Source organism: Ixodes scapularis, unplaced genomic scaffold (genome assembly GCF_016920785.2).
Source record: "Ixodes scapularis isolate PalLabHiFi unplaced genomic scaffold, ASM1692078v2 PGA_scaffold3__209_contigs__length_174095766, whole genome shotgun sequence".
Classification (NCBI taxonomy): domain Eukaryota; kingdom Metazoa; phylum Arthropoda; class Arachnida; order Ixodida; family Ixodidae; genus Ixodes; species Ixodes scapularis.
The window spans coordinates 105407499-105551677 of NW_024609868.1; the positions used below are offsets into that span (position 1 = coordinate 105407499).

At 44.1% G+C, this 144179-nt stretch overlaps 3 protein-coding genes across 3 annotated transcripts; 1 reads left to right on the forward strand and 2 right to left on the reverse strand.

Annotated features, from left to right (window-relative positions):
- The first annotated feature begins 563 nt into the window (after nt 1-563).
- On the forward strand, nt 564-78167 carry LOC8053786 (cadherin-99C). Its single transcript, XM_029986256.4, has 35 exons — nt 564-642; nt 20840-20902; nt 23430-23572; nt 25317-25379; nt 25694-25795; nt 27011-27118; nt 33367-33480; nt 35208-35375; nt 37610-37697; nt 38095-38207; nt 39281-39481; nt 41949-42086; nt 43426-43584; nt 45618-45802; nt 50335-50467; nt 52597-52679; nt 53024-53111; nt 53980-54105; nt 54251-54309; nt 55307-55550; nt 57206-57415; nt 62512-62628; nt 64864-64995; nt 65420-65547; nt 66643-66758; nt 67511-67639; nt 70406-70569; nt 71566-71790; nt 73999-74090; nt 74233-74328; nt 74417-74491; nt 75325-75567; nt 76757-76853; nt 77203-77459; nt 78017-78167. The coding sequence occupies exons 1-35, from the start codon at nt 564-566 to the stop codon at nt 78165-78167; spliced, it is 4689 nt and encodes a 1562-aa protein (XP_029842116.2).
- A 4403-nt stretch (nt 78168-82570) lies between these two features.
- Nucleotides 82571-101055, reverse strand: LOC115325521 (nicotinamide N-methyltransferase-like). The gene is made up of 3 exons (XM_040211620.3): nt 100926-101055; nt 90582-90789; nt 82571-83281 (listed from the first exon to the last, which is right to left on the reverse strand). Exons 1-3 carry the CDS (start codon nt 101053-101055, stop codon nt 82780-82782), a joined length of 840 nt encoding a protein of 279 aa, XP_040067554.1. The 3' UTR covers nt 82571-82779.
- A 38327-nt stretch (nt 101056-139382) lies between these two features.
- LOC120836098 lies at nt 139383-140792 on the reverse strand. Its single transcript, XM_040211619.3, has 3 exons — nt 140660-140792; nt 139993-140090; nt 139383-139555 (listed from the first exon to the last, which is right to left on the reverse strand). The coding sequence occupies exons 1-3, from the start codon at nt 140790-140792 to the stop codon at nt 139460-139462; spliced, it is 327 nt and encodes a 108-aa protein (XP_040067553.1). The 3' UTR covers nt 139383-139459.
- Between the last annotated feature and the right edge of the window lie 3387 nt (nt 140793-144179).

Below are 144179 nucleotides of genomic sequence, written 5' to 3' on the forward strand. Positions count from 1 at the left end.
GAACGCAAGCGAACTAGTCACTGCGTTGCACAGAATGAATGTATACCTAATCACGAATATGAGGTAGCAGTTGGGTGTGCGAAGGAAAACTGCGCTAGGACACTCAAAACTGTGATGTCTCAAGCTCAGTGTTCTGCAATGTACATTGCAATGTTTTAAGGAACGCGAGATCAATCTTCTTCTCTAAAATGTCTTTGAAGTGCTGTTAAAAAGAAAATTATTGTAATGAGTGCGGATTCTGATATTAGAGCGAATTCTGCGACCTTCTTTCTTTGTTAGTTATAACTTATACCTGGAAAGTGGTGGAACAAAAATTCTGGTGGTCTAACGAAAGAAAGCCCCGCTTTTCTTATGAGGCTGGTTGACTCCCGGAAGGTGCTGCGGTGAGAGCCTCGATGTGATGCAACGTTAAATTTGTTATAGACAGATCGTCGTCTTATTACGAGGAACAATCGGTGAATAACCGAACAGGGCGGGTGCACTGCGTTTCTTTTGGGCCAGTCATCGAGTCATACCTCACGCTTTATTGAAGACCGCTTTGTCTTCCCGCAGGCTCTCGGACCATGCCCAGGAGAGCGCGGCGGTGGTGGTGGTGGACGCTCATCCTGGCCGCAATGTACCTGACGCCACCAGTCCTCGCAGGTGAGGCGCACGTCATCGCAGTACATCTTGGGGGGCTATATATATGCATGACGGCAAGACGAGGCGGGATAACAGGACCGGGACATTGTCGCCTGCCGCGATTGATCAGCGGCGTGGCGCTGACCAATCCTTGTCTCGTGACCCCCTCCCAACACCTGCTATAGTCACTGACGAGATGAGAACGGCAGGGAGTTCCTTGAGTTGTTCAGCTCCCAGCGCGCTTCCTAACTTCGATAACGGTTCGACGACTTGTGAGCCTCCAGCGGACACGCACAGCCAAGCCATAGCACGACGGAGCGAAACAAGCGCGTCCTGGTGGCAGGGTCTTTGAAAGAGACACCCTGGCGTTTTCATCCATTCAGTGACTCTAGTTTGTTTAAACCTAATAATTACTGCATTCCCACGCACAAATCGCCTCGGTGTGCACAGGAAACGAAGCTACGCCTTTTAGGCTTTACGGTGCCTTAAGACACAGGCAATCTTAAAAATACGCCGGCGTTTATATAGATATTGTTGTGGAACTCGAAGGCTCGCAAAAACAGTGCTAGCTGCGCAAGACGAAGGTTCGCAAACTGCAAAAGGACGAAGACAAGAAAGTGCGTGCGTTGGGGAGTGGGCGACAGTAGGGCTTGAGGGCGGAAGCCGATCCAACAAAGCCTTTGACTTGTCTTCGGTCATAGAATTATATATCAAAATGTATTAAAAAGTTTGTTGATGTTTTGTTAGAAATGAACTACCGGTGTTCTCATATAAGCGTTGCTGCCGGAATCACCAGGAAAGTAAAACAAAACAAAAGGTAGGTGCCTCTATGAACGGCGCCGTGTTCTACTAGGTTTTTATTTAATTAAATTAGTTTGTGCGACGGATTGTAACGTCTCACTTAAATTACCGTACGCATGATTTAATACACAGTTTATATTATATTCGGCAATAACGTAGACCTGTATTTTAACCATTCCGATGTTAGCCTGAGACTGAGGCAGGAAAAGAGGAAGTTTCAATCGGAATGGTTAATTTCCACCAGTTCGCCTGCGCACTCACTACAATACCTGTATTTTATTTGATCGCTTTATCGATAAGGCTTTGTTTTTGTGATACTTTTACAGGTTCGTTCACACCCTACTTTATATATGATGTTGCACAATTCCACATTGGAAATATGCCTGGAAACGGATATAGAAGCTCTAGAAATGACAAGAGTAATTGAGAATAAAGAATGACAGCTATCAAAATTGTGAACAACAATGCAGTATTTTATTAAGCGTGTTCTCGTGCTAAAACATTGAGTCACATAATAGTGTGTCAGAAATAGAAAAAGGAATACAACGTTAGCTATATGCAACTTAAAAATTTTAAATGCAGGATAAGAACAAATTAGGGCCGACCGAACATTCTTTCTTATCTTTTAGTCCATCAAAGTATGAATGTTCAAATAGTAGGTTCCGTTTTCAAGTGGAAAGTTTTGCAACATTGTCAGAAATGCTTTATTTTCAATAGATTCTGTAGACCTTACTTTATAATTCAACGTAATCCCCTTCGATGTTAAGGCAACTGACATATCATGACGTAAGATTTTAGACATCCTCCTTAAAGCGAAATACCGCCTGAGCTTCGAGCCAACATTTTTGGCACGCAACATGAACATAATTTATTTTATTTTTTTTTTTACAACTGAGTGTTTTTGTAACGATTTCGTAAAGTAATGATTTTGAAATACCGGGGACGTGTGCTGCAAGGTCAGGAGTCGTAAAGCGTCGGTTCTCCATGAATATTTATTCGCTTCCTCCGCCAAATTTTTCGTGACCCGAAAACTAAAGCTACTGCCTTGCAATGCTTCATGAAGGCATGGCCACCCTTTTAGAAACATTCGAGCTCAATTCTGCCCAATTCCTTCGCTCACTGAGCTTACCCTAATATTACCGCAAATCTGTCAATAATATTACGCGTTCTTACACGTTGTGTGTTATTACGTGTGTATACCATTCCCTACTGAGAGTCAACAATTGAAACCCTGAAACATGGCGTGAAACTGGAGCCAGGCACGGATGCATAATATATTCTGACCTATTGGAAACATCCGGATACTCAGCGTTCCCACTTTGTATCACCAAAAACTAAGTTCTAGCCTAAAGATAGGGGTTACTAGGAATAAAAACTTTCTGATAATCCTTAATCGTCTTTATAAATAAAAATAGTATTAATTTGTGTCCCACCCGTGGCTCCAGCTAGGTGTTGGGAGGCGGTCTAGCAAATAACAAATTATATTGTCCACAAACGCTAAAATATAATATCCCTATTTGGATTTGAACAAAATGTCAATAAGCAAAACTCGATCATTGTTTTCTCTGGATGTTTATGATCATTAGTTACATTTTATGTCGTTGTATTTGGTATGTGCTGAACTATTGCTGACCTTTGTATATTGCATTTCCTACTGTGCTCCCGTCGCTTTGCACTGTAGGCGGTCAAGGATACGTCAAGCTGCGTCTGCAGCTTTTTTCCTCAATGGCCGCTATCAAATTGTGACGAAAATGAAAGTCTCTTCTTCTTGTTTTTCGTTTACTTTTCGTCTTTGTTTCCTTCTTCTTCTTCATCTTCTTCTTCTCCGTCTTCCTCTTTTTCTTATTATTATCATTAGTCGTTGAGTGCATAATTTGGTAAGGAATCTTGGACATTACGGGCAACACCATGCAACTATAACAAAAATAGATGCATACTGACGTAGTTATTTACAACCTCTACATAGATAAGTTTTTTTTTTTTATGGCACTGTTCCGCGCTTACGAATACAAATTGGAATTGCACATGTCTTCGCTTTACTTCAACATAAACATGTTATTTTCTCTCTTACGGTAATCACAATTTTGCAAGGCTCTCGTAACTTGGAGTATACGTGTACACATGTTGACGCGTGAATGTACAAAACACACTAAAAGAAAAGCTATCAACTTGCACCCTTTTGTCTCAAATAATAATGCACCCAAAAAAATCAGTTCTATGTATGGCGTCGAACAGACCTCCCCATCTTTTAGGAGGGGCTTGATGACGGTGGCGATATAACTTATTAAGCAGCTAAAGTACTTATCAAAAACTACAGAAAAAGAAAACGCCGAGGTTTTGCAATAGGGCCAAGGAAAACCGGATTACGTGTCGTTGTTTTGTTATAGTCAGTAACACGTACGTACGTTAGCTATATGGATAAGTTGTACCACTCGACTATCAAGCCGCTCGTGAAAGTCGGTGCGTTCGGGTCGACGTCAGTGCGCATTGTACGTCGAACTGAAGTTTAGGGTGTCTAAAATGGGACAAGGGATGTAAGAATATACACTTTTTTTGTTTGTTCTGAGAGTGAATAGTTACCGACGGCTTAAGAAACGCAGGGTGTGACTTATCATCCCCCGTGTTGCTTCGCCATTCCTTCTCCTCGTTGTTATTAGATACTGCAGTTATCCTATCGGCTGCGGAGTGACAGTAATATAACATCGTAAATTGACAACGTCACGCATTTCTGAAGCTGAGAGTGTCTATATTTGTAGACAATATATTGCTAATTCTAATCATGCTGCTTCGTCGAGGTATAGTGTAGGGAATTAACGAATAAAATTACTAGAAAGTAGCTGGTTCTAGGATATGGGGCACACTTTTCCAGTCCATCGAATAAACACCGAATTGAACGCGTGCGTCTCCGAGAAGAACGAGGAACTGCTGTGGCCTCCGGCTAACGTGCATCGGCCAACGAGCATTGACACGACGAGACACGACCGCGTGCTGAGCTTAGCGCATACTTCTAAAAAGAAAGAGAGAGAGAGAGACAGGGAAAGAAGGGCAAGGACAAAAGTTCACCAAGTTGCTCAATATTCTTGGAGGGCGCCGGTCGCGCTGCTGAAATGGAACGAAGATGCCTCGGAGAGGTGCGGACTTCATCATTCGTGTAAACTGAGAGCCGAGAAATCGAAGGTCAGTAGGAATACTCCGGCCGCCGGATATGAAATGACATAACTGAGACTTGCACCGGGCTGGTCCACGTAATTAACAAGTTTTAAATGCAAATTTAGTTGATATCTTAAGAACTGGACGACGAGATATCATCGGTCCAGCTTTCTGCGAGTCAATGACTGTTTACACTCTAATAAATCTTGGGCGTCGTCTTTGACCTGAAGCACCTGGAAGAGCCAATCACTGCAATGCACGGAGGCTGCTTGGCGAATGGCGAGACTGAAAATATCTGAAGACCTAAAATGACAGTCTGCGCAGTGGCGCTCATCACTGTGAAATGTCACGCTCAGGGCCATAAAGCGGGGACTGCTGTTTTTAAGACTAATATATTATCACTTTCATCGTTTGCTTTGCTTTCTCCGTAAATTGTGGCGATTGTCTCTCCTAAGTGCTTGGCAAAAAAATACAGGGTGTCACAAAAAAAAAAAAAATTACAGGGTTTGTTTTACCGCAAAAATAAACCGGGCATCACCGGACATGGAGCCATCGTTGGACATGGAGCCCATTTTTGCCCGTTTTGGTTTTTGGTGCCATAGAGCCCGATGTATTTGAAAACTCCGCCGGCCGCCATTTTCCCATTGAACTTTCCAGAAAATCACTTATAACTTTTGAACAAGGTATCGGATCGGGCTGAAACTTTGGCATCTGGTTGTGACCTCTAGCGCTACCTTCGGGCGGAGAATGAGCGTACGAGTTTATTTTTGCGGTAAAACAAACCCTGCAATTTTTTTTTTTTGTGAAACCCTGTGGATGAACTGGAAGTGTACCCTCATGCATCAACAAACCAGAAGGGCTTTCTCGGTGCTAAGGGGGTCTTGGTTTCGGTACCAAATGGCATTCAGGAGGCCTTGTCGTCTCATGAAAACGTTGAAACTAAAGAGAAAAAAAAAGTTGTTTGCAGACTATCCGTTCCAGAATGGGGCTCAGGGCTCGTCAAGCGTCGTATTGAAGCTTTTTCTCTGCCACTGCACCAGTAAACATAATTAAGATTCACCAACTAGCTTACCGAAAAAGACATCACTGTAAAAAATGCAGTACGTCTCTTTAAAATTAAAATAACACGTGCATTCTTCTTATTATTTTTCTTTGGTCACGCTTTGATGATATGTTTGCCTCGCTTTTTCTGTCGACGGTCGGGCGTTCATTCGTTCAGTGACCCGCTGGCGATTGCGACTTCCCCCAAGCCACGCCTCAGATGACAAACGAGCGAGGTCTCCTCGAGCTTTAGCTTGGGACTGCCTCGAACTCCTCCCACAGGCGGGCACCAGGAAGAAACCGACCGCACCAAGTACCGAAACGTGCCCGGCGACTTCCGTCAACAAATGACCCGCCCACACAGGCCGCATGCATGATCCGACAAAAAGAAAGGCAAAGACGTTCACAGGCTTCCCTACAAAGTCAGCCTCCCAGATAAACAACGACCAAAAAAAGGCTCTAACCATACGTTCACAGACAGAGACAAAAGACAATAACAACAACTAAGCAAGGACGAAAGCAGCGGCTGCCCCTCAAGATCCGCACCGAAGAACAAAGAAGCCATCGGCGTCGACCACACGCTGTCACCGTAGATCTGGCCTCTCGGTTGACGCGTGGCGCAGCACCTCGTGGCTCGTCTATGGCTTCGCGGGGACCCGGTGCCCCCCGAGCCGACGTCCTGCTCCGCCCTCCGCAACCCGGCTGGCTGCAAGGCCCAACGAGGAAGCCTTTGTTCCAGCGGTCGCCTCGACGCGCACTTCCTCCTGCCGGCGAGGCGCACTCGTTAAAATGCCAGTCGTACGGAATGAACTGCCGTCCGGTCGGCTGGGTGACGCTGTGCCGCTGTCACGGCCCACCGCGGCCCATGCTGGTGGCTGTGACGACGCTAGCAGCACACGGGTGGCGTAGTCCGGCTGTGTCCGAGGGTTCGAGGACCGATGCGTGATTTCATGAGTGAGGTTCTTTTTTTTTTTTTTTTTTTTTGGTGTTTTTTTAGAATATTTTACGTCGATTGCGGAGATAGATAGGGAGCGTATTATGCCGAGGCAGAAATCGTGCACGTCGTGAAATGGCTGGAGGACCGTGTGAGTGATTCAGAAAGCGTTATTGTCACGATTGTTCTTGGAGATGTCACCCTCAAACGAGGCACCGGTAATAAACGCGCAACCCTTTTCCGTGACGTTACAGTTACGCTTATATTGTGACGCAAATGTCTGAAACAATTTTTTTTTCTTAAATTCAGGATGGGCGTTCCTGAATCTCGGGGTCAGAATGTCAATACAAGTTATTGTCCCATTTATATATAAAGGTTCACACGTTTTCTAAAACCTAAGTGTTTCCACTTTCCTGCAAAACAAGCGGGAAAAGGCGTATTTTGCAGGAAAAATGGAAGAATCCCAGCGAACCACGGTCCTCAAAAACACAAATAGACGTGACAAGTGCGATATATGCAGGAACAACGAGCATGCCATTTTGCTTTCTCAATGTTGACGAACACATGGTATAACTAGAGGTTCTAGACGTATTCCAATCGTCGTCATTCGCTGGGAATCTGGGATCCGTCCGTTGTTCTCAGTGATTAGCTACCCGCGCGTTTCACAGGAAAAAGAACGTGCAGGCTTCTTTTTTTTTGTTTTTTAATGTGCACTACACTCCCTGTCAGATTGAAAAAAAACGCACGGCGTTGGTTATCACGTTTACGCTTTTTGCCTCATGATTCAACGTTATTATCAATTAATACGATAGTTTTAATGGCTTCGCGGCAATTATAAGATTATCAGGACGCGCCACGCCCAGCTTAACTCAAGCTTTCGTGGATTAACACTCCAAGAAATCCGGTGCTTCTACTTTCCCACATATAACTGGGGTGGGCCAATCGCTTCCATGTACGGGGGGAGCCGGGCGAATGTGAGGTTGTAGAAACCTACAGACATAATCTGTGCTGTTACACTGAGCATAGTGAGAACACCTGAAAGGGGCCCTGCAAGAACCTTTTTCACTGGTTTTTAATTTGCACCGAACCTGAGCGCACTGAACGTAATAACCTAATGAAACTTTTCTTTTCTCAAATTTCGCTTTATTTTAAAAATTATAGGCGAATTAAAATTACAAAAACAAGCAAAAAATAACCTCCTTAATGACGTCCTTGGTCGCTTGGTTTGCCGTGAACTAGAGGAGGGGTAGTGAGCTCAGCGAGCGCTCACGGCTGCCGGACTCAGTGTCGACGGCTCGACAGGGCGCCACTAAAGCATGTTCTGTGTAGGCTGTACAAAGCGGGCAGCCAGGGCGGCTCGCATTGCATTTGCTGCGCGATTAAACATTAATTCGGCATGACACTTCATTGGCCACAAACGACAGCAAACGCAGGGTAAAGATCAGTTCAGAGCGGGAGCCACTTCGCGCTGCCATGCCGCCAAAGGGCCAATTGCAAGCCAAAGCTGCTAGCCGAAGGCCTTCGGAACGCTCGGAACCGGTCGGATGCTCGACCGCAGTGCCACCGCGTACATCCGGGACCTTTCTACGCTCGGCGCTCGTCGGTGCCTGATCCCACTACACCTTGCGCCTCCTTTTCCACCGCTCAGTGGCGGGTATGTCGATGGGTCATTTCTTGTTTCCGTACTTTATAAACTGCATTTGGTTCTTTTTTGAACTAAAATACTGGACAAAAACTACATTTATGAATAATTGAAACGGTTCGCGCCACTTCTGTTTTGTATTTCGACTAAAAAGAAGCTTTTAGCGGCTCTGACCAGTAGTAAGCCCAGGACCAAAGACGTCACATTTTGCGCGCTTTCGGTACCGCGGGTCGCCCACGTAGGTGGAGGAGGTTTCCGCGTCGTGCGGTTAAAATATGACGCACTGATATTTAGTTACTCTCTCCGTGCCCGCTGACTTGCCCGAACCCCGAGAGACGTGGGATCCGCAAAGAAGCTAGACGCTTTAATATGATTGCAGGGCCCTTTTAAAAATTATGCTTACTAACACAACGAAGGCAGATTTATTTTATGTCCAAACACGTACGGGGGAGTTTCCGAGAAAAAAGAACCGTATTTTTTGTTCCGGGTAAATAAACTAGAGATCGCAGAACGCTGACACTGTGAGAATGTGACTCTAGCGGTTGGGGTAGAACGCGGAAGTGTAAGGGCATGACGTTTCCTGGGTTAGAAGGTAATTGACCAAAACGACATTTCTACATGACCCGACGCCCATCTAAGACTAATATCGTCAAAACAAGAACTGACACTGTGGACGCTTGTCGGATTTATATGAATAAAAAAAAAAAAAAACATTTGCGTGCAGGAAGCGTAACATAGTTTTCTTCCCTTACTGGCACGTGTTTCCCCTGAAATAGGTGCTACAAATGCCCTCAATGTCATTTCTTGTTTTGAAGACATGAGTCTTAAGCGGACGTCGATTCATAGAGAAGTTTCAGTTTTCTCAATTATCTTTTGATTTAGGTAACGCCGTGTTTTCAAACTTTCGCGTTCGATCCCAACCACTAGCGTCACATTCCCACAAAGTTTGAGCTTTCTGTGACGCATAGTTCATTTACCCGGGCTGCGAAACAAAGTCCTCTCTTCTCCCGAACTCTCGGTACTTCTAGCCTCGACAGCTCCCTCTGTAGAATGCGGCGATTGGCTCTCCCAAGAACCTTGCGGGGTAAAAGACACTGCAGAGTGTTTGGAGGGCATAGATGAGATATACATTTTTTGCAAGGAGCATATATTTTACGATTTCATGACATTTATAAATATTTTGTTACTTTCAGTTACCGTGGATAATGTTAGAGTCTGGATAGTGTCATATACACCGGAGGTCAAAGGAATTCTATTCGCGGGAATAAAATTAATTTACTCTCAATTAGTTCGGCGGAAGTGTTAGTAATTTTTTCCACCGAATGCGTCTGAGGTAATCCTTGCCTCAAACGTTACCAACGCGAAGTAAAAAAAAAAAATGCCAGGAATGTTTTAAAAATTCGAGGTTTGAAGATTGAATTAACAGAAAAACTCGAATGCTTAAAAGTATCAGATTTTTAGAATTTAATAGGTTGAGAACTTATACAATTTATTAGTTTCGGAATTTGTTTTTCACCATTGAAAGTTTATTATTTTTAGTCTATTTCAAGTACTTTACCACATATTTGGCAAACCACTGCCTTTCAAACTCGTGACGCGTAAAAGCACCAAATGATGCACATTTCGAAATTCAAGACGATTCGCCGTTCAACTCAGTGCTTCCATATGTAGTCTCGAAAAAATTTTGAACTAGAACCTAACTTTCTTATTTTGAACACTTAGGTTTTGCTGGAAATTACTGAATATCGCGCATGCACTGTGCTGACAGGGATAAAACAATCTTAAAAATCAAAGCAATCAATTAATTACAATCAATCTTTGTCGTACGAGACAACCTCTAAGTCACAAGAGTTAAACAAAGCCCCCGAGCCTTCTATCAGGCTTTTGACAGCAATGGTGTTTTTTTTTTTTTTTTTTTAATGTTGAGATAGGGCTACATTTTTAGTAAACGGTTTTAGCAGAATTTGTCGCACCTTGCATTTTTTTTTCAGGACGAATTTACTAGAACGTTACTCAAACATTTGAAATCTGAACCATTATTGCATTCGACGATTTTCTAACTTCGCGAACCTAAAACATTAAATTAAAAATCTCTTATTTTTTTAACTTAAACCTGTGACAAATCACGAACTGCCGAACAAAAACTTTCAGAGACCTCAAAAGTTTCGTACTTTGCTAAGTTAGACCTTAGAAAACTTCTAAACTTTCAAACACTTTTAAACTCGAAAATCTGAAGGTTCACCAAAGAATGCCCGAATATCTTGTATTATATGTAGCAGTTTAAAATTAAACTGCTACATAAAATACAAGATATTCGGGCATTCTTTTTTAACGACGAGGAACGCGGTTGGTCAGAATGAAAATAGAAGATGAGTTATTAATAAAAATGTGCGGATATTCGGGTTCTGTATTCGATTAGAATGTTATTTTGTCCGAGTAATTCGATTACACTTTTGGATTTAAGCATTGCAGTTATCGAATAATTCGATTCATTGAATATCAGTACTGTTGGAAAAAAATTAGGGTTATTTGGGAATGCATTTCATGTGGTGAAGTAGTCCTCACAGGTTTTTCTGGGATCTAAATGAAGCCTATATTCAGCAGCCTTGACGAAATAACCATTGCGACAGAAGGTGGTTAACGTCTTGTACGAGTTTCTTGAACAATGCAGTCATGAATCTCAGATTCTTAAATGCTCTCGTCAAAAAAAAAAAAAAAATCAAAACCCGCGCACGTCACCATTAAAAAAAAAAAAAATGTTGCATTATTTTGCAGGTAGTTTTCGCACTCGAAACCTCTTGGTTCTTACGTCAACAATATCAAACATTATTATCAAGCTACAAACAACAGCGTAAATAGGAATTCTTCGCTGGTCGTCAACCACGGATTGCGAACCCTGCAGGCGTGAGCTCAATCCATGCTCGATGCATGACCGTTCGAGCTCCCGCTAGCGACAGAAAGCTATGCGGAGAGCAAGTTCGTCTGCTTCTTGCACAGGGGTTCCTATGATGTCAGAACGCTGAGCTCTTATTGGCTGATTGAAAAATAGTGGGTATAGACCATTAAAGGGGCGGTGCAACGATTTTCGGACTTTGGTCAAAGATTTCTGGAAGTTGCCCCCTGACACTTCTGAAGTAAAGAACAGAAAACCGATTTCGCCTGCGTCCCCTAGTCGTTGCGTAAAAAAAAAGATAAAGATTGGCATTTCGGGTACCCCTCAACTCACTCCCAGTCTTCAGGGTCACACCTGGTCGCACTCCCAGTGACGTCATTCGGAGTGCCGTGTAGGTTCCCGTGTGCTATCTCGGAGGACGCTTCCCCTCCCTGTCTCTGCGTGCATTAGCGGGCGCTATGTTGCGGCTTAGAGCCGAGCGAGGTCACGTAATCTTTCCGCCGTAGTTCCTTCGGCTGCCACTTGGGGCTGCAGGTGGGGGAAAAACCTCGACTTTTGCTTTGCGATTATGCAGCGGAATCGCGACATTTTTATTGAAGGAAGTGTTTTCTCTATCATCTGGGACACGATGAACAACATAAAAATGACGAGATACAAATTCTTTTAACCATAAAATCGTTGCACCGCCCCTTTAAGGCATCTAGCATTGGGGTCTACCCGCTATCCATCCTATCAAAGCCAATCACTACTCTGCGTCGTTCTGACGTCACCGCAACCTATGTGCAAGAAGCAGACGGCTTGCTCCCCGGATTGCGAACCGTCTACGAAAAGTCCCTAACAAACGATATTCAGAAGTCCATCAAGCAACACTGAGAGTCACCATTTTTTTTACACTTAGACTAGGCGGCGCAAGCTATTGTCCGTTTTAAAAGGTATAGCCAGTAACATTCGTCCATCCATCCATCCATCCATCCTTGAGGACGAAGCGCGTGATTGGATCAGAGTCCTCGCCGAAGGCACTCGTTTTCAATTTCGAGCTAAGCCGAGTACACGTCGATCGCTGAGGCTGCCCCCTAGTGTCGAAAACATGTTCGCAGTATGTGATCAAGTCACGGCGGACAGGCGCGATGGCGCGGACTTTTGGGAAGGGTTTATTGAAACGACCTCTTTTGCCAACACGTCGCTTCCCTGCGGCGACGAGCGAAGGACCACAACTAGGTAGCGCAAGACGACGCCCGGTTCAAACGGTTCAGCCATATCCGTCCGTTCACCTGTCACGCTGCGTGTATCCCAAGTGGATTTGTGGAAACATCGGTCACCTGTGTCCCAAGCTTGTCGTTTAAGGGCGATCATGAACGTTTTTTTTTTTTTTTTCGTGCTATCTTATTTTGTTTTGCCCACCCTGTGAAGGGGAAAAAACACGTATAGGTGTTCTCTTATTTACGCCTGTCTTTCCTTTTATTTTTTTTAGTATTCTGAATATTTGGGATATATATTTGGTACTCGTCTTCTTTTCGACATTTCGACTCATTCATTAAAAAAAAAAGAAAAAAAAAGACGGACGAAAGATGGGACAAACACAGAACGTCTGAACTTGTTTGAAACGTTTTGCGCATGTCCCCTATTTCGTCCGTCGTCTCTATTGTTTTTTTCCCCAAAAATACGTAACATGAACCAACTCGTCTGTCTACTCACTCTCTCTTCATCTGACGTATTAGTCACTTTTTAGCACTTTTCGACTGGATTTTTATTCGAGCTGAAATTGTAATGTTTGCCTACCTACTAGGTATTTCAGTAAAATCTATTTGCGAAATATTTCAAAACTCAGTTACTGTTGTTGTTTTTTTGCGTACAACTTAAATCAGTTTGTAAGAACCAAAAACAAAAACAAAACAAAAAAAACAACAACGAAGAATACACAACAAAAACTCTAGTCCCTGACAGCTATAAGGAACGATTCTAGCTTTGTGATTGGTTCTTCGGTGTTCTTATCTGTTGATGCCGCACACTCATTGGCTTCGCAGCAATTATTCGATTCTTGGAACTCGACACGGCCCGCCTTTCTTGGCTTGCCACCGACTCTATTCATAAATACACGCTCCTTCTATGAGTTGTGGTCTATACTCTGAACAGTTCCCATAGGTCTGCATGCTCTCACAATGAACGAAAAACAAATTAAGAATGGATTCCCGCAGCCATCTCACTCACTAAAACAAGGATTGATTCAACGTTTTTTTACGGGATAAAAAAAAGAACAAAAAAGACACAGACACAAAAAACCTTGGCGGACGCTTAAGCTTCGCCTTTAAGGGTTTGTACGCGATAGCGTTATTGGGCCCTGTTCACATCGGCTTCTCAGAGGTGATTCACACACTTGCGTGAGTCGGACCGCGTGCGGCTGCAACGGCTTGCGACGTTAATCCTTTCACGGGTTGCTATGGCGACGAGGTTTTAAGCAGCTTACAACCTCCCCGTTGCCATAGCATGCATTCGTAGAAAAGATTAACGTCGCAAGCCGTTGCAGCCGCACTCGGTCCGACCTACGCAAGTGTGTGAACCAGCCTTCATTCGCCGTGCAAACGTGCCTTGCGTGGCCTAGACATTAAAGAAGAAAAACGTCTTGCGTAGCCTAGTCAGTAGCGTGTCTGGCCAGCAACCGAAGGGTCGTAGGTTCGAATCCCGCCTAAAATTATTCAGACGTTTTTATAGGGCTCTAAGGCTTTTACTTTATAACGTAAAATAATTTGAGACATGCAGCGACCTTTAATTCCCATTACAAGTCATGTTTTTTTAATCACTTTCTTTGCACGCGTGACGTCACGTGTCACGTGAGCGTTGTGGGTTGTTCGAAATTCTCGCGCGAGGTCATGTGACTGTGGCGTCACGACCCTATAGATCAGTCAGGTTTTTGGCGTCACGCCACCGACGCCGGCTTTTCTGCGACACGGGCTCCCTAACGCCGTCGCGTTAAAAAATCTTGAACGAATTGCGCGGATTCATTTTTATTGACCGGACAGTGAAGCACCCAAATTATTTGCCCAACTGAATGGGCCTTCTTCTAAGGGGAGCATGTAGGCACAAGCTAGCAACAATTTAAAATACAAGTCAATTGGTATGCAATAATACCATGACAAAAAAATGAGGCGGATGAACCTGGTTGATAACAACACAGCGAAACATTAGGGTATAGAAATGAAGTACGTCGCAAAAACCGAGCACGTAAAGGCGGGGAACGCGCAGGAACTTTTAAAGACGGCGAAGCTGTGGTCTCACAATTTGTCGAGACAAAGCAAGATGGAAAACGACAGCAGTGCCAGGAAGACAGGAGGAAGCCGACCATAGTGACCGAGCGGCACGCGCCGTGGACCATTACCACATCCGGCGAATTCGACTTGGTGAAGGGCGTTCCAGACGCGCATGTGAGTGCTCTCAAGCGTCCAACTAGCCGAAGAAGCAACATCAGAAGCAAACGCACAGTGCTACTAACGAGTTTCTTCGGACAAAAGACGTGTGCAAGTGCCTAGGAGCCAAGGAAACGTTTCGGAAATCTTGCGGTGGTCATCGCCGCGACGCAACGCGTCGAAGGGGGAAGAAAGACCTTGAAGGGGCCCTTCGGAGGGAACTTTCAATACGTAGGATGGCTGTTTACTGATCCACCTCGGCCTTTCTTATTCCCAGATGGCGCATGCGAGCACAGTCAGCCTTCAAGTAGTCTTAACCGGAGACCATGGCGAAGCGGTTCCTGACAATAGTTTCTGGAATGATGAGGCATCAAGGGTTACGAGCTTTCTGCGTGATATCTATCTATTGCTCATCTATATAAAAAGCCTTATTCTTGGATGTACGCGACATAAAGGCTGTATCATATGGATTGCGTCAATCGTACCACTAGTGTGGAGTGCGTGACGGCGCATGACGTCCCATTGAAAGCTCTACGTGCGAGTTGCTCACTATAAATCAAAATTAGTACAATGTCTAAGGAGTAGCAAGATCTTCCATAGCGACACGCATTCAGAGATGTCACGTGCCCACCTTTTGAACGCCATTTAAAACGAATGATCGCGTAAAAAATACAGAGATCTCTTGCCAATCCCACGCATTTCAAGAGACACGAAGACAACTGCTCACAGAAGAATGCCGTAAACAAGCTAAGGACAACAACAACAAAGAGAATAATGTTTATATAGACTTACTCTTCCACGCCCTTCGGAGACGGTTGCTGGATGTGCTTCAAAGGAGACGTACCCATAGGAACTCGGGCTAATGATGCGCAAATTGTATACCTCCGGAGAATCTCTTTCGCACAGGGTTTCGAGCGGCGTTGCTCAAAACTCACTAGGCGTGACACAGGCAGGATAGGAGCAGAATTTAAGAAAACAAGTACTCAGGCAGGGGAACATTAACGCTAAGTATCGTTGCGAAGAAAGACATGCGAATAGCTCGAAACAACATTTCTTCGAGTCGTCCAGCCCATCTTCGTGTGGCAAGACAAAGAACAGCTGGGCAGACAAGGTACGCATTGCACAGCATGAATCCGAACCCCCCCCCCCCCCCCAAAAAAAAAAAAAAAAAGAAAACAACAACAACAACAGCAGCAACAAATGGGACAGAATTTTTTTTTTAACATTCTTATGGATTCTGATGCATTCATTTTTCTTTTAGGTTTTAACTTTTTTTTTTCCAAGTAGAAATACAGCTCCAACATTTTTAGCAAATATTTTATAGAAATATATGCAGATTGTTAAAAAAACTAAGAATATAAAAAACATAAAAAACATAAAAAACACTTAAAATATTTTAATGCATTCCTGCAGAGTAACGCTCTCGACCGCGGCGGTCGTCAGGGAAAGCGTGTAAAGAAACAGTTAGGGACTCAATTACGTAAAATTAGTTAATTAACCTCTTTACTATTTTTAACAACGCCCCCGCACTAGTACGGGGTGACACAAAGTTCCGTCTTTCGGGCTGTTTTCTGAGCTTTTTCCTGACTTTGTTTCGCTTTCTCACTGCTGCTGCTACAGAAATTCGCCACGTGATAACGCGAATAATGTTTTTTTTCTATAATCTAACAATTAATCTGACCTATAAATAGAGCTGGATCGGATATCTCTAATTCAAAATGTCACCTAATAAAAATAGCTAAATTGTAACTTAACTTAGTTTTGTTAATCAAGTCATACTGTTAAAACCCTTAAGGCCCGTTCACACACGTGCAACCGAGTACGACCGAGATAGACCAGCCTCTTGCGATGTCTTAGGACCGGATGCACGGCTGCGGAGAAGACGTCGCAAGAGGCTTAAAAACCGGTCTGGTTTCTCTCCGTCCTACTCGGTTGCACGTGTGTGAACGGGCCTTTAATGTTTGGGGGCCCCCAATTTTCGCCAAGTTCGTGTCTTGTAATATTCGCGAACTTTAGTGGATGCGAGTATTTCTCTAGTTTGTAGAGGCGAGTTCCAGCCTATACAATTCACGAAATTCAATGGTCGCGAATATGACCCCGCTGCCTCATTCATTAAAAATCGATCAGCGAAAATAAAGGATTTTACAATAATTATTGCTTATACCGTGTCCTGACGTCTGCCGCAGTAAATTATGAAAATCCGGAAGAGTAATTAAATTTTCAGTGTATTTTTCGTGTTAAAAAATTTTTAACTCAAAGAAAATAAGAAAGAACCATGCATTTACCTATTCTTTGGAATCAAAACTGACTAGAAGGCACGATGATAATTCTAATAAAAGAAACTTGGAGATTTCCGCAGTGGCGTCCGAGGTCGATTCTGCCGTAGGCTCTCCTTGGGCTACAAGGGGAGATACACAAAGCCTGTCTTTGTCTCGTCGTAACCTGGAATCATATGCGCTCCATATAGATTGACGTTCTCTCTAGAAGGAAACCGCCACTGACATTTGGGCGCGAAGGAAAATTACAGTGACGTTCCGAGTGCAGAGAGGATATATATTCTATATATATGTATAGCTGCTACCTTCTGGTCAACAAAACGGAGTGAACAACAGAAGCCCATACACCTCTTGGTGTCCACCCTTCTCGTCACTCCCAAAAAAACAACGCACAAACAAAAAATCAAAAACAACAAAAACGATGCCCATGCAAGAATGTTCAAATATGTACCTACGCGCAGCAAGCCTGGTGGCCAGGTTCGAGCTTACAACGAGCTGCCAGCACGCTTCCTCAACGTGCGTTCCACACTCCCGAGATTGTAGTTCTTCCTAAAATATAAGTAGGGGCTGTTTCGGAGCATGCGCTGCGAACACCGCGTTCAAATATGGCTCCCAGTGAATATAAATATTACCTAGCGAAAAAAAGGAACTATAGAAGGAGTACTACAAAGCAGATCTAGCTATAGGTGCGAATTTTGCCATCAAACGAGATAAAAAAGGAAACAGGAACTAAACCCATAAAACTAAAGGTGAAGAAAAAACGAGCCGAAAATTGGACGTTTATCGAAATAAACGGAGATAGTTCCACGCATTTGTTTTCAGAAATAAGCCACACGAGGCATGCTTTTACACGGACCCCGCAAATATAGTTTTGTTAAAACAATATTTTGAATCTTCCTACGGGAAACATCTGCGCGATGGCTTAGTCTTGGAAATAGTATGCGGAATAACCCAAATCAAATCAAATCAAGTCGAATGAAATGAGTTTATTTTGTCACGGTCTTCTTTCACACATGTGACAAAAGGGGAAAAAAAAAAAAAACTGCGAATTTGCAGCTTGGCGGGTTCCTGCCCCATAAAACACAGGGCAGAGCGGCACTGACCTCAACACATCAAGGGAAATCACAATGGAAGTAGCTTATTTAATTATAGACTTGAGCGTGTTGGTAATCTATATTGAATTGAAACGAAAGAAACACACAAGAGGACACGAAAGCTGTGTCGTCTGTTTCGTCCTCTTGTGTGTTTCTTTCGTTTCAATTCAATGTAGCTTATTTAACGTGTCATTGCACTTCAATTCAATGGGATTCGCTTCTCCGAAAGTTGATCTCGGTGCTTTAGATACGGGCGGTATAAAACAGAATGATAATCTTTCGAGGACGCTGAATATGCGCCGCAATAACATCAATCTTGTCACCCTGTTCAATGTTACGTGTTGATGACTATTGCAGTAAGAAGCTAAAATCGAAAAGAAAGCAAATGTGTTTTGTATGTGATCCGCATGCATCAAAAGTCAATAAATAATTTGACTTGCTATAATTTCAATCGTACTGACCCAGTCCTACGCGTATCTCGTCCTAACCGCGTTAAAAGTAAAGTAAAAATGATGCATACAAAAATTGGCTATATTGTAAATAAAGATCGATTATGAAGAGCACTGTTTCAGTGGGAAATAAAGTATACAGTACGTTTATATACACATATAAGAATGCCGATAGAGAGCCGAGGCCGACGCTTCAGATTGCATGGAAGTTCAAACAGAAAAGGATGCGATTTCTGCACTCGTAGAACTGTTTTGTTGTTTGTAACTGCTTTTTGGTTCGACGTTATCGATAAGTAGAAACGTTCACTTAGTGCAATTATTAGCCTTTATTACCGATCGATGACTAATGAGAAACACGACAACACGTTAAAATAGCACGACACGAGTGAGGCCATTAACTAGTATCGTGCTACTTTTCGGTGACGAGGTAATAACTAAGTTTCTTCCTGTAGAAAGAAAGAAAAAGTAGTGAATTTGGCTCAACTTTTGATTGCCGTACAACTATGGTGCTGAAAACACGATCCCTGCCTCGATTTTCGCCTCAGTTTCTGCCTGATGACGTCTTAGAAGTGTCCCGTTGTCGCCGGCCGCGAACCTGGCGGTGGCACAGCCGCTGGAGGTGGCAGGTACCCGTTCAGCTGCAGGTGACTCTAGCTTGGCAGTGTGCTAAAGGTTCAGCAGCCACTGAGAGTTGGGAGTCCGCGACGACAGCGCCACACGTGTTCGCTCGTACCCTTTACCGCGGCTTCTTCTCTTTACCAGCCACCAGGGTCGCGACAACCGACAGCGTGACACACCGTCTCGTGCAACTTCGTTTGTTGCCACTTCGGGACTATACGTTTAACGTACGGGTGGGATTAGGGCGCCAAGAGCACCATTTAAAGACGCGTTTTATACCTTGTCTCATCCTACGATAGACTAAAGGCCAAAGCCACGGGCCGCCAGGTCCAATCACGTTATACGCTGAACTATGGGGAACAAGAGGGACAAAGGACAAACATAAATCTCCAAAAACAGCTAGGTGACTGGTGAGCGACCGATTTATCTTTGTCCTTTGTCCCTCTTGTTCCCCTTCTCCAGGGATCAGTTTCGCCATTCTTGTCCAGCTCGCTTGCACCTTTGCATTTAATTGCATTATAATTTTGACGAATAATTCTCCGAATAAAAAAGCGTTGCATCATTTCTATAGCCTCGAGACTGCAAAGAGCCTGTTGGTCGTGACTTCCTTTGCAATGTAAAATTGATGTGTCACTCAGTGTTCTTCGATTCGTGCCAGTGTACGCCCATCACCATTAGTGAACCGAGACGCGGACACCAATACGTGCATCGAAGCGAAATACCACGTAACTTTTAAGTGGCTCATGTTTGGATATGGCGGTCCGTAGCTTTTTCCTCTAGCCAATCGTAGGGTGACACACAATATAGGCACCGTAGTATAACTGAAGATGTTAAAACTATTTTTTAAAATAAGTTGTCGAACAGTATGCTTATAAACGAACGTGCGTGATTGGCATGACGCCTCTGCGGTGGAGCTGCTGATGACGTAACGCACGCGCTTACGCTTCACGTACAGCATAGCTTCTGCTCAAGAGCAGTGCGTGCACTCGGTGTTAAAAAAAAACCGTCTAGTTTGCAAAAAAAAAAAAAAAAAAAAAAAAACAGGAGGAAATTTTAGTGCGCGGGTGCTTCGCGATTTGTCAGCACCGAAAAGCTGAAGACAGAAAAGTGTTGTGGTTTACGATTATGGGGCTCTAAGTTTTCGGGGTTTATTTTTCTTTGGTTAAGGGGTGATATTTCATGGTTTTCGCAAATATTCGGTGTGTTTTTGTTGTGAATTTGTTTCGCTGTCGGACAGAAATTCGGCGTCTATCGGGGCTTACGATGAGCAAAACAACACGCGAGCGTGGGTTTCTCCGACCCCTCAGGGAACATGCACCTGACCCGAACACTCTCGAATCGTCGCGGTACCGATATGGGAAAGAAATAGAAAATCATAAAGCTGTAATTGATTTCCATGAAGCAAGGATATTTTTTTTTAATTAAAAATCCTGTACACTTCGTTTTTTTTTTTTTTTTACTTTTGCCGATTTGGACGAAACCGACGCGGGGTTTAATTTTCAGATTTTATCGGTAAATACCGAAAGCAGTAATCCCAATTTTTTATGTATTTATTTCTAAGCGTAACGATATTCGTACTTGTAAATATCAAAACATAGGGGACCCAGAAATGCCCGACGAGATAATCGATTTATGCAATTATGGCCGTAAAGAAACACGCTTATTACGGAGCTCGGCCAAAAGTAGATCCAGGACATACTTCAGCGTACACGTGTGTAAAATTTTTAGTTATAATTTAAAAGAAACATGTGACTTTTGGCATTTGGCATTTGGTTACTTTTTTGAGGGGCGTGTACAGCTGTCATTTAAACGGTGCGGCGTTTTATGAATGGGTTTTGTTTCAGTGCAGTTGAGAAAGAAGTGCTGCATATTTTTCACCGCTAATCTTCTAATTGCTATTCTTTTTTGTCTCCCTGCAGTTTGCGAGATCGAAGGAGGTGACGCGGTCATCATCGTCGACGTACAGGAAAGCAGAGGAAACCGTAAGTCAGGGTCTGTAACCGTACACTTTTGGAACCAGCCTTCCTCGAATGGCAGACGAGTGATTCCGGGGTGGCTCCAAGGCAGACGTGGAAGTTCAATCTTCTGCAGGGCAGAAGTCTTGGTTTCCTCCTTTCTCAACGTGCGAGAGTGGTGAAAGAGGAGGTGCCAACACTTCCTAGATGGCAAGGTTGCTGTGTTGAATTTCCGGTGTCACCTATCAGAGTAAAACTTGGGGACGTTTAAGCTTCACCTTTAAGAGTGGAACGTGATAGTGTTATGAGGCCCCCCGTTCGCACCGTCTTCCCATTCGCCATGCAAGCGCGCCTTGCGTGGCCCAGTCAGTAGCGTGTCTGGCTCGCAACCGAAGGTTCGTGGGTTTGAATACAACCTAAATCTTTTCAATTTTTTCTTTAAAGCAAATGAATTACTTCATAAAGTGATATGATTTGAGGCATGCGGCGACCTTTAGTTCGCAGTACATAGCATGTTTTTTAATCACTTTCATTCTACGCGCGATGTAACGTTTCACGTGAGCGTTGTGGATTGTTTGAAATTCCCGCGCGAGGTCATGTGGTTGTGACGTCATGACCTTATCGACCAATCAGGATTTTAGCGTTCGCCACCGAGGCCGGATTTTCTGCGACACAAGCTCCTTAAAGCTATAGCGTTAAAAAAAAAAAAAGAAAAAAACGCGGGCGCCATATGAAGATAAGTGCTGCGCAAGCGTGCGGCTAGGTCTTATGATGAGTCAATTAAAACAAGAGTCCCAGCCGAAAGCCGACTCAGAACCTTTGCCTAATCGGTGTCCCACGTCGGTTTCTGGCAGGTGACACCGAGAAGTCAGCACTACGGTTTTCCTATCCTGGCGGAAACTGGATGCTCGCTATCTTTGATAAAAAGGTGGAGGAAGAGCTCGCGAGAGAGTTGAATTTAGAACAAATGTATGCGCCGAGAAACTGAGGGAGAGAAGAAGACGAGAGCGCGCGGTGACGTCTGAATGCCGAGCTCTGATTGGAATGAATAGGGGGTAGATCTAAAGCCTCTAGCTGCCTCTGTGTCCACTGCACTCGTCAAACGCGGTAGAGCGCGCGAAACGACGGAGTCCGGCGTTTGGCTCTCGCATTCGAACGCGGTCGACGAGTGCAGCGAAGACAAAGGCTTTAGGTCTACCCGCTATTTATTCCAATCTGAGCTCGGAGTTCTGACGTTACCATGCGCTCTCGTTTCCTCCTCTTCCTCAGTTTCTCGGCCCATAAAGCGCGACGTGCACACCAGCCTCTGATATGTATGCTGCGCGCCTCGATCGGGGTGTTGCCATAAGATTGTTTTGTCCTTCAATGCGTCTTTTCTTTTCTTTTTGGTAAACCAAGATTTGTCGGCGAGCGCTAGTTCTTAACCTTCACCGGCGTGTATTTATTCGCCCCTCTTTTGTTTGGCAACAAACTTCCCTTGCCTTCTATTGGGAAGTCCCGGCACACTTCCTGTTGACGTATATTTCCTAATTTTTGGCACATCATCGCTTTATTATAAAAGTCTGACAGTGCTATAAGTGACCGTTTCCAGAAGATAGACACCATCTTTGATTTCTCAAATACTGCGAAACCCGCCGCCTAGCTATTTCCGAACCGGAAGTGGTTCGGGGCTATTTGCACACTGACGCCACCACCTTTCAACTCAGGCGAGAAAGAGCGAATACCATTTTGGCAGACGCTACACCCTAAAAAATATGGTACGTCTATTTTCCCGCAAAGAATTTGGGAGTGCCAATTGCTGCAATTCACGAAGGGAACTCGGTGGATGGCGAAACCAAAATCATGTTACAACTAAAGAAAAGAAATTAGTTTGTACCGTGACTGAGCATGACGTTTCACGTACTCACGTCATTGTCAGTGTCACAGAGCACTGCAAACATATATTCAGCCACATCATCCACCAGATGCCCTCTGTAGATATCAGTGATTGGCTCTTCCAAATGCTTCGCGGAAAATTATACGTACTAGGTTTATTAGCGTGTATTAACGTGAAACGTTCTTTGGCTAGGTGTTCGGCATCTCATGAAGCCCAAAAGTGAAACCTGGATAAAAGCGTGGCCGCGAGGCCCGACACTGTTTGGTGCTCGACGCTGATTGGTTCACGGGGAGGTCATATAACCAGAGGGGTAGGCGAAGAGGAGTGGTCGGCGAGGAGGCGAGGTGGGAGAGTAGGGGTGGGTTAGGAAGTTCTGGAAGATCACCAGGTTTATCATTTTGAGCGTACACGTCTCACGCGTCAGATTATCTGGTAAAGAGCGCCATGAGCGTAGGCGTCTGGATGAACAGGCTGGACGTGTTGCTAAACGATGATATAAACGTTTGTGATGCTGGAACATTTCACGTATGCAACAAAATTGCCTAGCAATGCGCCATATTTGTTTATTGTATTTGCCGCGATCGAACGCGGTTGTCACTGGGAACGTCAAAGTGTGACGCCACCCTAAAGAGCAGGAGATTGAACTACCCTAATCCAACTTGCATGCGTTCGTTTCAGAGACAGACCAGGGGACGCATCCCAAAGACCTCCCCATCCTAGGCGATATTCAAGACATCGACTTGACAATACAAAGCTCTAGCTACGACGTTTTCGAACTCTTCGGGAAGCGGCTTGTACTCAAAAAGCCGCTGGACAGAGACGTAAGTCATGCTAGGGCGATATACTGTATCCTTTTTTGTTTATTTTTCCTTAGCAAATTGTAAACGTACTGAGTATGGTATGCTGAATTTGACACAGTTTCACTAAGGTTTGCGAGTCTGATTCAATTGTTGGTTTTCTATTCTATTTTTTTTTATACGGCAGTTTCTAATATACATAAATAATCGGGCTCCTCATCCAATAAAAAGCAGTTTTACAAACCTCAGACTTGCAGAGGTTACGTTCGCTATGAGTGACATGGAGTTTTCATTAAATAATTAAAAGCGCCGAAAAAGACAAGGACAAAGAAGTGGAACGACACAAGGCGCACTCGCAACTGTGTCTTTTAGAGAGCAGCTCTTAGGGGCCCGTTTCCGGTTTGAGCGGCGTCGGCGTCGCCGTCGCCGTCGGCGTAACTGCGCGGTGCATTATTGGTAAATTTCCCCGCTAAATCTAGCGGAAAAATTTCCCCGCTAGATTTAGCGGAACAATTTCTCCGCTAAATCTAGCGTAAAAATTTTCCCCGCTAGATTTAGCGGAAAAAGTTCCCCGCTAATTCTAGCGGAAAAATTTTCCCGCTAAATCTAGCGGAAAAATTTCTCCGCTAAACCTAGCGGAAAAATTTCTCCGCTAAATCTAGCGGGAAAAATGCCCCGCTAAATCTAGCGGAAAAATTAACCCGCTAAATCTAGCGCAAAAATTTCCCCGCTAAATCTAGCGGAAAAAATTCCGCGCTAAATCTAGCGTAAAAATTTCCCCGCTAGATTTAGCGGAAAAAATTCCCCGCTAAGTCAAGCGGAAAAATTTTCCCGTTAAACCTAGCCGAAAAATTTCCCCGCTAAATCTAGCGGAAAAAATTCCCCGCTAAATCTAGCGGAAATATTTTTCTGGGAGGTCACGTGACCCCCAAGGTCACATGACCCCCGCTCCCCAGAACAGGTAACCCTCAGTACCCTTCCCTCCTCCTCCTCAAGAGCTGCGCTCCAATTCGGTGTTACAGGGAGTTGTAAACGGCTTTCGTTTTTTGCCTTGTGTCGTTCCACTTCTTTGTCCTTGTCTTTTTCGGCGCTTTTAATTATTTAAAGAACCATGAATCAACTGGCTCAACTTTCCACTTTGATGGAGTTTTCAGTTTGATTATTATTCATTATCGACTTTATCGTTTTCAAGGAACAATAACTCTCAGTAGTAATATTCTTGTATTGTTATTGTGGGTTTTACTAAGTTTTTAGTTCGAGGTTTGCTATAATAAGTGTATATGCCTAGAACACAATGCTTAGTATAAAGTGAGCATATTCGATGCTTGCTGTAAACTCATGCTGACATGTTCGTGAACTTGATCAACACTGTATTTTGCTTAAAAAAACAGGCAGAAAGGTAGTCTTTTAGTTACAAAACATCAAAGTACCTATTGCATTACCTCAGGTAATGATTTTCAAACCTAAGAGCAATAAAGATGCAACAAAAGCAAGTATTGAAAAGTGAATATAATCAGCTAGAAACGTTGGTGATTCCAAAGCATGAGCAGCTCTAAAAAAGATATCCACTGATATTTATTAGCTGAATCGCAATATACCCGTAGTGGTGTTTCATTGTTATAGATACAACATTTTACGTTTAGATATATCGCGCAGGGGAAATACAATTTCATATTTCAGTGAATAGCTCGAAGAAAACACTCATTCTACTTTATGATAATTATTAACTAGATAATATTTTTATAATATAGTTCTTTCAAATGTGCAGCTTGAGGATTTGGCCTCTATCCGGTTACAAATCCTATGTCAAGCAAGGCTGGGACGGATACAGGTAAGAGTTCTTTGTGCACCACCAGTCAATATTCTGACAAAAATTTGTAAGTCGGCATATATCGTTTTTTTTTTCTTTCTAATGTTTGTTACAGTGAAACCTCTTTAGCTCAAACACCCGAGGGGCATACTTGGCTTTTCTCATTTAATAGACACGTTATGAGTATAGTGTTGTTCTTTATGGGAAATGTGAGACGTCGTTGCACAGCACACCTATGCTGTAATGTTCGATTTCGACAAATTTGCCCTATCAAACTCTTACACTACTCCTGTTTCCTCTCCAATTGATCTCGCATACGTTATTTTTTTCCCCAGCCTTTCTCCCAAAGGGCGATTCAGGTCCTGGTTCGCGTCAACGACATCAACGACAATCCGCCCGTGTTCAGGTTGCCGCACTACGAGACGACGGTGTCAGAGGTCAGTGCCACCGACGGTCGTTGCCCCTCCAGCGAAGGGCGTCGTCTGAGAATCTTACCGTCTTCTGCCGAAACAACCAAGTGCGAAGTTCCAAACGGAGTAAATAAGATAAAAAAGAAACATCATCCCATAAGAAAGTCTATTCTTTTCGTATTACCGTAAGAACCCACAGACAAAAAAACACCTTCCGGTCCCCCCGAACGCCGATTTCCCGGAGAGATACGCCAGGCTGCCTGTGCGTTCGAGCATGCAGATTCGGACGGTAACAAAAGGTTGGCATTGAAAATGCGACAATTATAATAAAACATGCTTTAACGTTACAGCTACGGTCTACGGAAGTGCTTCCCAAGCAGTGATACCCTGCGGATCATCAAAAAGATCAAATACAATATTGCGACTAACCTCCCTCCCCCCGCATTTTCGTGCTTTCACGAGCTTTTCGACTTAAGTATATGAACGATAATAAACAAAACTGACGCTCAAGTTTTATTTGACAATCAATATCGTCAGAGTGAATCATTAGAGGTGGAAACTATAAAAAGATTAAACGCATGCCAGCAGGAATGAGTATTCTTAATTACTAAAGTGAGCTAGTTAGAGCACAGTTTCTGAAAACGACGGAGGATGGAAACCGAAGCACTCAGTTCTGGCTTGACGTTGTGCTGCATTTTGAACCTTGTTTTGATCGACGGCATCACTATAAAGTCATGTTCGATTTTTTTTTCTTTAGGTTACCGGGTGAGCCGTTTTGCCAGGGAAAAAGCTGAGCACGTTGGCAAAACATATTCAGGATGAAGATGAAGTGTTTCATTAAAAGCAGTTGGGAGTCTAGCGGTTGAATGCGTCTATCATGTCCTTGTCTTATTTGTATGGTTCATTTGTTCAGCTGGTGTTCCCAAAATACGTTTTGCAAGCCACCGTAAAATCTGCGGCTATCCCCCCAGGGGTCGCGACTCACAGTTTGGGAAACACTGGCTTAAGATTTTTGATCCTTGTGGTAAAAACCCGAGAGAATACACGCCAAATGCTATTTTGACAAGTCGATAAAATTAAAAAAAAAGAAAAATGAACGAACGCAAACCAGAAATAATTATTTTCGACGGGGGGGGGGGGGGGGGGGGGGAGGGGTTAACAAGCACGGATTAATGAAAGTCATCGCGACTTTAGTTAACCTCGGAGCTGTAATCTCGAACCTATCGCTTATTGCAACCGCAGTTGGCCCCCGTGGGGACGACCATCTTCAGGGACCTGGCGACGATAGACATGGACACGGGAACCAACGGCCTCGTGGAGTACACCACCATGTCAGGAGACGGCACCGAAGTGAGTCGGACTCGAACGATTCGCGTTCTATTCGCCGGACAACTCAAGGAACGCAGGACTCGCGACAATCATATCATCGCTCCGCATTCAATGAGGCTGCGCTGTACTTCGTTCACCCTTCAGCTGAGACTGCATCCTAAGCTACGAGCGCGAGCTAGCCCACGCTCCTGGCTTTAAGACATGTATTTCTAGCGCGAGCGCTCGTTCAGTGCGGAAGAACGCTTCGAAGGAGCGACCTCAAGCTCTCGTACTTGTAGCGTTAGATACAGTCTCAGCTTAAGGGTGAACCACGGTGGGGTGAACGGAGCATACTAGTGCTCTCACAAAACATGTCATGGGACCATCATATTGAGTACTTTAAAATAAATTAGCAAACGTTTTAGGTCTGGTATATCGGAATCGATATATATTTCCGAGCTCAGTTAAATCATTACCATAAAAATATTTCTTTCTCATTCAAATTGCTGCCACTTGGTTTGAGGTACTACCACGACAACAAACCTTAAGATAATACACTTACTCCAAAAACGAATGTTACGTACAATTGCTAATGTGCCGTTCTGCTCGCATACAGAAAACCTGTTCAGAATGTATAACATATTAAGTATCTACAACATGTATAACTATTCGCGACTCCAGCAAAACGGACGCCGCCAAGCGGGAAAACCGGGAACCAGCCGGTCCAGGTCGCTCCGCGCCCCGCCGCGTCTCTGATGGCTTTCGCGGACGCGTGCTGTCGGCGCGGCGGCGAGCAATGTAATTTGACGAAGGTCCGAAAATTTCTTAAGTTTGCCTGAGTGTTCATTAGTGTGGTGAAGCCTCAGTAGATTTTTTCTTTCCATCACGTGTGTGAAAGCCCGTTTATTCCACAACACACGATCCCGTGCTTTCAATTTTTTGGATTTGGAGGAATCACGGAAAAACGTTTTGATTTCTCGTCTGTCTCTAATCACAATCAAATTGACGACTGCTTGGTAACTGATAAGCGGTTTCTTTATAAGGATGTAGAACAGTAGACTGAGGTCGACAGACGAAGTATTTTACTGGAGGGGACACCAATGTTGCAGTCAAGTGAATGGGAAGGTGATAGCTGCGTTCCTTGAGTTTGGTTGTGCTGGATTAGCTTCAGGTTAATTTGAGCCACTAACGCCGGCCGGTGCGTTGGCTATTCATCTTGGCGGCTTTTCGCAGAAAAAGACCACATTGAAGGAGTTGGGCTAATTTCGCAATTACTTGATTCAGAAAACCTGCTCGCTGCATATGATTGATGAGGGAAATTATCTGCTTTCAAAAGGTGGGGGACGCGTCTCGCAAAGATATATCTTTGCGATATATCTTTGCGATATATCTTATATAAGCTGTCACGTCATTAGGATCTATCGCGCCTCCAATACTTATAACCCCTGTCGAATCCAGCAGCAATATACGTCTACATTGCTCAAGTTGAACGGTCAAAAAAAAAAAATAGAATAATAATTTTATTTGTTCAGGATTCGAAGTCAAGTTCAATGCAGAGAGGTCTGAGTGAATCTCCGATGAAGACTCTCCTCAGCTTGTCCGCATTCGTCCCGTTCTACCGGCTAGAACCATTTGGCTAAGTTTAAGTAGTATCTCTCTGTCTGTCAACTATACTTTTATTCAGCAGTTCACCCTAATAGTTAGTCAACTAAGTTCATATTTCAACCCGAAGAACATACTAATATCGCTTTAGTGGGACCATAGTACGTTATATAATACATAACCGCATATTCATCAAAATGACTTCTCGATTGCCACTAAAACCAGAATTGAAACACGAGTATCAGCTGCTTAGTGAAGTGCCAGCGAGTTGACATGCTCCTTGGCTCAAGAAGCGCTTGCTTAATTTTCGTAATTTTCCTGCACCCTGTGTTCTTGACCGAGCACACGACTGCAGCTGTTTCTTGAAACGCGGACAGGCACAAAAGCTTAATTTCGCGGACAGGTAAGTCGCATGATCGAGGCATGCGAGTTAGCTAAACATTACTCTTGGTGGAACAATTTTGTAGCCCTCGCCGCTTTCCTTAGATGATCAAAACTAATTAGAGTTTATTACCGTTTCTCCGGAGCCCATAGTTTCGGTTTTGATCGAAGTCTCCGCAGCGAAAGTTTGACATGAAAAGAACAAAAAAACACCGGCAAAACAAAACTATGCTCGGCAAGTTTATGCGCACCGGCTAACCTTAACTGTCTCAGTTCAAATACCCATAAAATTGGGCATTCAACAAAAGAATAATCGTTAAATTGAATGCGCCACCCATTCAGGCGGCCCGGCCGATCTGACGCGACCTGGACTCAGCCGCCATGTTTGTTTGGTGGTGGCGCCCCCTATAGGTCGCTGGAGTCGCGAATAGGCTTTCTCCAAAGTATATAAATGAATTGTTCAATAACCGCACTTATATAATTGAATTGTCTGGCTTAAACCAACGCATTCCCAATTATCAATTTCGCAACCCTGACTTGCCGATTAAACCTAGGAAAGGAAATTTTATCTTACAGATTACCTAAACTGCTTAATTACTTTATTCTCAGTGATGTTCACTTATATACGATCACCATGAGAGAGTTGCGTGCGTTGATGTAACATTTTGTTATAGCAGACTAATACTTTTTTGGTGTGCGTGTGTGTTTATTAGTTCTCTCTCGCCCTGTCACTACTGTAGGCTGTAGAATGCAATTCGGGGGCCGACAGCTCGTCAAGCCGTTTCGTGCGGCTTTTTTTCTCGGCCTTCACCATTGTAATGGAAAATAAAGATATTATTATTGTTAATTGAACACAATAAGCCGTGCCCTGGCGTTACTTAAAGGGACACTGAAACCCCCCCAATTTTTTTTTTTAATTTTTTTGCTAGACAATTTATTATGGTGTCGGAATACTACCCACTTCATATTTTGCTACAGAGTCGCGTGTTTTTTTAATAAAGCCAAAAAAACGCAACTGCTCGAAACCGAAACCGAAACCCCGCACCGCACGGAGAAGTGGAGAGGAGAGAGTGAGTATAGCGAAAGTCGCGTGGCTACACCCCAACGTACGATTTATGTTTTTCTTCCGTGCGCAGCAGACGAAATGAGTTGCGGGATCCGTTCACCGTGCGATTCCCTTGCAATTATGTTTGTTCCGCTCGTTGTTCTGTACTTCAAAATGAGTTGTTTTGTACATTTAAGTGTTGGCAATTAGTAGTGAGTGCCTGTGGTGAATTCCCATGATCGGCTCCGAGAAGAATACCCCCGAGATGTTGCATGAAGATCTGCCTCACATGTCCTGCATCTGAAAGTGGCATATTGTGCGGCAGAATGCACAAGTTTCCGAAAGATCAACGAGTCGGGATCAATGGCTGGCTGCAATTCCTGTAGAACAATTGCGGTAACCTAGGAAAGCGGACGCTACCCGATTCATATGCTCCTTGCATTTTGTGGAAAGTGACTACATTGAGTTCGCAGGTGTCAAAAATGGAATCCCATACCACTTAGTTCAGCGACGTATAGTCCACAACAATTGTTTCTTTCAGTGATAATTATAAAAAAAGAAAAGAAATGTAAAAATCGCAAGACATTTGAAAAAAAAAAAATTGTACGCCCTTATTAGAGAGCGAACCTGTGCCCGCTGCGTGTGAAGCGCACGTCTTCCCACAGAGCTACTCAAGGAACCCACTCGTTAGTAGTAATGCATCCGATCGACTGTACGTCGGAAAGTTTGCTGCCGATTTCCCTTCAGTACATGCACTCCCGGCTTGAAGTCGGGCAGCACCACGCATTGGCCACATTCGCACCAAGTAAAGAAACCGTACGCGTGCGTATTCAACTCGATGTACGCACTTCGTGCTTGACGTTTGAGCGAGCGATGTCTTCAGCCACGAGAAGGAACGACGGCTCGGTGACGTCTTCGTGCAATCGGCTCTGGTCGGGCGTGTCGTACGGGATGAACATAAATTCTTTTGATCGGTTTAAAATTTTTCTTTCAAAGGAAGACAGAATTCGCCGGTACAGTGAGCAACAGTTCTGAAGTAGAGGTCCCACGCCCGTCGTCCGCTTCCACCCGCGAGTCCCGCGAAACGCGAAACGACGCCATGTTGAGAATTATGCAGTGAACGCACAGAATGCTTCCGGTTGTCTGTGCAACCCCCTTTTTTGTTTTCAATCAACGTATTTTCAGATTTTTGGAGCCACAAAAAAATGGCTTTCATATTTTTTTTTAATATTTAGTACTGACTGTGTGCCTTAAATGACCCACGACTTTGATTGAATTAGGTTGCTGTGCCTAAACCTTGAAAAACGACCCGTGACCACGGAAACGAGAGTGAACGCGGCTCCAACCGGCCAGTTCTCGATCGGCGGTTTTCGGAAGGAAAGAAACCGAATTTCGAGTCGCAAATTGTGTTCTGGCTAGTTGGGCTCTCATATGTGCTTACAACTAAAAACCTCGGCGAGCATAAATACCCTGTCAGTGTGCCATTAGGTTGGCCACGACTACACACCGTAAGAAGTCCAGTGCGTCTACTTTCCCGCAGGGCACTCGGGACAGCCAATCGCTGGAATCAATCGAGAAAGCTTGGCCAGTAACGAAGACAAAAAAAGAAGCTTAAACCTAAAAAAGAAGAAAGAGATAACAGTCTGCGCTGCGACACTGACACGTCATGCTCAATGTCACAGCGCACACTGTTTTGTTTTGTTGAAATTTTAAGGTCTATAGATTAACACGCTGTTTCCAAACAAGCCCAAGTTTGCGCACACCGGGTGTGGGCACTGAGCTCGCGCAGAAATCATATTCGCCTGAGGCGAAGCATCTGCGCATGCGCATGCCGACAGCAGCGCCACCGCAGTGGCGTGACGTCAGAGAGTTGAGTTGGTCTATGGATTATTTATGCCTCGTCGTTCGCCGTGCTCTGCCTCCTCCGTAGGTTGCGACCATAGTTCCTGTGCTTCGCGAAGAAAGTATGGTCCCAGCAGATTTCCAATGGCGCGTTTACACTTGCGGATTCGCGGGCGGATCCGCGCATGCGGCGAGTGGATTTTTGTAGCCGGATGGCAAAATCGACTGGAGAAAAATCTGGATCAGTTCGGGGCTTCATATTCGGGTTTTCCGCTGGCGACGTGTCGAATTTCGCCACCCGGCTCCGAAGTTCACTTTTCGCCTGCGCGGATCCGCCCGCGAATCCGCAAATGTGAACGCGCCGTTAGATAGCTCTACGACAATTGCTCAAGGCGAGGGGTTGATTGATTTTTATCACCACTTCGAGGTTCGTTTCAGGTTACCAGCATCTGCAGTAAAAGCTATTAAAAACTTAATATTAATTTTTTTTTATATGTCGTTTTATGGGTCAAGAGACTCGGGACATAACATCGTCTTCGACACCCTGTAGTCTATATTGTCACTGAAACGGCACTTAAGAGACGTGTTGCGGTGCGTGTTCCCAGTATCGAATGGGACTAAGGCATTAGCCATTACAAAGCATGAATCGCGAAGATACAGTTCCCCGTATTATTAAGAAAACAGGGTGAAACCTATACCTACGACGCGTTTTAAGACACCTTTAGAGTCCCTTCAGGCAGTAACTGATAAGCGTAGAACTCAGATTTTGATATGATCTTCGTTCACAATTGTTTACTCTTGTAACTGAAGAGAAATCGTTGCTTAATAATTTACTGATTGTCTCTATGACTTTTTATACAAAGCCTCCATTTGCCAGACGTTTTATTGTCTCACTGAAAGTAAACTTTCAGTGTTTGAGGTTTTCATGAGAAATATTAAAATGCTCCTGGTGGCTAGTGTTATCGTTTATGCATAAAATTGAAAATATGAAAAACAAAACTTAGACGTCACTAGCATTATTTTAATCGCATTTAATCTGGTACAAGTGTGTTTTTTATTAATATGTTTGGTTTTATATGTGCATTTCCAGATGTCCTATTTTGCGCTGTATTGTAAGGGGAGGGGAGGTAGAGGCCTCATCAAGCTGAAATGGCAGCTTTTTTTTGTACAACCCTCCCGTTTGGAGGATATATACTATTAAGAACAAATAATGCGTTGTTCCATAGTGCTCCGGAGGGGCGTTAAAACACTGGTTTTCTTCGTAAAGACGCACCAGGAACACGCGAAACATTTCGGTGTGTAGTGCCACTTATTGTAAATTACTGAATTACGGTACGCACTATTACGAATTGCCTCTTGTTAAAATGCTGCTTTTCGTAGCGGGTTACAACGCAAGTTCAATTTGATGTCTCGTTTGCAGCACGACGGCTACGATCATTTTGCAATCGACCTCCCGTATCAGGGACTAGTCACAATCGCGAGGCCTCTGGACTACGAGAAAGCCAAATTCTATCACCTGCTCATCAAGGCCACCGTAAGTATTACTTTTCTTTCTTGTTTACACGCTACAACGCCGTCCTTTTTATATTGAAAAAGAACTCGTATGCAATTTGTACAATACACACATACCAGAAGTTATGTAAATTATATAAGCCACATATGAAGATTATAAAAGTTCTTATATGATACCATACGTTCTCATAGGTTTATTAGACACTATCGTATAATTTTGTTAATTAGGGAAAAAGCTCGTACGAACTAAAGCCGCGCCGACGGATATTATAATTTGGATCTCATCAAATTTCAGCTGAGCAATAGTGTAAGCATGCTTGAGTTTATTCATTCGTCACACAGACCGGAAAATGAAGTTATCTTGTCAGAAAGTCGCTGCTCAGATGGTACTTAATTCGTAAGACTATATGTTATAAGTTGGCGATGACTCACATTATCTTGATTATAGCTTAATTCGCAATTAAATTTATTCCCCCTGTTTTACTGTTAAATATGTATGAACTTACCTAGAAAACTTATTTTATAGCTGAGGATTGCACACGAATTTAATAAACAGCAAAAAAAGGGGGAAAAAAAGACGCGCTTTACTATGTGCGTCTGCACTTTTACAACATTCACCGTAAACAGTAAACACGATCAGAAATTGTGACTTTTTCCTTGCGGTGTTGCATTAACGTTGGCACACTAAACTCTTGGATCACTCGCAACAAATCTTTACAGACGAAGCTCAAATCTAAAGGAGCCACATCAGACTTTGAACTATGGTCGCGAAAAGACGTCCTCAGTATTTTTTTTAAATACTGACTAACATTATTTCATTGAATTGCCCTGCTAAGATGCTTATGTTAAACGATATGGGTACTATAACAAAAAACAGGACAAACACAAGTGAGGGCAAACTGACAACTGCATTAAACGGTCCTCCGTTTCGTAGGAAAAAAAATATTTGTTCGCGCTTTCGCTTTTGTCTTGCTTTTTTTTTTCAGTACCAGAGTCGTTTATTGTTCAAATCTTAACAACTAGCGCAGTTCAATCAGGTAATAATAAACCAACAGCCCAATTCCAAGCCCTAAATAACAAGCATTGGTGGGGTAAAGTCCTATCGTAAGTTTCTAGTTGGGAATATATATATACCGGCCGGTGTACAAAGCTTACGGTCATTTCTTTTTCGATGAATTTCTTCGATAAGTCCTACACCTGATAAGTAGTGTTTCGTGCTTTCTGTGTTTATATATATTTAAATTAAAAAAAAAAAAAATTTTTTTTTTGAGGGGGGGGGATTATTGTATTTCAATTTTTGCGTTTATTTTTTTTTTGTCAATTTTCGGTGTTGGAAAGCAAATTGATGTTTCTCGGGGATTATAGTGAGAATACAGGGCAGACGGGAATGCGATTTCTCAGCCTCCAGTGAACTTGCGCGTGCCCCAATACTTCGAAAATGTTCCGTTACCGACAAGAGAAACGAAAGAGATAATAATCGTGGTTCCAAAAAACAGTAAAAAGCAAAAGCAAAAAAACAGCGTAAATAAATTTTTTAAGTTCTTTTTTTTTTTTTTTTACTTAAGGACAGCTTTTGTTCGGCTTTTTTCGGCTTTTTATTAATTGCGTTAAAAGCGACTGGGGGATTAATTAACGGTGTTTGTCTAGCGAATCCAGGGAACCTTACTTCTAACGTAAATGTCAGTTAGACGGGCGGTCGGCCTCATTGTCCGCTGTGCGGCTCATACACTCTGTCCTCATCGACCGCAGGACAAGGCGTCCAACCCGGCAGAGCGGTTGTCGAGCACCACGACCCTCACCATCTACGTTGAGGACGGGGACGACCTAGAGCCCACCTTCGTTCACGAGGGATGCACCATGGTGCACAGGGTGTGCACTAACGTAGAGTACCGGGCGGAGGTCACCAGCGGCGTCACGGTGAGCTCGACGCTGCGGCTCCGCTCTCGTCAGACGATTTCTGTCCTCAGCAGGGGTTGCGGGGTTACTGAAAGGCTACGAACTCTTGTTACCCAAAAATTCGAACAAAAATTTTTTTAGGCTATTTAACAATATCGCGCGAACGCCGACCGGCCGGTAGATCAGTGCCCTATCGCGGCGTGAAACAGCAGGTCAGCGAGACTATGCGCAGGTGGCAGAAGGCACACACCTAGCATCGCTGACCAGCTGTTTCACGCAATGATAAGGCGCTGACCTACCGACAGGTCGGCTTTCGCGCGATATTGTTAAAACTTCTGGAGGCTGTACCTTACAAAGCACGTTCATGTGCTAGAGGCGTCTGAGGCTCTTATGCTGACAACATACAGCTTCCGTTGGGAAAGATTTTCCAACGGAGGGGGAGTAGGGGCTGTGTGCAGTCAGCAGAACAGCCTAACAACGCTCGCACATGAACGTGCAGTAAGCACGAGCACATTTCGCCACATTGCTCTGTCCTACGGCGCTGACCGACCCTCGGGCCGATGCTCCCGCGAACTTAGAGAGCTGTACCTGAACCAGTGTAAAAATTGGCCGTGCATCTACTTTTTTAGAAAGCAGTCAGGACAGCCAATAAGAGTCATCTACGAAGAGTGCTCGGCGAATGACGATGCACAAAAAGCCAAAGTAACGAAGTCTGTGCTCTGACACGGGACATGATCTGAGAATGTGACACGCCATGTTATAGTGGCACATCCCCGACTTCTTTTTGAGGTCTGAGTATATTTTCCGTCATGTCATTCGCCGAGCTGTTTCACTTATTGTCTCTCCGAGTGCTATTGACACAATTAAAGTCCCTTGATACTTTTTTTACAAGTAACGACAACCAATACAAATGACAAAGCACATTCCACTGGAACAAAATGGCGGAATTCAGTTAAAACCTCTGCTGTGTGCCGCCATTCGTTTCCTAAAACCTGCGCCGTCACGCAGTCAGCGCTTCAAAGAGTGTCGCTGCTTGTAGGAAGCTCTTGTATAGAGACTTTAGAGGCAGTCTACAGCAACCAAAGCCTGCCTACTAGAATTTTTTTATGTCATCACACTGATATCGCGAGCTAACACAGATTGCACACGATTGCGTGGTTTGCGTTTGACTGGGCCGCATGTCCACACAATAATGCGTCGAGGGGCGCTCAGTGTCAGGTTAGTGTTGGTGCTATGCAGTAAAATAGACGGTGCAGGCTTTTTTTATGAGTGAAAGTGCGTTTGACTGGCGGTATTCACAAGCGAAATTTCAAAGCCTGACGTGTAGTGTAGTGCAGTGCCCGGTTTTCTTGTTCTGAAGATTAAATACCCACCCTTTCCTAGAATATTTGAGAATGAGTAAAACACGCCACCAGTTTCCGTAAAAATTAGTTTAATTGACATTAACCTAGTGACGGTTGAGTTTTTTTGTTTTTGTGTTCCGTGATTGGGGGTTTTGTTTTCAAAGAAATAGTAGCAATAAAGGGTCAATGCACAAGATTTGTTTTATTATTTAGAGGGAGCACATGCAGTGCTTGCATGCTGTTCAAATTTAGAGATGTCAACTGGAAATATTGAATATGAAGGGTTCTCACCTTTCTTCCATCCAGTTTCGTTTTGGCGTGTCAGCTTCTGAAATATTCGGGCGGCTTCAAATTCCGAACCGGAGAAGCGTTAAAAATTTGAATCGGAAGAGCTGGTGCTTCAACTGCCACTACAGTCAGAACAGCCGACATGCGAAGCTACCGTCACTCGCGCATCAGGTTCGCGGGGCGTCTAATTTCAGAACCATAAATAACCCCAGTAAAGCGAAACGCCATGCGAATTTAACATCTACAGTTCGTCAGAGGCATTATACACAACACCTTCCACGGTGTACGCGGTTTCCCGTTTAAGCTGGAACTTCCAAATGTGTAATCAACACAATATATGTACGGCGACGACCGTCAAACGGTTATGATGGGAGTTACAGTTCTTGTTTTGGAGTAGTGTATTGGCCACTTTTGTGGTCCGCAAACAGTGTGATAGCTCAGAACTAATGGAGATGAGAGTATCAATATTAAGGGAAAAAAAGATTTCGTAACAGCGTCACATTATGTTTCGAAAAGTGACATAAGCTGGGGAGAGATAAAGCAACCATAAGTTTTATATGCCGCTCTTTTGCGACGAGTGATGCTAACATACACATATATGATTCTGATATGTTTTTCTTTCAGTCGGGTGTACTGAAGATTTACCCGGAGGAAATACGAGCAGAAGACAGAGATTCTCTTAAGACTAAAATACGCTACAGCTTCGTCAACGGTACGTAATCTGCGTTGTTAATTTTTTTCTTGTCTACTTAGGAAGTGAGGTTCTTGAACGGAATGTAGTATTGTGCGTAAAAGGATGTAGCGCAGTAATTTAATACGTAGAAGTGCAAGGACTTCTTGCCTTTTATCAAAAAGTTCAGTATGCAAGCATGGAAAGGGTTCTGTTCACGTGACAATATTGAAACTAGAATCCGATTTGCGCCCCAATACGAGAATACAGTACGATAATACAAGTAACTTACAAAACTAAGAAGCATTTTTTCTGCAACTTTAGTTTTTGCCGTTTTATGTGTGCCTTGGGAAACATTCCCGGAACTTTAAGGTCATACGAAGATGGCATGAGAACTTTCTACGAAGGCTATTTCTAAACGTTTTCTGATGTGCTGCAGGTACTCCGTCTTTCTACCAAGAGCACTTCGACATCGATGCCGACAGTGGCCTTGTGCGACAACTCAAGCCTGTCGACCGATTACTTACGAAATATTTCGATATCCTCGTCAAGGTATTCCATAAACCCTGAAGAAGCTGTAATATATATAAACAAAAACAAGAGAGTAAGATAAAAAATAACCATACAGGTTTTTAGTTCTATTTGTTGCCTGTTAATTTGTACATTTGATGCTGTACGTCTGTGGTGCTTTTTTCTTATCTTTTTGTGTGCGCCAATGCGAAGACCCGCGTAGTTAGTTTTGGGCCTACAAAAGCAACAATATTCTTCGTCTTCTTTTTCTTATCATTCTACTGTATTACCGGAAAGACTAAGTTAGCAAATCAATGTTAATTACACGAAGCACGAGTAATGGCCATAATAATGCAGGCAATTATTATATGACATACAATACATTTTTGCCATAATTTGCTCGGTATGCCTACAGTCCTTGAGAGTTAGATTGAAAAAGAAAATATATATTACTTTAAGAAGTCACTTTTTTAAAATAAATATGAGTCTGATTGAATATGTATTCAATTATGAGTGGTGCATAGGAGAGAAAGCGTTAGATATATTTATTACATCTATATTTTTTGTGCGATCCCCTAGTACAGCATGGCTGGATAGTTAAATAGTGTCGCTGATCATTACCGTTTAATTGAGTGGGACCTAAAAACATTCAAATTCAAGCGTTTGTGAAAACGAGAAAGCATTCGACCAACAAATTATTAGATAGAGTATTAATACGACGGTTCAAGACAGTTTAACTAGATGACTAAACATTGTCACAAACCAATAAAATCAGGAGTTTAATTTTGTTGATACTTAAACAAATACCTTTTAATTAGTAAATAAACGAGAAAACATAGAAGTATTGGTTTTATATAGTTTTAGTACGAACCTCAGTGACAGCGTGACTGAATAGATATCAATTATCAACAATATTAGCCTTGAATTGTGTTAAACCCGAAACATTTACAATTTAAGTGGCCTACGTATGAACGGGAAAGCGTAGACATATTGATTAGACAGTGCTTTTGAAAAATATTCTTCGGGGCCTAATGACTACATACTTAGCCATTAACGCTAAATAAGCAACATCAGCCGTTTCTGTTCCGCCCCCTGAAATCTATGTTAAACTCCAGGCAGAAGAAACGAGCGAGCAGCGGAGGTTCGCCACAGCCAAGCTCCATATCGGCGTGAAGGTGGTGGACAACAACCCTCCGGTCGTGGTGGCCTCTGCCACGGAAGGGTTCGTCGACGAGAACTCTCCCGTCGGCACCTACGTGGTCACTCAGCCCTACGGGGACGACCCCCTCTATTTCATGGTCAGCGACGAGGACCTCGTGAGTGAACACTCCTAAAACCTTCTGAAAAAAGAAACACATGTTTTATTGATTAATTCAAGCAAAATCCAGCAAATATAAACCACGTGCTGCAAGTTATAAAAAAACTATCGATGAGAAATAGTTGGGGTTTAACCCTCTTCGAATTGGGATATATATATATATATATATATATATATATATATATATATATATATATATATATATATATATATATATATATTTTTTTTTTTTTTTTTGTAAAGATAGTTTTTCTGTGTCAATTTTCGTTGTGAGACAAAAAGAAATCGGCGTTTATCGGGACGGTAAAGAAAATAGGACACGAGAATGGGATTCCCCAATCTCGAAAGCACATAAATGTGTCTAAATTACCTGAAAAAAAAAAAAAAAAAAGCCGTCCCTGTGTTGTATAGAAGGAAACTTCATAAGGGGTGTGGAAAGAGGCAGCCTCGCGAACAGTTTTGTGTGGGCTCTGTTGTGGATTCATGCAAAACAAAACTTCAAATACAGATTTTTGCCATGTGAAGCTTCGACGTTTTTAAGTCAAACACAGCTACAATTTGTTTTTTGTTTTTTTTTACTTCTTGGTTTTCTCGGTTTAGATTAAAAAAAAAAAAAAAAAAAAACGACTCGGGGGGTGAATTTACGGGGTTTATCGGTGTTTTTACCGACTAATCGTAACCCTAAATATAATAACGATAATGCTGAGTACGAGCAGGCGTTTCTGGTATTTCTTCCCACACCCATTATAGAAAGGCTAGTTTAGAGTGTGTGTACTCATGCCGCAAGTTCTGTATTATATCAGTGACTTTGGATTTGGTACTATCCATAGGCCAAACCGGGTTAGTAAACCGGTATACCTACGGAAATCCTTGATACCTCAATTTTTCACTTTGTTCTTTCAGCGTTGGGAACAAACTTTTTACAGATGCTTAAACGCACTCGTTTTATTTTTGTTAGATTTGGCGTTATAAAGCAGAGCCACAAATATTATTTACTGGATTTTTCGTTTAACGATTTACGAACTGCTCACCCCGGAAGTGCAAATTTTCGTGTTATAAATTGTGCTTTGACAAAGTCCGTTTTTTAAAGCAATGTTGCGTTCTTCTGAGTTCTTTTAAATAAAAGCTGCTGCACTCCCACACTGCAAAGGAAGCGTTAGTCTGCAGCGTGAGATTGCAGTTTCAGACTGTGGTTTCACACTGCAGTCTTACACTTTTCAAAACATGGTAAAATAAAAAAAATGAAACCCACACCTGGAACGCAAGATAAAAACAATAAAAAATCAATGCGCGAAGTAAAAAAAAAAAAGGCACCACACAAAGAAAAAGACAATGCATGGGAATTCCAATACCATTGGAACCAAAATCATTGTTTCGATTTTCATGCGGTGAAAATCCCCATGTGGCTTGGTTCCTAAGATTGGTGTGCTAAAAGTTGCGCGTGGTACGATTTTCATCTAATTTGATTTCCATCCGGCATTTAGACCGTTTTTTAAGACATCTGTTTCCTACCTGTGTGTCATAAAAAAAAATCGAGACAGCTCACCCAGTGGCAGTCTCAGACTGCGGTGGCATGGTATTACAGAAAAACAAAATGCAATTACCGAAAGAAAGCCTTATAAAATTAGGCTAAATACTACTCTCAGAGCTTTGGAGTTTAAACGAACTTAACGTGGTCTCAAAGAACTGGCCGGAGCCATGATTTCGCGCAGAAAGTCACCTGAGATCTTGGCTCTGGCTAGTCATTTGATGACATTATTCTCTCTCTATCGCTTTAAGATATTGTGATGCATCGCCTGAGTCTGTCATTATAAGTATTAACACGAGATGGCTTGTTTTAGGAAGCGATTTTAAATGTCTATCTTGCCTGCATTTTTTATAACTTGATTTTGTGTTTGATAAACACCCTTTACTTATTTGTTACCTGTTCATTCACACAAAACCAGTTACAAAAAAGATTGTTCTATCGTATCTGCTATAATGTTCGGTACTGCAGGTTGTTTCTGTAATAAATAAAATAAAAAATAAATAATATAATATACTAATAGCATAATATTGCCATAAAACCACTAGGCTGCACAAAGACCGAGTTGTCATTGCCCCTCAAAAAGGTGCTTCTGTTTCTTGCCGTGAATTGGTCTGTAGTCATTGACGTCAAATTGTGTCAATTGTTTTCTGACAACATGAAACAAAGAAAGACTAATATGATTATGAATATTATGATAACTTAAGAAACGCTCGGTGTAGCGATTTGTGACAATCTTATTATCCTCCAGCAGTCAATAAGGTTACCGCATTAGCCCAGAAGGACACCAGACAAGGAATCGCGAAGCAAGAGGGTGGGCATAACAAGCCGCGACCTGCGTTTCTTAAATTCTTTCTAAAGGCGTCTAAAAAGGATCAATAGCGATGAATACGCTTTGACATTTCCCGTTGACATTACACAATTCGCCTGGTCGTTTCAGGGAGAAGACGATCCCTTTCCCGAGTACAGCTTCGAACTGACCACGACGGCGTTCCGAGTGAACGCCGAGGGTGTGCTGGTCGTCAACGAGCCCGACCTCGATCGAGACCCGCCCAACCAGAGCGTTTACACCTTCCAGGTGAGATCGGAGATGTATTTGGGTTTTCCTCTACAAAGAGACCATGGCACTGCAACGATTTCTTCGTCGTTACCTGTACTCAGTTACAAAGAATCAGAAATGCTCAAAAAGATCTGAAAAAAAAAAATAGCCGCAAATCGAAAAAAGATTGAAAAAAATAATAAAAAAAGGATTTATGATATTTTTGAAAAGTGAAGGAATCTAACGGGTTCTAATTTAGAAGAGAAAAAAAAAATGCGGAACACCTTTTTTCAGCTTCCGAACTTCGTTAGACTTCCGGTTCGTATTTTTGCCCGCATTTAAGCCATAAGAAGAAAGGCGATTTCGGCTCTGCTTTTAACTCTACTTAATAAACGATATATTTAACATATCTAAGATAAAACTGATTGGGCGGGCGCTTTGTATTAAAAATCAAAGGCGCGTTTAAAACCACCGAGAAGGTTTTAACACAAGATGAAATGATAAGGAACACTTCCCTAGTGCAATACTTTGCGTAAATAAAAATTCCCAGTATGTACTGCCCCAAGATAAAAAAAATTGTGACATAAGTTATCTTTTCTAGTAATGATAATGAGAGAGAGGATAATCGCGTTCCTGTGGTAAGAAAATCGAAGTGGAGATGAGGGTTGGCGTCTTTTTCTAATAAGGCCGCGTTCCGTGAATTCAAATTAACTACGAATTCATTTTGCAGGCTCCTTGAAGATTTTTTTCTTCTGAAGTTCAGTCGCAAAAACATAACGTGTTTGTCTGAGGTCTTCAAAAATAAATTTGTTTATGCTGGCAAAGAGCGTTGTACGTAACTTCCCCTAGTTGGACTAAGTTATTTGACTGTGGTTTCACAGTTATTTCTGGCCTCTTCTCTAGACAAACTGATTAAACGATTGCCAATGATTTGATTAAATTGGCGAGTCGTTTATGTAATGTAATTTTTGAGGGTGTGTAATTTTAATTTTAGTAACAGATTTTAGTCCAACGACTGTCTATTTTCCAGTAAAGCGCTGAAGCCCAAACCAACTCGCCCTCGCGGAAGGTTGATTATTGCTTTGTTTTCTATCGGTCAATTTCTGTTATAAAACACGTTCTAGTCTTATCTTCTCTCCAAGGCGAATAAATGTGACTCATTTTGTTGACAAACACGTATGTGGCCTTTAAATGTTTTGAAGACACCAAAGGCTGACGGGTTTAGCCACCAGGTGCCTTCCTGTTCTAGTCATGCTTAAGGTCACTGTTATGCTATGGTGGCCGCCTTGCTTTTCTCCGACAGTGAACCCCCACTTCAAACTTGACGGTGAAGATCACCTGACGACTCTACTAATCACTAAACCTCCCTTTTGCACAGGTGGTGGCCCACCAGTTGAACAGTGCCCCCGGCAAGGGCAGCAGCGCCCCGATCTCGCTGAGTGTGCGACTGAACGACGTAAACGACAACAGTCCCAAGCTGCCTACGCTGAGTCCCGTCACCATCCAGGCTGGAGACGGTGTACGGAACGTCACGCAGGTAGGTTAGCCTACCGTGTTCCATCTCTCATACTATCTTAAGTGGCACAGTGTCCCGTACACTTCCGTAGGACGTCCATGGAATGCTAGGATATCTTTCAGACGTCCGCAGAACCTTGCGTGCTGCCAGAAATCCTATACTACACACCATTCGAACGCTTATCGTCCACGCGAAAAACGCCGATTCAGTGGGTTGCAGAGGCATGCGCGCGGCAGATATTTTTCAGAAAAGGTCTAGTGCGCATGTCCAGGACGCGTTTCACAGCCCAGTAAACAAAGATGACAGCGCACAGACCGCGATTATTGGAGTGGTCTATGTGACTTTCCAGCGCTCAATACTTGGACGAGAAATGCCGGGTTACTTGGCTCGGTACGCTTCTTATATTTCGCAGAAGAGAGCTAAGGCATGACACATGCTCAGAGGGAGTGCCACAATCAAGTAGAAAGAGATGGCATCTTACAAATTACAATTATTGGAATGGTCTACACTCGATCGCTTGAGTAACTATGGCTGAACAAGGTTTCTCTTTTAAGAATATTATTTTAAAGTGAAAGGTTCTTTGGATAGGTGTTCGGCATTTTGTGAAGCCCAAAAGTGAAGCCTGGATAAAAGCGTGGCCACGAGGCTCAACACTGATTGGTTGATGAATGAAGAGGAGGAGTGAGCTGCTCTACGGTGATTGGTTAACGCGGAGGTCATATGACCAGAGGGCTAGGCGAGTAGGCGCCCGACCACCGGTGAGCACTAAAAGAGAGGAGCTTGAGAGTATGGAAGGCTCTGAAAGATCACCAGGTTTATCAGCCTGATTAGTGGTAGTATCACTTCACTCTAGGAACAACTATCGAGTGTATGCATGGTACGCGTGAAACTATCTGATGAAAAGCGACGTGAACGAAGGGGTCTGGCGTCTGGAAACTCATAGTATCGCTAAACACTTGTAATGCTAGAACGTTCGACGTATGCCAACCCAATTTCCTACAATTTTTCATACATTTTTGCTTGCCAACTAGGCATGTTGCACTTGAGCGTCACAATGATCTCTAAATATGCCCCTCTTCTTTTTTCATGCTTGGATGGAACAGTGCGGATATACAGTCTCACTCTCAGGCACACAAGACGAAAACAGACTCGCAGCGCTTCTTTTGTGCCTGTGAGTGTGACTGTGTATCCACACAGTCACGCTGTTCCATCCAAGCATGAATTACCAACTAGTTCAAGCATCCACATTATCCCCCTTCTTTCGTGAAGCGTGCCACATGCTCGGTGTTGGATATGTCCGTAGAGTTTCTAAAGTTGAACATTTTCCAAACAGGGATGATGACAGTAGAGTCAATATTTAAAAATGAACGCTACTAGTGACAAATCATTTAAGTAGAGTCATTTTCGCTGGCAAGGCCTAATTCTCAGTTTCCAAAGCTCAGCACTACAGACCCCTTCAAGAAATTAGCCCTCTTAAAATCAATCTGAAAATACTACAAAGTTGCGTGCGCCAAAAAGCAACAACATGCTGGCAAGTCTACAACTAATATAATGCTCAATTAAAAAGACTGTATATAATTAATAGACCTGCTTTTTTATGGTATCTTTTGCGGACGCCACTTTGGAATATTTTCAGATCAACCGTAAGAGGGGATAATTTTTGAATTCCTGACTCCCATCTTACAATGCTAGTTTTGTTGACGGTTGTTTATTTGGTAAGTAAAAATATACATAAAATTAACATTTTTATATATGTCCCTTACCTAAGTGAGATTGACTGGTGGTATGGACGTATGTCCCACGAAATTTACTAGCTTTCGAGGAAGCACATTGTGGATCGTTATGGCACACAATGAGGGGTAATGCATTCTACAGCTGCACCCCGGTAGCCAGACTTTCCAGACAAAGAGGTTAAACTGCTAGATCCTTCAAAAGAGGGCGAGGCTCTTACATAGAGAAACGACTTTGTTCACATACAATTTCTTCTGAGGGGGTAGGAGGTGACTATAAATATTCTGATGGAAGTATCGCCGTGGTGGCCGTGGCTGTTCCAGGTGCAAGCCAGGGACGACGACGAAGGAGAGTTTGCGCGCGTGAGCTACTCTGTCTATCATGTGTCCAACAACGGTAGGGACAAGTTCCGCATCGACCGGGACACGGGTCTAGTACAAGTTATCTCCAAAGTCGTGTCCGGGGATCAGTACAGCATCACAGTACAGGCCACTGACACCGGTGCAAGGTACGTATAGTGATGTTGTATGCCGATTGATAAATATATATTTTACTTTCTCAAAAATATCTTAAAAGTAAATATATTTTGTTTATTTTGAAAATTATGCGCGAGATTGCGCGTGCTTACGATGCATTTTTTTCTCCTTAAATGAGCGATTCAACAGTTTTCGTACTTGCAGTAACTACCGCCTAGAATTATTCCATGACATTCATAACCCGTGAAGTACGCGTTTTTTTTCTCTCCGCGCAATGGATGTTGCAGAAATAATTCGAGGAAAACGAGCTGTATTCACCCTCTCAACTCGAAGCCAGAACAAGAGGTCACGTTACTTGGAGATGGCTATATGCCGCCAATGTTTTCCCATTCACCAGCTGGGGTTTGCAATGCACAGGGAACGCGCAGAGTTCCATATAGTATTCGGCTATTGGGTAAGGTATGGAACAGTCATGTCTCTGGCGGTACTCTTTAGCTTCGGGGCCAACAAACTGAATATTCTTGTTTGTTTTTGACTAGAGAAATCGAAGATGACGATTCGAAGGCCGCTCCTCGTGCGTCCAAAGCACTGGTCAGAGCGAAGCGCTCATTCCCAGACTGTGATAGGCGAGGTTCAATTTCTTCGTTATTCCGTGCTAGTAAACACTAGAGCCACTCTATATGGCAGCGTAGCTGCCAGAGTAGCGACACGACGCAAAATTATCTAGATGCACGACGTCAGAAGCGCTGATAGTGATCTCCATTTTGGGCCTGGGAGGTTGCCATGGTAACCGTGCTTCTAGCGACGCCGGGTGGCAACCTTTGTAGTCTAGTTGATATCTCCATTCGTTCATTGAAAATTGGTATAAGACGCTTGGCATCGCGGCACGGCAAGAACCTCTGGAGGAATGGTGCCTGTTTTTTCTGAAAAGTAAGACGATTTGCAGCCCGGGGACAGTCGGGCGACGAGGGAGCTGCTGTAATCGTGTGTGCACGGACAAGACGAGTGGTTTTCGGCACCGCCGGGATGGTGGCCGCTTCGTGGGACGAACGTACCGTCCTAGTACTTTCGGACTTCGCTCTGATGAAACAAAATCCGATTACGCCGGCCACGACAGGACGATTGGCTCGGGACATGACTGCTGCTCGACTGCCCCATAGTGAGCGAGTATATGTTTAGCATCATACTTCTTCAAGACCCGATCATCCCTTCAAGATGAGATTTTCTCACCGACTGGTGAGGAGCGACGTCGACGGGGTTCAACCAAGAAGTACGGCATGGTGGTCTCTAGGGAATCGTTGACGCCATCAAAAGAGACGAACGCCGGATATGAGGTCTTCTTGCCGACAGGCCAAATGGTCGTTCGGAAGTTTACCGGCATTCAAAAGTCAATATTTCTATCTGGTGTAGCACACATATCCGTGTTAAAGGGGCCACGAAATTATTTTTAAACTTCTTCTTCCTTACCTGTAATCCTCAACTCAAAAGAGAACTGTGAAATCACGCAGTCGTGACATGATAGGGCACCGGTGCCATGACCCCAAGCTTTCACCGTGCTTTTAAAGCACACCGTAGAACATGGCATTCGCAAGTGATAATATGTTTTGTCAGGACACTCATTGGCCAGGAAAGCGAATTAAAATATTTATGTACGAATTGATTGCTGACGAGCGCATACATCCGAGCGACGCAGTTCTCGTGTTTAATGCGTGAGTTGGGGTCGGCTGACGTCATTTTGGCCTTTGTAGGCATTGTAAAGAGGATATTTGGAACCAAGCACGCTGACATTAAGGAGCACAAAATGGGCCAAGCTACAGAAAATAAATATTACACTCGTAAGAAATAAACACGTCTGTAACATGTTAATTACATAGACGACCACACCTCTGAGCATCTAAGTTTAATACCATGCGTTGATGCATTGTTATATAGCAGGACATTTCATATACGTCACTTGAGCAAACGCCAGTTTTTCACTTGAAAAACAAACCAGAAAACAGTGCGATCAAATGCAAGCTATTGCAACGAAAGCAAGTTATATAAAAAAGGTTAAAGATCGCAGGAGCTTCCTCGCTAAAAAATGCTGTGGTTATTCGATGACCCAGGGCTGAAACAATTTCCCCTAGGCCCTACACGCGCCGTATACCTTTCGTTATGATTCTCAGAAATTCAGACTTTCAAAGGAAGCTAGAAAAATGCGAAAATGTTATCCTAAAAGCTATGTGGAGCGCAAGTTCGTCTGCTTCTTTTTGCAGGGGTTGCGGTGACGTCAGAACGCCGAGATCTGAGTGGCTCCGATTGAAGGATAGTGGGTAGACCTAAAGCAAGCTGCCTTGGGGCCTACCCACTATTCTTTATTCAGAACCAATCAAAGCTCGGCGTTCTGACGTCACCACAACCCCTACTAAAAGAAGCAGACGAACTTGCACTGCGCATATCGTAAAATCGTTGATTAGTATACTTGGGAGTTTTGTGAATATTTATACAGCGTGTAGGTTGGTCAGCCATTTCAAAGTTGCGACGAGTCACTCGCTGTAGATGAGCAATTTAGCCAATGCAGTATAACCGCTAGCCTGGGGTCTATAGGTCTTTAACATGCACCACGCAGTAGTGGTACACAACCGCAGGCCGGTACGATGCTCATCCAGATCGAAACGGGCAGGGGTGGTTATTGAACCCAGGTTACCTGATTGATTAGTACAAAACGTAAACATCGCAGGAGCTTCCTCGCTAAAAGTTTGTGATCATGCGGTTACCTGGGGCAAAAACAAATTCCCCAAGGCCCAACATGCGACGCATAGATTTCGCATCGACTCTCAGACACTCCAACGTTCAAAAAAGGCTAGGAGTATGCGAAAATTGCATGCTAAATGTCTTATCGATCCTCAAACACATCCGGAAACCCAAGCACCGCTAAGGCGCTATTACTGATGCTGTCGCACAGGTGCTAATATCCAGAGCGATCTTGCACAGAAAGGGTATAAAGTATCATTCTTTCAGATCTCCACGTTATACCTACGTCAGAAAGCACGAAGAAGCCCTAAATCGTCGGCAAGCTGCGGCACATCACGACTCCGCGCACCGAACAAACTCGCATCCACCAGCTCTGGGCGCTGCCATCTTACCGATGACATCACGGCTCTTGAGAGGTCACGTGACGAGTCGTCACTCGGTTGCTACGGAAACCGAGCCAGCTCAGCACGTTGCTATGATACCGCGTGTGACCAATCGCGGTGAGAGGCGGCACAGGGAAAAGCGTGGCGCTACTCTAGCAGCTACGCTGCCATATCGAGTGGCTCTAGTAAACACCAGGCTCCGGGGACAACAAGTACAATAAAGCGCCTCCTATCGTTCGATTTCCTGCCCAGTTCCCCTCATTTCAGCGACTCAGCGCGAGCCATTGCCCGAATGCATCTCGAGCATTGATTGTCACGAGCCCAAATCGAATGCCAACGCAGTGCTGGTGCCCGCTGTATGAGCCGCATTTAAATATTGTCACCGCGAGGATTGCGAGCTTAGATGACGAAATCCTGGGGATCGTGTTGTTGCCAACGTCAACCATACGATCGCCACAACTTCGTCATCACGTGTTGCGAAGGAGAAACCCCTGAATTACCCTTGAATTCACGCAACGACGAAGAAGCCTTTTGCTGAGTAGCGTTGTGTGCGAGTATAGTTGGGTCCCACTGGTGCCAGTAAGCTTCTGTAAAGTGAGAAACATTCCTCCCCAGTAATTTTGCACGGCCAATTGAAGTCGGTATCCAAGGAAAAAATAGGATATACGGCGGACAACGAACTAACTTCGCCAAGCTGAACGTTCGCTTTGCGCGCGGTGCAGCAGCCAGTGTTTGGACGCCGCGCGCAGAGCGAAAATAGCCTGGCAAAATTCGTCCCTTTCTTTCGACATACTCGCTTCATAAAGAACTGCCTTTAGAAGCTTGTGTGGGGCCCTCACAAATGGATTAGGCCGCCGATGTGCAATCAAAGCAGTCGAGGAGACGAAAAATACTAAAAATGCTGAAACTGACTAGATGGCGCGGAATGAAACTCTAACCGAAGAAGACGCCCGCTTCTTCTAGATTGTGGCGACATTGTGCGATGGGCAATAGAATTCTCAGTGTTTGACGGTGCGAAATCGGTGAAGCTCGATGCGTGGGACACCCCTTTACTATGAGGCTCGAGCTTGAGGGCTTTAGCCATTGAGATATGGGTTATATACACTCCGATCAAGGTCGAAGTGTAGATTTGAACGTGAATTTTGATTGAAGTATAAATTTGAGTAATTTTCCGACGGCTGCACTAGACAAGCGTCGGTCGCTATAGTTCGTCTCACCCTACGATGGACTAAAGGCAAATGCTACGAACTGCCAGATACAATCACGAGCCCCTCAGAAATTGTGCGGTATTTCGCTTCGATGCACGTATCGGATCCCGCGTCTCGGATCACTGGTCATGGGATGGGTGGACAGTGGTTCGAATTGAATAGCACAGCTACTTAGATGACGCGGATTAGTGAAAAGGGTTTATTATAATGGAGCCTATTGTTCAAATTCCACACTTGCAGGTTCAGTCAGGGAATCCTGGACGTGATTGTCATTCCGGGGCCCAACACTGGAGGTCCCGTTTTCTCCAAGGACACCTACGAGGTGCAAGTGAGCGAAGGAGCTTCCGTGGGATCGGCAGTGGCCACGCTCAAGGTAACATTGCTCGTTGGGTGATCATATGCGCATGTAATCTAGTATTTGACACACATGAAACGTTTACATGAGCTCGATCATGCTGGCAAAGTCCCGGGGAGCACAAAATGTGTTGTGAACGAGAGCTGGACAGATGCTGAGCGTGTGTGTGTGTGAAGCCACGCGACGTCATAAAGTCACATGATGATGTCACATGACATCATATGTCGCGGGGCGTCGCCGTGTCCCATAATATTATGACGTCATATAGCGTCACAAAATCACGTGACCAAAAGATGTCACGTGACGTCGTGCTGCTACGTGACGTCATGATGTAATGTGTCCCCATGCCATCCTATGACATTCTGATGCCATGTGACTGTGTAACGTCACCGAATCATGTGATGTTATGATCATTCGCCACGGTTTTTTTCTGACAATTCTCTCTGGCGTTTCCCTGTCACGCTTCTTGATGATGATTTGTCTATAAATTTGCTCGATAAAACACATTTTATGTTAAAATAACAATATCTTAGCCGATGAGGACGCGGGGTCCTGCCAGGATATTTAAAGGGAAATAGATGTGAGCACGCAAGCACGTACCCACGTAGGCGACTGCAACGTGAAGGTTGCTAATAACAAAATATTCTAATTGAAAATTAAGAAAATCAATATTTTTAGGCGTTTAAAATATCGTAGGCCTGCGAAAGTGATGAAGAGAGCAAATAAAAAAATAAGATGAGAGAAAACTAAAAGCTAACTAAGACTGGTGTAGGAGTGTGGCTACATAGAAGACCACGGTGTAAGATAATACTCTTCAGGTGAGGACAGCGCGCTCTTAGCGCAGTGCAGATAGAGTTCGCTTTTCACTCTCTCTCTTTCTCTCTCTCACTATGGTTTCAAGCGGCGCCGACAGATGACTCGTCGACCCGTGGGCACGGCAAAAGACGGCTCGTGCCGCCTCATGCTCCACACGCGCAGAGCTCCAGCGAGGTTGTCCCACGTGCAGAAAGACCACGATGTACCGGGGTGTCATTGCAACGAGATAATTTTTTTCGCTCTCACACAGTTTCGCCGTTTGGCCGCCGGCGACACTGTCAGCCGCGGGCACGTAAAGCCCTTCTATCCTGGGAAAAGTGGCGCCATCCATTGTTGTAGACATGCTCGAGGCACGTGCCGCGCGCCAATTCTGGGAAATTCATGGCGTCTGAAATCCAGCTGCTGCGCTGTGCCGCCGTGATCTTCCCAAGTGCGGCACGTTGCACGTGCCTCGTGCACCGACGCACCTTGCGCTACTTTTGAAACATGAATGGGCTTTACGGGCACGGTGGCCGCGGAATGATGCAGCCTTTCGGATGCTAGTCAAGCGAACGCTATGTGATTCCTCGCGCCGCGCCATCAACGCCGCCGTGTCCTCACCTAAAGACTGTATCTTACACTGTGATAGAAGACAAAGGAAGCACAATATTTGTACACGCATACTTAGAAACGAAAATATTCAAGGACGTATTTACAGCAAGAGTAATAGGGGATTAAAAAATACGCTCTAAGTTCTGGTCCCTCCAGCCGCCCTCCATATGCAGCATTGCTTATGTCGCAGAATAACAGGTTAGGGCAAACCACAGGAACGAAATTTCTTTCTTTCTTATTAGGTATATATTTTTTATATGTAGTAGAAGTAAACAAAAAAGAGAAACTTCATTGTGCTCTATTGGTGTTATTTCTGGACAATATATATAAATCTGTCATCATTGAAGAAATAGACGCATTGCGGAGAGCAAGTGGTCTGCTTTTTGCGCAAGAGTTACGGTGACGTCAGAAGGACGCAGAGCTCTGATTGGACTTTGATTGAAAGGATAGTAGGTAGACCTCAATGCTAAATGCCTCAGAGTCTACCCACTATTTTTTTTTCAGCTTGACGTTTTGACATAATCGCAACCCCTGTGCAAGGAACAGAACAACTTGCGCGCTGCGCATAGATACAACTGGACGTTCTAAAAGAGGTTTTTAAATGTTTAACTACTTGGACTACATTTAACTTTACGGCTGCAATTGACCTTAGGCCCGCAATTTAAAGGATGCACATAAAAACAAATTGATATTAGCATGGCCCCAATCTTCTTTTCTTCTCGTTTTCGCTTTAACCAAAGGCCCAAGATCCGGAGGGGGATGAGGTCACCTATTCGATCGTCGAAGGGAACGCAAAGGGAGACTTCACCATAGACTCCTCCAGGTAACTATTACGATGCATCCTACTTCGTTTCACTTTATGTCCGACCATGGCCAACGCTAGACAGTCAGACGAAGCCAATCAACTAGTGGCAAAAGAACTTCATCACGGCGCCCATCGCCTTTGCGCATTTGGTAGCAACGATTAAAACAGCCACACGCGATGAATGCGCCGCGATTATGTGCCGGACGATGCAGTTTTCCCGCTGCTCGATTGGTTCCGTGGCATGGTCGCTTCGACTGCGGTCGGACTTAAAGTGAAACTGAGTATCGACTAATCTTTCGGTGTGAATGAGCTTTTGCCCAAGAGACTCTCCCGAACCTAACTCGATTACATTTTATTTCCAGTGGCACTGTAACCATCGCGAAGCGTCTGAACCGAGAAGAGGTGTCATCGCATACTCTACAGGTTAAGGCTGAAGACAAAAGCAACCTGGTAGGAGTCTTTTCGTTTCAGTAGCACCTATGGACACCACGTGTAAAACAAAACCGGTCAAAATTGTTTCCCGTACATTTGTTAGAAACTCCACAAACTCCAACGAACTTTAGCATATACGAAGGCGGTTTATTTTATGGTGCACTCAGTGAATCTATAAGTCGGAGGTGTTTTTTGATTAAAGAAAAGAATATTGCGTGTGCGTAATACTTTGAATATTTTTTCAAATCACCCGCAGTTAGGTATCTCCTAATATTTTTATGACTTAAAAAAATACATACATGAAAGGTTTAACTTAAAACGATATATTTGACTAGTTAATGTTTTTGTTTAGATTTGTACCAATATTTCTCGCCGACTTTTACTGAGCTAATGTAACCTGTTCATTCTTCTGATTCAACGTATTCCTAGTTGCAAAATACTGCTGCCGCCACTGATAAAAAAATTGACACGTGTTTCTAAAAATTTGCATAAAAAACACAAGAAAAACTTAAGTTTTGCCGAACACTGCTTTACACCTCAGTGTTTACCGAGAATATTATTACAAGGAGACTCTCAGTGATGTTACCATTACCCTTGCATTATAGCGAAAGTTCTAATCACATTATCAACAAAATGTCTGCAAATCAATGTTTTGTGTTTAGAGTATGTATGTTAAGAATATTGCCTAGGCACTAAAACGATATGTGTTCATATGTACATAATTTTAAAACAATTAGAGAAGTAATGTGAAGGGAATACGAAGATTAAAACATTATTATGATGAGCGTGAGAATTGAGTAAGTTAACAAAATGTGCGTTGTACTAGAATAGTTTCTTGAATTATTACGAATCACGGTGTGCTTTATGCTTTCCGCTTTTCCCCCAGTTCAACGTGGCCACCGTGCACATCACCGTCACCGATATCAATGATCAGAACCCCGTGTTTGTTCAGGAAAGCTACAATTTTACTGTAGAAGAAGGCAAGGCTGGAGCCGTCGTGGGAACTGTGCAGGTAAGATGAAACTCTTTGCTCTAGCTCAAACGGTGTCGATGAAGTTTTTTTTTAAACACTCAGTTTGCTAAACGTTGTTGAAAAGCCACCATGTAAGCGTATTGCATTCTAATGAATTTTCTGGTTTCATTTGATTTTCTCAAAGGCAAGAGACGAGGACATTGGTGCAAACGGCGAAGTTTACTACACGATTTCTGGAAATGGGTGAGTGTGACACAGTCTGCGGGTTATATTCAGAATATGAATAATGTATTATTTCAGGTAGCAATATCCCAATGTTTAAAGTAAAAAGGGACTACCCATAAATTATATTAAGCAAATTTACTGCTTTATGCACTAGCACAGAATCGGTGGCCATGAAAAGCTAAAATGTTTATTAAATAAATAACTCATATTTTACATTGATTTTTACCGCACAATAAAGTAAAACATACATAAACGTAACATTAAAATATTATAAAATATTAGAAAGCCTACATAGAAGTTTAAAAAGTGGAACAAAACACCTATGCGATGCACAAATAAACACATGGAATAATGTTCAGGAAACATTTATGCAGTAATAGTGTTGTGTGTATACCGCCTGAATTTAGTTCGGCCCAAAGGGCGTCTTGTTCGTGTCTCACCTGTAGATGAGCAATTTAGCCAGTGCAGTACAACCTATAGCCTGTGGTCTTTAACGTGCATCACACAGTGGTGATACCCAACCGCACGCTGGTACGATGCTCATCCAGATCGAAACGGGCAGGGATGGGACAAGATCCCAGTATTCCAAGGTTCAGCAGCGCGAGGTTTCGATCCACGTGCTCCGAGCTAATCTGTGCTAGCCCACTCAACCACCGATCCCCCCTGTGCACTGCAATACCAAATGTAGTTATTTTGAAAATAAAGCATAAGGTAGCTTAATTAAAATATTCAATAATAATATTTGAACGTATTTAAACATTTCAGGCTACTTCCAAGATTGGAAAATATAAAACCCATTGCTTGTCCTTGTTTTGGTTTCTTTAATATTGAGACGGGATGTTGAATTTTCCAAACAATCCTGCGGGCCTTCAGCAGTGTAATACCAGATGCAGGATTGAATGCAATTCGATTAATCTCTTAACGAAAGTCAAGTAATTGCCTGTTATTCTTCACGTTATTACTAATAATACAAGGGTGCTGAAAAACACACCGTCGCTCGTCCACGTCCTTGCAGTGACTTCGGGATCAACGAAAAGACGGGCGAGGTGTCGACGCGTCGCGCCTTGGACTACGAGCGGCAGAAGGAACACGTGCTCGTGGTGACGGCCAAGGACAAGGCTCCCGACGCGCGCATCACCACCGCCAGCGTGACCGTGCACGTGCTGGACGTACAGGACGAAGTCCCCTACTTCGAGAGGAACTTCTACGAGTCGTCCGTGCCGGAGAACCAGGACAACATCAACGTCGTGCAAGTCAAGGTGACGGGTTTTCCCTTATCTCGCCCTAAATTCGTGGCTGTTAAATGTTATTGTATCGTGAAAAACTCGAGACAGTGTTACAAGCGTGAGGACCTTTGGAGAGAAAGGCACAAAAAGGGAACGTTTCAGACTCAGCAAACTTGTCTATTTTTCGGGCTCCCATACGTGTTTTTCTTCTTCCTTTTCTCTACAGGATATTTTTCTTTTTCTAGATCCATGAAAGCGATGTGTGTAGGTGTGTTATACGACCAGGGGGACGTGATATAGGTAGCTGATGCTCACAGTAAGTCGGATAATTAATTACCTAAAGTCTTTCGAATAAAATTTTAATTAGTGAAATAAATATATGGTTTTATTTTAAAACTGGTTGAGCGTCGTCGTACACTACTAAATATGTACATAAAAAAAAAAATCGAGCGCGTAGCGGCGAGATGTTTTGGTGGCGCCCTCCTATGGTTCCCCCTTGTGACGTCATTACCTTGCGAACAACAGGTTCGATGGTGTTTGTAAATAGCATGGTGGAAGCCTGAAATCATTGCGCTCTCAAAGCAACACTGCCAACACCGTCGAAATTAAAGTTCTTTCATTCCTCTTATTTCCGTCGATGGTATACCCTTTCCGACGTCATAGTCAGCTTTTGGGCCAATCGTGGAAGGCCGACCACAGCGACGCTTTCGGTCGCGCACGGGGCTAATAGCTAATGGTCCTGCAACAGGCACGAGGTTGGAGTTGCGATAACGTGGATGAGAACATCACCGCGCGCATATCATTTACGTTTTCGTACCGCCAGCCTTGAGCCTGTTGCTCCGGGAATAATTTAGTTTTGTATTGGAGAGAATGGAGACTTTTTAGAAAGTAGCATACCCAAATAAAAGGAAACGTAAAAGCAAAAATGCAAGGTCTAAAATTCAAGAAAAAGCGAAGTCCAAGGTCTCGCTACACAAGGGATGCGAGAGTGCAACGCACTTTTGCTGCAAGAACAGAGCTTGAAGATATCGCCTCGAGGCCAGATCGACTCGCGTCCAGGCGCCACCCGCTCGCACAGTGAACACTGCCGCCTCTTTGGGGTGGGTCTTTTGTGGCACTTGGGCGTTTTAGTTTCGATCTCTCAGACCCTTGACTGAATCGATGCGCCAGTGAATAGTAGACGGCAGAAATGTGTTTTCTGAGGTTTCTACAAGTGCTATGAGCTTCTTGACGGCTGGCTACGAGCCTCCATTCAATTTGTCCGTATAAAAAAAAAAGAAAAAAGAGTAAACTTAGGAAGGAAATGACTAAACTTGAGATAATTATTTTAATAATTATTACTCCCCACTCGTGCTCCGACTTTTGACTTATCCAGCACTTTTCCAGACTACCGACTCTTCCAGCGCTTATCATACAGGTGCAAAATACCGAGCCGTTAGGCCTTAGACGAATATTTGGCGTCTAATATGCCACAGAACAGCTACTTGCACCTTAAGAACGCGTTCCACGGCCGAGCAGACAATTTAACAATAATTATAAGATTCCTCGAGGCAAGTCATGCATATAGTTTACCACGTCGTACGATTTCTACAGAACTTGACAATAAATACTAATAAAAAAGGAGAAAAAAAAAAGGCTTCAATCATATTCGGGATTGCTTCTGATCTAATCAAGGGGAATCCCCCCAGGCAACGGACCCCGACAGCACGCCGAGCATCACGTACACGATACGCGAGGGCGACCAGACCCTGTTCGCCATCGACCCCGTCAGCGGAGTGGTGCGCACGCTGGCGGGACTGGACTACGAGAAGAAGACGAGTCATACGCTCGTCATCGGCACGCTGGAGAACGACAAGACGGATCCCACGGCCACCTGCACAGTGCGCGTGGCGGTCGAGGTTCGTGTCGCCTACGTCAACAGCAGAGATACCGTAGGGCCACTAAACAGGAGACGCTTATGGTGAATTCCACTGGTAGATCCGGAGCGCTTTCCAATATCCGCGAAGGAGGTGAAATTCTGCTCCGTGGGACCCGCTCCAAATCGACGAGCATTTTTGGAGCTACCCGCTCGAGACGGTCGATAGTTTAAAATGGCCGTCACTCGAACTTGACAAGCCCAACGCCTCAGCCGACTGAGATTTCCGACGACCAGTCACGACTGTCACTGTTTAGCTGCTGACGTCTGCGTTCGCCACAGTCACACATATTTCGGCCGCCTCGAAGCGGCGGGGCACGCACAGCGAGCTCCATTGGCGGAGTTCAGATTGCTGATAAGACTTTAATAAACACAAAAAGGTAGCAAACCACAACTTTCATGGTCGCGAACAAATCAAACTCGACGGCCCGGCCAAACCGGCGACTGGGGCGACCTCGCCAACATCGCTGCGCGCGCGCACGCGCACGGCCGAGTTAAAGGAAATGACGTACGTAGCGTGCTTCTATCAACTTCCGCCAAGCTCCCTGAAATCCCGCTGATCCCACTTTTGGAAGCGCTCCACTGGGCGGGTGCTGCCAGAGATCTACGAGCGGAAGATGACCAACTCGAGCCAGATCTTTGAGCGGAATATGCGCTTTCAAATGGAGCGCTTTTGGAGCGCTCGCGATCTGCCACTTGAATTCACCATTAGAGTACCGTCGCTCTATTCCCCGATGTTTTTTTTTTTTTTTTTCTGGGTATTGCCATTTTGGTGTTCTGTCGAGAGCGGGAGTAGTAGACCCTTTTCAAAAGTCAGTGCCATCGCATGTCCGCCTTTGCTTGATCACGTACTCTGAGCGCGTAGTTGGATGAATACAAGGGTTGCGCCAGCGTTCTGCGTTAACTCTGATCCAATCGCACGTTACGTCTCCAAGCAATAGCCACCACCAATGTTGCCCGATGAGCTTTTGAAAAGGGTCTATTAGTGATCGTCCCAGTTCAAAAATATGACTTTTCAGGGCTTTGAACACGATGTGAAGAAGCCCAGGCGATATCGTTTTGCCTTGTCGCGGGATATTTTAACATTTCTGGAGAACGAATAATGTTTTCCTGGTATTTCAGAGAAAGCTTAAGATGGCTGGCAACAAGCACCGAGATGGCGGAAGTGCCGTTACTCTGTAGCATAGCTAGTACTTCGTGACTCTAGTTCGTACGTTTGAGTTTGACCGACTGCCTCGCAACCACTTGGAATTGATTACGACGAGAGAACACACTCTGGCGCCATCTATCGGCTAGCACTGGAGCACATCTGATCTGCGTATATTTCATAATGTTTTACTCTGGGCTTGAAACAATTTATGCAATGTTGCAAGCAACCATCTATCAAAGATAGGTCGTAAACTTAATCTCGAATATATAAAAAAAATATATATATGGGTGATTTCATCTCAAATCGGGCAGGCTAAAAGTGTCTGATTTTTAATTTTCACGAAAAAAATATATGTTTTGGGGGTATTTCTCAAATGAAGGAGGGCGCAAACCGCATGTTCTCCCGATTTTTCGGTCTTGAGTTACGAGCCGTAGAAGCCGCAGTGGCAGAAACTAGTGTTTTTGCATGCCGTCGCAGGTCGCGTGTTTGACACCCTCTGCTGACGCTATTGTTTTCTCTACACCTTTTTAAATTTTCCCCATCATTTAATAGGTATTATAAAGATACCTTGATGTATTAAAATATTTTTAGAAATTTGATTGTTTTCTAAAACGCATGTCAAACTCGTCACTCCGGTCGCTTTTCGGTCAAATTTGACAGGTCATTACTTTGTCTCTACTTAAGGTAAATTTTCTTTCTTTGGCTCTACAGAAAGCCCAAAGCAAGCCCATTATAGATATAATAATATCAATATGATCTGTCGACTAGCCGCTCCGCTACCTTCACGTAAACGTCGTAAGAAATAACAAATGTTGAAAGTTTGAGGTCGATTTTCTCAAAACCCCCATTTTTGTAAATTTTTATATTTTAAATTATTTTAGACATATTAGTCGAATACAAGAAAAAACAGTCTAGAAATGTAATATTTTGGTTGTATGTCCTCTGTTTGAGCCGCAATCGCGTGAAATGTGTGAACATTTGTTATTTTTCACAACGTTTACGTGAAGGTAGCGGAGCGGCTACTCAGCGGATAATAATGATATTATTATATCTATAATGGGCTTACTTTGGGTTTTCTGTAGAGACAAATAAAGAAAATTTACCTTAAGTGCAGGCAAAGTAATGACCTGTCAAATTTGACCGAAAAGCGACCGGAGTGACGAGTTTGATATGTTTTTTAGAAAACAATCAAATTCCTAAAACTCTTTGAATACATAAAGGTATCTTTATAACACCTATTAAATTAGGGAGAAAAGTTAAAAGGGTGTAGAGAAAACAATAGCGCCAGCAGAGGGTGTCAAACACGCGACCTGCGACGGCAGGCAAAAACATTAGTTTCTGCCACTGCGGCTTCTACGCTTCGTAACTCGAGAACAAAAATTCTGGGGAACTTGCGGTTTGCGCTCTCATTCATTTGAGAAATGCCCCTAAAACATACCTTTTTTTCGTGAAAATTAAATGCTGGACCCTTTCAGCCTGCCCGATATGGAAATTTCATTTCAAATCGGGCAGAATAAAAAAGTCTGAATTTTAATTTTCACGAAAAAAATATATGTTTTGGGGGCACTTATCAAATAAATGAGGGCGCAATCCGCATGTTTCCCAGATTTTTTGTTCTTCAGTTGCGAAGCGTAGAAGCCGCAGTGGCAGAAACTAGAGTTTTTGCCTGCCGTCGGAGGTCGCGTGTTTGACACCCTCTGCTGGCGCTATTGTTTTCTCTACACCCTTTTAACTTTTCCCCCTGATTTAATAGGTATTATAAAGATACCTTGATGTATTCAAATAGTTTTAGGAATTTGATTGTTTTCTAAAAAACATGTCAAACTCGTCACTCCGGTAGCTTTTAGGTCAAATTTGACAGGTCATTACCTTGTCTGTACTTAAGGTAAATTTTCTTTATTTGGCTCTACAGAAAGCCCAAAGCAAGCCCATTATAGATATAATAATATCCTTATTATCTGCCAAGTAGCCGCTCCGCTACTTTCACGTAAACGTTGAGAAAAATAACAAATGTTTACACATTTCACGCGGTTGCGGCTCGAACAGAGGACATACAACCAAAATATTACATTTCTAGACTGTTTTTCTTGTAGTAGACTAATATGTCTAAAAGAATTAAAAAAGAAAAATTTACAAAAATGGGGTTTTTGAGAAAATCGACCTCAAACTTTCAACATTTGTTATTTCTTACAACGTTTCGTGAAGGTAGCGGAGCGGCTAGTCGACAGATCATAATAGTATTATTATATCTATAATGGGCTTGCTTTGGTCTTTCTGTAGAGCCAGAGAAAGAAAATTTACCTTAAGTACAGACAAAGTAATGACCTGTCAAATTTAACCGAAAAGCGACCGGAGTGACGAGTTTGACATGTGTTTTAGAAAACAATCAAATTCCTAAAGATATTTGAATACATCAAGGTATCTTTATAATACCTATTAAATGAGGGGGAAAAGTTAAAAGGGTGTAGAGAAAACAATAACGTCAGCAGAGGGTGTCAAACACGCGACCTGCGACGGCAGGCAAAGACACTAGTTTCTGCCACTGCGGCTTCTACGGCTCGGTACTCGAGAACGAAAAATCGGGAGAACATGCGGTTTGCGCCCTCCTTCATTTGAGAAATACCCCCAAAACATATATTTTTTTCGTGAAAATTAAAAATCAGACCCTTTTAGCCTGCCCGATTTGAGATGAAGTCACCCATATATTTTTTTAGTTTAGTTATACGCAGATTAGACGAGTTTCTGGGCGACCTCACAAATGGCGGCAGTGTGCCAGTGCGTTGTCTCGTCGTGACTCGTAAGGAGTCACAGGCAGGGTATCGGAACAAAACGAAAACCAAAAACGAAAAACGAAAAAAACGATATTTTTTGGCGGAACGGAAACGTAATCGAAACGTTATTTATTATTTTGTTCCGGAGTGAAACCGAAAAATTTTCTTATCGGTTTTCGGTTCAAGGGAGAATATCAGGTATTTCAGTAATTCGTTTCACGCAGCGAAGAGACTGCCGTTGGTTTGTACCATAATTAAAGAGAAGACAAGCAAGCCATCGCCCCCGCGTCTAAACTCTGGGCGAACAAGCATAGCAAAAACAAGGACAAAAAATACAACGAGAAACAAAAAACATGACGCAAGGCGCCATTGCTTCCCACCAATGAGAGCGCGGTGACGCGACGCCTCCACACGCTCGCAATGCTCTCCTTGGCTCTTGCGCCCTCTCCCTCCATGCTTTCTTCGGACGACACAGACAGACAACAGATCACGGCAAGCGCGGGAAGTTTGTGACCCGGCGTTGTAGAAGTCCATCTTCTGTTTTTCTACGGATACGGCAGTCTGATACTCTGTTGCAAAAGTGTTCTTCTTCATCCCTATGGGCCTTCAGGGCCTTTTCGGCGCTGAAATTTATTTTATCGGACCAGAGGTCCTGCCTTTCACCGAGCACACTTGATGACGTGCTGCTTCTGAGATCATGCTCGGTGCCTTGATCATGATCTCATTCTCAAGGCAATGAACATGATCTCAGAAGCAATGTCGTTTCCGCGGATTTCTCTGGAGCGCCTGAATTATCTATTTTTGTGTAAAAATAAACGTTACGTTCCTTTTAATTTTTGTTGCGATATATATTTTTTTTTTTTTTTAGAAAGAAACCGTTACGAACCGTTACGGAGCATTATTTTTTCGTTCCGGAGCGGAAACGGAACGGAAATTTTTTGTATGGAACGAAAATGAAAACGGAACGAAAAACATTTCGTTCCAACACCCTGGTCACAGGCAATTCCGTTGTAACGCACTCGTCTACACTCAAGCCAAAATGTGAAATCCCGCCTTAACAACTGCAACCACACGTTCTCTTCCAACTCACGTCTAACGGACAAGGCCATCTACTAATGGATATCGAGTGTGCGTTTAACTCGTGCTTTGGTCTTCCAGGACCGAAACGACGTGGCTCCCCGTTTTACGAGTGTGCCCTTGCCGATACGCCTGCAAGACAACGTGCCCCTTGGAACCATCGTTACGACTGTCGTTGCCTCAGACGGAGACGGATCGGTAAGTCTCCGGTACACGGGGTGTTTCAGAGAACGCAGGTTAAATCGCTCCTGCGAAAACTACTCATCGCAACGAAAAAAGGCTTGTGGCGTTTGGGTCGTGGGCCAGGGGCCCATTTAGGAAAATGATTAAAGTCCGGGATAATTAAGTTGTTATTTATTTTCGAGTAATTAACTGTTTGATATTCTGTTTAATGGCATGGTTTAAATTAGAAAATTGCTCTACATCACCGAAAAACACTAAATCAACAAATTGCAGAACGATAGAAGGCACGAAAAGCAGTTTACGGCTTTTTGCAGAACCGCACAAATTCGACATGTTTTTAAGTTTCGGTTTGCTACCGGAGCGCATCTCAGACCCGGCGGCACCGCGCCCGCAGCAGAGGTTGGTTGCACTATCTCTCCACGGGGCGCGATTCGGCCTGCGTTCTCTGAAACACCCTGTATATAAAAAAGAAAGATTCAAGAAAGTAGGTTCTTTATCGGACTTTGTAGGACGAGTGTATTATAGCGCTGTGCGACACTTCAATTGAACCACTCAGCGTTTTCACACCGTTATTGCTGGAAATATATTGCCTAATCTTTAATACCGTTATTGTCATTTTGCCAAATCAGTATATTTGTTAGCTCCGGGACAGATCTAATGGACCATTAAAAAGTGACAATAATTTTTGAATGCATCAAAGAAGAATTAAAAGAAAATGTGGGAATGTTCTTGTTTTGAGAATATGTGGCGATCGACCTAATCGAAAAGAATGACAACTGCTAAAACTTGAAGTTTGGTTTATGGGAACGCATATAAGCTAACTTTGTTGGTGCAACAGGTTGAATGAATCAAGTTGCTAAATAGTTTAAGTAAGTTTCAAAAAAAAAAAAAAAGCGCGAACCTCGTGACTTTATGCAATGGGAGGTTTTCTGTAAAGTAGTTTAAAATATACTAATAAAAATATAGAAAAGTAAAACTAAAATGTTTTTATTGCAATATTTAACACTGCGATTAAGAGACTCCTTTATTTGAAAGAAAATATTCTTTAGAAATATAAAAAAAAGGGAAAAAGAATACGATGGTTTGCTCAACTGAGTTGCAACTGCATGCGCTAATTCCCCCTTTTGACGGCCGAATTTTCTTTCCCCAAAATATGTTTCCCAGTTGTCGGGTTTTGTTTCAGAAGCGATAGTAGACACAAAAATATCGACTCAGACTTTTTCTTTTTTTGGTTGTCTAGTGAGAGTACTATCGAGTACGAATGAAATACGAACAGCAGAGCTCGTGGCCAAACGTCACATGCTGCGCTACCTAGATGCGACTAGGAACTGATAAAACTGCGGGGTGGTCAGGGGGCTGCGATAGTGCGCGGTTTACTCCGACGTACATACGAAGAGCCTACCTTTGTAGTCTTTCTCTCCACTCCGCGGTTTTATTTGTTTCTAGTGGCCTCTAAGTTGCGCAGCATGTATCGAAGGCCACGCCCTGCATTGTTCGCATTTGAGTCGTACCCGATACTACATTGCTTGAAAGGTGTTTAGAAGCATTAAATGAAAACATTGAAGAAGAAAACATGTTTTCTTTCTTCTATCCGGCATCATTTTGGCGAGTCCGCTCCCGCGACATTCCCGCGGCTTCAGGTTCCTAACCGGAGGTACTTTAAAGAGCTTCTCTGTCAAATTATAAGCTATCATCCTCCGAGTTGAAATACTAGAAGCGTTGGAAGCCTGAATCGGAAGAGCCAGGGCTCCCATTGACACTACCCCCAGAGCAGCTGGTACGCGAAGTTAGCATCACATGCGCGTAGCGTCTAATTCAAAAACTACATATTGCACAGCAAAGCGCTACACCGGGCGAATACAACGTTGATGGTTCTCCAAAGACAACCTATATCAACACCTCCGCGGTCCGCACAGTTTCGCGTTTAGGAGGGCACTTTCAAATGTGTAATCACCTCCGTCAAAGGTTTAAGCACCCCTAAATTAAAGACAATCGGTTTCAGTATTGTTTCCGATTCGTCAGCCTGCTTGCAAGCTCACTAAAAGTTTCAGGATCAAATTTTGATACTGAATACTTTACACTATACGATAAGAGTATAGTATAATGCTGAACTAGCGGTTAAAACATCTTTTCGTGAATATACTGCACTCTTTGTAAACGAGTTTTTTTCTTCAATATCATGATTCGATTTACAGCGTTTCATTAAGCGTATACCTAAGAGGTCTAATATTTCTTTTTTCTTAATTGCAGGCTCCAGGAAACGTGGTTCGCTACGAGATTGGCGGTAAAGGTAGAGCGCCTTTCTACTTTCTGATCGACAGCACCAGCGGAGTCATAACGGTCAAGGACGACCTCAGGAAAGAACCGGACTCTGAGTACAGGGTCAGTGGACGAGCAGTCTCATAAAGCCGCTATTTCTATTTCAGCTTATGAATTCACAGATGCTGTGAAATAACTGACGAACAGAACGGGGGCGTTACCCCGAAGTCGAATAGATGTGTGCAGAAAAGAAGAGGAGAATTTGGCGTGCCGAATCGAATTGTTATGTTGCACGATCAGGCACTTCTTTCACTTTCAGGAAATTAAAATCAGTTATTAAAAGATTGAAGCAACATCTTGGTGGGCGATATATCTGTAATAAAGTAAGAGCATTTTGTTTTCGACTGCTTTATACACATGTGGCGTAAGGGTCGCAAGGAGGCGAATTTTTATCTCCGGCACGTCAACCGCTTGGTCAAGGTTTCAATTTCTGATGTTGCGGATGCCGCTACGTTGAGTGGTTAATCTTGCTCTCCTACCGTCTTAGATTGAGGTGCAGGCGCACGATCTTGGAGACCCGTCTCTCGCTGCCAGCGCGGTGGTCACCGTCTACGTGGAGCACATTGCAACTGTGCCACCGGATTCGGGACTGGGATTCGCCGACGGATTTTACACGTAAGCGTCGGCCACTTTTGTTGTTCCGTTTTTCACAGCATTCAATCATGTGGGTGCCACTGCAATCTCACCCATACGGCTATTAATTAAAATATTTATTAACAAATTTTACTTGTTTATTCTCGTGGATATGATGGTAATTCCCCTGTCTAATATATGTCGATTCTAATAAGCTCCCATTGAAGATGGCTTTCATGAAACCTTTACTCCATTTTCCAAAAATAAACTTTAAAAATTAGAATTAAAAAACATAAAAACCTGGAGGACGGTAGAATGCGATATCGTCACATCTAAACCTATGAACTCCCACTCAGTCCCCAGCCGTGCAAGTGTACCTAGCGTAGTCTAGCCAGTAGTGTGTCTGGCTCGTAACCGAAGGGTCGTGGGTTCGAATCCCGCCTTTCTGGAGTGGAATAATTTGAGTCCCTCAATTCGAATAATATCTTATGTTTTTTAATCAATTTTATTTCACGCCTGACGTAACATTTCACGTGAGCGTTATGGGTTGGTTGAAATTCCCGCGCGGGGCCATGAGGCTGCGACGTCATAACCCTATCGACCAATCAGGAACTTCGCAGCACGCCACCGACACCGGCTTTTTTTTAATTTTGTCACGCCACTGATGCCGGCTTTTCTTGTCACGTCACCGACGCCAGCACTTTCTCTTCACTCCACCGACGCCGGATTTTCGGCGACATTAACGTTATCGTGTTAAAACTACGGTATAGATTATAGACGATGGTGGCACTACCCATACAATCATCTTTCAAACAACTGCCCATGATTCTTTTTTTTTTTACGGATATAAACTTTAGATTCCATAAATATTTTTTCAAGGATGGTGAGGTTTGTTTTAATTATTTTTACCGTGAAGCAGAACAACGTAAAATTGTAAAATTACCTAGTTTCTCAATAGGCAGGGAAGAAAAAAACAACCTGATTGCTGAAGCAATTCAGTTTGAAAAATTAAATGACATTGCAACCCCCCTCATTCTCCTAATTTAGCAAAATATTAAACTAAAATACAAACAACCTCAACATGTATATTCCTTGCCGAGCTATATTTTGATTATTATGCTTTTTTCTAATATTCAGAGTTGAAGTTCCTGAAAACGCACTGGCCAATACTTTGGTAAAAGCTCTTCCGATCGTCAACAAGCCACGCGGGAACTTTCCAGTACAGTGCCAAATTGTTACTGGAAACGAAAAGGGTGAGCTGTAACGTTTATATTGTAGTGGTCATAAATAATTGTAAATGTAAAGAAGCATTGCATTCTTAATAGAAGTGTTTATTTTTAGCTTTTACTTCATCGGTGTTCGCGTCGTGTCGGTTTAAGGTATACTGAACCAGGGCCAGTTGGATTGTGACATTACAGAGAACATTTACTACCCTTTTTGTTTAAACTTATCTTTAGACGTTTCCAGTACGTTTTTAGTTGCTTTTATTAAGAATAGGCGAAAAAATGTCGTAGAAAATTATTTATTTAGAAATTATATAAGAAAATTGGAATGTTTTTGCGGGATAAAATTTTAGTTTATTTAAGCTTCGTATAAATAATATTGAATCGTCAAAATACAAATTAGATTTCTTTCCTACGTAATTTGGTTCAGCCAAGTTCCCAGCTATACCTGGATGCGCATACACCTAATATCGTGTACGTGGTGGGAAAATATTATCAAAATATTTTAGAGCGCAGCTCTTAGGCGCCCTATTCCGGGTTGAGCGGCGTCGCCGTCGCCGTTGCTGTCGCCGTCAGCGTAACCGCGTGACGTCACACGTGACATCAAGCGTGACGTCACGAAGGTCATGAGTGACGTCATGAGGGTTACGAAGATCACGAGTGACGTCACAGAGAAATACCCTCCCTTCCCTTCCCCTCCTCCTCCTCAAGAGCTGCGCTCTAATTCGGCATTACAGAGAATTGCAAACGTTTTTGAACTTTTTTATTGCTTGCTGCCTTAGGACATTTCTACATTTTGGACAACGAGCAACGGGATTGTGAAGTGCGCGTACAGAACCAGAACCTTGACTATGAAGAACAGAACAAATACCTCCTGACAGTTCACCTGAACACGATCGGTGGAGTATTTGGTGAGTCCTGCTGACGCACACGTCAGGAGATCGGGAAACATCATTTGATTGTATTCAATGTATGCTTATATGCTTGCCTGCAGGTTCATGCATACATATGCTAGGTTTATCTTTTCACACAAAGTAACATAAAAAATTTTGCTCGCGGAATTTTGACGAAGAAAGCCCAGCTATTAAAGAGGAGGTCCGGCACAACTTGTAAGCCAATAATTTGCCTCAAAATAGGTCCAAGAGGTTATTAAACACGTTTGAACTAGAAATCCAAATCACACATCGCAATACATTTTTTTTTCGCGATCGTATTGAACCTTGATATTTGATCCGAGTGGCTGGGAAACTCTAATGACAGAAGTGAAAACGTGGCGTGAAATGTTGTAATATGGAGGATGTTCAGCTTTTTTTCGACGGGTTACAAGATGTTTTATGGCTTGATATGTATAGTAGGGAAGCTCACACTAGCAAAGCAAAAAAAAAAAAAAAAATACGCGCAAAATACTGTTTCATGGACGTTCCGATGGACTTGCAAGCTATATAAGTCACAACACCCACTGAAGAGAGAGAGCAAAAATGTGGATGTTGGTTTTTGAATCACCTTCATTTGCTAAACCCTCGGTGACTTGTTTATTTTTACTTTAAGGATAATAAATAGCATGCCGGAAAGAGTAAAACCTGGTATTCAGAAAATGTGTTTAGTGTTGGTAGCTCAAAACAACTCAAACCGCAAAACAGAGAGTTGCTCGAATTGCATGCTCGCTTGTCGATGGTTGCTGGATTTGGTAGATAAGCTCCTAAGAAGCGCAAAAACCTTATCAGTTACATTATTTGGGAGAATTCTAGTATATTTAGCGGTTAATGAAATATAAATATAAATACACCTTCAGTTTCTTTTTTTTTTGTATTTGGAGGAGCTGGCGTGAACGCTGATGGAGCACAATTACCTAGATCTGAAGGGTGGAGTTTTCTGTCTTTCAGGACTTCACGTTTATCATCTTCAAAAAAGTTTAAGGCAATGTTGTTCATATAAATTTTTCGTCATTTGTTACTTTTCGTCTGCTTTCTATTTTACACTATTTATATGAATTAGTAAGTTTTCTTTTTGTTTACGACAACAAATCAGGGATTCTGTTCAGGACTATAATAAAAAAAATATTGGATAGATATATTTTAATGACTGTTTTTCACTACCTTATCAAACCGTGACAAGAAAGAAAATAGATACGAGCTGTTGAGATGTCGGTGTTTAATTGGAAAGCCAAATGTGTTCTGCGTACGAACTAACGTATATTTTAAAGTCGCATCCCTTATTAAGAGGAGCACGTTTATTTACGTTTACTTTCGAAGTGAGCAATATGCTGAAGCCTTTCTGAAGGAGATATTGTCACGAATGACAGACGACGAAGCGGAATAAAACAGAATTAATTAAATATTTAATAGAGGCGAACTTGTGCCAGAAACGAAGAACACTGTCGAGAAAGCCGCAGTGAGCGTTGGCGGCAATCAGTGAATGAATCGGCAATACGTCGCTCGGCTCCTTGTCCACCATGCTCGCCATCTCGAATATTCGTCCTATACTTCGTTTCAGCTTCGGTCCAAGCGCGGCCGATGTTATGAGTCGAAGGGCCAGTCAAAGAGCGCAAAAAGTGCAGCGTGATGGCGTGCTCTCTGCTCTTGATAGGACTAGCCGGCGGAGGAGCGCGCACAGAGACACGGCGAATAGGGGCTGGTCCTATCAACTGCAGAGAGCACGCCATGACGTTTCGCTTTTAGCGCTGTTTGATAGGCCCTTCTGCTCACAACATCGGCCGCGCTCGGACCGAAGCTGAAACGAAGTATAGAATGTTCGGGAAAGAGCTAGGGCGAGGCTGACTAGTCAGGGTCATTCTGGCCTCTTTATCGTTTACGCTCGGGGTAAGTGTTTACGCGAATCTTCAAATCTAGGCGAACGGACGGAGAAGAGTATCTTCTCGATCATGCACGCGGTAATATAAACTAATCATTGGGACACGGCAGACTCGACGTCTATAAAATGAATACTCCGGCGTTCTTTTAATGATTTTCGACTTCGCTCAAAGCTGTATCAACACACCAACAAACAGCTCAACTTGAAGCTGAAATATTACGCCAAAATAAGTTGTTTTCGAAAATTTTCTGAAAATATAACTGTGGTCCTCTACCTTTTTTGAAAATGAAATTCTCTACTAGCAATAATGAAAACGTGACGCAAGTGGAAAGTAAGGCTTCAATCTTTGGGCAGTGGACTTTGTTGGCAAGTGATTACAAAAATGTTGATGTGCCAGTTGGACACTTGGAAGCTCACCCCTGCACTCGCGCACCAGCACGAAGCAAGTGCGCGGCGTACTGTGTTTTCTATACAGCCTGCTCAACCTGCAAGCTAGCCTGCCAGTGATATCACACCCTTGAAAGCGCGGGCATATTTGAACGTTTGTTTTCGCATCGCGTTCATTTGACGATTAAAAAAAAAATCTATTTTGAATTCAGATATACTAAATAGCGTGCCGGAAAGGGTAAAGGTCGGATATTCAGAAAATATAGTTAGTTTGAGTTGCCAAAATGTCGTCGTAGTCGCCCTTTAAGCAACACAAATCAGATCTCTTATCATTTTTAGGCGACTGCAAGTGTATGTTATGAATGACAGCCATGCATTTACTGTGATGTGCCTGAGTAGTGACGATGCAGTTGCGTGAGAACTTTCTCTTTAAGCAAACTGCGGTTCTCTGAGTTTAACTCACGATACATCCGATGCAGGCTCGTCAAGACTGATGACGCAGGTTGCCATCAACTTGATCGACCAGAACGACAACAGGCCTCGGTTCGTGGTTCCTCCTATGTACAGCCAGCTGACACAGAACCGCTATCTGGCTGCCGTTTCCTCCGATGCCCCAGCGGGAACCCGTTTCCTTCAGGTGTTGGTGAGTGGCTGCTCGTACCGAATCCTACGACTCAGATGCCTATACGGAAATAAGTGAAAATGTCTAATGTTTACGAGGTACCATCGTAACACGGTAATGAGAAATAATATTATAGGGTGTTTCGTCTTCGTAAAACCAGAAAAAAAAAAAGAAAATAACACTTGCGTCACATTGTTGAAGCCACCTGCGAGGCGGACTTGTGGGTGCTGGATTCGGCGCAAGATGGCCCGGCAACCGACGTGACCGAGGGCTAAAAAAATCCCAACGCAAGTTCTCTTAAAAGCAGTTCTGCTCACACTAAAACAAAAATTCATTGTAAAAGTACGAAGCTGTAAACGCGGCCAGTACAGACTGGAAAAATCACTTCGAAAGAACCGTGACGTTGAATTAATATTTTGTTTATTTTTTGCTCGTAAAGAAATTAAAATATGTTACGATCTCTCGAAGTTGAACAGTGGTCGTAAGACACTAAGGGTTGATGATCGGCATGCACCGAATAAAGGTAAATTATTATTATTTTGTTTTGAAGCTCCGGTAGCGTGTAGAGAAGGCAGATAACAAAAGAAAATTTGTGTCATCCAAGCAGCTTAGCAAAAGTATGCATTTTTTATTGTCATGAATTATTTATGGATTCTCAGGGCGTATTGGACATGGGAATGCCTTAGCTGCATTATTCATCCTGAATCATGTTTTATTTATTGACTCGGAGGGCGCTTAACTCCAGGCACTTGTACAATCACACTCCACGCGTTGGATGTAATGATGACATATTTTGAACGAGCTAATGCGTTGCTTCATTCAGTATCAAAATTGTGTAACAATAAAAAAATATCCCGAGGGAGGTTGGAGGTTCTTAACTAGTACTCAAGTTATCATGTCCTCTGAGGTGTTAAACATCTGCTTTACTTTGTTAAACTTCGCTATCATTAGATGTAATGTGCGCAAACTTCGAGATTGTATCTAACATACCAATTGCATCTTCTTTTTATCTCAAAGGCCGAAGACCTGGACTCTGGTTCCAATGGAAAAATTGTATATGACCTTTCCCCCGACACGGACCCCGATGGAAAGTTTAGCATCGATCCCCAGACGGGCTATTTGAGTAACGTGAAGACGTTCGAAGACGTCCAAGGAGTCAGCTTGCCCTTGAAACTCAAGATTACGGCCAGGGACAGCCCCGACCTCACCTCCAGGGCACTCACAGAGTCTACATACGCCTACGTGAGTTGAGAGTTTGTTCAAGCTTGTTCACAAATATATCTCTAGGGGATTTCTATTTAAACTTCTGTTATATTGAATTATGAAACATTGTTTATTTTCATTACGAGGGATGGAGGTAGCGAGAAAGAAAGTTGCTTTTATGCAGCTTGACAAGCCCTCGGCTCCATACAATGCAAACGAAAAAACACAAAATAAACATCAAAAATAATGTAAAATATCATCAGCTATACAGACGAAGTACGCATCTAAATTTTGTTGAGGATGACAGTTTCGTTTACTGAGATGACTTCAATTTTTATGAATGCTAGGTGATTCAGTAGTTCAGGCAGCGCATGATGTCCAAAGTTGTTGCGTGATTGACGAATATTCTGTGGATCTATCCGACGAGTTTGACTTACCGAATTGTGCAAACAAAGGTAAGCGAGGTTTAAAACGTTTGGAATTTCCTTTTAGGGAAGATTGGTATGTTAATATTAATGGTTGAGTATACATTTCATATTACTCGCTGGGAAGAAATAAACCGAGAACATTCGTAAAACTTAACGCTTTGGTAAAACATTGCCTTAGAAATGATTAATTGTTGTTACGAACCTCAGGAATGTTTAGAATTGTAATATTACCAGTGGTTGTAATAGCAGAAATAAATCATTGTGAACTTTGAATACCATGTCTACTGTTCAGGTCAACTACCATTAAGCTTGACAGATGTCACTAAAAGAAACATATTTTTTGTCACGTTTGTTTGTAGTACTATTCTGAATTATCCTATTCTTAATCAGCAGGCTAATTTATTCGTTATATGTAATTTCGGGTACTTTTAAGCGTTTGAAGTATTTGAGATTCAGTAATAATTTTGTATAACTGCCAGATCTAAAAAATAACGTCAAAGTATCCTTTTTAAGCTGCTATTTCTCTTAGTGGCATATTCGTCGGAAACGTGTTTGCTTTATAAAGGTTTATTGGGCGGTACAACACATATGTAGCCCCTATATTAGCATCTTGCCCTCACGGACATTGAGACCCTGGCTTTTGGTCTTTTTACCAGCGCATGTGCCTCAGTCGCCTAGTTTGTTCTATTGTCAAAGGAAAAACTTGTAGGGTTATTAACACAGCGGCCTCTAAATTGTGACTCGACCGCTCAAAAGTAATGTGGCCAGTGCAGCACAAATGCCCTAAGCTCTTGCGTGGATTGTGCATTATAGTCACGGACAGGATGCGAAGGACGTGTGGGAGGACTTTCAGCGGTCCTGCCTCCAACGCGAACTTCCTACCTTCCGAAACGATTTGGCCTCTCGTGAGTTTCGATCGTGCACGTGCAGCCAAAGTACTGCCGAAGGAAACAGACACGTGCTGGAGGGAGGGTAGAGAAAGTCTTTCTGACGCTGTTTCACACCGCCTGGTGAGAGTTACAAAAAGACGAGAGGGGAAGGAAATTGGCGAAGAGGAAAAATCGTACTTTTTGGTTTCTACACTAGGTAACACAAGCTACCGCCTTTCATAAAGAATAAAGCATTCGCATCATCCACCCATATCATCCGGTGATGGAAAGAGACGCCCTGCCGTTCTCACTTTCTTAGTGACCTTGCGGAGCGCAAGTTCGTCTGCTTCTTGCACGGGCGTTGCGATCATGTCAGAACACCGAGTTTGGCTGATTGGCTGATTGAAAATATAGTGGGTAGGCCTCAAGGCGTCTAGCATCGAGTTCTGCTTACTACCCCTCAAGCAAAGCCAATCAAAGCTCGGCGTCATTCTGACGTCACCACAACTCCTGTGCAAGAAGCAGGCGACCTCCTCTCCGCATAGTAATCAGACGAATGACCATCGGTATAAGTTCCGTAGACATTAAAACCGGCACAAGAAGGAATGTAACTCGTAACGTCTCGGCAGAAGGATAGGTAGAAAATTCGGAACCTCACTGCGAAGTTTTCCGATATTAAAGCGGCACAGTCGCGTATAAAGATGCGCTGAAACTCAAGTGTGGATAAAAATAGGTTTTCTCGGACTCGCATATCTGACAATGCATTATTTACAACATATTGCAATTTGGAGGACATTTTGTTATGGGATAATGTTTTTCGCGATGGAAGGCACCTCTAAATTTAACGGTGTAAGACTGACATAAAAATGCGCCATGCATGCAGGAGGCTACCATTCATGTATTGTGTGATATTGCGCTGCTTCATTTTTTGTTTCCCTTTCCGGTTTAAGGTGAATCTTATCAACGATGAAAACAGACTCGTTCTTGCCGTTGGAGATGTGCTTCCGGACAAGGTTTTACAGCTGAAAGATCAAATTATGGGGTAAGACTGAGAATATATATTAAAACAAGATTTACCCTTAACTCTCAGTTCTAATTGAAAATCAATTGTATTGCATTTTAATGCGCGAGATCAAACAAAAAACGGGTAATAATCGTTTTCACGTTCTGTGGTTTTTATGCAGTATTATTCAACAGCAGATACGCCTCATCGCTAGCGTTGAAAAGGTGGTCGCTCTGAAAGTGCTGAGGAACAACACCATTGCCACTGATCTGTCAGGGTGAGTTGTTTCGTAAAGCTTATTTCTGTGTCTAATTTGTGAAAGAAGATCTCTGACATGTTTTTTTCTTTTTATTGTCACTTTACAGGAGCGATATTTGGATATACCTAGTGGAGCCGGAGACCCTGAGGATTATGACAACAAATGACCCTCGCATTCAGATGTGAGTCGAAAATAACAAATTCATCCAGGCTACGGATTGAGCTACTTTGATCCACTTTTTAAAGGAGCTATTTTGAAAAGCAATTTGCGGCCACGATCTTTGACCAGCATAGGTAGAGTTGTTTCTCTGGGCCAGGGGGCGCTATAGCATTTGCAAGACGCAACCACAGAAAAGAAGGCACTGTAGCCTCTGCTAGCGTTCGCAAGCAAATACGGTGTCCCAGCGGCTCATCATGAACGTCTGTCAGGTCTATTAGCGTCTTTTCACGCACGCAAATATTGAGTTTGAAAAACTTATATTTTTTAATCATCGAAAAGAAAGTAAAACTGACGCGCTCAGCGTCCCATCAAAAAGCTGTAATAATTTCTTTCTACTTTTATGTACATGTTGTTGTTTTTTCCTCACAAATATTTATCAACGCAGACGAGCGTGGTGAAACACAACAGAAATGCGATTTAAACACATGATTTTGCTTGCCAGGGGTGCTACTTATTTGGCAGGTCAATTTTCCCTAAATGCAGGTGGGGAACCAATCGTTCCAGTCTATGGATAACGAGGCTGAAATTATGTCTAGGCCTAAAAAACAACAGTCTGCGTTCTTACAGAAAGCATGGCATTTCATCATGCTCAGTGTGACAGTGCAGGGTGTGCAGATAGGTTTGTTTTAGCTTTGGAGATATTCCATTCACCGAACTGTCTTCGTAGAATGCTGCGCTTGGCTTTCTCGGGTGCTTTTCAGAAGAGTCGACCCTCTAGATTCTTTAGAGCGCAGGTCTAATGGACAGCTTGACCAGTCTTCAGTTGCACTCGAGCGTCGTTTCGATTTCACCCAGGCTCGTGACCGAGGGCAATCCACAGTCGACGTTCCTGGACCACATCTCGAGGAGTCTGGGCATCACCGTGCAACAGCTGAGAACCCCGTACGCTGTGCCCACGGCCCCGCCCAACGTGGTCCGCCCCGTCAAGATCGGCGGCGGAGATTCGAGCGACCTGGGTGCAGCCCTCATCGTGCTTGCCTGCATCATCGCCGTCTTGGGCTTCGTCGGCATCGTGTACCACTGCTGCATGTGGTCCAGGTATATGACAGCGAGCGATGTGCTCTGTTTACGGGAAGACTTAAGGCATAAGCTCATACTTGGGGTTGTTCCAAGAAACTCTATGGGTAGAAAGCGAGGGAGAGGAGGAGGTGGGGAGGGCGCGGGGACGTCAGAACAGCGAGCTCTGTTCGGAATGATTAGGAGGTATACACGCAAAGCCAGCTTTCTATGTCTCTACTCACTGTTTAAACGTATTCAAATGCGTTTAAAGAGCGCAGTGGAGACAAAGACAGCTAGCTTTGCCTCTACCGCCTAATCATTCCAGAAAGGGATCGGCACCTTGGTGTCTCCACGCGCTCTCGTCTCCTCCTCTCTCTCGGTTTCTACCCGTATCAGCAGTTATACTCACTGGGAAAATGAGAACGGCAGGTTGTGTATTTTGAATGCCTGGCCTTCAGCATGTGCTCTACTGCCATCTGTCGTGTATTCACTGCTCACGCGCGCTCTAGGTACAGGAGACGCCGAAGCGTAGTCGAAGGTAGGAAGCTCGTGCTGAAGGCTGGACAACTGAAGTTCTTCCCTGCCGGTCTCATCGTGTCAGCGACTATGGTGTTGCGGACAAGAAATACGTTAGATACCCCCTCAACTTCAAAACGCTGGAACTTTGAAAGTGAAGGCCTTTAAAACAAGGTCGCGTTGATACAAGATGCATTTGTTTGTGTTTATACAAAAAACAAAAACAAAAAAAACAGCTTTTCCTATCGAAACTTTGATACTGCCACAGAATATCGAATGAAAGCTCACGTACACTGGAGATATATAAAAAAATATGGGTGGGCGATCTTTTAGGTGTGGGTGTTTATGCTCCTTTGCTTCAGCATATTGTTCTAAAAATTAAAAGCTAGAGTGGGCACCCCTATATTAAGTTTTATATAATATTTTTTAATTGGGCGAGAAGTTAGAAAGGCAACTTTACGCTGCGAACTAACGTAGGAGACTTTGACAAATATGAAACATACAACTTGAAGGGACGTATTGCATTTTGCCCGGCTTCCGGCCAGTTGCGCGTCATGTATGCGGACGCTCCGCAATGCCATCTGTTCTTTTATTGTTTTTTTTAATAATATACGTTTTTGTCTGTGAACACATGTAGATCTATTTTTGTTGGCTTTGTTAAGATAGCGAGGGTTTGTAAAACTAAAATGCGTGTTTCGTGTTTCTCCCTCAGATACGTGGCGAATAAAGAAAGGATAAAGCGCATGTGCGTGGCACCGCGATACGAGCCTGTGTACGCGGACTCCAGCCTCAAGGAATACGAGACGCAGGTAAGACGTAATTGCATAGAGGTCCAACAAGAACCGCTAGTGTCGCATTCCGACAATTTGAGTGAAATACCAGTGTCACTTAGACTTTTTGCTTCAAAGATAGAAATGTGATTAAGAGAGAGAGAGAGAGAGAGACGTTATATACACTTGTTACTACTGAAAATTATTTTTTAAACGAGAACTTTACTTCGAGATGACACTGAAGATTTTGACAGCAAGCAAGTGAAGGTAACGATTTGCAACTAACGAGCGCTTTCTGGAAATGCTAACACTAATTTTCGCTCGCCCTATCCACAAACCATTTGTACGCGTCCCCCTTGAACCATTAGTGTCTGTCTACCATTCGCAGGTGCTTCAGATGAGCGTTCCGGTTGACGAGGACGGCAGCTACCACGACTCTCCGTTTGGCCTCAAGAGTGCCGACGACGTGGCCTACATTAGCAACCGGGGCCTGGCCGGCAGCCTGTACGAGCGCGAGTCTCCGACGGAAGGGGCCCCCAGCTCCATCGGCAACGCGTCCACGGCGAGGGTCGGGAGCTGCGTGTCCGCCTTCGACGGTTCCGTGAACGGCGGCCCGACCAAAAACCCGCTCTACATCGGCTACAAGTGAGAGCACGGCACGGTGCGCGTGCTGCTCTGTCCCGCTCTTTGACGGTATACCACGACTATGCACTTGAACAGCAGTCGCCGTCTGAACTTATATTTTTAGGAGGGCTTGACAAGATCCCCTTCTATTGTAACCCTCAAGAAATGCAGGGCGTAGCGAGTTTTAGGTAGCTAATCCATCTGCAGTCAATGGGAATGCGAAATCAGTCGATGAGAAAGAACCAATCACAGAGCAAGAAGCCTAATCATGATTGGTCACGCCCCGCGTTCCTTAGACGGCAGTCAGTGACCATGAAATATTGTAATAACGTTTTGCTTCGTTGATGCATGTCGAAAAACAACGGTCAGTTTTATCTTGCAAAAACATTTTTTTGATTACCACTTGAGGCGATGACCAATGAGCTCAAGCGGTAGATAATAAGCCGGGGGTTCTGATTTTTTTCGGTGCGTGCTGAAATTATTGGTGGCTATCGTTACAGGGCGACGTAACGTCCACAAATCGTTTTGTGTGCATTATAGGGTCGTCTCGGTCTGAAGCTGTTTCGTGTTACTTCCAGTTCCGACGAGGAAGAGAACAGTCAGAACGCAGCGCCACCGTCCACGAAGAAGACCAGTGGTCTCACGATGCTCCAGGCGCATCCGCCCGCAACGGCGAATGCGGACAAGTCTAGATACATCGCTGGAGTGGAAACTACCACGGAACTATGATCTATTTATTTTGTTGGACCCCTGTACATACTGTAAAATTACCATTGTGCCAAACATTAAAGCACACGTTGACAAAAAAAAAAAAAAACGCGCCTGTTGTGGGTTGTTGAATACTTGTCCTCAGGCCGAGGTCACCCTCCAAATACATCATACAAAAGGCACGGTGTTCGATGCAGCCATGATGGCAGAAGTACAAGGGTTCATCACTGCGTTTTTACCTCTGAGGCTGCAACGTTTTTTTTATGTGATGGAATGGAAATATGTTACATTCGAATGAAGGTTTGGAGTCTCCTCTTTCCCATGAACACTTCACTTTTCAATACAGTGTCCAGCGGCGGCAATGCAGTTCCGCTACCTTTGCGCTACTCTCCGTATGCCGCCGTAGATGGTTTAGGGAGGCTGTGGACGACAACAACGGCGCGCTACATGGGTTACCTCGTCGTCGGAAGAAGATCGTGTACCCTTTAAATAATCCTCTATCTAAAAAAAAAAAAACAGTTAAAAGTTTGGTAGGGCCAAGTCTGAGCTGTAAGCTGAATGAGGCAAAACATCGTGTAACTGCAGCTCTTCCAGCGCGGCGTTGGTTTTGTCTACATCCGCCCTCAATCATCTACGAAAACGTGCGGAGAGTAGGGCACTGGTAGGGAAAGTGCATCGACGCCGCTGGGGTCTATAATGAAAAGTTATGTGCTCCTGAAAAGAGGAGATTTCAAACGCTGATATTAATGTAGAATCTTTCAATTACATCACTGAATAAAAAAAAAGTTCCAGCCTAGGAGGTAAAACTTAGGGTGCCTCAATGACCTTCTGTTTAGAGTGACGCCACCCTTTGTAGTAACCGATGCCGACAGCACGCGCTCACGGGGAAAATACAAAGAAATCAACGAAAACAAAATGTTGCCATAGCACAGTCAGCGCCACAGACCCGTGCAGGGACACGCTCTTTCACGCGCTTCTGAACAAAAAATAAATGTAAAAGTGGGAACAAAATGGCCAGATGTCTCCACCCTAAGCAAAGCGCACATGAAGGCACCCTAGTAAAACTTATTATTTACACCTCGTATCCGCGGGCACGCGCCTCAGGCAGGGTCAAAGCGTGTTTGCTGCATACACACAGAGTGGGCGAAATGAATGGAACGCACTTTAAAAAGACCGCATAAATCGGTTTCTTAACTTATCACGCGGGGATTTACTACAGTGGTGCCTGAAGGTTGTGGAAACCTTTTCTAAAACTGTAGAAAAATTGGCTCATCTGAGTGAATATCGAAAAATAAAAAAAGCTATCTTTTCCCTTTACTTTGCGTGTACACTTAAAAATAAACTTTGCGTTACTGTTGCGCTTACTTTGGCGAAATGGAGGGAACAATAGGTAAGCCAATTCTATTTTCTTTCCATGTCACAACGTTTTCACTTGTAGTAAACGCCTAAACAACCCATAACAATTTTTTGATGATTTTGAAAAAAAAAAGGCTTAACGAGAAGTTTTCCATAAAAAATGCCAGCTTTCTTTTTTACTTCTGAAGTGTCATGTATTCATACTCCCAATTAATGAATGCACCACCTTCGAGCACCCATGTAGTAAATCCCAGCGTGATAAGTTAAGAAATCGATTTATGCGGTCAGTTAAATTGCGTTCAATCCATTTCGCTCACGTTGTATGTATCACGTCAAAATGTCCGCATACAGTTTTTGCATCACCAATCTGACAGCACCGTCATTAAAAAGAGAAAAAAAAAAAAAGAAAAGAAACATGCCTCAACCAGTATCTGCGGAATATCTTTCGTATGATGTATTAGCTGTGTTTCCCCGGCTGGAGTCATACATCTTCGCGGCGCGCGCATGCAGTAGGAGCCCGGTTGGAGAAACTTTATCGCCCACCGGTCGTATAGCTAAATGAAGCCGACCACTGTAAAACGGCTCTAATGGCTGGCAGTTCCATGATGATTTCGCTGGCGACATCGGTTGATTGTGAAATTTAACTAATGGTGAATTCCACTCTCAGATCCGGAGCGCTTTCCAAAATCCGCGAGGGAGGCGAGATTCCGTTCCGTAGGACCCGCTCCGAATACTCGCACCTTTAAAGCAACCCCCCCCCCCCCCCCCCCCCCTCGGCCGTAAGTTGAAAATGGCCGTTGCTCGAACTTGACAAGCCCACCAACGCCTCAGCCGACTGATCTTTCCGACGATCAGTGACAACTGGCACTGCTTAGCTGCACAAATATCACGTGACACAGGACGGGCGAAATTATACGTACCACGGAGCCCATGTCACAAATAACGAGGAAGACGTCCGCATTCGGCACCGTCACATACCCTTCGGCCGCCCCGAAGCGGCGGGGCACGCACAGCGATTGCCATCGGTGGAGATCAGATTTCTTGTACGACTTTAATATAGGAGGTATTCACTGGACGCCATATTTGAGGGCGATGTTAAGAGCGCATGTTCAGAAGGAGCTCACATTAATAGCCTGCTAAGACCGGCAAAATTGATGGTGCTAAATGCAAAGCTCCAAAAGGACTCCGGAAGCTCGCCGTCAGCACGCGCTCAGCTGAAGCGCAGACGGATATGGCCGCCAGTGAATGCTCCCTATACACCGAGCTAACGAACCATCACCTGCGTGGTCGTTGCTTAGTTTGTTCTTGCTTTATTTCACGAGAAAACGCCGGCGGCATGCAGTGTAAAAAGGTACACAAACAGTGGCGGCAAAATGAACAGGCGAAACATTGCGTCTGCCTCCTTCCGATTTTCTACCGTTCTTCCTTTCACGATCACAGATGTCAGCGCTTGCAATTTGCCACGCTCCAGTCCCAGCTTTGCATCCCTTATCTACGCGAGGTAGAAGCGTTCGAGCCGTAACGATCCCGCGTAAAGCGACCGACGCATCCGAGCAGATCAAGCTAGACCGACTCAACTCCGTCGACGGCGCGGCCCGCTGGCCGTCGCGCACGCGCCACCGCCGAGTTAAGGCAAGTGACGTAGCGCGCTCTGTCAACTTCCGCAAAGATCTCTGAAATCCCGCGGAGCAAGTTCGGCGAGGTTGGAGGCGCTCGATGGAGCGGGCGCTGCCAGAGATCTACGAGAGCAAGATGACCAACTCGAGTGAAGGCTCGTTCACACTCTTGCAACCGAGTAAGACCGAGAGGCAGCTGGTTTTTAAGCCTCTTGCGACGTCTTAGGACTAGGCGCGCTGCTGCGGAGCTTGTCCTAAGACATCGTGTGAAGTGCGCACAAACTGGGGACCTTCCCCGAGAACAACTTTGGTGGATTATCCGTGACCGGACGTGGGGACACCGTGGCTAATCTTAATCCTCAGCGCGCCCTCCGTTCCAAGGGGACGAGGTATTGGGGTCAAGGAGAGGGCTAACTTTCGGCTGTCTGGCGACGCGAGGCTTATTTTTGTCTGGCGCGTTACCGCGCTTTTTGTGTTGCACGTGCGGATCATCTTCGACGGGTGGCGTCTCCGGGGACTGTAAAAATTGGTGACCCTGACGGGTTTAGAGGTTGGCGTCCGTCAAGGTTCCGGAAGGGGGAAAAGGCTCGAGAACGAGGAGGAGATGAAGAGCGTCACGGAGGTTCCGGAAGGGGAAAAAGGCTCGAGAACGAGGAGGAGATCAAGAGCGTCCCAATCGAGGCCTGCCCCGATTGCCAGGGAGGGAACGAAACGAAGGACTGAAAGGCATCGGCCGTCAGGGCTCGGCGACTGAAGCTTGTCCCGGGACGGACGTCGGCGAGCGACCTGCTGACAAGCAGCCACAGTCAGACCTCACCAGCCCGTGCCTGCTGACAAGGAGCCACAGCCAGACCTCACCAGCCCGTGCCTGCTGACAAGCAGCCACAGCCAGACCTCACCAGCCCGTGCCTGCTGACAAGGAGCCACAGCCAGACCTCACCAGCCCGTGCCTGCTGACAAGGAGCCACAGCCCGACCTCACCAGCCCGTGCCGTGTGACAAGAGGCCACGACACGAGAGAATGACGTGCAACCTGCCAGGTTCCAAGCGCCGGCCCAAGCGGGTGAGCGGACACATTACGTCCCCAGTCGGACAATAAACGTCCTAATTTAAATCCGAGTCTCGTGGCATTTCTTCTCCTCTCTACCCCAAAAGGGACCCCAAGGGTGGTGTAACCGCTACCTCCGGTAGCGATCATCACAATCGTAAGAGGATTAAAAAACCGGTTTTGTCTCTCTCGGTCGTACTCGGTTGCAAGAGTGTGAACGGCGCTTGAGATCTGCGAGCGGAATATGCGCACTCCAAAGGGAGCGCTTTTGGAGCGCTCGAAATCTGCGAGCAGAATTCACCTAGGCCACTGGCAGGATCAGAACGGTTGTGGCATCTCTTTCGAAAGCGCGGCATCCAGCATGCGCTCGCTGCCTTTCGCCGTGTTTTAAGCGTGCACGCTCAAGGCCCGCAAGGCACCGAAACATTATCGAAGGCAGAAAGCACGCGCTGAAGGCGGGGGTAACTGAAATACCTCTCTGCCGTTCCGATACTGTCAGTAACTCTAGGAATAGATCGTATCTGTAATGGTCGACAATTTAATATGCCTTAAAGAGCATAGTCTCAAGTAGCTAGTTTATAATTTTGGTCATGCCGTTGGGGTGAGACTTTTATTCAAGGGTTAAGCAGTTCGTTACACCAAGCCCCGAACTTTGTTGGAGAAAAGTGTATGATGAAAGGCGAAATGGGCTTCTGAGCTACGACAACAAACACGTAGTCCCAACGCTCTGGGTCATCGAAAGTGGCATCCTTGTCAAGTGAACTCCATCGCTTGACCTCAAATCCAGCGTTTATCAGCGAGTTGGTAACTATTGTTGAGGTCAAGCAAAGCGAAGGAAATTTGATCCCACCAACCGAATATTCCAGTGACCCAGCAATACCACAAAGTATCAGATATCCTCCAGGAGCTACCAGGTTGCCGATGTTCTGCGTGTTTTTCTGGTAGGTCTGTTCGTCGAGGCTCGCGCTTTCCAGACAGAGACTGGAAAAGACGACGTCGAATGTCTCTCTGTGCTCCTTCGAAAGGACATTAGGATCAAGGATGTTACAAGGAATCGTCTTCTTGATGGCCCTCCTTGTTCTCTCTTCGATCTCCTTGGCTCCACTCTGTAAATCTCTGTTTGAAAAAAAGAATGCGCATGGGCTTTACTTTGATGCGTTTTTACCGCCAAGAGGGTATTCTCTCTATATTTTAGCGCTGTGAGACAAGCGGGAAGAATCGGCACCTGCATACAGAAAACTCTAACTTCACTTAATGTGCATCGAGGGGGAGCATGTTACCTGATAAAATTTCAAGGCGGAGCTCTCTTCCTGTCAAAACCGGGACGAACAAACTTGGGGTGGGGGGGGGGGGGGGGGGGAGGGGGGGGGTTAAGGTCAGACGCGTTTACGGGTGACCGAGCTAGTGATGGTTGCAACGTGCGGTCCCGGGTAATCGGTGCCCTTTAAATATTTAATGACATCTTCGTTAGATCCTTGACAATACATGTTACATCTTCCTGTCCAATACTTCCAGTCTGAATTTCTTCAAATGCATCTTGTTATTGTAGGCTGTGAAGGTATAGTCAACGGGATAGATAATATCTGTGCCAAGTGTTTGAAAAGTACTTATGTGTATTCCAGCATTATATTATCTAAAATATTCACGCAATCACGTGACCAAAAGGTACTCTACCAAGAGACTGGAAGATGGGGAAGGTGATTCCTCCGAGCAAAGCTGGCGATAGACATAATCTTCTAATTTTCGTCCCATCTCTTTAACGAGCATCCCATGCAACAATCTTGAGGACGTAATTCATTCTAATCTTGTTAACTTTTTGGATTAAAGTTCTTCTTTTAATTCAGCCCAGCATGGATTCCAAAGTTTCTATTTTTGCGAAACTCAACTTCTAACATTTACTCATGACCTTCATGTCACTCTCGGCCAGGATTCCAGGACTGACTGCATATTCTCTGATTTCTCAAAAGCTTTCAACAAGGCTCCTCGCGCATATGTTTTACATAAACTTCATAACCTAAACATAGACATTAATGTCCTCGTTTAATAGAATCGTTTTTAACAAAACGCTGTAAATTTGTTTACGTCAACTGAACCTGTTCTTCAGCCTCTAGCGTTTAATCCCGTGTCGCACAAGGTTCCCTACTGGGTCCACTATTATTTATCATATGTATTAACGACCTACTTATGCGTATCTCTTCTTCTATTAGCTTGTAAGCTGACGACTGTTTTATTTATAAAAATAATAATGATTCCGACAACTATGCCTTTCAACCTGATATTAATAACGTAACACACTGGTGTACAGAATTCCTTACAAAAAATTTATATCTGGCAATATCTGAAGGTTTGAGATATGGCCACATAGAAAATTGGCCACATATCACCTGATATGGTATATATGCCAGATATAGCCTCATAATGCCAGATACAGTGTGATATTACAGGCCAAGTATGGAAATCCCATATCTGGCCAGTCATATCAAAAGGAAACAAGCCTTAAATCAGCACTTTATATATTTTTATTGTCTACAATTCTCCCAAGTGCCCCGGCCCGCACTCGAGGAATTTTGGGAACGGTGATCCTTCAGCTCCCTAGCGATCGCTAATTTTGACCAATCCCATGGTTACACAGTTTCGAGTGTAATTCGCAGTCACCCTGAACAAGCGTCCCATAGGGCTCAAGGACCTGCCATATCACTTCTAAAATTTCTCGTCAATGGCTGCGTTTATGATACTGTGCATGTGATCCACCTTTCAACCTGGCTGAGCCGCAGAAATATCTTACAGTATTATCATTCTCGTGATTGTTTTTTAGCAGGAATTACTTAAAAGCCGAGAAATCACAAGAACCCAAACCGGGATTAAGCTCGGATACATCGGAGCTATTTATGGCATTTTTAGCGTTTCAAACTTGATATCAGCGTCTTTGAAGCTGTACGAAAATGACAATAATGTAAGAGATATGTCTGCAGCTCATCCAGGTTGAAAGTTGGACAGAATGCACAGTACTGACATTGGCGAGAAATTTTAAAAGTGATGACAGGAACTCCCGTGAGCGATATGAAGGTGAACAGCCCTCATCTTGTTTTTGACGCTCCTGCAAGTTTTAGAACAAGCTCTGTTTCAGAAGAGGACTATAACGCAAAGTTTACACCTCAAGCCACCTACCGTTTGAGGCGTGGAAAGTTAATATAGCTTTAGGGAGCCGTAAAACAGGCAAGAAACCAGGTAAGGTGTTCACCTTCATATTGCCGGTGGGTGTACTTCGGTTCTATACGACACTTTTTCAGGGTGACTCCGAATTACACTCAAAACTGTGTAACCATAAATTGGTCAAAATTTCCGATCACTAGGCAGCTGAAGGAACACCGACCCCATGATTCCTCGAGTGCGGGCCGAGGCACTTGGGTGATTTAGTGAATTGTCTATTCGGGCGCAATGTTAACACTTCGAAATAATTAAGCTACATTGGAAACATTGTGAAAGTTAGCACAAATAATCCCAAACTTCAGCTTGCCAAAGTTGAAGTCTAGGATTTTTTTGTGCTAATATTTAGCTCGCGAACAATGAGTCATTCACAGTTTGCTAACAAAGCACTTTTTTACTTTCTTTTAACCCTTTTATATATTGAAAACCGGCCGCCAGATAAAGCTGTATATACGCCAAATAACAAAGTATATACCTCAAATAAAGCTATATATGTGCCAGATAATTCTGTATATAAGCCAGATTAGGCTTATAAATTCCAGATAAGGCTTTATATTCACAAGATAAGGCTGTATACACGCCAGATAAGGCTGTATGTACACCAGATAATGCTGTATATACGCCGTATATAAAATATAATGTCTGATATGGCCAAATATGCCCCAGATATAAGATTTTCATACAGGATGGCTTATGGAACTTAACATTCGTAAATGTAGGTTTATGAGGGTGTGTCGTGAAAATAACGCTTGTCCCCCCCCCCCCCCCCCCCCCCCCTTTACGTTAACCATTTTACCCTCCTTTCTGTTTTCTCTTATAAATACCTCGGTGTTCACATTGTCAATGACCGTTCCTGGAGTGTCTATGCTGAATACGTCACTATCACTAATCGCATACTAGGTTATTTTAAAATAAAATATTCGTAGACTCCTTTTTCTTTAAAGCTAATTTTGTAGAGAACCCTGAATGTGTAGCCTCTATTTGGGACCCTGGACTCATCCTTGCATCTGCTCTTGAGTCAGTTCAAAATCGTTCTGCTCGATTTATTCTTTTGGACTATCACCGCACAACCAGTGTCACCTCTATGAAAGCATCCCTCTTATTGATTAACCTCTCTTCTAGGAGAAAAATATATCGTTTCTGTTTATTTCACAAGAGCCATTACAATAACCGGGCACTTCGTAGAACGTTATTTTTATAACAATCTTGCATATCATTGCGCATAGATCACCGACTAAAAGTGGGTATTCCTCATTGTAGTACCTCCATTTTAAATTCTTCCTCTCTTTCCCAGACACTCATTGATTGGAATAGTTTTCTCGGATAAATATTCTGAAGAACTGAAGGCGCTGTATTTAGAACTATAATTACACATTTTTTAAAAAAATGGTCCTTAGCGATTTTCGTACTTTTCTACGTATTGACGCAATTTTCGCCTTGTTCACTGATATTAATGATATTAGATTTGCATACTTGTATTTTTGAATAACTAACCCACTCCTGTCTGTAGTGCCTTCTGGCACTGAGAGTAAGTAAAATAAAATTAAATGAAAAATAAAATGTAAAATAATGTATCCATGATATATAACAAACTTTAAACGACTTAATTTTCGCGAGGACCTAATTTTCGCGAATATCGCGAATCGCCTACAAACGCGAAAAATACGTCCCGCGAACAATTCGGGCAATATCTGAACACCACGGAAGCTACGCTCGATTCGCGAACATTAGAACCCGCGAATAATTTCAAATTTTTAGCTTTGGCCCTATTCGCGAAAATTTGAGCCCGCGAAAATTAAGTCGTTTACAGTATTCAGCAGGAAAAAAGAAACAAAAAACAAGGTTGTCCCATAACACGCCGTCACAAATATGTAGTATGTGCATGAGCATGTACATGAATCATCATACGCATGCGTTTTGCAGCAGCTCTCTTGCGCTAAATCAAAATTTTAGAAAGTACTCTCGCCAGATGTGGCTATTTTCCTACCACTGCTATGTTACGTTTAACTGAAGCCAGAGTGCAGCCGACGCTACGAGCTGGTAGGACCAATAAAGCAGTGCTTAAAACATAAGGTACTAATGGCGTTCGTCAAATTTTTTGTGTATGTTATCACCGATTACTTTCACCGAGCGCAGAGAGCGCATCTAAACCCTGCGCCTTTACGCCATATCCACACTGGCGATAAAACCGCATTCGAAAACTGGTTCCGATTTTGGCACTTTGCGCGAATACCGCTTAGAACAAATCCCTGGTGTTAATGGCCCATAAAACACGCATTCGTTTTTCACCACACACCATCAAAATCGCAAAAAAAAAATATTAATGAAAAGCGAGCAGCGTTTACCCCCTGAACCCCCGGCCAGAACAAGCGGCCACGTGACCTGGAGCCGATTACATGCCGCCAATGCTAATCATAGCCACGCGCTGGGGTTGGCAAAGCATAGGACACGCGCTGAGTTCGAGGAATTGTTATGGTTCGGCTATTGCCGTCATAGGAGCGATTGGACACGGGCCACAACTCGAATGCTTGCCGAGCTATCAATTATTGCGAGCCCAAATCCAGTGTTCAGGGGTGCTATGTTGCGCTTTTTGGACTCCCAGGAGACTAGGGAGAGGGAAGTGACGTCAACGACACAGCAAGCGCAGATTGGGTGTTGATTTCGTTTTCTTCTGTCAACATCCAATCTGCGTTTGCTCTAGTCGTTGACGTCACTTCCCTCTTCCAAGTCTCCCGGGAGTCCAAAAAGCGCAACATAGCACCCCAGGCAATGCTCGGGACCAATCTATTGGCCGCCTTAAAATACCGTCACTGCTATGCCGACACTGCGACCCCTATGCCAACAATGCGACCCCCCCGCTACGTCATCAAGTTCTGCGAGAGAGAGATTGAAAGAAAAGGCTTGGTTTTTTTCTTGAGATTACACCACAACAAGGGAGTTTCTTGTTCAGGGGCGTTGCGTGCGAGTGTGCTTGGGTCCCACTAGCGCCAGTAAGCTCGTGTAAAGTGAAAAACTGTCCAATTGAATACCGTTGTGCCAGTCCTTTACATATGCAATACAAATTCACGCGCGGTTGAAGCTGAAAACGAGCTTATTCGCTTCGCGGTTGCGATCCAAACGCAAGTCTGAGTGCAGCCATAAGCGTTAGCCGCATGAAATTCAAAATTGCGTCGCGTCGCGCTGCGGAGCGGCGTAACCATGACAACCGTTGCTGGTGTTGGCAGAGAGTGTTGGCACGACTCTGGGTGTTGGTGGCTCGTTACGCCGCTCGGCGGTGCAATGCGACGCGATTTTTGCTCACACGCGTTTCACGCTTTATTGTGTGCTGGTTGTGTAGGGACTTACAGAGTCAAGCGTTCTACGATTCTTTGACTTTTATGAACAGGAGTCATAGAGCCGCCGTGAGCTATAATAGTGATTTACTAAACTTTTGAAATTCTTTAGTGGTTTCCTAAAATATATAACGAAAAGCTTGAACACATTAAAGGTGCAGTGAGGAGGTTTTAAGATGGCCTATGGCAATAACACGATCTGTTCGCTCTAAACAACCTTGAAACCCCTAACTCATGGCGGTGCGCGGCCGCTTTCCCTATTAAAAAAAACATCGATTGCAACACATCGAGGTCATCTTCGGAAATGGGAGGAGCATGTTCCGAAACCAGGACCACTGTCAGCCAATAGCAAGCGAAGAATCCTCGCGGCTCCACCCGGTGGAACCGGGGAGTGATATCTCGAAGGCGCGCGGCTCGTTGCTCATACCTATGCCCATATAGCCCGGACTACGACCCAACCCGGCTAGTGCGCGCTCGAGAGCTGACGACCAAACACATCACTCCCGCAAAAGACACACACACACACACACACACACAAAAAAAAAAAATAGACGCAACATTGTGTGCTGTTTTTGAGAGGATTTTCGCAGTACTGTGTTATGTTCCCTTACCGCGAGAATTTAACATTCTTCGACTACTCTTATTTGCTTTTATCATCTACAAAAGCATACCCATTTTCGTAATACTTGCGTTTGCAACCTGAAAGAAATGTCGCGTTTCCATTGGTCACATGTCGTCCTCGCTGCCGGAACAATGCTCCTCCCATTCTCCGAGATGAACTCGGGGTGTTCGTTCTTGATCGTTTTTTTTTTATTTAATAAGGAAATCTTCAGCGTATTGTTATGATTAATGGATTTACAGGATGCTTAGAGCTTGCAGTGTAAGTTATCACCATATTCTGGGCGATCTCAGAAACCTCCTCAGGGCACCTTTAAGATATACATTATACCTGAGTTTAATAAAGTTTCAAAGTAGCAGTTCGACTAAACCCATCAAAGAGCGCGCAAGGTGACAACAAATCACTTGGGACCCGATTTTGTACGGGTTTCCGCTTGCGAACATTTGGTTCGGGACCATTTTGACTGGAACCATTTTGTCCGAGGTCATTTTTTTCGCGACCTTTTTGAGCAGGACCATTTTGTCCGGGGACCATGCAGTTAGTCCGGAAACATTTTTTCTTCCTGGACCGATTTGTCCTACGCCCAATTCCCAAAGCCCATAGGCGCATGGTCTTTACTTTGGAATGTGAAGAAATCACGCCCCATACGCACAATCCCTAAAAAAAAACACCGGTTAGGAGCAGTTTAGTGTCTTTCGAACGACCGGCTTCCAGCACGCGCTCGCTGCTTTGCGACGTGCTCGGGGGACGCGTGCGAGTTAGAGGCACATAAGACGTCGACGAGTTTTCGAAGTACAGGAAGCTCCTGCTGGAGGTGCCTAAAATCTCCTTCCTGCTCTTCTAACCTTTATATATACAAAAAATAGAGCCATTTGCCGGTTCGATTTTTAGAGTTCGTTCCTAGTGCGCTGGGCTAAGGAGGACTCGTAAATGTTGTAATGGTGGTGGTGTTGGCAATTGGCGATGTGAGCGGTTGAAAGCGCCGCTGTGGTTGGCCTTTTCTGATTGGCCAAATGCTGACTATGACGTCAGCAAAAGTTTTCTCATTGACAGAAATAAGAGTAATGTAGGAACTTCACTTTTGACGGTATTGGCAGTGTTGCTTTCAGAATGAAATGATTTCAAGCTTCCACCATGCTAATTACAAACACCATGAAAATTCTTGTTCGCACGTCACGAGAGGGAACCACTGGAAGGCATTAGCAAAACATCTCGCCGCTATAATACTGACGGTCTTTCGAACCGATCGCATCCTTACACGTGTCCCTCCACGGCGGCCAGTGCCTCGCTGATGAAGGAACAATCTATGGCACCCGGCGTCTTCTGAATCCAGTTCTCTACTTCCCGTCTGTTTCCAGCACACAAATCGGAGAGCACCACGTTCTGGATCTTGGTTGTCGCAGGAAAGACATTGTGGACTGTGGGGCCGCAACCAACGTCCAATAGGCTCTTTCCGCGAAAAGAGGCTGCAAAAAAGTAAGTGGGTAGAATGAGAGATTATGGTTTTCAGACTGCACTCAGAAAATTAGCTTAAATAAATTTACAATAAACTTTTGTTTTATGAACGAAAAAAAAACAAAGTTTGTTGAACCGGCAAACTATTCAAACATGTTTTATTATTATTTCACTTTAAGTAGGCTGTACGGGTGTGGGATGTTTTTGTTTAGTGGTCACAAAATATAAAATAAAGGAAACATGTTCTAGGATTTTTTTTTAGCTTTGCCGGCCACTAGAAAGGGGGGGAGGGATTAGATTAGTTAGAAGGTTAGCTATATAAATAAGAGTTTCATTTGCTTTTTAAAGGGACACTGAGAGGGTATTTATGCTCGCCGAGGATTTTATTTGTATATAAAATGTGAGAACACAGCTACCCAGAACACAATTTACGGCTCGAAATTCGTTTTCTTTCCGCCCGAAAACCGCCGATCGAGAACTGGCCGGTTTGAGTCCCGCTCCCTGTCTTCTTCGTGGTCACGTGCCGCTTCTTATGGTTTAAACCCAAATATCCAAGATAATCTAAGTCGTGTGCCATCGAAAGCACACAAAATATCAAAAATAAAAACAAAATATTACACCGAATTTTTGTGGCTTCTAAAAAAACTAAAGACACCGTCGGAAAAAAAAAAAAGTTGAATTGCCACGTGCTTTTAGGCAACACTCTCATAATATGTATTTCTTCTTCCTCCTCAGTCCAGTTGCAGTTTTGGTTTCGAGCAATCGCGTTTTTTTTTTTTTTTTTACTTTATTAAAAGTATACGTGACGGTGTAGCAAAATATTGATTCTGACACAATAATAAATCGACCAACGAAAAAAAAAATTGGGGAAATAAAAAGGGGGGAGCGGGGGTGTCAGTGTCCCTTTAAGATATACATTTTTGGGAGAATAATGTAGTTGTAGAATTGCCGCTCAACCTCAATGCTATGTAGGGTGTTTTCACATAACGTCAATCGGCCATTTTGTTGTTACTATGTTTTTCAAACAAATTTACTAATTTGAAGGATTACATCGCAACCTGTTATGGATATGTCAGCGTGGTAAGACTTGTGAGCTTCTATGCTCTACGCATATGAGGGTTCAGGGAAAACCTTGGAATGCTCGACTTGGACACACCCCAGAGAAGCTCACAACAGCAAAATGGTGGACGAAATTATGTCAGTAAAAACACTCTATGCCGTGCCATGAAAGTTTTATTGAAAATGTCCTAGTACACGCCGCAGGACGGGAAATGTCCTCTTCGTAGACACCTTTCTGAGAAACACGTGGCCCCAGGGACAAGAGAATATTCTCTTTTCCCTGGGGCCCAAACTCGGGTGGCGGAGAAAAGCTCACCGGAGAAAAGCCCACCGCCCCTTAAGTGGAATTCACAAAAAAGCTCACCAAATCTTTTTCCTCCTAGTTTTGCGAATTGTGCGTCACACGTGGCAATTTAACACAATTAAAATTTGTCACTTCATTAAAAAAAAGAGTTTCTTATTTTTAATAGTATTAAAGTTTATTGGCTATATATACTAATTCCTCAGAAATTAGCAATCACCCATTGTGTCCATTAATCACGCCGCAAGTATAAAATCAGAACACGGGACACCCGTAAAATAGGCAATTTATTGACAGCTTGACAGTACGCCGTCGGTAGCTCTCTCAGATAAAGAGGTTTGTTCCTTGCGAGGTAATATGAATAGCGGTGCGTGAACCGTATTGGCTCCGAAGATTGTGGGGTGCCCGATAGGTAAGTAGGTGTTTGTTGGTGTAATCAGTGTCGACTCCGTTGTTTTTTTTTTCCTGTTCCTTTTTCCACAAATAAAACTTTAGTTGCGAAAACAGCTTCGTCCTGTCGGTTTGTTGTCTTCACTCCGTCTTTGTCGTTTGAGATGTTTTCATAATATATAACCTTTACCAACTCGCCCAATCAGCTACCTTACAGAAGATTCGTTCTCTTATAGGACGCGAGTAAAAACAGTGACAGTGTGCAGCTCTGAATGTCATGGGTGGTTGTCCGAAGAAGGGTACTACCACACGTAGGCAACGTGTGGGAAAACCAGCACGAACGGCTAGAAACCGTGCATGTCCGTCGAATAACGAAATCTCAATATCCTACTGACCGTTCTATCCTGTTTTCAAAGGTTAACAAACACGTCGAAGAAAATTTCAGGCACCGCGTTGTTGGGCATGTACTTTCGAATTTTCGCCATTTACAGTTTTGCTTTTTAGGTCTTAGTCAGACATAATCACGTTTTCGGACTTTTTCCTGTTTTTCAAGTTCATAAATTTTTCAGTTAGGCTTTCGTTGCCTAGGGAGTAAACCACAAACAACACTGGCCAGAAATTATTTATTGGGGAGCAATATACCCAATAAGCTTCACCTACACCATAAATAATAACATTCTATTTAGAAAACTGATGAATATCATTTATATTAAATCGATGTAGGTTACCATAATCTAGCAGCCTCCATATGAAAAAAAAAAAAATGGTAAGCTTTTCTTTGCATTTGTTCTAGGGCCGGTGAGCTTTACTCCTCATCCCCCGGTTTTGCGGTGAGCTATCCTTCGGTGAGCTTTTCTCCGGGACTCAGTCAATCACCGTTGTCCCTGCTAACCCTAACCGAGAGGACTGTGATTTCGATTGGCACAGCCTGGAGCAGGCGCAATTTCAAATACTGCTGGCTGCTAAATTCTTGTCTTTTTCCACTGTTTTTGCGTTTTATGGTGTATGTATTTACCCTAAGATATTGAGGAAGCATTGTGCCACATTCAAAACAAACAAAAACAAACGAAAAGCTCTGTAAACTATTTGTTGTTGGGTACGCGCGCGACAGAACAAATGCGACTCCAAGGTTCGTTTTATTTTCTAAGTTTTGACGGCACCACCCGCTCAGCTGCGTGCCAAAACGACAAAACGCTTAGGTGTAAAAAATGAAAGCCGTTTACAACTCCCTGTAACGCCGAATTAGAGCGCAGCTCTTGAGGAGGAGGAGGGAAGGGTACTGGGGGGTGGCTTCAAGTGACCTCGGGGGGCGGGGGGTCACGTGACCTTGTGGGAGTCACGTGACCTTGGGGCGTCACGTGACGTCGGGGGGTCACGTGACCTGGGGCCACGTGACGATACCGATGACGTCATCAGTAGCGTCACTGATGACGCCATCAGTGATGATGATGACGATGCAAATGCCGGTGACGTCATCAGTGACGTCACTAATGACGTCATCAGTGATGATGACGTCAACGGGGGGTCACGTGACCTCGGGGGTATCCCCAGGTCACGTGACCCCAGGGGGGGTCACGACCTGGGTAACCATCGTGACCCTCGTGAGGGTAACCCTAGTAACCCTTGTGAGGGCAACTCTCGTGACCCTCGTGAGGGTAACTCTCGTGACCCTCGTAAGGGTAACTCTCATAACCCTCGTGACCCTCGTGAGGGTAACTCTCATAACCCTCGTGACCCTCGTGAGGGTAACCCTCGCGAAGGTTACCCTCACGAGGGTTACTAACCCTCGTAACCCTCAAAAGGGTTACCTTCACGAGGGTTACACTCACGAGGGTTACTAACCCTCGTAACCCTCGTGAGGGTTACAAGGGTAAGTAACCCTCGTGAGGGTAACCCTCGTGAAGGTAACCCTTTTGAGGGTAACTAACCCTCGTAACCCTCGTGAGGGTTACGAGGGTAAGTAACCCTCGTGGCCCTCGTGATCCTCGTGAGGGTAACCCTCATGAGATTAACCCTCGTAACCCTCGTAGCCCTCACGAGGGTTACGAGGGTTGCGGTTACGCCGACGCCGACGGCGACGCCGCTCAAGCCGGGAACGGGCCCCTAAGAGCTGCGCTCTAAAAACAATTTACAACAGAACGTGGCCGAAGGGGATGAATATATCCCGTGCACAAGTAACGTGTCTACCGTTGGACTCGAACATACAATTTAGCAAGTGCTAACATTTGAAGAATATATTGCACATACCACACGGTGCAAAGTTATCCGAAAAGTATTTATTTCAGAAATACCTCAAATTACAAAGCACTGCAGTGTCGACGAAAGTCACATCTTGACGATCGGAGGGAATCCAAGAGGATTTCGTTTTGGGTAGTTTCGGGGCGCGTTTTGAAGAGAGCGTCCTTTTTTCACACCAGCTCCAAGGCAAAGAAACGAACGCAACTGACCCGTTGTTCGCCCCAAACGGAAGAACTATTTTTGGCGATGACTGAGAAGGAGTTTACCCGGATAATGTTTGGGAGGCGAGAGAACGCTCGTCATTGCTCGCAAAATCGCGTCGAAGACCGTTCGACGTACCTCCTTTCCTTCGTTTCCCGTAAATGTCGAGCAGAAACGCTTGAATGGCAGGCACTTACCAACCATATTTCACACAGTGGAAGATAAGACAAACAGGGTATGTACCATGCATAAGAAAAATTAAGTAGGAAGTTTTAAGAGAGGCCGGTAAACCTTGAATGCAAAACCGCTAAACATAGGTGGAGAATCGCGCTGAGCAGGTTTCAACAGTCTAAGAAAGTGCCAGAAACGTTCTAGCTGATAGAGGAAGCGAGAGTCGCACCAGCTGCAACATTTTCAGTAAGATGGCGGCGACCTAGGAGCGTTTTTATTTGGAAAGGTGTTTACGGCTTTAAATCCAAACTAATAACGAGTTTGTTCGGCACACACAGTCACCGTGCGAAATCTCTACCAGAATGCGTCGCACTCGCAGTGGGCCGCACGGGGTAGCAGTCCCGAACAAACATGCCGAGTGGAATTGAGCTCCCATTAATAGCGCAATGCGATGCTATCGTCATCTTGGTCGTAGTAGGAGTTTCGACCTCAAATCGAAACAAGCGTCCTGCCGTTTGACGTGAAAGCCGGGAATGCGTCAACGAAGTTGCTGCAGCGTGTAGCTTATTATATTTGCGATGACTGCAAACAACTCGAGAGTCGCGGAAATATTTACAGATGGCGTAAGCTTAGCTGAAAACAAAACAACCGCGAGAAGTAACGACACGCGAGCCATCTTTAGATTAAACTTTTTCGAGCAACGAGCGCCGTCTATAAAGGTGTTTTGTGAACTAAGAATGAAAGGCTTCCGAGATTCTTGATGTTCAAATCTCTCCTCTGGCCCTTCCAAACGTTCGTCTGCCCACGAGAAAGAGCGTAAAGCGTCGCTACTCCAAAGCTCCGCAAGGCGGTGCTCACACAGAGCCGGCATCGCCATCTTAGGCCTGAAATGTCTGCACACGGCACCACGCTGCCTTGAACGCGCCTCCGACTGGTCCATTCAGAGTCCTCTTCCGCCCATGCATAAAAAGTAGTCCTGAAGTGGCAGCGTATGACGTCACCAAAAGCCGGAATGATATGTGCAATTGGATATCGCGACCCTGCTGATTGGTCATAGAAGTTCCGGCAAAAAGCACGAGCAAAAGCGAGTGCCGCTGTCGTCCCAGAGTCCCAATTGCTGGCTGTCGAAGCTTGCATGGACTGTCCAGCTGGACGGTGACCTGCAGCGGAACAGGTGTCTGCCAGATCCAGCACCGCAGCTGCGACACCACCACAATGGCGGCCAGGGACAGCATGACACTTCTACGACGGCATCAGGCGAAAATTGGGAGACCACTTTTTTGGATGTGGTCGACACACCGGCCGGCCGGTACAGAGCTCGTATTTTCGTAAATACTGCGAAGGCTGAGGCCTTCGCGAGCGCTTTGAGACGCAATTCAAGCGCCTCTCAGCTCGTGCGCTTGCTCTAGCGCTGCCTGCTAAGGCGCGGCTTTCAACGAGCCGGCCCTGATCATCAGTAAGCAGTGGGAGAGACTGCTGCGGGAAGTTTTACTGCGGCGAGAGGCCCAAAGCCGTCAAATTCCTGTCCATAGCAAAGTCATGGCGAGACGTTGGCCCAGGAACGCCTGAGAGAAACGCGAGAAATGACAGAACGAGAACGATGGGTAAAATTAAACAAAGACATCACTAAATGAATGATGTAATTTGAGTACTAAGCAAATGACGAGACAAAAAGATCCGAACTCATCCTAGTAGAGTCAAGCGATCTTCGATGAAATTTTGACCATTACGTTTCGCTTGCTCAGTTTCACGAATAAAATGGTTATTTTGGGTCAAAAACTTTATTGTGTTGACTCATCACAATTTTTACGACCAAAATACTTTAAGAGGCAGTTCGTCTGAACACATCTGAGGGTGCATTCATTTTATATCTTTCCCCGTTTTAAAAGAGCAACACTTAAGCCTGTTTCACATGCAGCGATTTTGGCCCTAAAGCGGCGCGATTTCTGCCGTCGCGGAGCTCGTGCCTCTGAATTGCTGGTGCTGGCCAGAGCGCCGCGACGGCAGAAATCGCGCCGCTCTAGGGCCAAAACCGCTGCATGTGAACTAGGCTTTAGATTTCAGCCTTTTGCTTCTTTGAAAAAGTAATGTGTGCTATATTGATAAGCAAGGAATATAGACGCTTTCAGTGCACGCCAAATTGAGCCGCCATAGCCGACCTTCCCTTGTCTTACCGAGATGCCGAGCAAGTGAAGCGGGCGTTGAGGAGTCTTCACAAGGGCCTATGCTGGGGAGAAGAGCACGATAGCATCTAAAATGGAAATTACCGGTCCTGCTGTGGCAATGATGAAGTGGAGCGAACGGAATAAGAGGAAACAAAAACTGAAGGTCGGTTATGGCGCCGCCCATGCACAGCTGCCTGAAAGCGTCTATAACTCGGGCAAACGAGCGCCTCTTTTATCCAGGCAGCTAGCCAGGCAAGCTCGACGACGATGATTTCTGGCACTGTACCTCGTGCCACCGCGCGATGAAAACAGCATCGTGTCATTTTTTTTTTTTTGCTATGTCTGTTAAGTATCTCCCGACTCCCGACAAATGGAACGACAGGAGGAGAGCTTTGTGAGCCAAGAATCTTGGAGACTATGGAAGGGCAGACCAACATGCCTCCTCCTGTCAGAATCAATTGACATCGTGTCGTTGGACGAGTTTTTATTGCTTCTTATGCCCCATAGACATCAAAAAGTGAAATAGGAATCGCAAAAAAAAAAAGAAATACAAGCAAAGAGGTGATGATAATGTTGGTCGTGCGGGTTAGTGCCATGCAAAAATAGCGATAGCGGAAAGTAATTAGGCAAGAAGAGAGGGTGCACTCATGCCCAGAGCCTTACCGGAAAAATGTGATTTCTTATAACAATTTACACTAGAAGAAACGTTGATTCTGCTCGTGCCGAAGCTTGACCAGTTTTTAATGTGATTACAGTGACGTGACCTTTTTAAAGAATGGGCTTAAAAGTAGTCCATGAGTATGTTCAGCAACACGTTTCGCTGCATTTTTTTTATTTTTATCCTTGGTTGCATTCAGCTGGGTCAGATTTTATTCCTGGTGAAAGCGGTGAGAACGAGATCCTAATTGAACAACAACGAGGGCACAAGGGCTTCTGTTGAAACACGTTAGATATGTTTATTTTACCCGAGCTTCGGGTAAAATCACAATGTTTAGGTTCCTCGGATGTTGACATGTCACAGCTTTCTGTTGGTTGAGCTGGTGAGCTTTGTCAACGAATGTTGTCTGTTCGGGAGTCCACAGCCTAATACTATTATATTGATAACTTTTCGCCCACACACTGATATCGAAAGAGATCTCACGGCCGTTGATGTGTTTGGCCTGAACCTTTCTTTACCCATGAATAATTTTCAGCGATTGGGTACAATTATAAATAACTTTTTTTTTTTTTTTTTTTTTTTTAAGAAAGCCTAGGTTGTCGATTGCTTTCTTTATGAAATAGCAGGCGCTCACAATCGAAGCTTGCGTTCAATCCCATCGCGCGTGGGGTGCAATGTCTAACACAAAATCGCTTAAGTGCGAATGACATTTCGTAGCAGTCCGACCCCCGTTTTTCGAAAAGTTTGCTCCTGCTCCTTGCCTGAGTGATGCAAGACCGGATTAAATTCTGGCGCATGACCAATTCTCTCGGTGCAGCGGGTTCATGCATGCGTGGAATGCTGCGGCGAAACAAGTCGCTCTACGCTGTGAGTGAGCACGCGTGAGCACGAGGGTAGTGAATTAAGCGATCTCGTTATAACCTATCAAGGAGTACCATATCCCCGCAGGCTTCGCTTGCGCAGTCGGCGGTGGGCGGAGAGATCGACATCACTAGTGCTCTTTGTCCTCCTAGTTTCGGTTTGAAGACGTGATATTTCTAGCCTCATAACGCCGACAGCGAATTTCCAGATCGAAATTTCAAGAGACGATTAGACCGTATTGGGAACGTGCGGCACATAGGACGTGCCTCGCTTGTGCTTGGCAGCCTTGGTCGCCAGGGAGTTTGTGCAATGGGCGGAGCAAAGGCCACCGCCAGCGCCGAATATTCCCCCGCGGTTAGAGCATAAACTAAAAGTGCGGCACAGCGTCGACCAATCAGCAAACTGCGACGTCAGAATGTTGGAAACGGCATTCAAAGCGTGAAATAAAAGCTTTCAATCTCGGCGTCTCGGTGATAATGATTTCAAAAGCGAATCAGCAGCAATGATTGCAACTACGCCGTTTGCTCTGGTTTGGAGCGCACGTTGAATATGGACGTGACGAAAACCTCACATGCGTCAAGTTCTTAGCCACCGAGAGTTATACGTTCTTACTCGACGCTAAAATGGCTTAAATTAGTCGAGTAGCATTTTTAGAGCACAAGACCACCACTGGGGGCTGTTTCGCGGCCTGTGGTTGGCCACGAGATGCTAGCGTATTCAAACCAATGAATGGCCAAACTCTCTCAATACACAGCTCCGTTGGTAGCTGGTTCGCAGCACCATCATTGACATCGCGCCCACGTTACTTCGCATAGTGAAGAGCTGCTCCCTCCGACAAATATTCGAATGCATCCGTAGTGTCTTGGGCGCGTCCGCGCCGTCCCGCGGCCGTTTTTCTCGATTTCACTCCGGAGTAAAGGTTTGGCACCTTTACATTCAAAATCAACTCGCGTCCAGCGTTGCTCTGAATGGGTTTTCCGTCATTCGACCCGCAGGAGTTGTCTGGAGCCGGGGTTCAATCGTGTGTCCCGCAGTTGTAAGCGGCAACAATGGCAACACACCGCCATAACGATGATAATCCCTGGAGAAGGGCAACAAAGAAGGCAAAGGTGTTTCCCCTTTGACCCCTTTGTTCCCTTTTTCCAAAGATTATCATCGTTATTCTGGTATAGCGCGCTTGTACTTTTAAATTAATTGCCTTATCATTAAACCGCCAAGTTCTTTTTTTTTTTTTGTTTATCTGCACTCGAAGATGCCTCTACGAAACGTCTGTGCGTTGAACGTCAGGAAATCACTACGGGACGACATTTGCCAGTGCCAGTGATTGATCAAATCTACGTGAGAAGTATTTTTCCTTCCCCTTATTAATCAGATTGATCTCCGTTCGCTGGCGGATCAAGTAGGCACACTAGGATTGAGATAATCGCGGCGCTTTTCGCATGCTCACGAAAGTCACATATGTTCTCAATTTTTAGGTCTCGTGTAAAATATTTTAATACTTCGTCTCATCCTACGATGAACTAAAGGCCAAAACCCTGGGCCGTCAGGTCGAATCACGTTCCGCATTAAACTACGGCATGCTTAGCATTGATTAGGTTGGACGAATAATGCTCCTAACCCACAAGCACTGCGTCATTTCTATAGCTTCGACACTACAAAGAGCCTGTATGTCGTGGCTTTTTTTGCCATGTAACTTGATGAGATGAGTCACTCGGCGCTGTGCTATTCAATTCGAACCACTGTCCGCCCATTCCCATCAGTGCATGATCGGAGACGCGGGCACCGATGTGTGCATCGAAGCGAAATACCACGCAGTTTCTAAGTGGCTCGGGATTGGATCTGGCGGACCGTAGCTTTTGCCTTTAGTCCGTCATAGGGTGATGCGAATTACAGCACTGACTGTTGCCACGAACGTTTTGCATGCTCAGGTGAGCTGGCATCGATCAGAAAGGTTGGCTGCTACACAAAACGCCTATATGCCAGCTCGGCCATTGCGTATGCGAAATATTTCTGAAATGATCCTGTACTGTGGCACCACTGCCTTGTATCACGCTTTCAATCTAGGTACAGCGTCAATTTCCCAAATACATAATGTCTACTCACGAGAGGTATAAATATCATGCAGCTCTCTCTGGAAGAAACGATTCACGTACGGGACCCTCTTCAAGCGGTCAGGATAGGCTCTGGAGTGAAAGTCGCGCCTGTACTTTTCTATCAGGTGACCGTAGTTCATGGTGGTAGAAGGGGTCTTGTTGAAGGACTCCTGCGCACACAAGAAACCATGAGAAATCAAAAGCGTGTTTGACCAGGCGGTTCGACGTCCATAAAACAGCGCAAAACAGAGTGCCGAAACTGGTCCGTGGACTTAATCCCCGAGCTTTCTCGAACTGGCATCCCGGTATCCACTTTAAAGTTAGCATGCTGCCCTTCCCTCTCATCTCTTTTTACAATCGTTTTTATTTTAGTTGTAGTTCTGCTCTTTGGTATGCTGTCTCTGTACGCTCAGAGGAACCGCTGAGAGTCAGTAAACATCCTAGTTTTCTGTGGCCCTTCCGTGTGCTCTTGTATATCTATGGTTGCTTCTAGGATTGCTCTGAGCTGCACAGAATAATTCTTTGGTAGTGGCGTGGTGTTTTAGAGCGCAGCTCTTAAGCGCCCGTTTCCGGCTTGAGGGGCGTCGCCGTCGCCGTCGGCGTGAGCGCGCTTTGCAGTATGGGAAACGTCCCATATAATGCAACCAGCTGGTCTCACTCGTGACCTGCGCGTTGCATTTTGGGGTGTTTCCAGATGACGTCACGCGTGACGTCACGTGGTTCACGAGTGACGTCACGAGGGTACCGCGCGTTGCATCGTGGGACGTGTTTTTATTGTAATGACGTCACACGTGACGTCACGCGTGATGTCACGACGGTCACTTGTTGAGATCCCGACGAAGGTCACGACCTTCATGGTGAAGGTCAAGACATTCACAGTGAAGGTCACGACCTTCACGAGTGATGTCTTTAGGGTTACTAGGGTCACGAGAGTGGAGGGAGGAGGAGGAGAGGGAGGGAGGGGGAGAAGAATGAGAGGAGGAAGAGGGAGCAGGGGGAAGAGGGTGGTGGAAGAGAAGGTACGGAGGAGAAGGAGGGGTATATCCTCCTCTCCGTACCATCCCCTCCTCCTCCTCAAGAGCTGCGCTCTAATTCGGCACTACAGAGAGTAGTAAACGTCTTTCATTCTTTTTAAGTTCACCCAAGCAGCGGCCGTAGCCCATGTATATCTCACCTTGTCCTCGTGTGCGTGTTCTTCGCACCCTTAAAAGCGTTTTGTCGCACCCGCGCTCTGCGCCACATAATTGTGTGCCTTGAGTATGAACCCATCATAGATGATACTTTTATCTTGCCACGGTGCCTTTTGGTACTCTAAAAAAATTTATTGGTGGCGGGCAGTTGATGATATTTAAAATTTCCTGTTTTCTGAGTTTACTTTTCGTGAAATACGGAGGGTGTTTTCAGGAGTTTATTTTCCCCTGAATATTTGGTGTTTATCGGAGTTCATTTTAGTTAGATTCCCAATTATTTAAACTCGGAGTTTATTTAATTGTAATACAAATTTTGAAAATTTAGAAATAATATAAATAAGTTCTGGGTATTCTGACTGTTTGTCTTGAAGGAACCTTGACGAGCTAAAAGGCAAACCCCTTCTGTCAGTAGTTCAAGATGTTAAAGGAAACTATAGTGGCCTGTCCCCAGGACCACTGACCCTCTGCTTCTACACAATTTATTTGTAAAACACCGTCTTTTTTGAAGTTGTGACCTTGAAATTTTGAGTTTTTTCGTATAAATCTGAATTGACAGAAAAGTTACCTGAATCTGTTTTTCAGTATTTTTTCAAATATATTCGAAGGCACGGAACTCTAATCATATTGTATGAGACGAGTATCTATGCACAAATGTTCTTATTGCACCCAATGTCAGTGAGGTATTTGTGTATTAGGTTTGTATTATACGCTCCCAACTGCTTTAGGTTTAGACCGGCAGAAGTATTAGTATTAAGAGACAGGATAACTGGGGTAGTTGGTTTTGGTTCAACATGAAACAACGCGAATGTTACACGGACAGAGGAAAGAAGTGGACAATACAAGCGCTGGCTAACAACTGAGAGCTTATTTTGGATAAACCGCGAGACGTTCAGAATCACATGACGGTCTTATCATGATGGAATGGCGCCTTCGCATCACAGAACTGGGTGCTATCAGTTATACAGTTCCATGGGCGATCTTCCCCGATCTAAAAATTCTACCTCGCTGTCCATTATTGCAAGGGAAGTCAGACTGACCCAGGTTGAGCATTCCTTTTTTATTCTGTGAGCTACATTCTCCTGAGCCTTTTGGTCCTTATGTTTATACAAGACGATGGCACTTTCTAGTAAAGGCGTGTATGCGCAGTCACGGCGGTGCAATGCCAAACGTGAGCACGTGGTACCTGTAAACAAATTACGGTTCTTCCTTAGGTGACTAAAACATAGGAAAATAATTACAGGAGTACGTTTAAGCTGCGCTTTTAAGAGTGGAACGCGATAGCTAAACATATAAACAGCTCCCGTTCACAAGCCGTGCAAGCGTGTCTGCGTAACCAGGCAATAAAAAAAGTGTCTGCCCCGTGGCCTGCTTGGTGGCTTCTTTTTCAGGCACTCGAAGTGAGCGGACTGGCGAATCATGAGCACCTCCGGAGCGGTGATAGCAACCCGACCAGGTCGCGGTGATAAGCATGACGCTGACATATTAGCCTATCAGATAATCCTGCCTCCACTGCCGACTAAATCTGCGGTGTTGAACACCGTTTTCCTGCATGCTGGCGTCCGTGCGCGCCTGACTGAGATCGAGAGAGCTATTGACGGACTTCTGGCAAAATAATCTCCAAGTCTTGTTGGCTTGACTGTAGCTTTTTATACGAACTACAAACATGTCACCACCAAGCACCTTCACACAGTTATAAATGAGGTACACGAGATAAAGAAATTACAACCATCATTCCTGAACACACATACGGTAATTATCCACAAGGAGGACAACCAATATAAGTAAAAATATGAAGAATTACAGGCCAATAGCACTTGGTAAAGTCGACTATAAAGTACTAATGAAAGGTTTAGCCCGTCGATTGCAAAACGTCATAAGTGAAATCGTAGGGGACCACCAGACATGCGGTATTAAAGGAAGGTCCATTTTAACAAATAATCACGTCGCGAGGAGTATACTAGAGCTTTGCGATGAATATCTAGATCAGGTTGCCATGCTCAAAATTGATCTAGAGAAGGCCTTTGACCGCGTGCAGACTCAGGTACTTTACAAAATATTAGAGTATGTACGAGTAGGTGAACTTCTAATCAGCTTCGTTCAAATAACATATACCGGGCGCACTACACAGCTTACAAATAACGGTACGCCAACCACTCGTATTAGTGTTAACTCATCGGTTAAACAAGGATGCCCTTTTTAGACATTGTTATTTAGCATTTATTTAGAGCCATTTTGTAGAAATGCAATAAAAATAGTAATATCAGTGGGATTTCCCTTCATAATATAATAGGTCAAACTTCTGTCGTATGCAGACGGATGTTGCTGTATTTTGTAAAGATAAGAGTAGTATTGCCTAAGCTGCGCAGAGGTGCGATCGTTTCGTGAACTGACGGGAGCGCCAGTTACCTGGCAGAAATGTTGTGACCTTGGGCACTGTACATGGGCCAGGAAACCCGACGTTTTTCAGTATATAAATTATATGTCCACGCCGCCCAAGTATCTGGGAGTTTCGTTACAGCATTACACAATATCTAACGCCAGTTTGTCGACGGTAGTTAAGGGAACGAACGAAAAGGCTGGCAAATGAGTAGGGTGGGAGATGTCTATTTTTACACGCGCCACTGTTTAAAAAGTTTTGATATCTAAATTTCGGTACGTTCTCCAAGTTTAGTCACGCGCTCGAGTAGACTTGCAAAAATTTTCCTGTGTTCACCTGGCGGTCCGGATGGGAAAGAGTAGTCGCAAAACTCTGTTTCGTCACGCGAGTGAAGCAAGGTTTTCATTATCACACGTGTTCATCGAGCAAATAGTTTTGCATTTTATGTTCCTTAGAGACCAAAGTAATTCTTTTCTTCGCGCTTTCATCCAGACAGGACTTCAAGATGAAATTCATTTTTTTGTTTCTTCGTTTTAGCACCAACAGTGCAGAATTACCGTATTTTTTGGGCCATAGTCCGCAGACTATACATGTTTAAAAGTTGAAATATTTAGGCTGTGCAGACTATCTACGCGTGCGAATTATACAGGAATTTAGTTTTTCAAGATCGTTCATTATGACGATACGTGTTTTGAAGGTGTGTCGTGTATGGGAAGATTTTCGTGTCGACTAAGCACCAGGAGCGGAATACGCACGGCGTGCGGACTATGCACCGGGCGCAGGCCATATAAGCAAAAACTTTTTTTCGGCCTAACTTGGCTTTTGCGGACTATACACAGGGTGCGGACAATAGCCCGGAAAATACGGCAGTAGTTTTCTGAGCGAAGTGGTAGACGCGTGTCGTTTTTCGTCTGTCCGTTTCTGTATATAATATTTGCCAGCTGTCACGCGGAAGCGTTTATCGCGTGACATTATTGAATGTGTTTTTTCCGAACCGGTATACCATTCTATGTTTCATGCAGGCCCTGCACAGCACGTTTTGTGCAGGGTTAAAAAATGGCCATCCAGCTTTCCATAAAAACATTTTTCTTTCAACTGCAAACAAACACGCTTTCAGTAAAAACTTGGTTCGATCAGAAAAAGAAAAATATTTCTTGACCCTGGGGTGTTTACTGCTTTCTGTGAAAAGAGCCTGAAACATTGAAACATATATTTTGAGACTACAGGGATGCCTGTTTTTTGTGATGTTCTCCAGCGAACTCTTAAAAAAGACTTTGCTTTAACACCACACGGCATCCGGTTCCTCTCTTTAGAAAAACATGATAATATGCTCTACTGAAAAAAACCATTTGGCGCCTATATGAAAATAAACGGGTCCATACCGGTAACAGTTTAACCATACCGGTCACCAGTTTGTCAAAGGGGTCGCCCGTGTGGCTCAAAGGGGTCCCCCGTATGAGCCATAACGGTCACCTATTTGGACAAACAGGTCACTCCTTTGGCAAACGGGTCGCTCGTCTGGGCAAATGGGTCGCTCGTCTGGGCAAATGGGCGACTCGTTTGGGCAAAGTTGTCGCACGTTTGCTCAAACCGGTGACCATGTTGCAAACTGTACCGGTTAATCAAACGGCTCTCCGGAGCCCGTTTGATATTGAACGTACAGATCAGCGGCGTGGGCACGCCTAGCGTTTCAGCCGTGGCAGCCAATGTTTCCGGAAGGCTAGGAGCGCCGGTTCATCGATTTCAGATCGTCCGCGTAATGCAAGTAATTATGTTTATATTTCAATTGCGCTGATGTTCGCTTATACTGCAACTAAAACTAACACCTTTTTTTTTGTTTTACGTAAACGCGCGACGTTGGTGAGCCGATATTTTTGACAGAACTTTAGAACTTTGTCCATCTTTGTTGCCTCAATTTACTTATTCAGCTCGAATCTCTCTCGCAGAAGACGCGACCGCGTGAAAGAATGTACGTCTAGACTCCGTTTCACTTTAATTCAAGACGCAGCGAAGTTAGCACGCGTACACGTGGCTGCAAGAACATCGAGCATTGCGAGTCTCATTTTAGCCCGCCGTTGCAGCAGTCAAACTACAAGCTCGCGCTGAGTGCTTTCTTCGCTCGGGCCACGGTGGCTCGAGCGCAAGCCGAACTTCTGGCCGCCCCGCCGCCATATCCAAGGTTCAAGCGCGCTAAAATGCGCGCGCGCGTGATTTCTTTTTTTTTTTTTTTCGAGGCTACAAAAACACATTTCACTGGGATACTTGGGGAGAGGGAGAGGGGCTGTGCCTGTGGTCCTTGTCCCCTCCCTCCTCTCTTGTCACCCGTCTCGTGACCCGCAGCCGCGCGCGAGCTACACGCTGATAGCCATCGAGATCCGGAAGGGTGCGCCTGGCAGCCGCTTTTTTCTTTGTCTGCTTGTTGTCAGTTCCAGCTCGAACATCGCTCGTCCACCTGCTTGGATCTGTCGCCTAACCCTGCGGTCTTATTAGGATGTCTTTCGACAACGTATTGGATGTGCACCAAAGCTATCAGTGTTCAAAAAATGAAAGCCGTTTACAACTCCCTGTAACACCGAATTGGAGCGCAGCCCTTGAGGAGGAGGAGGGAAGGGTACTGAGGGTTACCTGTTCTCCGGGCGGGGGGGTCATGTGACCTGGGGAGTCACGTGACCCCCCAGAAAAATGTTTCCGCTAGATTTAGCGGGAAATTTTTTCCGCTAGATTTAGCGGGGAAATTTTTCCGCTAGGTTTAACGGGAAAATTTTTCCGCTAGACTTAGCGGGAAATTTTTTCCGCTAAATCTAGCGGGGAAATTTTTCCGCTAGATTTAGCGGGGAATTTTATCCGCTTGATTTAGCGGGGAAATTTTTCCGCTAGATTTAGCGGGTTAATTTTTCCGCAAGATTTAGCGGGGCATTTTTCCCGCTACATCTAGCGGAGAAATTTTTCCGCTAAATTTAGCGGAGAAATTTTTCCGCTAGATTTAGCGAAATTTTCCGCTAGATTTAGCGGGGCATTTGTCCCTCTAGATTTAGCGGAGAAACTTTTCCGCTAGATTTAGCGGGGAAATTTTTCCGCTGTTTAACGGGAAAATTTCTCCGCTAGACAGCGGGAAATTTTTTCCGCTAAATCTAGCGGGGAAATTTTTCCGCTAGATTTAGCGGGTTAATTTTTTCGCTAGATTTAGCGGGGCATTTTACCCGCTAGATCTAGCGGAGAATTTTTTCCGCTAAATTTAGCGGAGAAATTTTTCCGCTAGATTTAACGGAGAAATTTTTCCGCTAGATTTAGCGGGAAAATTTTTCCGCTAGATTTAGCGGGGCATTTTTCCCTCTAGATTTAGCGGAGAAATTTTTTCGCTAGATTTAGCGGAGAAATTTTTCCGCTAGGTTTAGCGGGAAAATTTTCCCGCTGGGTTTAGCGGGGAATTTTTTCCGCTAAATCTAGCGGGGAAAGTTTTTCCGCTAGATTTAGCGGGGAAATTTTTCCGCTAAATCTAGCGGGGAAATTTTTCCGCTAGATTTAGCGGGGAATATTTTCCGCTAGATTTTTCCACGATTTAGCGGAGAAATTTTTCCGCTAGATTTAGCGGGGAAATTTTTCCGCTAGATTTAGCGGGGAAATTTACCCATAATGCACCGCGCGGTTACGCCGACGGCGACGGCGACGCCGACGCCGCTCAAGCCGGAAACGGGCCCCTTAGAGCTGCGCTCTAAAAGTCGTACGCCTATATCGGCAACAAGCGGTTCTTCAAAGAAGTCAGGAATTCTTGCGGTTTTGTTGGGTTCGGCAAATGACAGCTTGTGCGCCACATCGTGTTGAAACTTCCAAGAAGCCGTTCCCTCACGTTTGTGTTCGTGTGGTTGTTTAGCTTTGATCGTGTCGATAAATATCTCGGATTACATCTTTCAAGTCCGCTATTTTTATGGTAAGTGCACTGCAACCTACTTCTTAGCAACGATTGACCGTTCTTCTACTCGTACTCTTCCATATTATCTATATAATTATGCAGCCACTGTTCTCGCGGCAGCAGGGAGAATAATTTCCCCGAAAGATTACCTTTATAGTCTAGAATTACCTCGGTTCTTCTTTGCTCTGCAATCTTCTCAGTTGTATAAAAGCTTAGAGTGCCTCTCACATTTCACAGATCGCTTGCACGTTTGTACTTGTCTAAAGAAGAGGTTGTAATAAACTTCGAGGAGAATTGAAAACAATCTTTTGTGTCTGTTTTCCTGTCCATTAATTTGCAAGCACCTGCGCGAGCACATTTGTTCTAAGTTTTTCTTCATGTTATAAATAGGTTTATGAGTTTAGGGACGTCTTAAATAAGTTTAAGACAACGAAACTTCCAGACGATGCCCATTAAGGGCTAGCGCATAATTTGCCTATCCGAATGGCACGTTCAAACGTGTGGTCACGTGCCAGGTCGAACGGGCACCCGTATCAAACGGGCACCTATATCAAACGGGCATCCGTATCAAACGGGTACCGTTTCAAACGGGCACCCGTATCAAACGGGCACCTATGTCAAACGGGTACCATTTCGAGCGGGTACCGTTTCAACCGGCTACCCGTGTCCCATAATCACGTTTGATCCCAACGGGTCGACAAGCTTGCACTTGTTTGATTTAAACGGGTCGACCAGTTTGCCACCCGTTTGAATTTCAAATGTTTTTTTTTCAGTAGGGTACCTATTGACTTAGTCATGCTCTTGGACCTGCATACAATCAGGAGGGCGCCCTGTACGATCGTATTTTATAGAAAGTGTTCACAGACTGAAATCGGTGTACACCACGATGGCCTGCCCTCCTGATTGGATGACCATTCTTGACGTTCTGGAGAATCTGAAGGAATTTTAACTTTCATGCCCGCGCACCATGCGTCGTGCATGCGACTGTAACATTCTGATTGGTTTCCCTATTGAAGGAAACCATTTGAAATTCAAACGGGTGGCAAACTGGTCGACCCGTTTGAATCAAACGGGTGGCAAACTGCTCAATCCATTTGGATCACGCGTGACTATGGGATAGGGGTACTCGTTTGATACGGTACCCGTTTGATACGGATGCCCGTTTGATATAGGTGCCCGTTTGATACGGGTGCCCGTTCGACCTGGCACGTGACCACACGTTTGAACGTGCCATTCGGATAGGCAAATTATGCGCTAGCCCTTAATGGGCATCGCCTGGAAGTTTCGTTGTCTTAAACTTATTTAAGACGTCCCTAAACTCATAAACCTATTTATAACATGAAGAAAACACTTAGAACAAATGTGCTCGCGCAGGTGCTTGCAAATTAATGGACAGGAAAACAGACAGAAAAGATTGTTTTCAATTCTCCTCGAAGTTTATTACAACCTCTTCTTTAGACAAGTACAAACGTGCAAGCGATCTGTGAAATGTGAGAGGCACTCTAAGCTTTTATACAACTGAGAAGATTGCAGAGCAAAGAAGAACCGAGGTAATTCTAGACTATAAAGGTAATCTTTCGGGGAAATTATTCTCCCTGCTGCCGCGAGAATAGGGGCTGCATAATTATATAGATAATCTGGAAGAGTACGAGTAGAAGAACGGTCAATCGTTGCCAAGAAGTAGGTTGCAGTGCACAATTACCATAACAATAGCGAACTTGAAAGATGTAATCCGTGTTATATGTCGACACGGTCAAAGCAGGACAACCACACAAACCCAAAAACGAGAGGGAACGGCTCCTTGAAAGTTTCAACACGATGCGGCGCACAAGTTGTCATTTGCCGAACCCAATCAAACAGCAAGAACTCCTGACTTCTTTGAAGAATCGCTTCCGATATACACGTAGGACTTTTCGAACACTGATAGCTTTGGTGCACATCGAATACGTCGTCGAGAGACATCCTAATAAGACCCCAGGGTTAGGCAACAGATTGAAGTAGGTAGGACGAGCGAAGTTCGAACTGTAACAAACAAAAGCAGACAAAAAAAAAAAAAAAAGCGGCTGCCAGGCGCGAGCCCTTCCGGATCTCGATGCTTATCAGCGTGCAGCTCGCCCGCTGCTGCGGGTCACGTGACAGAGGTGACAAGAGAGGAGGGAGGGGGCGCGGTGAATGCGCATGACACCGGGACAGCCCCGTACCCTCTCCCCAGGAATTCCAGTACGACGTGTTTGTAGCAAATATTTTACTAGGGGGAATACATTCCACTCCGCTCATTTGCATTAGACAGAACGCCTACAGCGCCGAATCCAGCCCTGACGGAGTGGAGGTCCGCATCAGTCCATGCGCATGTGCACGTGGATGTTCGCGGCGGCCGCAGCGGTGTCGCCTCCGATTCCACCTAAAGCTCCTTTATGTTTCAAAAGTAGCGCAAGGTTCGTCGATGCACGAGGCACGTGCAACGTGCAACCCTTGGGAAGATCATGGCGGTACAGCGCAGCAAAGTATTTGGCGCAGCACTGAGCTAGATTTTAGACGCCATGTTCTTCCTAGAAGTGGCGCGCAGCACGTGTCTCGAGCGTTTCCTCTACAATAAATGAGGTATGTAGAACAAACATCATCATCATCATCATTTACCACCCGATAGCCGAGGCCTCCCCGACGATACATGGCTCTCGCCAAGCCCAGAAAACCTGTCCGCGCCGAGGCTACCATTGGAGAGGAGTGGAATGTATTCCCCCTAGTAAAGTATTTGTTTGTAGCTTCGGAAATCAGACCCCCCGGATCGCCCGCATATCAGCACGCTCGAACGATGGAAATGGCGCCGGGCAGAAGCTCGGCTCGCGCCCGAGAGAAGAAAGTACTCGGCGCGAGCTCGTAGTTTGACTGCTGCTACGGCGGGCGTGCTCTCGCAATGCTCGATGTTCTTGCAGCCACGTGTACGCGTGCTACCTTCACTGCGTCTTGAATTGAAGTGTAACGGAGTCTAGAAGATATACATTCTTTCACGCAGTCGCGTCTTCTGCGAGAGAGATTTGAGCTGAATAAGTAAATTGAGGTAACAAAGAACGACAAAGTTCTGCCAAAAATATCGGCTTACCAACGTCGCGCGTTTACGTAAAAAAAAAAAAAAGATAAAAAGTGTTAGTTTTAGTTGCGGTATAAGCGAACAGCAGCGCATTAAAATATAAATATAATTACTTCCATTACGCGGACGATCTGAAATCGATGAACCTGCGCTCCCAGCTTTCCGGAAACATTGGCTACCACGGCTGAAACAGGCGTGCCCAAGCCGCCGATCTGTACGTTCAATATCAAACGCGCTCCGGAGAGCCGTTTGATTAAACCGGTACAGTCTGCCGGTCACCGGTTACCCGTTTGTGCAACATGGGCACCGGTTTGAGCAAACGTGCGACAACTTTGCCCAAACGAGTCGCCCATTTCCCCAGACGAGCGACCCGTTCGCCAAAGGAGTGATATTTTTGTCCAAACAGGTGACCGTTATTGCGCTCATACGGGGGACCCCTTTGAGCCACACGGGCGACCCCTTTGACAAACTGGTGACCGGTATGGCAGAACGTTTAGCGGTATGGACCCGTTTACTTTCATATAGGCGCCAAATGGGTTTTCTTTTCGGTGGTGTTTGCATTCTCTTGACAAAACAGACAGTATAAAAAAAATAAAACTACAACAACAACAACAAGAACAAGCGTGGCCTAGTTGGTAGCGTGTCTGGCTCGCAACCGAAGGGTCGTAAATTCGAACTCCGACTCCGCCAAAAAATGTTCCAATTTATTTCGTCAAGTCAAGTAAATCCCTTTATAAAGTGAAATCATTTCAGAAATGCGGAGACATTCGCATTACATGTCATGAATCAATCAATTTTATTGTACGCGTTACGTTACGCTTCACTTGAGCGTTATAGGTTGTTTGAAATTCCCATGCCAGGTCATGTGGCTGACGTCATAACCCTATCGACCAATCAGGATTTTCCCGTCACAACACCAACGCCGGTGTTTCTACGCCCTGAGCTCCTTAAAACTTTCGCTCTAAAAGGCTCGCGAGACTGTAGCGGCTCACAGGATAAACAAGAAGGGCTGAGCCTGCGTGTGTCAGGCTTTCCTTGTATTAATGGACAATGAGGTATAATTTTTAGACGGGGGAAGAGCGCCCATAGAATTGCATAGCTTATAGCACCCAGTTCTGTAATACGCAGGCGCCATTTCATCATGGTTAGAGAGTCACGAGTTTTTAAATGTCTCTTTCCTTGTTTATTCAGATTAAACCCTCACTTGGTACTCAGCGCTTGTATCGTCCAACTCTTTCCTCCGTTTGCCTAACATTCGCGCTGTTTCAAGAATAATTATATATGTTTTATTTTGACATTCATTATTGACAGGCGTAAGAGAAGTGAGAGCCTCTGAAACCCTTCACCTGAATCCAACCCCCGCTTCTGTCTCTTTCAGAATCGTGTGGTCATGCCCCTGTGTGGTATCCCCTTCCTCGCACAGCCCTGTGCCCTGTCCACTACCGAGCCTGCCGCCGACCCTGCCACCGAGTCTGCCCAGGCCCCCGTGGTTGCACAATGTTTTAAATATATTTATTCGATCTAAATAAATTATGAACTGTCAAACGTTATGAACAATTCATTTGCATGCTTTAATGATTTCTAATGTGCCCAAATATGGTCAAATTGCCGCATTTATTAGATTTTAGTATAAGAAAGAAAACGGTGCTTCAGGAAAAAGGGAAAGATACTTGCTTGGTTCTCTGCACTGTTTTTGTGACACTGGTTAGAACACTGGCTGAAAAATAGCATCTAATAATGTCATAGACAATGGATGCAAAAATTTTCCAGTGTATTAAACTGGATGCCAATATTGGAATAGCCGATATTTAAGCCAAAGTTGGAAGAGCCAGTGTGTAAGGCGTTGGATGCCAATGTTGGTTCAGCCAACGGTGTAACTTCTATGCCAATATTGGATAAAAAAGCGGAAACCACGTTGGTCCAACGTGGGCTAGAACGTTGGCAAACCAGTGGTCCAACATTGGCATCAATGTTGGACCACCATTGGATCGGGTAGCGTTTTCGAAAATGCCAACGTCAGACCAATATAGGAACCATTTTTTGCCAACATTGGGCCAACGGGGGTCCAACAATGGTGTGCTTCCTGGGATTGGTAAATAAGAGAATAATATTTTTGCGTCAGCAGCACAAACTTTCGTAACATTCTTGCTGTTACTTTTGTAACATTGTTGTTACCAGTTGTAACATTGTAACTTGCTGTTTTTCGGGAATTACATTTCTAAATGCAAACTTGGAAACAGCGCGAAAAAAACAAGGGACAAGAACGAGAAGTGAACGAACACAACGCTGTTGTGTTCGTTCCCTTCTCGCTCTGGTCTCTTGTTTTTTTCGCGCTGTTTCCAAGTTTGCATTATGAGCGAACTAGCCCAACTTCATGCCTTGTTACATTTGTAAAACAAAATAGTGTATACGAATTCACTTCACTTGTCAAGAGACCCACAATGCAGTTACAATTGAAAGTTTCTAGTTTGTATAGTAAGATAGGTGTTGAAATAAAAATAACAAAGGAAAAAAATTAAAACAGGTTTTATGCCCGGTTAAATAAATGGGGCTCTCCCTAGAAAATCTGCACAATGTTGTTTAGATTGCTGTTTGTCTGCCCGTTCAGCTGCTAGCGCTTAGTTATTTTTTATGTATTTATACCACTCTCTCTCAATCTCCATTTATGTAATTATAAATAAAAGCAAAAAACAATTAATGACGGATATTTTTTGGCATTGTGTAAACTCTTGAATAGAAATACGTTAAATGAAAACACAAACGGAATATGTTCAATCAAAACACAACCGGCGCTTCCTCGCCCCAGTGTGCGACGTATGTCGGCAGCACTTTCAACTACGCGTGCATTTCCTGCGAAGTGGTGGCGTAGATTGCCCAGAACAGCTTCCTGTTTGATTTTTTTTTTTCTTTTGAACGAGGTAAGTTTACTCCTTGATTTTTCGCTGTAAAATTCCACCAACTGCTTGCGCCTTCGTAAAGTAAATTCCAGCGCGATACGTCTGGAAACCGATTCTTGGGGGCAGTCAAGTGACTTAAAAGCGTTAGTTTACATTCTGTAGAATGTTCCCAAATTTCTGATCACGTGACCTTTGTGGGGATGATAATGAGGCGCAGCACGCGCTGCGCCGCCACACGACAACAATCGAAACCGTCTGTATTTCAATCGAGAGAGTCGGGAAGATATCGAAAATATTGTCCCCTTTAGAGCCGTAAAACTACCTTGGAACAATGGTTTGGATTTATTAGACTGCACTAGTCGCTTTTAAACGATGCATTGGACGCATGGATACACTGGACGGACGGCGAGTTCAATGTTCAAATTAGCTATGCACTAAATCATGAAAGGTTATTTAGTGAGACTGAAGTTGTAAATACCTTAATCTCTCACGCAAAGTCATAAGAACGCTTGAAACGTTATTGGTCAGTCCGTGTACGTGAGTTTTACGTGCATGCTTGCTATTTTTGTCTTAGAATTCCGCACAAAAACAAGGGTACAAGGACACACGCACGCGTACGCTCCATGTCCCGCCTCCCAGACAGATTTATACGCTGACTGAGCTTTTTTTTTCAGTTTTCCAGCAAATAACTTTGCCCCTCCTAATTTACAGTAGCGAACATAAAGTGCAATAGGTCAAAACCAGCCGTATAAACCATTCTGTGTTGATAATTCGCTGAGTATAGTTATGTCGTACATTAGTAGCGAGCCCCTGTACGGCAAAAAACACATGCATATTTTGTTTTGAAACAACAATTAGGGTTGTTTAATTAAGAAAAAAAGAAAAGCTTTCCTCAAAAGAAAAAAAGTTGTTGGAAAGAAACGAATTAATGTTTCCTTGGTTTTTTAACGGGTGGACAACGGACAACCACAAACACGAGAGAGACGGACTGTTTGTTGTTGTCCGTTGTGCACGCGTTGGCATTCTAGAAACCAGGAAAGAAAGTATATTTAACAAGCACGCTCTCCTGATTTTATCTATGAAATAATGTTCCTTTTCTAGGTAAAGAGCACGATTTTATCTTGAACTGTGTTTAGCACGCATAATAAAAAAAAAATGAGCCCTACTGCACGCGCATTTCATCGCGATTATATCTCAAGCCGTGGTTATGCTCCTTGTTGACTTACCTTTACGTGGGAAGTACTGGTATGATATCCTCATAAAAGCAGTTTGAAGAGTGGCGCCGACACCTGCGACTGAGCGAGACCGAAAAAAAAAGAGGAAACCACAGAAATTTGTAAACACGTTTTTGACCTTGGTTGTGGTTGCGACGCACACTGCTATTTCGATCGCTGCGCAGATAGGTTTTAAGAGCTAAAGAGAACGTAAAATTGAAGTTGGCATCAGCCTAAAGTGGTGAATTTGTTTAGTAAAACTTACCGATGGCCAAAATTATTTTGCTCGGAGAAGGGAAGCCACATTTTTAAGCCGAGAAATGAAAGAAGTGAAAGTATGCAGGCGAGCTGGGTAGGAATCATCTTTTATGATTCTATACTGAGTTGTCGCATCATTAAGACAGTGCGCGGCCGCAAGTATATTAGACCCGATCCCGAGTTCGAACGTCCGAGTGTCCTGACAAACTGTGACGCACCTCTCGTGTTCAGTCATTCGGAGGCATGGCCTTCCCTGTTTGTTTTTTTTTCTTTTTGCCAACAAAATGCGCTGAGTAGCAGCCGATCGAGGTGCCTCCTCTCTACTGCCCTGAGGATCTTAGTTAATTTCTTCTATGGCCGAGACTCAACTGCGGTACGAGTTTTGGACTGACGCAGTTACTATGAGGTTTATGATAGCATTCAAGCAATATTTTCCCATTACAGAAAGACAATTTAATTATCTGTACCAGACTTGTACGTAATCCGTTACAAGCAACGGAATTACTTGTAATCCCTTACATATATCGGTAATTTAGTAACGGAATAATTACATATTTTCTAAAGTAATTTTAAAGTAATTCCCTTACATTGTTTGCGTAATGATTTCCTTGTCATCCGTTACTTTTCTTTTCAGGACCAGCCCCCCCCCCCCCCCTATTAAAGAAAAGGTCGTTTTCATTTTGGTAAAATTGAGCGCAGTGACACTGTCACGCGGATGGACCAGCTCAAAGAGAGGCTTGACACTTTTCAGTTCCGCAAAGCCTTTTTTTGCAACACCAAGCCCCTGAATTTATTTTTTATACCTAATAACAATGTCAAAAGATCAAAATAAACATTTCTAAAAATAAAAACATAAAAAAAGGGCGGGGGCATATTATATCCGCTTTTTCAGTGTCTGTTTTTTTCCTTTTTTGCAATCGAAGGCGGGGAGAGGAAGACACCAAGTGATTGTATGCCTCTTCGAGAAGCTCAAGGCGGTAAGTGCACAGACAATAATTAACAATGTCCTCGGTTATTCGCGACTCCAACTAACTATAGGTGGCGCCACTCGTTTTCCAAGATGGCGGGTTTAGTGAGGGTCAGAGATGCGTGCCGCTGTTGAGCCTGTCTAGTGTGCTGGCTTCACTGAGAGACATAAATTATTTCTGGCAAAACGAGGAAGCTAATGTTTTATGAGCGCAGGTCACCTCTTTAACCTGAAAACAAGAACGGTGTTTAGCGTATTAATTACGGAAGGATGCGCGTTTTAATTCTGGAGCGAAACCGAAACTTACCTCTATTTTGTATTTAATTTCTCGACAGATGTCTTAATTTTGAATTCTTTCATGACTCAAGATGTGTCTCACATCGTAATTATTTACTTAGAAAAGTTGTTCGCGGAAACTTTATTTTGTGACATGCTGTTCGATCCGGGTTCATATTCGTAGTTGAAAAAATCAGTGCTGATATCTGTGCGTTCTCGCTGCCTTTTTCTCGCTCTGATAGTTGTCATGGGTAATAATGACAATTATCCCAGCACAAGAATAAGAGAATAATTCCAATTTTTACAATATGTCCACGAAACGCCTAAACTAATAAACGCTGCTCTTACTGCAACAACCCATGACGGAATCCGAGTCAGACAGCTGAAGTGTGTGTGTGTGTGTGTGTTTATAGCACCGCGTGACGCGCAGGACTTCACATTACATCCATCGTTTAACTGTTTGTTTATCTTGATAACTATGCCAGAGTTTTTCATATGCTAAAAATAAAACAGAATTATACCTTTCTGGAAAGACTATTATGGTTGAATAGAGTATTCTCGTAATCTTGGCGTTAATTAGAGGCATATATTGCCGCGATTTGTATTAATAATAATAATATTAAAATTCACATATTTGAATAAGTAATTCTTCAAGCTCTAATATAATGTGTTGCTTACGATCTAATTTTAGACGCGCGAAGAAATATGACAATGAAAACTGTGCTAATTATCATCACTGGTTCCAATTGCTGCATTTTAATCACAAATAAAAAAAATAGTCTAAAATCAATGAAAACATTCTAGCTAATGTGAGAAATTTATGTAAAATTACATTAATTGTGGGTAAAGTATATTGTGCTATCGAAGTCGCGACTTCTGACAATCGGCGAAACGTCCAAACTCGCCGCCAATATACTTCCAGACCAAATGCCCAAATGTTAAAAAAAAGTTTTTTTTTTAATTACTAGTTTTTTCATAACATCTATTTACTTTTGTATTTGCTCGCCGTCGTTTTGCCAATCTCAGCCTTTCCAGTTCGAAGGAACGCCTACCTGCTTGCACGTCTGCTCACTCCAGCACGTTTCGTTGGCGTTGGAAGCCGGTGAAACAGTCGTGAGATTTAATATTGCGTATACGAGCGAACTCAAGCCCTGTGTGTTTGCGTTAGCTTTGCGCGTTCCACACTGCGCGTGCGCGGAGCCCGAAATCGCGGTCTTGGATGGCGCATGGCGATGAGGCGCACGCACAACGTGGAGCACGCAACTCTAACGCAAACGCACACCGCTTGCGTTTGCTTCTACGCGCAATACTAAAACTCTCCATTAAGGTACAATCCGGCTGCAGCACTACGTTGGGACAGTGAAGAGTATTGTATGCATTCGGAAACGACATTTCGCGAGCCATGATCGCGAGCAGTTCCGCCATGCCCGCTGAGCAGGAGAATCGGGGGACCCTGACTGGAGCGCTTCCCGTTTCCACCGCGGGAGGGCGAGCGTCGAGCTGGAGACGCGAATAGTGAATAAGACCATTATCCTAATGTCGCAACACGAGACAACGCTCCGTCTATCTTAAAATTCACTAAAAGAGATGTGATAATATGTAAAGGTGTTATTGCCACAAGCATCCTCGTTCGTCGATGCACACTTATCATCGTCTCTTAGAAAACAGGATGTATTTTTTTCTGCTTCTTTCACTTATTTGACCATGTTTTAAAAGCTATACTTTTTTTTTTTGTAGTCCAACTCCAGAGTTGGCCCACTTTATTTGTGACTTCCAGCCAGGTTATCTGCATCTCAGTTATTCTTTTTGTGAGTCAGCTTTTTGCGGGCACTTCGAAAATGGTAATAGTCTTCCTTTTTCTTCTTCCTGTTTTTACACCAGCAGGACGCATCTTATCTCAATCTGATATTTTTACAAATAAAACAGTGGTGGCTCACGTAGACTTGATATTCTGGGCTTTAGAAGGGAGTGAAACTCGTGAGTGGGGCCATAGAGCAGCTTAGTTCTCTGCCCTTCACTGCCCGTGGCATCAGCGGACATCTATCTATATGGAGAACACCGGAGTAAACTGCAGTCGGTCCGTGCTCCGCGCATTTTTGAACGGCACCAAGAAAGGTACACATGGCAAACGTGCGTTTACATTTCCTTGTTTTAACCAACGTTCTAATAATTGTTCTTATGAGCGTCCTGTTTTTTTTTTCTTTTTTTTTCTTTTTTTTTTCAAGATGATTTATATTTAAACATTGGAAACTTTCTGTGATTCACCAACGTCTCAACCGAGGCTCGACCTGTTTAGAAGCAAAGCAAGAAGAATATGGAGCGGAACTTTATTTATTATTTAATTATCACATTAGTGTTACCAACTTGACTAAAACTCTCGAATGGGTATCAGGCAACGGCTGCAACAACGAAGCTTTGCTCTATCTTCGAGGTAAATAGTATTTTCATTGCTTCACTGAAGAAGCTCAGTGCAGAGCATAAAACATTCGTGAGGCACAATATGCCACTTCCATCCAGTGCCTCAGTTCAAAGGGTGTTCAGCGGAGCAGTCGAGATACTGAGTAAGAAATAACGCAAAATCTCTGATGAGACTTTCGAGAGCCAGCTGTTGTTCAAAATACTCAAGGTCAATAAATCGAACAGGTTGCAACAATAAGAACTTGAATAACCTTCTTCCCTTTGTTTCTTAATTGAGCAAAAAAATATGGTTGAAAGTAACGCCACGAAAGTAACGGATTACTTTTGGAAGTAACAGTCACTTACTTTTATGGGAGCGTAATTGTAATTGTAATAAATTACAATTTAGCCTTGAGTAATTGTAAATGTAATTCCTTACTATTTTTCAGTAACGTGTACATGTCTGATCTGTACCTATATTACTGGTTTCCACGATTTCATGGTTGATGAACCCCGTGCAGCGGAAAAATAATATAATAAAAATGTGAGCTTCTTTTTCTTTTTTTTTTTGGGGGGGGGGGGGGGGGGCAAAAACTTGTCTTTCCCAATATTTTTGCTTTGTTGCCTACTTCATAAAGAAGTCAGGCTAGGCTGTGTGGCTTTCTCGGGATCCGGACTATATAACCTTCACAATGAGGTTTATCCTGACGCCGAGACATTCACGGTTACCATCCTTTTGGAGGACATGTCACATTGATCCTTCATTTAAACTTACGCGGAACGGACCTACAGCCTGCGCAACGCATTGACTCCCTGGGTTTTCAACTTAGCTCCACCAATCAGATCACCTCTCAAAGGCCCACACATCTCCGAGCTAACCACTGAGTTCTGTCGCTGGAACGGCTAATTCCCCCTAGTCTGCGCTGGTCTCTAATATAACTAAGGTTTTATCTTTTTCTCTATCACAACCCCCTCGCACGATGGTGCATAGGTGAGAGGACCGATCGTTAGATATTTTTAAGCTTATTCGGTAGAACCATAAAAGGCTCGATTAAGGTGGCAATTTGGGCCAGTTAATTCATTATAACGTGGATAAGCGCAAAAAAAAAAAAATGGACAGGGAAGTAGACAAACAAGGTCACACTACGGTAGACAAACAAGGTCACATTTGCGTGGCTGCGGCATGTTAGCGCGCACAATCATTAAGGCATTTGCCCGGCTGACCGATATAAGAAGAGCCGCATGACATGGGTATTTCATACACGATTGCCGTGGTGTACTTTGTATTTGGTGCAGTGCCTGTTTGTACAAGGATCTGTAGAATCACCAGGGACTGTCGATCCTACGGCGTAACCGCGACTGCTTATTGGGTGCACTGAAGGCCACGGGTACATCGTACCGAGAGGCCACGTTCTTAAGATTATGCGTGACGGTGAGCATATAGGGAAGTAAAACCGGCCTCGCCGTATTCCTGTCGTGGGGTTGCTTCTGTATTCCTTTAATTTTCTTTACCAGGCTTTCTGCCGCCTCAACCAACGTGTCTTGAGGAAAATCCACTCTCTTCAGCCGCGCTGCCTGCTTCTCGAAACTTCTATGGGTACTGTGCCTGCAAGACTTCTTAAAGGGGTAGTTCAACGATTTTAATGTTAAAAAAAATTGGCAGTTTGTATTTGTTATAATGTTTAACCAAGCACAAGTGACCAAAAACGCGTCACCTCGTCCCGAAAAACAGCTGTTGCGCTGCATAATCGAAAAAAAGAAAGAAAAGAAAACGAATTATTTGCCGATCTGTTCCTGCGTTTGGCGGTTACGGGAACTACGGTGACAGCCGCTCTGGGGATACGCGGAAGTCAACAAAACCCTCTCCCTCTCCGCTACTATACTCGCAGTCAGCCCCGTGGCGAACCGCCTTTTGCATCGATCCTTTGCCGCTACCTTCAACGATGCCGATCCATTTAAAGTCAAAAATCGCGGAGGAAGCGGCTAGGGTCTCTGAAGAGAGAACTTTAAGGGAAACCACGTGATTTCCCAGAATGATTCACTCGAAAGGCGACGTGGAGAGTTGAGAGGCACTTTGGCCTTCATTTTGTATCATTTTTAAGAACATAAACTAGCGCTCGCAAGAAAATACGGTTTTTTGTTCTTCGTCCATGGGTGACGCAGATTAATTTCCGCAGTTAATTGGCCGAAGTCCGAAAAGAGCTGACTCTAGACACATAGATGCAGTGATTATTTCTACTAATTTTTTTTAATGAGCGGAGCTAAACAGAAGTATAGGGTGCGTGCTATAGATAAATTGGGGCGTGCCGATCCATCTGAGTGAGTGAGTGAGAAGCGTGTATTTATCCATAAAATCATGGAGGTCTCTTGTGCTATGGCAGGGCCCTTTTGGGAGGAGGGGATTATTTATTTATTTATTTATCCATTTATTCACAAGCACCATTAGGGTCCCGAGGGGCATTGCAGATGGGAGTGGTTGGTTAGTGAAAGGCGAAATTTGGTGTTATTGGTGATGGTGACGTTGCTTTCGGGAAGGCCATTCTAGTCTACAATAGTAGCTGGTAGGAGAGAATGCTGAAATGCTGTAAAGGTAGTCTTGGGCCGGGAAATCTTGCATGAGTGGTCGAGTCTTACTGAAATAAAACTGGGAAGACTAAGGGACTCTTAAATGTGCGGAATAATAAACTTCATGAAGAAGGCAAAGCCGGGAAATTTTACGACGCGAGGAAAGATTGGGAAGGGTGGGTTATGATACACTGCCGTAACACTTGGAAAACGGGAGTAATTGGAAGGCATAAAACGAGATGCACAATTTTGAACCGCTTCGACTGCATTAGTTATGTCAGATTGGAGAAAGGGCCGTATAGATGAAGGATATTTTAGCTTAGGACGAACGAGAGGGATATAAAGAATTCGTTTTAGATGAGAAGCGTCGAGGTGATTGCTATCATAAGAGAAACGTCGCCTGTGTAGAACATTCCTGGTGTAACTTGGTTTATTTTCCTCCTCTTTATACAAAACCCTTGTCCGCTCCAACTTGGATTAAGCCTCCTCTATATAAGATCCCGGTACCGACTTGCAACAGTAGTCGAAGCTATTCAAAATAGATCTGTTCGCTTCATTCTTACTATCACCGTAGTGCAAGCGTAACATCCATGAAAACGCTTTTAAACCTACCTCACCTTTCTTCACGTAGTGAGTTATCCCGTTTTTGCCTGTTTTATAAAATTTATCCTCACAACTCTTCCTTGCATCAAAAATTACTAACTCCTTCCTCATATGTCTCGCCACGCGTCGATCACCAACACAAAATCGATCTACCTGTTTGTAAAACCACTACTTTTTATAATTCATTCATTCCCAAAACAACAATCACGTGCAACCACCTTCCATCGTCAGTTGTGTCTGTAACAGATGTCATTATGTTTAAGTGTTGTTTAACCAATTTTCTAAGTTAAAGTTTCTTATGTTCGTGTTTCTATTCTTAGGTTGTCATTTTGTTTTTTAGTGATTTTCCTTTTGTAACCCACTCCACTGTGTAATGCCCTCGGGCCCTGAGGGTACAATAAATAAATAAATAAATATGACGCGTAAAAATCTAAATTGCACTTTTCTAATTTATTTTTTCATTCTACTAAGGTATCATTAAAAAAAGAGGGGATAGGGGACAACCCTGCCCGAGTCCTCTTTTTATTTCTGCCAGTTCTGTTATTTGTGTTTACGATGTCATAAGAACCTTATTATTTGTGTGTACCTCTTGCAGAAGCCTAATAAAATGTGCGTTACAGAGATCTGTAAACGTCTTCCACCTCTTCATACGGATTACCTGATATTACAACTTTTATCGGCCGGCGCACCCTCGACGCGGTATACGCCATCTGTCGGCAGCACTTCACATTACACGTGCATTGCCTGGAAAGCGGAGGCGTAGATTCCCAAGAACAGGATTCTGCGTTTTTTTCTTTTAACTCAAGTTAAGCTCAGTCTTTGATATTTTTTTTTTACCGTAAACTTACAAAACCTCCTTGCTCCTACGTAGTAAATCGCAGCGCAATATACTGAGAAACCGGCATTTCCGTTTGTCTAAAGTGCATTAAAAGCGTTAGTTTACTTGCTCTATATTGGAAAGTCAAGTACGCTTCCCCTTCGCAGTAGCGTCGTCGCCAGACGGGAAAAAGAATAGTATTTTCAACGTTCTCTTACCTGCTTCTGCACCCGAAGGCACAGCAAGCACGCCCTAAGCGGCCGAGAAGAAGAGACCTGGAGGGTTGCAGCAGAAGCTGACTAGCTGTCCACAAAATGGTGGCTCATGGAGGCGGTTCAAAACAATGATGATAATGCACGTGTCAAGTGACTTCTGCCGTCCAATGAAGCCGCAGTAAACTAAGACATACTCGGTTAGAGTGAGTCTGTTGTTAGCAAAGCACTAAAGAATGGGAATATGGTACCATGGCACAGCATATTCAGTGACACGAAAGCATACTTGGGCGAACGACACTGACGTATATAATACATCGTTTCACATTAGGTCAGAGCGCAGACGACAATGCGAGCCGATGGGACAGGGTTACCAACTATTTTTCGCGAAAATCCCTACAGTCAGCCTTGAAAGACCCTACATGTCCCTGCATTAGTCACAAAAGTCCCTACATCCGTCCCTATAGACGCTTTACAGCAGCTGTGCATGGGCGCCGCCATAACTGACCTTCAGTGTTTGTTCCCTCTTATTCCATTCGCTTCACTTCACATGACTCATTAGCACAGCAGGACAGGTTATTGCCATTTTAGATGCTACTGTGTTCTTCTGCCCAGCATTGGCTCTTGTGAAGACCCGTCAACGCCTACTTCAGTGGCTCGGCATCTCGGTAAGACAAAAGAGGGCGGCTATGGTGGCTCAATCTGGCGCATGTGTAAAGCTTCTATACATATAGAAAATGCCAGAATGATATAAAAAACAACGCATAATTTTCAAACGTTGTTTTATTTGGTTTTGCAATCATTACTGTTTTGCATTCTCATAGTGATTGTAGAATTTTTCGTTCATTTGATATCCTTTAGGAATTGCCTGTCATGGCACAGGGAGGAGACAAGGAAAACAAACCGCAGTTCAAGGGAGAACTTATGAATAAACAAGAGTAATCACGAAGCGACTGGCGACGGATAATGATGTTGTAGTTTTGTACTGCCACAGTTTCATGCGGGCCCCACACTGATATAAAAGGTTTAGCGTGGATTATGGTTGTTGAACACATTAAATACCTTCAAAAAATAAATAAATTTTATTACTTGTTAAAATATTTTTTCGCACGCAGAGTTGTATTTTGTAATTGCTTTTACATGATCGATGTATGCAATAGTGTATCATTATTTATATACAAGGATGTGCCACTTTTGATTTTAGTTCCACACTTCGCGTTCCACTCTTGCACCGCAATTTCAATAGGCAGTTTTAGCATAGACTTGCCGCATGGTGCCGTACAGAGCTGTATTGCTACCGTGAGCTAGTACCATGACTCCCCAAGCATACTCCTCAGCTCCCGCCAGGAGCCGTGCCGCGCCCATGGTAGCCTCCAGTAAAGCTATGCTAAAACTTCCGTATCATATTACAATATTTATAAATAGATGCTTTAATACCATTACCGGCGTTAAGTTCCCGTATCTCATAGTGCCTAAAATAATATCTTGCCGACTTAAAAAGAAGCTTAAAGAAGTTTAATAGGCATCTGTGTATTATTGAGAAGCAGGAATAAAAACACGTGTTCTTATGTGGCCAAACTAACAGCGCGCCATGTGGCCGCGACAGCCAGCCGCCATGGGTGGATCTTGAAGTCCGCGTGGATGCGGCGTTAAGTGATTTGTTTTAATAATGCAGTTGATGGTGAACACATACACACCACACTCTATTCCCCCCTAAGCTGAGAGTGCGATGGAAGTCACGTCATCGTTGGACAAATCACAAATCTTTCGCCACGCGATAACAATCCCACCTCAAACATAGTATATACACTGAGAGAGGGGTGAAGTGACGAAAAGGAGGGCACTGGTGGGTCCAACGACGAGCGTGTAGCTCTCACTACACTGCCAGCTTAGAGGTGAATGGTCTATAGACATGTCGCTTTTCGAAAAAAGCAACAATATTTGCCTTAATATATTTCCTAAAAAAAAAATAAGGAAATTTGGAAAGTTTCTACGCTTTCGAAAGAAAACGGTAGGGCGTCCGTATGTCCGTGGACCAAAAAATATCCAAAAGTCCCTAGGTTTAGAGACATGTGTCTACAGTTGGTAACTCTGCAATCAAACCGATCGAACAGCGTCAAAAATGCAATGCCATAGTGTTCGTCATTTTGATGAAGGTAAATTATTGTTGGCTAAACGAATGCACCGAGGAACTGAGGGGGAGCAGGAGACGAGAGCGCGCGTACATCAAGACGCCGAGCTCTGGGGGGCTATGCAAGACGATTATTGGGTAGTTCATTAGTGGGTAGATGATTATAGTCCGTTGCAACTCAGAGAGGTAGAGCGAGGGAAAGGAAGACCAGGGAGGAGGAAGCTGACGGAACGTTGGAAAGAGGAGGACGTTTCCCCTCTCTTCTCCAGCGTTCCGTCAGCTTCCTCCTCCCCGACTCTCCTTACCCTTCCCCTACCTTGTTGAGTTGCAACGGACTATAGTACAAGATGATCAGTGGGTAGACCTTTGGACCTAAAGCTAGCAGCCTTTGTCTCGTCTGCACTCGCCGTGCGTATTCGAATGCGATAGCCGAATGCCGGACGGCGCCAGCATTCTGCGCCCTAAAGCCCCAACCGCATGAGACGTGTTTCACGCGCCCAAGCCGGATCGGCGTTGGAGCGCGTCGCTCGAAACCACACACAACAGTGCGACGCGCGCGCGAGGCACCGATGCCTGTCTTGGCCAGATCTCGGCGTCGCTCCAGAAGTGGCTTGCCAGGAAGCGACCAATCACAGTTGCGCGGGGCGGAAAGGAGGCAGAGCGCGCCCGTCGCGCCCTCTGGAACGTCCGAGTCAATGTCCGTGCAGAAGAGTGCAGACACGTGCAGCAAGGAGCACGAGAGTCTCGGGATTGACAGATAATTACCCTTTCCGTAAAATTAAAAGGAAAGTTTAATAAGATCTAGGTAAGCTTCTTCGTGCAGCACTAATAGACTTTAAATTGGCGGTTGTTGTCGGTTGTCCGATGATTTAGGCCTAGTCTATCTGGATACGCTGCGCAGCGCTCAACCATGGCGCAGGTTCCCGTGGGGTTGGTTGCCCTTTCTCTCGTCAGTTGCCGCTGACGCGGAGACGCGGGGACGCCGACGAAACTCGTGAAAAACGCGTTCATGTGGTTAGGCCTTAACGCGTGCTATGACTGCAGTGGAAAAAAAGGTTACCTTTGTCACCACTCGTCGAAGGCATTCGAATACGAAAGCCAAACGACCGACGCTGGCGTTCCGCGTTCTAACGTGTTCGACGAGCGCAGTGGAGACAAAAGCAGATAGCTAGCTTGAGGTTTACCCGCTAATCGTTTCAACCAGAGGTCGTCGTTCTGACACGAAAACGGACGCCGACATGCAGCTTTCGCGTCCAAGTCTCCCAGGCATTGCAGACGATGACAGACGGTGTTGAAATAGTAGACGATGCCGGTGGCTGCGTGAGTCTGCTCGCACGACTAGCAGGCAGTGTCCGACGCCAGACTAGACACGCCGGATGCCGCAAAAGGGAAACACTAGGCTTGTTAGCGCGTTCGGTCAAGCTTCCAAGCAAGTTCAGTTCCAGTAGTAATGGCGGGGCTTAGAGTGGGCCATGATCTCCACCGAAAGTGCGTCTAACAACGTAAATATTGTGCAAAAAGAAATTTCTTTCGTGCCAAAGATATTGAAAAAAAGGAGAAAAGAAATGCGTGTCCCACTTATGTTTTAAAAATGATTTTGTTTTTATTGCAGTGTTCCTTCACTGCAACCAATGTCGCAAGCATGAGAGCACAATACCCTTTTATTGAAAGAATCTTCCGCAGAAAGAGCGCTTGCTCTAAAAAGGTATGCCTCGAAGCCAGATGCGCGGGCTAGCTTGTGGCTGTAGCTTTGGCTCTCTTTTTCACAAGGGCGCAGCCATTGTAGCTGTCGTGACTTCAGGTATACGTTAAAATATCGTTTCGATATCTCCATGCCGCTGGAAGGTGTTCACGAAAAAATACGTGATTGTCGCACACGCTTGCGTTGCTTCACCTATATTTTCTCGCGTTTTCCAGGTTGAAATGTCTTATTATTTTTCCGTCCCACATACCAGATGTCGATCCTATCTGACTGAGAATGAAAGGAAAAAAAAAAAAAAAAAGTCTATAAGCGTCAGGGTGCAAACGAATGGGGAAAGTGACGGATGATGTTCTTCAACATGGCGGAACGCGTTTTACCGGATGTGAAAAAGCGCTTCGTGAGACCGTCCTCTACAGTCGTCCAAATGCTGCTCTTACAATTCTGAAAATTACATTAAATTATTCGACGACTCCAATGCAACTTTTGAATGCCATCAATGACCTCGTTTCCTTAAGAATCGCAGAAGAAACAGAGGTCGTGGGCATTTCAACGCGTCCAGAAAGTGAGGGAGAGGGGGACACGAGACCGCGCAGGGACGCCAGAACGCGAAGTTCTGGTTCGAATGATCAGTGCGTAGTCATAAAGCTGCCTTTTGTTTCCCCTGCACTCGTCGAACGCTTTAAAGCCCGAAACGCCGGCGTCCGACGTTTGCCTTTCGCATTCGAACGCGTTCGACGAGTGAAGTGTAGACAAAAGGCAGCTGGCTTTAAGTCTACCTTCTAATCATTCGAACCAGACGTTCCGACGTCCCCGCGCGGTCTCGTCTCCTCCTCTCCCTCGCTTTCTCGGCGCATACACATCGTGGACAATGCTGACGTACGGGTCACTGTCGCTAAAGGGCACAAAAAAACATGTTTGCCTACGAGAGGTATCGTTGAGACGGTTTACATCGCCAAGAAGCTCTTTGCTAAAGACTGTTGCTCGTTATTTTGCTTAATGGGATCGTGGCACTAAATTTTGCGAGGTTAGATTCAGAATTGGAGACCATGTGGTATCACGGCTCTGTTGGATTTACTAGGACGAGGCCTTTTGTTTTGTCATCTCTGTTTTTATCGCGACCTGCTTCGACGAAAAATGGCTGTATGACAGTGCCCGCCGCCGCAGCTGCTTCCCTGCTACCATGAAAACTGTTTCAAAATTTTTTCGCCTGGCAAACCGAACCGAGGTAGAAAGGACGTGGATTTTTTTTATTACTATTCATTTTCCTTGGACTTTAATTTTCGATGTGAAAAATGAACCCCGCGTTGTGTTGTTAGTCCTTCATCATATTTGTTCGTTCCACGGAAATCCCAAGTGCGATGCAGGAAATGTCAGTAAAAAGAGTCCTATATTTTTTTCTTTCTTATTTTGCTTATTATTTATTTCTGCCGGATTTGAGCACTTATTGTTTCAGTTAATCGCATTTGCTTCTCTCGTTGTTATTTGTGGCCTGTCAGTAAAACTGTAACTATATTCCTTGAAGGGACGAGCCTCTTGGTTAGCAACAAAGCAGACTTCTCTAAAGCGCCACTGCTACACTCGGTTCCGGGACGTACAATAAAAAAGCGGCCAGAAAGCAACATCATGAAAATCGCCTATTGAGCACGAATATAGAGTGAGTCAATATTTGTGGAACGCCCGGTTATCAGACCACCAGTCTGACAGTCAAAAGGAACGCCATCTACCGGGTTTTCTCAGTATTCTTACAACTACCGGAACACAAAGAATAACATAAAATATACATTTGAATGCTTGGAATACTTTTTCACGGAACCTCCTAATCCAAAAATGAAGTCCGTTCGCATCTCCGTCCGTGTATTTAGTAGCTTAATATATCGGGGAAATTATCGTACGTCCCATATCTGAAACACATACTGTATTCAGTTACTCAGCTAAATTTAGCAGGAAAATTGAGGTCACTTCACCGATACACATATTCAGTTTGCCCCTTTAAATTTAGCGTGGAAACTGACTACACATGACCTATGCGCGAATTTAGTTTTACCGCTAGATTTAGCGGAAAAATTAAAATCACGGGACTTAAACATTAAGCCGGGGGACGGACAGGGTCGAGTCCGGTGATGACGATGAATTAATAAGACCCATTTGTTGGTAGTGTATAAAAGTCTCATTCCGCCTCTGCCGCGCGTGTACGTGGTCACCCTTCAAAGCCGCGGTGACGTGAGGAATTCTGGCACCGGCAGGACCCTCGTGAGTTTGGCGGTAAAAGGTAATTATGCTGTGTGCATGTTTAGACAGCATGAAGGTAGTTAGTTCCCAATGGTCGTCTTATATTTCCGCCATGATAAATTAAGTCAGTGCAGTACCCCTGAAAGTCTGGGGAGTTTAACGTGCTTCACACAGTAGTGATATACGAGCGCACGCAGGTACGATGCTCATCCAAATCCAACCGGGGAGGCGTGCGAGCTCGATCCTTGGGTCCTGCATGCAGCGTCAGCCTTCTCTCGACGTGCTCCGAGCTACTGCTCGCTAACACGGCCGGCTGCGGATCCCACCCCATTGGTAGTGGCCGTAGGCTTCGATGAACTTGAACTCCAAGTTCTAACAGCCTGTCATGGGTCCGGAGGGTTATGCGTTTTCAACAGCAGCTTCACTTCATGTTAGGGCATGAGAAATGAGAAAAACGAAGACTCGTTCATGTTGACAACTTTGGCCAGAGCCTACGATTAAAGAAACTGCGCTTCGGGGTTACGACACTTACCCACCTTGTGACTTAAAATTATGGTTGCCAGTCTATATGATATCATAGGAAACGCTTTTACGTCCTCCACAAATGTTTAAACAGTTCGCGATAGAGCAAAGCAGTATTACACGAGCTTCCTAACACCAAATCCAATGCTGAGGAAGTCGCACTTCTGAGTCATGGCGATCGGCAGTGGCGTTTGCTCTGCACAAGCACCGAGATGGCGGCACCCGAACCATATCGGGGAATAGAGTGCCGATGCTTTACGCGTAGCTCATTTAGTGGCTTTAAGCTTCGCAATTCCTGTTAATGCAAATCGCGCGCAGTACAAAGCCAGCCGGCTAAAAGTGCGCCTGGCTCCCGCCTGTTGGCGCTAAGCAGCGCCTGTGTCCACGGCTCTGCCTGTTTCTAGAGTTTCTGTATAGGCCCCCTACGGGAGCCAGAGTAGCACATTCATCCCCGTAGTGCCGTCTTTCGTGCACGGCATGTTGATCCAGCTCCTCACGTGACTGAATTCGGCGAAGAGCGGCGCCGCGCGTTCCAGGCGCGCGGCGCGCTCAAAACTATAGGGGAACGTACGGCGGGGCGCGCGCAACGTCTACTTTCCTGCACGGCAGTTAATCCAGCTGCTCACGTAATCGGATCTCGGCGAAGAGCGGCGCGGCGGCACGGGGCAGACAGACGCGCAACTTTACAACGCTTCTCTCTCTCTCCCTGGAACTCTACCTATGTCTGCGGTGAAGACAGGACAGTCCTTTGCTTGGCAGGGAGAATGCACGCCAGGGAATGGGTTGTGGTGCCGGTAAAGCGAGTCGCCTTTGGCAGTCGCTCGCGTTAAGGCTGGTTCACACAGTCCCGTTTTCTTACGTTACGTTACGAAAACTTACGTCTGTTTACGTTCAAGTCACCGGGACACATACGCCTCATTTTGATCGGGACTACCACTTCAAGGAGACGCCCTGGCACGCGACATTCGAGACCCGAAAGTTTTGGTGCTTTGACTTATCCGAAACCTAAGAAAACTTCGAGCCCTTAATTTTTCGAACTACTGCCGGTTTACAAAGAATCTGATATTATCGCTATGTACAGATCAATTATAGAAAGAAGCCGCAGGCAGAAAAATGGCTCTAGACGCATTAAAACGGGAGTAAAAAATACTCTGAGCCTTTACGTGTCATGTTAACTTTTGAGCCAGAAAACTTGAAGAGGGAAACTGTTCATTTTGATTAAAAAAATATTAAAAAGCAGTTGAAGGCACGTTTATAGAACACACGTTAAACCAAACATAATTCGATCAAACCCATGTAGTTCAAATGCAATCTTGCCGCTGCGTTGAATGGCGTTCGTGAAGGCAACGAGCAAAATATTGGCCTCTCGTCAGCGTCTTTCGTCTGGTTATTTTCCGAATGGCTGGAACGCAGTTATTCTTGCTGCGAATGTGTGCCATAGAGTTATTACAATAAACGCTAGAGGCTCAACTGGCGCTAGCGTGCTGTTGCATTTTTAAGCAGACAGCAAGTAGTCTAAATTCGACTTCCGGTAATGTGTTCCTTTGGGTAGACGAAAATGCGTTTTCTTTTTGCGCTCGATTATAAGAGCAAATATTGCTTAGTGGTGCGACAGAATAAAAAGTTGAGAATGTTTTACAATCGGATGTACAAAAAATGTGTCAGATATAACGTTTTTCTCAAGAAGTTATGGCGTCGAACACTGCGATAAAATAGCCCAATACACAGGCATAATACGTATTGACGCTGCAGACTGCTATTATAGGGCACGCATTTACACATATAGTCAATGCTATGAAGCACAAAGAGTGAATCAGCTTGAGAAAACACCAAAAGGATGATAATATATGCCAAATCAAACAATCAAAACAGACAAGAACAAAGCATGGCGTTATGGAACAAGGAACACGTACTGGATTAGTAACAAACTGTTCACGAATAATCATTGATAGCTTGTATTCATTGATTGATAGCTTGTATTGACATAGGATACTGTACAACATACACCCAGTACTCAATTGTTGCTAATTTAAACATCTCTCAGTAACAAAAAAAAAATCATTAACTAGATAAATTACACTTTTATAATGTGAATAAAACTGCATAGTACCCGTTACGAGTAAAGAAACTACGCTGATCTCTATTATTCTCAGGCGAAGAGAAAAATATCACGTACGTTTTCCCATAGAAATACACAGGAAGACTGCAAAAGTAGACGGCTTGCTGTCTGCTTCAATTTGCAACCGGAAGTCCCGTAGACACTAGCGTCAGCTGAGCCTGTAGCTTTTATTGTAATAAGTCTATGATGGTGTGCGTACAATGGAGTCTACATTGATTGTGTCTCTACTTTTATAAGAGGCCATAACGCGGAAGATCTCTACCTCAACTTTTGAAACTTACGAGAAAGAGGCTTCCGCATAAACTTATTGTACACTGCATTTTTTTCTCCGTTTCTCTGAAAGCATAGTTTACTATATGTCGCCTGATGAACTTTCTGCAAATGAGATGAATGAGTTCACGGCGATGAGCCTCGTTGTTGGTTGGGTAGATTAGAAGAGGAAAGTCGTAGACTGTTGGCTCTGTGAACATGATAAGTGTCTCGAGAAGTCGCCAGTTCCTCACATTGCATGATGACACATCGCTATTGGTCTTTGGTTTCGTCATATTACATGAGAAAAAGAGGCATGCAAAGTACTCGTTTTCGACATGGGTGATGTAGCCTCGAAAGTGTGCTGCTCCAGGTTACACGAGGCCCGGCATTCTTCTTACGATGGAACAAAGTAGCCAAACGTTTCGCTGCACTTTCTAGAAAGTCGAACGATGCGGTGACTAGCACTGTAGCTAGCCTGCAAGGGCCAGGACAAGCAAATTTACCAGTACGTCACTAAACTGTTAACTACTTGCCGTAGCTTGGTAATAAAGCTTCGCGATGTGAACTGTAGATCTCCGGTACACCTCTCCGGCACGGCGTGGCGATGTTTTGCGTGTTTTTCTAACTGAGCAAGGCGCTCCCTCAGCTATCGGACTTTTGTGCGCTGAAAGTCACTTTTGCTTCTTTTCCTTTTAGTGACCGTTGAGGGCGCGGAGGGGTGAGGTTTGGTGCATTGTATGGAAGTGGCGGAATTTACGCGCATGAGTAGAGGCATAGTGAAATTTACATAAAAGGCTCTGCTTTATACGTTTTCTTTTTACATCAGGCTTTAATGAAGTCTGTAGGGGCAAGAAGTAATAATGTTTCCACTTGGCAGTTCTCTGAGAACTCAAAAGAGTATCTGTTGAGCGATTGTGTAGAGGACTGTCCTTGTAGGTGTGCCGCGAGTCGAGTATGGCATCGAATGGATGGATGAATGCTAATGGCTGTACCCTTTATAAAGGGCGGTAGTTTGCGCCACCTAGCCTAGAAACCGCAAATTTCTTTCCTCCCCTCGGCCTTTAAGCCAATTTCATTCTCCTCTGCTTTTTTGTGACTACCTCCAGGCGGTGTGAGATCGTGAGGATACATTTTGAGGATCGGGCAACAAGTTCACAAACAGCACGCCTCGCCTTCTACCCCCGGCAATGGAGCCGCCAATTTTCCTTTGGTTAAAAGGGCACTGACACCCCAAAGGTCGTATTATTTTTATTGTCTAAAACAATGCAAGTTATAGTCATAGACATAAAAAAAAAATAAACGCATCGCGAAAAAAAAGTTTCTTGCGTGCGCGCTCCTTTTTATTATTGACGTTTATATTTCCCGCGCTCACCTCCTTGCTTCTTTTGATCGGTGACGTCAAAAATCAGGAAATTTAGAAGCTTTGTACGCGAAACTTCTATAACATTTAAAAACGGCAATCGTATAACATGTTTTTTAACGCGATTGCGAATGCACTAGGGCCCCTTTTTTTGAAATACCAAAAATCAGATTTCGGTGTGATGTCGCTTCCTGGATTTGTATCCTCCCTCGGAAAACTTGGCGGCGCTCGAGCAGAGGCTTATCGGCGAGTCGGGGAAGAAACCGGTCTTTCCCGTGCCGGCGCCCTTCTATCCCGCCTGGTCACCTCCTCCTCGCTTCGGGTCGCGGTGGCAACGGCGGAGGTCCCAAAGAAAGTCGAGTCGCAGGAGACCGCAAAATTTGAGTCACTGCACTGGCGCGGATCACGCGGGAACTTCAAATTCGGTATTTGGAAATTGTTTTTTAAATTCAGAAATACTGAATTCCCAAGTTTCAAATTTTGAAGGTAATGTCCCGGCATCGTTTTCAATCGTTTCGGATAATAATAAAAAAAAAATGATTTTGATGTGTCAGTGCCCCTTTAAGCCTCCACAAAACCGGACGCACTGGGAGACAGGGTTTAGACTTTGTGCCGTAGCCGCGCGGGAGTGAGTACAAATGTTCACCCTGTCCCGCTTGTCCCTTGCTTACCTAGATAATTCTACTTCATTCAATTTTCCCTGGATAATTTCCACCTTTCTTCTAACATTCTCTTTGTGACCGTAACCGATTTTTCTTCATTCTTCTATCCTCGCCCGCAAAACCCAGAGCCCCCCCCCCCCCCCCCCCCTCCTCAGATCCGTTACCCCTTTAAGTAGGGCATGGCAAAAAGCCCCACGCACTTCAAAACCGAATGTTCTAGCGCCTCACTCTCTCTGCGGCATACGGCATATAATGTGCATATCTTAAAATACAGTCCTATACTTCTTTGTCCAAATCACTCCCTTTCGCCTCGAACAGCAAAGAGCATCGACGTGAATTATCAAACACTTTTTCTTTTCTTATGACCTGTCTTTGTGACCTGTGCATCGTTACAGCTGACTTTTTTGCATTCTTTTTCGCCGCTTTTTTCTTTCTGCCTATTTCACTTCCTTTTTCACTGAACTAGTCTGGTCAGCACCATCACTATTACGCAGGTATTTAAATGTCAGATTTCGGGTTTTCCATCTAGTGTTTAAACATTTTATGTATAAATACTTGAATACTTTCCGTGCCCGGCAGGTATCGCCCATTTCGGTTAACCTACTTCAAATGCCAATTTACTAAGTGCCTCTTTGCTCCAAAATGATAAGCATCCCATGTCCGCCTACACTCCCTCATTTGGTGTGTTCCCATATGTTCCCGGTGCTAACCTGCCCACTCTCCTTTGTCAAATTTCCGGTCCTGATTGAACCTGTAATCTCATATATGGTACTCTATTGCTGAAACACAGTTCTGGCAGCATTACTTCCTTCCATACTCCCCTAACCACTTCGTATCTATTATGATTCCATAGTGCCTTCAGTTTCATAATAGCAGTTTTTTTTAACTTTCTAATTATTTTCTTGATGTTCCTCTAGATATTTCCTTCCGTCATTAAGCCACACTTCCAGATATTTGTATTTTATACATGTTCTATTTAACTTTCTTCTATTTTTAGGCGTTCCCTCTTTTTGTCGTTGAACACATTTATTCCCGGCTTGATACTACTAAAGCTCAAACCCATGCTGCTCCTTCCTCTGCACAAATTTCAGTTAGTTCCTATAATGTATTGCGGCCATCTGCCATGAGTACGATGTCGTCTAATCTCACGACATTGGTCGTGAGATTACTTGTATTACATTTATCCCTCTTTTAATATAACTCACATCAAAAGCTAAACTGCTCTGCTCTAATTTCTTTTCCATTTCACTTATGTATATAATGAAGTGCAGGGGCTATACTGATAACCTTGTCTTAGCACTCTTGTTATTACTGCTGGATGTGTAGTTTCTGCTTCCAATGTTATAACTACCTTATTGTCAGTCCACACCTTCTGCAACAATCTAATCTAATTGGCATCTAAGTTATATCCTTTAGCTGACCCCAAAGTTTTTTCCTGGTTCACATTATCGTACGCTTTCCTGATGTCCAAATATGCTAACCACTGGGGTCTACTCTTCTTTGCTATCTGTACACTGAGTGATGACGTATAGGTTATATTCTAGACTTCTCTCTTCAGAACCTATTTTAAAGCTCGGCCAGAATTTTCATTCCTTCTGCCCATTCCTCCATTCTTCACTTTACTGTCTGCATAGCGCATATGTATAAAACTGATATTACTGTTATCGGGGTGTGTGACTTCACGTTGTGTTTGTTTTCTTTGCCTTCATACTATAATTGTCTAATTTTCTTAGTTTCCAATCGTGGGGTGCGTCTCCTCCAATAATTATTGGGCTAATCATATGTTGTAAGCCCAGTATGCTTGTCTTCTACAGGGTCTTTATGAGTGGCATGTGTATTTTATCCGGGCCTGTCGCGGTACCAGCTGGAACCTTACTCTCTGCCTTGGCACTTTTTTTTTTGTGGTCACCTCCATCTTTAGAGCAGTCTGCTCTTCATTTACCCCCGGTGCTGTGATCCTTCTCCATTGTCTCCCTTTTCTCCAGTGCTAAAAAAAGCCTTTTAAATTTTCTGCGTAATACATTCTAGTGCCTTTCATTTTTTACCTTTATTCCCTCCTGTGTGGTCAGTTAGTGCTAGCACCCTTTTTGTATTTCTTTCTTGCGCTTTAATAGACTCCCCCCCCCCCCCCCAATAAAAGAAAAAAAAAAACATTTTTCCACATTCCAATCTCTATAATTTATGTACCTCATCCACCGTACGCACACACTACCAAATTTGGCCTGTATTAAATCTGGTGCCTTCCTTTTCTCTTCTGGTAGTTCTCCCACTTTCTCGCTACTTCCGTTGAAAAAAGCCACCCTTTTTTTTTTAAGTCTCTTGGCTTCGTCTTTTGGATGCCTTAACCTCCTTATGCCAAAAGCTTTTTGGTTTGTGCATTCGTTTTCGCTTTCCTCTTTAATTCGATATTTCTAAATACCCCTAAATATGCTTACTAAATCCGCATCCATCCATTTCCTCTCTGGTTGCTCTCAATAATTTTGGATAGTTCCTGTAGCTGAGTTTCATTTAAGCTTGATTTACGTTCCCGTTCCTGAGTTTGTTGTTCGGGTTGGGATGTGCCACAACTAATCCTGAATTCTCTTGTGGTCACTTTCAGTACTTCTTGTACGTTCCTTATCTATTTTCATGCCTCCTAATCTGTTGCGCAGTTTGTGAAACATTAGGATGTAGTGAATTGTCTAGTGGGAGTTATTCCTTTCCCATGTCATCTTGGCATCGCATTGGACTTGGGCATTAACTAAAAGTACATCCAGGGCATCGTAGGACTCTTCTAACTTCTTTCCTATTGCAGCCGTGAACCCGTAATAATATTCTAAGTGTACGTTCATGTCGCCCATGATAATTATTTTTTGATTAAGGCCTATTTATCTGAGGCCCCTCGATCGAGATACATACTAATTGTTCTCTCTTTCCGTTCCTCGAGTCATTTCCTGTTTTTAGATTGGCAATTCCGAAAAAAGTGTTCAGACCTCCTACTCCACTTTTCAGCCACACATCTTCACTGCGGCTTTCCTCCACTCTCTCCCAGTTTTGTCACTTGGTCAACCTCCCTAGACCTCGGCATTTCCTTCCTCCTCCCCTCAGGTTGCAACTTCTCCAAATGTAGCCTGGTATGTACGGCGGTATCTCCTCATCTCGAAGGTGTGTTTCTGCTAGCCCATACACTGTAAACTTTTCTGCCTCTAAGTGTTCTCCAACTTGCTTCCGCTTTAGCCTGCCTCTACCTCCCTACATGGTTACAATGCCTAGGTTAAGTTGTTTTCTTTTCCTTTTTTAGTTCTGCGTGGCTTTCTTTTGTCCACCCTCCCCTCCACTCCCCTCCCGATCCTTCAAAATCTTGGCTTTCGCCTAAGCAAAGTTTTGGCGGGCCCCCCAAAAACCCATTCTAGTCCCGATCCGCCACCCCGTGTTTTTCTTATGGCGAATCCCTCCCAGACCGAATGCCGGCCCCCCGATGGTCGACTCTACCACACTTCTTTTTTTTACCTGCGTTACCTCGTAGCCCAGTCTATCTGCCTGCCGCCTGATCATCCTACTCGACTCCAAGATACTAATACTCCGCTTCATTTCAAAAGATTGCCTCTCAACCTCTGTGATGGTGCACATTAGAATGTGCACCTCGTTGGAGGCCGCCCTGAGCTTTATTACCTCAGCTTCTATCTGTTTCCCCAGGCATGAAGGACCACCAAATTACGTCCGGCGTGCTCTCCCACGCCATGTACTTCGCACTATCCCTGACCTTACTCATGGATATTCCCAACAAACATCTTTCTTATTTGAAGAAAACCGACTCCGTGCGAGCCCTTACTACAGTTTCTTCGCACTTCTCCGTTTCTTCTACATCTTCTCTCTGGCAACACTCTCCACTGCTTCCCGGTTCAGATGCGAAGCACTGGCTGGTGTTGAATGTGCCCATGGTTCACGGTAAAGTGAAAACTACGGTCGGTGTGGGCCGTTCCTCGGCGACGTCCTAAAGCTACGTCGCTTAGAATAATGTCGTGGTCCCCAACGCGGAGCAGTACACGGAAGGGTCGCTCACGTCTACTAGCCAGTTTTGCCGATATGTCCTTGCTCACGTACCTCGGCGTGTGAATGTCTTGAAAGACAAAGGCTGCCCACCTTGAGAGCTGTGAGCCGCCGACGTTTGTTATACTATGCCTTCTGCGCTTTCGTGACCGCTTGCTGATGCCTTTTTATAAACTCCACTGCTTGCTGCAGGCGTCCAGTTAGCTCTTTCGCAAATGCATGCCGTGCCACATCATGTGTTTCTCCGTCTTCCGTGTCTTGGGTTAGTTCCCACAAAGTACGGAGTTCTCGGCTGTGACGGCGGAATTTCTCCTTGAATATTTTTTTTTTAAGTCAATGGGTGCGAACTTTTTTAGGAGTTGCGCGACGAACTGCGCCCAATCGGTGAAATAGCCAGCGAAACAAAACCAGATTTCCCCAGGGGACATACGTCGTAGTTCATGAACATGGCGTCCGGGAAGACTTTGAGCCGGCAGTACGTTACATGAAACCACCGTATAGTGTTTGTGGAGACGCGGCCTGACTGTGGACAAGACTGAAAATTTGCATGACGCCTGAAAAAAAAACACCTTTTGCAGAACAAGAGTACATGGGAGATGTGTCGCTGACACATCTTTATGTTCAGCAACAAGCGTCAGGCTCAATTAAGCTTTCGGATTAAACAAGCAGTAAGGCAGAAGACCTCGAATGTCATTCACACGTACATTTATAATTACTTTTAGAAATAGCCTCAACTCCTTGCGCAACAAAATGTTCCATCAGACCAATCAGATATTTGTCTCTTTGACTTGCTGCAGCATGCTCTCTTCTTCCGGAGAGAAAGTCTTTGGCTTCGTCAGATCCACAATAAATGGAGTATTCGTCTGAGAAGAAAAGAAACACGAACATAATAAAATAACTTATCAGAATATTTTTTTTTTAAATCTGGTGTTGCTATGGTGTTAATGGTAAAGGCTTACAGTCTCAAAGACCGCGTAACCTTGAAATTGCTCTTTAAATTATATCATTTGCTAGCGTGACTTCTGCTGTTAATATGTTTTTGAGAAAAAATAAGACATTTTTGTATTAAACGTATAAACTTATCGTAAAGCCTATCGTTTGTTGCGATTGTTATTGCTAGCTAAACCTAAATGAAATAGGGTATTGTCAATAAAACGCTAATTTAAGCAGCTATGTGTTTTTCTTAATATTTCAGTAATTATCTTTTTTCTAATTATATAAAGATGACATTTAAGTTATATAATCTCCTGCAGAGTATTTTACCTGCGTAAATTGCGCCAAAAGGCAAAACGAAACTTACAATGTCGGTATCACGCTGAATGAGGTTCATCTTCCACCAGAGTTTCACAAACATATTACTGGACATGTGAAGTCGATGTTTGTAACTTTTTGAAGTACCTTGAATGAAAACAAAACGCAATTTCGAATCGTTAATTTCACTAAAAAGTGAACATGCAAAAATATTTTAATTTTTGAAGCCCAGATATAACACGTTGTTAATTGAAGGAACTTTAAGCCACGTATTGTAAAACGCTTGCTTCTCGTCTATTTTCCTGTCAGGTGTGCACAACCTGGTGTCGTGTTTGTTAGGTGCACTAAGTTTCGCAATCGTAGAAAACATTAGTGAAGACAAAAATGATAACAGGCCCAAGCCTTTTCAATATCTTATGAATTGGTATATAGAAAGAACATGTCATTTTGCTAAGCAACTTGATAGGCTTCTGCGTAGTTTCTTCCCGCGGTTTATTGGTGGAGCTATGGCGTATTGTAATTGTTAATTTGAGATGCTTCCGAATTATACCTGCATTTTATAAAGAAAACGTTTGGTTGCTTATGGACACCGCAATCAATGATCGTAAATATTTATTTTATATCATTAGCAACGCAAGATATATAAATACGTTTTACATACCGAAAAAACAAACAGGAAGTTGCATGGACAGCTAAACTTTCCTACGCTCTCTTACCTGTGCACGCACTGATTGCGAGTCCTAACAAAATGGTCACAATTGAGCTGAACAAGTTGCTCCAGTATGATGACAGCTGTGAAAGTCCGAAAACGTCGTAAGAGCTACAAGCGAAAAAAAGAAAGATTCTCATAAGAACAAAGAAACCGGCAAATTATCTGCCGTACCTACTAGATTGCAAGGACAATGTTCATTATTATTCATGCAATATAGTGCCCTCATAAGAGAAGGGGTATGGAAGAATGAGCATGTACTAGCAAGTTGAACACAATTTTTTATATGAAAAACACAAGATACTGCTTAGCGAAGTTACAATTTTCCCTTAGCATTCGCGCACCATTTTTAAGGAGAGGGGTAGAGGGAAAAGAATATACTCTGTTAAGTTCGGCACTCACATAAGAGAAGGGCACCTTTCAAAGCAAGGAGTCGTTAAGAAATACGTGACTGTCCGTTTTCCTCTTGGAGTTTGAAGTTTAGCTGATCGTACTTGTGAAAGCTATTCCGTTTTGAGTTCCCTCTTAAGGCAGTCATCCGGGTGCTACACAATACATACGCCTTTCTTTTTAATAATTACGCCGCTCTTACAAGCTGGAACTAAAACCGTAACCCGAACCCCAACCGAAAACTGTTTAAGTCAAAATATTTTCGGTAACCGTGACCGGAACAAACCGATTTTCCAATTCGATATCAACCATAACCGTAACCGAAATGTATTAATCCTTAACGGATATATTATATCGGTTCATCATTTTTTTAACAATAACGAGTGTAGCGTCTCTCTCGCCTTTATAAATTTTTCATCACGATATCCACCCCAGAGAATCGTTACTATCACCACCCCACCGTATTTTTCTTCGCTTAGGTCACTTATGTAAACTACGTACCATTCAATCATCAAATGTTTCTCGCAGGACTTCCACACTTCCTTTGGCCATCGAGGAGTAGAACTCACAATCTCTCAACATCGTTTCTATAATCAATACTACTAAATTTGTTGAATATACTACCCACTTATTATCTAACCTAGCTAACTAGCTTAGCGTGTTATCTTTGTATTCACTGTTCTGTTTTTTGTTTTATTGACATTCTCTTGTATAATGCCCCACGGGCACCCAAGGGAAGAAAATAATGATGATGACTACAGCGGAACATTAACAGTGATCTCGAAAGGTCATCGATTGGCATTTGCAGACATTACACCGTCTCCACTTTGCTTAGTTTATTTGCGAAAGCAGCCGGGAAAAGGAGCGGCGTAGCGAAAACGAGAGCATTGGCAAGCGGAGCTGGTGGAGGGTTTGTGTTCCGGACGACGGGACGGCTGGGACGACGCCGCAGTGAACGGAGGCGCCGGCATATGCTTCCTTTGCTGCGCTCCATTTCAGCTTAACCTGGCAAACATTGGACCATACAGGGCTGGTGGGCCAATAAAATAGCCGGAAAAGACATGTGACAACGTTTCAGCGAATCAGAAACTCGCGTGGAAAGCCGTCACCTATTTCGCTTCGATGCTCCTATTGGCTTTAATAAAACCATAGATGCAGACATTTACCAAGCTAAGGCTCACGGTGCCAGCTCTGCTCTGGGCAGAAGTATCTGTGGCAGTGATTTTTTTAAAGACAATAAATGCTGTGGACGCCATTCTCATGTCAACAACGGAAAGCTAACAAAACAGCTAGTCGAACGTCGGTGGGCACGAGCATTTGTTTTTGCGCTGTGTGCGACTGGCGAGCTAAAACTTAGTGACTCTCGGTCCAATCCTTCCATTGGATGTGCCCTTTCTATTCCCGAAACATTTTATAGAGAGAGAAGACAGACTCATATGAAAACTCCGAATATTTTGGAGGGAAGGCACTCACTTGAGTGAACAACGCTTTGGCGAGCGAAAACTCGTCCATGATGTTTCATAGAATGACAATGTTCATTTGAGCGAACGCGGTCGCCCGGTCGATCAGGTGACATTCGTTTATTTCAATAAACAAGACGGTTGATTCCGCTGTCTTAAAATGTAATTATTTTTTTGTGGTATTACTTGTATGAATGAACGTTCTTATAACCCTTTTTTAACAAAAGTACTACGACATTAAACGTTTTTAAAATAGTTGCTTTAGGCATAAGACAGGCATGGTCTGCCCGCGAGTAAAACAGTTTGATCGTGATCCCGGTGGAAAGAAGAATGTTTAGGGACGTTATGGTAACCGCGCCAAAAAAAAAAAAAAAAACTACTTGACTGAGTTAGTCGCTTAGGGAATACATGAACACACAGAGGCTGAACTGGCAGAGCACCCCTCCTCCTCCTCGTACTACTACTACTACTCCCACTCCTTGCAACTACTTCTACTATTACGTGTAAAGCCCTGAGTTATTGTATTAAAATCTTCCAAGGCGCCTTCATGAAGGTGATGTGCTACCAAACTGAAAGAGGGACACACAAAAAAGGTTATGCATAGGACAAATCATCATAAAAATTATCTTAGAACAAACCAAGAACTGTCTCGTCACCTATAGTCCACTTTAGCAGAGCGAACGCTGGAGAGGAGGCGGCTTGTTCTCCAAAGTTTGCTCTGCTAAACTAAAAAAGTGGAGGGAGTGGCTTTCCCCGAACTTTTACCCTGTAACCATGTGCACTTAAGTGGGCTTAACTAGTGAATTTTTCTTAAGCAGATTGTTTACTTAATAATTCCGTATATTATCGGAACACAACGCCAACATGGCGACAAACGCACTGGTCGAAGAACGTCTTCACATCGTCATCTTTTGTCCTCTGCCCCCAACTGCCATTGGGCTGGCTCCTTGGACATCACTCAGATATACCCATATTAGAAGCTTAAGAAAATACAGGCCTCATCGCTTATCGAAAAGTAGCCTTCAATAGTCTTTTCCATAGGCTAGAAAAACATTTAGAAAGTAATATGCATCGGCGTCACATGAAAGCAGAGGCGGGGCGGCTGCCAATTCTCACATTTTAGGAACTAAAGCCGATGTTGCGTTGCCAGCTGCAGCGTGGGCACTGAAGTTCCCTGGACAATTGTCGAGGCTGACGGGCATCCTCGGAGGCTGAACATGGTAACTCAGCTTCACGAACATGTGCCACAGCTGAAACGCGACCATCAGTATTGTAGCTATTCCGGCTCCCTGCAATTTAAGCGTTGTATGAGAGGATTTTAGTTTATGAAAGTACCATTTGAGAAAATAGTTCCTCTAAAAATAAAGGTATAAGTATCGTATTTTTACATAATCTTAGATATCCAGGCTAATGCAGAAAAGCTATGAAAATAATGTTGTTATTTAGAGTTGAACCGGTTTATTGCGATGTTACTTAAGCTAAGAAGCATGGCGGTCAGTAATGTGAGCGCTTCCGTGGTCACTGAGCAGTTTGGCATGCTAACGGTGGTCAAAAAAGGACCGAGAAGTCGCTGAAGTATACTGCCTGCGGTGCAGCGCTTTTATACTGACTGTTTGTTATATTTGCGGCTACCACTCTTATGAAGATGGCGAATAATTACAGAAAGAAGAAACGCAA

Coding starts and splice junctions, on each gene's coding strand:
- LOC8053786 (XM_029986256.4), top strand. CDS start 564: ATGCCCAGGAGAGCGCGGCGGTGGTGGTGGTGGACGCTCATCCTGGCC. Junction 25,796..27,010: donor ACGAGACGACGGTGTCAGAG/GTCAGTGCCACC, acceptor TTGCAACCGCAG/TTGGCCCCCGTGGGGACGAC. Junction 71,791..73,998: donor CAGAGTCTACATACGCCTAC/GTGAGTTGAGAG, acceptor TTCCGGTTTAAG/GTGAATCTTATCAACGATGA.
- LOC115325521 (XM_040211620.3), bottom strand. CDS start 101,055: ATGAACTACGGTCACCTGATAGAAAAGTACAGGCGCGACTTTCACTCC. Junction 90,790..100,925: donor GCATGATATTTATACCTCTC/GTGAGTAGACAT, acceptor ACTTTTTTGCAG/CCTCTTTTCGCGGAAAGAGC. Junction 83,282..90,581: donor GCCGCCGTGGAGGGACACGT/GTAAGGATGCGA, acceptor TTTTTCAAACAG/AGATTTACAGAGTGGAGCCA.
- LOC120836098 (XM_040211619.3), bottom strand. CDS start 140,792: ATGAGAATCTTTCTTTTTTTCGCTTGTAGCTCTTACGACGTTTTCGGA. Junction 140,091..140,659: donor CGCAATCAGTGCGTGCACAG/GTAAGAGAGCGT, acceptor TTTTCATTCAAG/GTACTTCAAAAAGTTACAAA. Junction 139,556..139,992: donor TTCAGCGTGATACCGACATT/GTAAGTTTCGTT, acceptor TTTTCTTCTCAG/ACGAATACTCCATTTATTGT.